The sequence below is a fragment of the Mytilus edulis genome, chromosome 5 (assembly GCF_963676685.1).
Source record: "Mytilus edulis chromosome 5, xbMytEdul2.2, whole genome shotgun sequence".
NCBI lineage: Eukaryota > Metazoa > Mollusca > Bivalvia > Mytilida > Mytilidae > Mytilus > Mytilus edulis.
This window is the reverse complement of record NC_092348.1, coordinates 54,349,488-54,493,666: the sequence shown is the minus strand read 5'-3', so window position 1 is coordinate 54,493,666 and position 144,179 is coordinate 54,349,488. Positions and strand designations below refer to the sequence as shown.

The 144,179-nt window shown below is 31.3% G+C and overlaps 6 protein-coding genes across 7 annotated transcripts in view; 5 read left to right on the top strand and 1 right to left on the bottom strand.

Annotated features, from left to right (window-relative positions):
* Positions 1–6,257, top strand: part of LOC139523942 (micronuclear linker histone polyprotein-like) — a 15,673-nt gene extending 9,416 nt beyond the window's left edge. Inside the window, exons 3-4 of the mRNA XM_071318376.1 lie at positions 1,150–2,721; positions 5,820–6,257. Coding sequence (XP_071174477.1) covers positions 1,150–2,721; positions 5,820–6,158 — 1,911 coding nt within the window. The 3' untranslated portion in view covers positions 6,159–6,257. The remainder of the gene's footprint in view (positions 1–1,149; positions 2,722–5,819) is intronic.
* Positions 6,258–13,566: 7,309 nt separating this feature from the next.
* Positions 13,567–18,242, top strand: LOC139523941 (uncharacterized). The gene is made up of 2 exons (XM_071318375.1): positions 13,567–13,717; positions 17,755–18,242. Exons 1-2 carry the CDS (start codon positions 13,633–13,635, stop codon positions 18,144–18,146), a joined length of 477 nt encoding a protein of 158 aa, XP_071174476.1. The 5' UTR covers positions 13,567–13,632; the 3' UTR covers positions 18,147–18,242.
* Positions 18,243–44,061: 25,819 nt separating this feature from the next.
* LOC139523940 (uncharacterized) lies at positions 44,062–80,369 on the top strand. 2 transcript variants are annotated; one of them, XM_071318373.1, is made up of 7 exons: positions 44,062–44,184; positions 61,122–61,227; positions 64,658–64,780; positions 73,002–73,099; positions 75,511–75,646; positions 76,269–76,324; positions 76,978–80,369. In XM_071318373.1, exons 2-7 carry the CDS (start codon positions 61,139–61,141, stop codon positions 77,706–77,708), a joined length of 1,233 nt encoding a protein of 410 aa, XP_071174474.1. In that variant the 5' UTR covers positions 44,062–44,184; positions 61,122–61,138; the 3' UTR covers positions 77,709–80,369. The 2 variants fall into 2 exon arrangements, with proteins under 2 accessions (XP_071174474.1, XP_071174475.1); XM_071318374.1 differs by lacking the exon at positions 44,062–44,184 and adding an exon at positions 60,470–60,583.
* LOC139523916 (uncharacterized) lies at positions 65,127–67,084 on the top strand. The gene is made up of 2 exons (XM_071318314.1): positions 65,127–65,375; positions 65,650–67,084. Exons 1-2 carry the CDS (start codon positions 65,262–65,264, stop codon positions 66,919–66,921), a joined length of 1,386 nt encoding a protein of 461 aa, XP_071174415.1. The 5' UTR covers positions 65,127–65,261; the 3' UTR covers positions 66,922–67,084.
* Positions 80,370–84,860: 4,491 nt separating the features above from the next.
* On the bottom strand, positions 84,861–116,052 carry LOC139523939 (uncharacterized protein F13E9.13, mitochondrial-like). The gene is made up of 6 exons (XM_071318372.1): positions 115,919–116,052; positions 113,163–113,245; positions 101,110–101,296; positions 100,012–100,162; positions 86,559–86,686; positions 84,861–85,071 (listed from the first exon to the last, which is right to left on the bottom strand). The coding sequence occupies exons 1-6, from the start codon at positions 115,992–115,994 to the stop codon at positions 84,875–84,877; spliced, it is 822 nt and encodes a 273-aa protein (XP_071174473.1). The 5' UTR covers positions 115,995–116,052; the 3' UTR covers positions 84,861–84,874.
* Positions 116,053–116,490: 438 nt separating this feature from the next.
* On the top strand, positions 116,491–127,650 carry LOC139523915 (G1/S-specific cyclin-E-like). Its single transcript, XM_071318313.1, has 11 exons — positions 116,491–116,514; positions 117,152–117,196; positions 117,316–117,403; positions 117,533–117,586; positions 119,098–119,418; positions 119,779–119,925; positions 120,506–120,601; positions 120,950–121,096; positions 121,385–121,496; positions 121,883–122,040; positions 122,396–127,650. The coding sequence occupies exons 2-11, from the start codon at positions 117,183–117,185 to the stop codon at positions 122,588–122,590; spliced, it is 1,332 nt and encodes a 443-aa protein (XP_071174414.1). The 5' UTR covers positions 116,491–116,514; positions 117,152–117,182; the 3' UTR covers positions 122,591–127,650.
* The last annotated feature ends 16,529 nt before the right edge of the window (positions 127,651–144,179 follow it).

Here is a 144,179-nt window from a genome sequence, read left to right as displayed (position 1 = left end):
GCAATTTTATTTCTTCATTTTTAGGGGAAATGGGGCGGGGGGGGGGGGGGGTTGATATTTAACCCTAGACCTTTGGATTCTAAGTTTAGATTGGTGTTCGTGTAATAGTAAACATTTTGTGTTGATTTGAGTATGATTCAAGTATAATTTTAATTTGACATTCTTCCATAAGTAAAAACAATGACTTTTAACCACTCCTTTGCGAATCCAAAAGAGGGGCGAAAGATACCAGAAGGAAAGTCAAACTCATTGATCGAAAATAAACTGTCAACGTCATGGCTAAAAAAGAAAATGACAAATAGACACAAGACACAACATAGAAAACTAAAAGATTCCAACATAATTATCACAAGCAATATACAAATATGTTCAATGTCCACTGACCATCGCGTTTACCCCAGCAACAAATAACTTCAGTCCTCCATTGAATGTCGTACTCTGAGCACCATTATATATATACACACAAAGACAATGACAGTGAATCAATAAGAAATTTGTAAGAAAAGTACACAGAAAGTAAAGTTACAATTGACAACGAGTAGGCGTTGTATGTTTTAAAAACAGGTTATTTGTATTGTTCATGATACAACCACTTATAAGCTATATCATGTCACTTTTCAATGTAAACAAATCAATTTCTTTCAGGACATGTGCAATAATGGAGCAGTATAATGTTACATGTATTAATAATCATTTGACCGAAACTTGTCCATTATTGGATTAGTTAAAGCAGTATATAGTTTTAAGTGTTTTTTAAATAGATCCCTATTCAGAAATATTGATGCCATGTTTGCCATGCAATTGTACAGATATGGATTAATTCAGATTTATAAATTTTAAAGGAGACAAAACAAATCGCCATTGTTAAAGTTGCTGTTTTCATGGATAGATACCATTTTTTAGTATAGTCAATAATGTTTTTTTAAGTTATATACTGCAGCCAACACGGGTAATGTTGATCATTTTGTATAATTCAGACTGCATCTTATGAATTTGTATGTAAATGTTTTTGGACAAAAAGCTTCTATATTTAAGATAAGGTAAGACCTTTTGCATGGTAATCGAGTTTTAAGTATTGCAGAAATCCTTATAACTCATGGTTTTTTTTTATTATTCATTGGTTGAAATTGGCAATAATTATTTTCACAGATGAGTTTGAAACAAGGTCCTGCAAATGGTTTACAAGAAGCCATAGATAAAGAAAAGGATAAAAAGAAAAAAAACGAAGATTTTGAACTTTTAATGCAGACTTATATTAAAAACGTGCAAGAAGAGCAATTATTCAGTGAACAAGTCATAGGAGCTATTTCCAAATGGAAAGAATCTACTGAACTCGAAGAAAGTAGAAAGTCTTATTCAGAATCAATGAAACCAACAAAAGAAACTTCTGATTTGGATTGTGTTCAAAGCAAAAACTCCATGTCAACAGTAAAAAGGTCGAGTCGAAAACACAAAAAACATGAATCGAATGTTGAACTACCAGACGGTGTTATAAATCAATGTCAAGACGAGATTTCCAAAAATAACATTCCAGAAGAAAATGATAGCAAGGAGTCCGAACACTTCGCACAATCTTCGGGAACAAAACACGACAAAAAAGAATCCATTGAAAGACAAATCAGTGTCCCTCAAGAAAGTAATAACGAAGATAAGGGAATTACAAATAACAGCGAGACTCGGAGAGAAAACTCAGCCGATGTTACTGATGTAAAAGATGATGGAGCTTCTTGTAGTCCAACACAAAATTTATTAAGAGAAAGTCTTTCAGATGCCAACGCTGAAGAAAAAAGTCAAATGAAGGTTGAGGTCTCAAGTGAAAGCGAAAATAAACAAAACGAAGAGCAATCGACTGCTAAACAAGATACCGAAGATCGTCAGATGAGTTGTAATACCAATGAAGACGATACGAATAATAATGAGGATATAGAAGGAGATAACAATGACACAAATGTGATCCATAAAGATTGTGTTCTGAACATCCAACAACCAGTTATTAATGACGACACCGAAGAATCTGATAGTAAACATAAAGAAAAAGACTCTTGCACCGTAAAGAAAGAGACATTAAATAGTTCCAAAATTTCAACAGAATTTGTATTAGAAAGCGAAAGAGAAAATACTCGAACTAATTCGAATGAAAACATGAACGAACATATCGATAAAGATAATACCGATATTTCTAAAACAAACAGCAGTTCATTAAGAACTAATGAAATGAATACGCATAATTCAGAAGGAACGAATCAACAGTCGTTAAATAATTTGAAAGAGACAAAAAATGTAAATTCTAAAGATATACGTATGAGTGATGAAAACATTTTCGATACTACGTCAGAAAGTAATAGTACAGCCAACCAGACGGAACAACAGGAGAAGGTGACAATTACAGACAAAGGGAACTATAGCAGTCTCGGAGAGCGTGGAGGCAACATGAACTCAAATGGCATATATCCGTTAGAACGCTGCACTCCAGGGTCAACATTTGAATTTAAAGAAACAACATTAACTGCAAACAAAGCTGTCAAAAATGTGAATGATCAACAAATATCATCAAGCGTAAAAATTTGGGATAAAGATGACCAAGATCTTCCTCCTCTTTCAAAACTACAACGTCAATTTACTAGACTTCACCACGTACCTAGTGAAAATCATGTGCATGATAAAGAAGAATCAGCTGACTACAAATTTGGAGATGGTACTCTCTTTTTTGAAGAGAATAAGGTAAATTTTGTTATTTACTTTCCAAAAATAATCAATATGACGTAAATTATTTTCAATTTCAATTTTTTTTTAAAGTTTTTTTTAAATATTTGCACAAACATTGAGTGCATTTAGTTTCGAAAGTACCTCTTCAAGGATTTCCCAAAACAGTGATACAATATTGGCATGATATGAATCAAACATTACACTAAAACCTATCAAAGCTATTTAAAAGACGAGGTAATTGTTTATGAATTGTACCAGTACAGGAGATACCAAAGGGATATTCAAATTCATTTTTCGCAGACAAACTAACAACGCCATGTCAAAATAAAATATCAGTCAACAAAATACACAGAAGACTGAGTAACACAGAGACCACTAACATACTTCATACTTATTTATAATTTTATCTCAAACGTAATTTGTAAATGGTTTTTTTTCTTTTCTTTCGAGAACTACGATAGTTGCATGATGAAACTGACACATTATCATTGATATTTACAGTTTATACATCACTTAGATCTATCAAATCTACTTAATAATTTTTTTTAGAAACGAGGTTCTTATTACTGGACTTATTCGAACAAAGTTGTTTTCTTTACTCATTTATTTAAATGAATTTTATGCTTTTGGTACATGCAGCTATATGATATTTTTAAGTGATGGCAACCCTTCTCTCCTATTTACTAAATATGAATTAATATGTCCTCTAGAAAGCACATTCCTATAAAATTATATCAAATTTCTTTATTGGAGTAAAAAGATTCATATCAAGTCATTCTAAATTAAAGGATTTATAGAAAGTATCGATATTAGCTGAATAATATCTAGTTTGCTTTTTTAATATCTGGTCGCAAATCATGGAATACAGGATTCAAGAAATTACTATAACTCTACTATAACTAAAGTTTTCAATACTCCAAGATGTGACTATGGTATAGGAATTAAGTCAATCTGAACTTTACCTATTCTTATTCGCAACTTAAAGGGGAACTATCTACGAGATATATTGTTCAATTATTCATAAAAGTAAAATAGTGAATTGCAATTAACTTTTAACATCCAGTATGGTTCAATTTGTCAAATTAAGCTAAAAAACATTGATGATGAATTATTCAATTGTTAGTGAATAATTCGACCTCATTGAATCTGCATTCATGTGAACTTCAATTTCACGCCTTAACATGGATAACAAGTGCACTGTGCGTGTTCGAATATTTAAAGGGGGGAAAATGTCAACATTTAAAGTGAAACAAGATAAACAATTTGATAGACTGAATCGATCCACAAAACAATCACTCTTATACAGGTTAAAACGATGATTAACATATATTTTTAATCTATAATGTGGGAATTTAACAGACCTAGAAAAATCCAAATGCACGATTTCGCTTTCTATCTTTCTATATTTATGTTTATGTCGCTTATATGACCATCGGAGGTCTTCGGAGATCAACTCAATAATTGATTAGATGGCATCAAGACTTGAATACACATGAACCAAAGCTACATATTATCAGGCTCATGCCCTGTAAATTGTTTATCTTAGACTTTTTATAATTTTCATAAATATTTGACATGGAATATGAAAATTTGAGAAAAATCGGTGAACACGAAATTGACAGCTAGTGCCCCTTTAATATAAATATTATTAAGAAAATTCGGATATCAGAGCAGTGTGTTACATGTATTATATTGCTGCCGTATCTTGCTATCATCGTGTAATGATATTGTTTAATTTAGATATATCTAATAAACAAATATTTTTTGTATGTTATTTGAAATACTTGCTGTACAAAGTGCAATTAGGGTCGAAGCATATATCTGAAATTGATTTATTTTTAATTTCTTTTTTTAATTTTGAACATAACGTTACTTTTATATACGTTAATATACATAGAGATTTACAATATACATTAATAGTTAGTAGGTTAATAATTAAAAACGTGACAATTATGTTTTTGTTAAGCAAAACGTTTTTCTTATCTGAAATTAAAGTTTATTTATAAAGTTAAATCTAAAATTCTTCTGTGTAATTATCTAAGTTGGAATTAACATATGCATCTCAATAAAACGAAGGAGATAAGCAATTTGTTTGTATCAGAAGTAAGTATTTACATGATTAGTAAATCCAGTCTCAGTAAATCTCTAAAAGAAAAATACTTGTGTTCAATTGAATGACGTTAAGGAACGTTCATATATCCATGAAAAACAAAGACAACAGGTAAGATCTCATATAATTTTAATTTTTTAAGTTTAACAATTACGGTTTTCATTAACCACATAGGCTAATTTGATAGGTATAATTCGGTAGATATATCAAAGTGTAATTAAGTGTCATACAAGTGGAGATAACTCGAAGTTATTTATTAAGAATATGATTAAATTGCCGGAAAAATCTAGTATTGGAATTGATTCAAATACTAGCATCGAGTCCACTTGTAGAAGTTTAGTCATCAATGACTTCTCCTATCCAGTAGAAAACCAATTGGTGTTCGTTAGGCTGTCCTAGCTGTATGAATACATAGTCATGTCCGCGGTTGAAACTACGACGTTGTATCCGATCTGCGTAATAACTATGTGATGGTATCTGTAAGTTGTGAGGTTCAATGGAAAGATTTTAGTATATGTACCTATGCAACATACCCTCGTTGTAAGAGCAGTCTAAATGTTCCTCCCTGGCTCCATCCCGACCGATTTACACGGCCTTTTATTGTTATTGTTTATTATCCTAAATATGCATGACACATTTGCCACCTCTCGTTTAGCAAACAACATTGAGAATACATTGTTTATAGAATTATACAAAACAATGCGTTTGATAATAGAATACAAGCATTGCAAATACTTAGTATGTCAAAAAAGTGACAGTCCGATAAAACTATTGCAATATCAATTAGGTCGAATACAATGTTGAGCAAAGGGACAAGGTTTTACAAAATATGTCCAAACAGGTTTTACAAGATAATTTGCAGATAAAATCTATAAATAATCTGATTAGTTTATGATTGTGATAAACAATTAATGTATTCAATAAAAAATTAAACATAAATATTTGCAAACTAAGACCATTTAGTTGTGCGAGTTATCTTAATTATATTTGTCATTTTTTACAGAAACTTCTGCATACATCTCGGGTGGATAAAATAATAATGGATCTGTATTTCGCCCAAAAAGCTGACTATTCAGTACATAAAGACAGACTAACATATCAGTATTTCAATACAAATGTTGGGTTTGCAAGATCATCTACAAAGTTGGACGCTTCCAAAGAATTTATCTTCGGTAGACAGAACACCACGATTGACTGTAAATTTGCTGAAACCTTAAAGAGAATTGATTTGAATAAAACAAGGGAAAATTCCTTTTTCCTTCCATCTCCTAGAAGTCAGTGTAGAAAAGTGAAGGCCTACGCAAATCTTCAGAAGAAACTTGCATATGTTTTGAAACAATAATATTATCGGTTATGTGTCAAAGTATTTATAATAATGAATTATGAATTATGTAATTGATATGCTTAATTTCCAGTTCAAGCGAGTGTAAGATTACGTATCTGTGAAATTGAATATTTATGTATGCATCAATGCAGTTTTGATACTCTCAATAGTTTAAAATTTTCGATAATTCTAATTATTCCCTTAATTTATATGATGATATTTAAAACAAGCTTGACGTTATTTTTAGGAATACATCACAATTACGGCGCGTCAAACTTGGAATTATTCTTGGAAATGAAATATTTGGTCATAATAAATAGATATTCACCAAGACGAATGCAATCCAATATAAGAGGAGTATGATAAAGAATAAATAAATTCTGTAACAGCAGCAAGGTTCTAACAGCTGGTTTATTTTCTTTTAAAGGGACTTATAGTTGTTAATGTCTGTGTCATTTTGGTCTTTTGTGGATAGTTGTCTCATTGGCAATCATACAACTTCTTCTTTTTTATATTTAGCTACGAGATAAAGAAAAAAATGTAATATTTTTTTTCAATCAATAATGAGAGAGACATAGCGAAATGTTAGAATAAGCATAGAAACGTATTCATGTGAACCTCTTAGCTAGAGATGGGTTACACATGAACTAGACGTGTTGATGTTGTAAATGGAAGAATGTCAACATTGAAGGTAAAACAAAGGTAAACCATTTGATTTGACTGATTCGATCTGCAAAATCTCATAGTTTTACAGGTAAAATCGATTATCAAAATATTGTTTAACCAATAATATGAAATCAAATAGACCTAGAAAAATCCAATCCATGAGTTCGCTATTTTTTATATCTATGTTTATGTTTCGAACGGATTATCTTACCGTCGCCAGTATACGAAAGGTCACCTTAATGATAAATTAGATGTCGTCTAGACTAAAATACTAACAAAATGCTGATACAAAATCTCCAGTTTATGCATTGTAAATTGTTTTTTGTAGATTTTTTTATGTGAATATACGTTTCAGTATGTTATAAGTCGAATATAAGAATTTGAGTCAAATCGGTGTACATGAATTTGACAGCTAGTGCCTCATTAAAACATTATATGGGAGATGAATTTCTTGTACAGCTTTATTAAATTGTGTAAAAATTGGATTCGTAGAACAAATGATATCTGTTCACAAAATAATTATATGTCCATAAAACATGGAATCTATATTATTAATTTGTATGCCAGATCTTTTTGAGCGGTTTGTCTCCGAATAGACGATTGTCTGAAGTATTAAATTATATTAAATAGTTATTGTATGTTTTAAACCATGGCGTTGTCAGTTTTCTTCGATTTATGAGTCTGACTGTCCCTCTGGTATCTTTCATCCCTCTTTTATGTACATTATAACTTCATATGATAATTGTTTAATTAATTTAAGTAACCCCAAATAAAGATACTTAGCTGATTATTACCGTCTACGTTTTGTTCGCAGGCTGAAATAGTTTTGTATTCAGTTTGTCTAATATTTATGACAACTCGGACATGGCCAACTCGCACCACTCTAACACTCTCGGTAATTTTTACAACTTTCATCACTTTATCAAACATGCCCCATTACAAAAAAGATATATAACAATATCGAAGGTATGTGTTTATCATTAGATTGTTTTCTTCTTCTCGATGTCACTTTCCGTGTCACTCAGAAACAGAACTTGCACTACTTAAAAAAACACCACTGAAGAAATGTTTTTATCATCAAAGAGTTCTAGATTGTCTTTTCTTTGTTATTTCTTTTGTTCTTGGGGCACCCATATCACACAAAGACAGAACTTGATTCGCACTTTTCGATAAAAAAAAAAAAGATACTACTGAGAAATGTTTTAATCATCAGTGTTCTATGTTGTTTTATTTACTTCTTTCTAGAGCACCTGTGTAACACCGAGAAAGAAGCTCATAATTCAAAACTGCTATGGAAGAAGAGCTTACTAATACAAAAATATCAACATAATGTAACAGTGAATAAAAACAGTTTGAGATACACGAACCCAAGCTGTGTGTCCCAAAAACATTTCTAGTAGTCTTCAATCGTAGTTTTCTAGTACGTAAATAAAAGAGAGGAAATATACCGTAGGTACATTCAAAACAATAAGTCAAATTTAAACTGACAACGTCATGGCTACTAAAAAGAAACAGACAAACAACAGTACACAAAACACAACAAAGAAAACTAAAGACTGAGCAACACGAACCCCACCAAAATCCTTGGGCGACCTCAGGTTCTTCGGGAGGGTAAGTAGATCCTGAAATAGATTTAAAAAAATATGTTGAGGTCGAATAAAAGATTTCCAATACGAATGGTGAGTTACATCGAATAGTGTATGATTTTACTGTTTATGTTATACATATAAGTATCTCTCAACAAATGACAACTCTACGACAGATCCATCCATTGGATCACCAGTGAAGATATATATGTATAAATACATGTAAGAAAATTGATAAAAGATTATAACGGTTTCATTTTCTCAATACATTTATTCTATATCATTTTAGAACACGTATGTTTTGTTATGAACACATACTAATACGTGTAGAATTTCTTCAAATCTAATGAACAGATTTAGAGCATAGTTAAGACATATACTTTTTAACCCTTTAATTTTCCCATAATATTTAATCTTATATCTAAGGCGTAGAGAATTGATAAAATAATTGAATATAAGTATTCTGGAATGAATTCATGACATTTGTCTTAAATGTTTCATCTCTTTCTGTCATGGATATTTGAACAGTTTAGTTCATCTTATACACAGTTAAATGTATGTCAATGAAACAGTATGCATGTACCATATTATGAAGTGAGAGAGCGACAAAATATACCAGAGGGAAGTTCAAACTCAAAGATAAAAAATCAACTGACAAAGTCATGGCTAAAAATGAAAGACAAAAAGAAAACAATAGTACACAAGACACAACATAGAAAACTAAAGACTGAGCAACACGAACCCCACCAAAAACTGGGGGTGTTTTCATAGTCTCCGTAAGGCTAGGCAGATCCTGCTATACATGTGGTACCCGTTGTGTTGCTCATTTTATTACAAACCCGGTTGATAGTATAATCATAAACTACCGTTTATTAAAACACATCAATAGCAGAAAATCAGACATTCTGTGTATTTGAATGCAGAAAATAATATTTATGGACACATTAGCTCATTTCATGAACCTCCTGAACGTACAGAAAAGCCTTGATTTCAAGGCTTATTTCCTATCATACTTTTGCACTATATAGTTAACAGCTTTTAATATAATCATGTAATTGAAATTCGTGACAAACAGACAAAATGATCGATCTATTATTGTATCTTTATGTTGGATTATAGATGGTTCATGGACAAGTGATAAGCCAATGCAAAATTAGAAAATGAGTTATCATATTTATTATTTCTGTTTTACAGTAATCAAATTTAGACACCGATCATTTATCTTTAAGGAATGGATTATTTTAAGCAATTACATGTTTTATGATTGTTAGTTGCGTATGATCTTGAAGCTTTCTCAATATGCTTTTTCATAGATATAAAAGATGTGGTATGAGTGCCAATGAGACAACTCTCCTTCCAAGTCACAATTTAAAAAAGTAAACCATTATACAGTCTTTAACACGGAGCCTTGACTCACAGCAAACAGGAAAGGGCCCCAAAAATCACTAGTGCAAAACATTTCAAACTGAAAACCAACGACCAAATTTATTTAAAAAACAAGAAACGGGTAACACGGAACAACATCAGCAAACGACAACTACAGAACATCAGATTCCTGATTTAGGACAGTTGCAAAACTTGTTAACTAATAACTCTAGTAGTAGTAGTAGTAGTAGTATCAGTAGAAGTAGTAGTAGTAGTAGTAGTAGTAGTAGTAGTAGTAGTAGTAGTAGTAGTAGTAGTAGTAGTAGTAGTAGTAGTAGTAGTAGTAGTAGTAGTAGTAGTAGTAGTAGTAGTAGTAGTAGGAGTAGTAGTAGTAGTAGTAGTAGTAGTAGTAGTAGGAGTAGTAGGAGTAGTAGTAGTAGGAGTAGGAGTAGGAGGAGTAGTAGTAGTAGAAGTAGTAGTTGTAGTAGTAGTAGTAGTAGTAGTAGTAGTAGTAGTAGGAGTAGTAGGAGTAGAAGTAGTAGTAGTAGTAGGAGTAGTAGTAGTAGAAGTAGTAGGAGTAGTAGTAGTAGTAGTAGTAGTAGTAGTAGTAGTAGTAGTAGTAGTAGTAGTAGTAGTAGTAGTAGTAGGTAGGTAGTAGGTAGTAGTAAGTAGTAGTAGTAGTAGTTGAAGTAGTCAATATGGGGTAACACGTAGTAGTTGTATTGGTGGAAGAAGATGTTATCATCAGGTGATGGTATTGGTAGCACAGTGAATTGATAATACATATAAGAAGTAGTAGCTGTGGCGGTTGGTGTCGGAAAGAGAAAGTAGAGACGCATGCTATGGCAGTATTATTAGTACTAGATGTAAAAAAGTAATACCATTTGTAAAAAGTGTCGATATAGAAAACATAGTCAAAGTGTGTTTGCTTGGAGATCGCCGCGGCATGTGTACGAACGGGATTTTGGACAAGGATATTATAATAATCGGGTTTCTAATAACAGAGATATATCAAAACTTCAGTACAAGAGTTCTCCTGTTGAAAAATTGGTCAATAAAATAGAACCTAGTTATAAGGTATATTTGTCTATAGTTATTTCAGGACAAAGGTGTTTACAAGAGATAAACTAATTATTATAAGTAAGACAATATATTTTAAAACATGGATCAAGTACAAGTACTAAGATTTGTTCGTCGGTCCTTCGGTTTTTAACTCACAACTAAAGGTTCGGACTTTGTTACGTCATTTTTGATAGCAACCCGGTACATTCGCACTAGTGAACCTTTTTATAACTGAAACAACAATTTTTCATCTAAACATCTCTTAAAACTTAATTGTCTGACTCTTTTCAAAAATAATCTTACGCATAGAATTAATGTTAGTTTACAGAAATGTTCATGACTAAAGAGTACTTTTTTTATTTTCTAAATTCATTTGACGATACGATTTATATAAGTGCGATATTGGCTGTCTAATTCATTCGAAACAAAGCGTCAAAATGTCAAATTCATTAAAATACTTAAAAGAAATGCGAAAGATGCCAAAATGACATTCAAACTCATAAGTCTAAAATAAACTGACAACGTCATGGCAAAAGAAAAGCCCAAAGGACAAACAACAGTAAACAAAACACAACAAAGAACCTAAATACTAAGCAACATAAACCCCCACCCAAAAAGCAAGGGTGATTTCAAGTGCTCCGGAAGATTAGATCCGGATCCATATGTGACAGCCATTGTGTTGCTGGCATTAGTTCGAACCCGGTGTTTATTTTAATTTGGTAGGTGACATTCGGAGGAAAAGGGACAGGATTGTGGTTATAACAATTTGAGTATCAGTCGTCGTCTCTGAAATAGATTTTTCATAACAGTCAACAAAATTATAATTGCGTCCGTAAAATGCATGAGGAAATGATTTCGACTTCAACACTTGAAACATTAAAAGCTTCCTTGTTAGCAGAAACCTTCTATCAAGAAGATCATGATAGTAAATTTAAGCCCCTAGAATTTAGTTTAAACTTGGAGATATATATAGTTCATATGCAGGCGCTGCCGGAATGGTGAATTGATTTTCCTCTAAGTTCAGTATTTTTGTGATTTTACTTTTTGCTACATAGAAAGTTCACAATTGGGAAGCTAATTTACCGGTATCCCTTTTGTCGTAAAGTTTTGTTTTCAAATAACCCTCATTGTCATTTTGTAGATGTAAGTCAAGATATTAAGTAGTCTTAACTGTATCTGATGTATCCTTTATCTCAAGAACGACTGGATAAATGTATAAGAGAATCAAAAAAACAATCAATAAACAATGTATTAATAGCATATCGTTATAAAGTATCAACACTTCGTGTGCATCTTTGAACTGTACGCCATGTCACCTTTGGCCTAACCTGTAAATATTTCCGATTGGAATGTAATTAATATAGTTATAAAGAAACAAACATGTACGACGATTTCAAAACTTTTGTTTTATTTGGTAACATTAATTACCAAATAGTGTTATTGTCGTTTAACATGTTTTAAACATAGCTTTTTCAGTTAGCATCAGTCGATGACATCCGTCTGAATGCTGATCAATGCTGTCTTCTTATTTTCACTTGTTCTGTTAACATTCTGAACCTTATGCACAGTCTATCCCTATCTTAAGTCACACATTATGTTGCAATTGACCGGGTCCGAAACGTGGTGGAATTAATGTCTTGTAATACCAAAATGCATCAGCGAAGTGTTTAAGCTTATTCAAACAAGATTTTACCGAATTAGCTTCTAACAGCGAAATATTTTTTTTTGAAAATAAAAACATTTTTGTCTGCAAGTTCAGATAATCTTTGAGGATTAAAAGTAATATCATCTGTGTAGAAATTTTTTCTGGGGATAAGCCATCTGGGGTCTAGGGCAGTATTGTACATCATGAGTGTAAAAACTTTATCTCCCGCCTGAGGCAAAGGTGTGCTATTGTCAAATAAGGAAATGGATTAGCTAGTTTTTTGGGGGGACAATTAAGATCAGATTGTTGCATGAACTTGGACATGCAGTCATTCAGTTAATTTCTCTGAAAGAAGAAACATCATTTATTTGAAACTTGGAAAATATTTTGTAACTTTTTGCAAAAAGAGGATCGCTGTGTATAGCTAAAGCTGAATCTGTGAGGCTGTGTTGTTTTTCAAAAAGAGGAGGTTACTTATTGTATGCAGATTTCTGTGTGATATTCAGAGAGACTACTGCATTTAAGGACTTTGCCAGAGCTGATTTCCAACTACTTGTGAAATTCCAAAGATCTGAGGAAGGTCCATCTTTGTTGAAAGTACAGCTATATTTCAGGTAAAAGCGAACCTTAAATATTTTTTTTTATAACTTCAATTTTTGCCTTTGAACCATGGTCAGACGTGCATTAATTTTTGGTCACTCTTTTATTCATAGATTAGAATCATTTGTGTTTAAAAATGGCTTATTTCAAAATAAATACAAATTACATTTCCAGTCAAACGTTATCGTAAATTTGATGTTCTGTACCATGTAGATTAAATCTCCCTTACAATTTATTACTTTATGTATATGCATATATGTCAATGAATAACTAATATTCACTGTATTATTCTTTACTTTGCTATATTTGCTGATTAATTTATTTTTTACTTATCACATCCCCGTGTTTAAGTCTTTGAGAAATTACAAACTTGAACTTGAAACTTGTAACAGAATATATAAGTTATAGAAAATTTCACAATACTTAAGTCCTTCACATTTTCAGGGTAACTTAAGGAATGTAGAAAGCGTTTATCAATCATGCCTTATCATATCTGAGATAAACTAGTTTTATGTTATATATAAGCTTGTTCGTTTGCTTAGCATAGACAAAAACAAAATATTACAACATGAATTTCCTCCAGTTTGTAGTTGTTGGTAGTTTGGTTGCAGCATGCTCAGCACATTTGTGTTTATTGAGCCCTCCTCAACGAGGTAAGTAGTGAAACGTATTGTTTTAAATCCAGTTTACTTGCCATAACGCAATTGTGAATCATCGAACATTACCTTACTTTAAGTATCAACATTTTTAATCGTTTACAATAAGCAATATAGATAGATAAGCATCTTGGACTATTTTTCGTTACATCTTTTTAAATGAGTCTTGTTTATATTTGTCATTTATGTGTTACTAGCCCTTTATGATGTCTCGTTCACTTTTAATTTTATTTTTGTGCCAGATATTTCAACGAAAATTCTGCATGCCAACTCTTTCCATCTTTTTCAATGAACCTTCATCAAACTTTTAGACAAATAAAAAAATAAAAGCACAAAATAGATATAGGAAGATGTGGTGTGAGTGCCAATGAGACAACTCTCCATCCAAATAACTATTTAAAAAAAGTAAACCATTATAGGTCAATGTACAAATTTACCTGTTTGGTTTTATAAATATTTTGATATGAGCGTCACTGATTAGTCTTATGTAGACGAAACGCGCGTCTGGCGTACTAAATTATAATCCTGGTACCTTTGATAACTATTACCAATTTAACTCTCTACAAGTTTGTACTAACTTTGTGTTACGCTCTTTGGAAACTAGCATACGGATAAAAAAAAATAACAGTCTTTTCTTTTCCAGGCATAGATTACCTTAGTCGTATTTGGCACAACTTTTTGAAATTTTGGATCATCAATGCTCTTCAATTTTGTACTTGTTTGGCTTTATACATATTTTGATATGAGCGTCACTGATAAGTCTTATGTAGACGAAACGCGTGTCTGGCGTACTAAATTATAATCCTGGTACCTTTGATAACTATTTACACCACTGGGTCGATGTCACTGTTGGTGGACGTTTCGTCCCCGAGGATATCACCAGTCCAGTAGTCAACATTTCGCTGTTGACATGAATATCAATAATGTGGTCATTTTTATAAATTTCCTCTTTACAAAACTTTGAATTTTTCGAAAAACTAAGGATTTTCTTTTCCCATGCATAGATTACCTTAGCCGTATTTGGCACAACTTTTTGGAATTCGGATCCTCAATGCTCTTCAATTTTGTGTCTGGCTTTATAAATATTTTAATATGAGCGTCACTGATGAGTCTTATGTAGACGAAATGCGCGTCTGGCGTACTCAATTATAATCCTGGTTCCTTTTATAACTACTTCAAAATCCAACTGGATTAAAAACGAAAAGTAAAAATACGCTCAATATTTTTTTATACGACGAGATAATTATAACTGAAATTTTATGTTCAGTTTTGGAGATAAACTTCTTTTCTGTCATCAGATTTAAAAAAAAGTGTTTTATAGTTTCTTCGTTACATATATGACGTGGCTCTGTACTTGTACATCCCATCAGTGTGTTATTGTACTATGGTAATTTTGTGTATTCTTGTTTTTAATTTTTACTTATATGCTTGGTCTGTATGCCATTTAGTGCTTCTTTATTACATGTTTGTTTGTTTTTATAGTGATTCGGATTATAGCACAATGTTGCCTGATGTATTATTGACATTTTTACCTATTATGTCTGTTTGTTTTGTTTACGCATTATTGTCAATTAAATGGAATTTGATGCGACAGTTATACAAGTGAGAGGTTTAGCTTTCTATAAAACTAGGTTCAATCCACCATTTTCTACATAAGAAAATTCCTGTACCAAGTCAGGAACATGACAGTTGTTATACAATCGTTTGATGTGTTTGAGCTTTTGATTTTGACATTTGATTAGGGACTTTCCGTTTTGAGTTTTTCTCGGAGTTCAGTATATTTGTCATTTTACTTTTTGCCAGCCATAAATATTGAGCAATATTAAACGACAAAAATAACGGGGATGAACTTAAGTGTCCCAGAAACGATACATTTTGCAGTTCATGTTCCGTTAGTGGAAACCGTTGAATTTGTCTAAAATATCTGAATACAATATTCTTAAAAAAAACCCGATGATTTATAGTAAAATTCATAAAATATTAGTATAAGAAAAAAAATATCAACGATGATGTGTTATGAAATTAAGAAAATATCAGATATCTTTACTTCTAAATCTTAGTTCAGACGATAGTAACCATGACTAGATATATGATAAATTCTTCTGCTTACTAAGTCGTTTTTATCATTACCTATATATACTACTTAATAAGACTAGACAGTTGTCAATAGAATGTAGATTGTCTGCTCTTTGGTGGGTTGTTGTCTTTGACACATACCCCTTTTCATTCTCAACTTATAGATTTGTCCTATTTATTAAAATAACTAACCATTGTTGAACTGTTCTACTGTTCATCTGTTGTATATAAAAACAAAAAGATGAGATGTGTTTCCCATTGAGACAACTATCGAAAATAGTTTAAATGACGTAGATTGTTCAAATAACTTTTCCTTTTATGATAAACATTACGTTATGGGTTATTTTCATCGTTGAAAACCTTATAGTCACCTATAGTTCACAAATAAAGGCAACAGTAGTATACTGCTGTTCAAAACTCATAAATCCAGGGACAAAAAACAAAATCGGGGTAACAAACTAAAACCGAGGGAAACGCATTAAATATAAGAGGAGAACAACGACATAACACCGAAACGTAACACACACAGAAACGGACCAAGCATCAGACAAAACACCACGAGAATAACAAATATAACATGAAAACCAAATACATGAATTTGGGATAGACAAGTACCGTGCCACGTCTGATCTCAATATCTCAAAAATAAGAGAAAACACAAACGACTCAACGTTAAAATGCAACACACACAGAAACGAACAATAATATAACAATGGCCATCTTCCTGACTTGGTACAGGAAACTTTAAAAGGGGAATAAAAGTGGTGGGTTGAACCTGGTTTTGTGGCATGCCAAACCTCGCACTTTAATGGCAAAGTTAAATATAACATTGAAATGACAACATAATATTACAGGACTACAATACAAATAAATAGGAGAACATATTAGACAAAGAAAAACATGATTAATAGATAACAACAAGCATCAGGTTTAAAATTCAATACGCCAAAAACGCGCCTTGTCCACACAGGACTTACAAGTGACGCCCAGATATAAAAGATCGAAAGTGAAAAAAGTACATAGTTGTACAGCACTGGAGATAAAAAGTTGAAAAGGTTTCGCCAAATACGGCATTGTTTTTATGCCCGGGATAAGAACATTCTTATTATATAGAACAATTCATGCTATTGCAAACAGTAAATTTTATCAAATGAATATGAAAGAGATATACATAAAGAAACTGAAGTATTAACTAATTACAGAAAACTAAACCCGAATACATAACGCCCAGATATAAAAGATCGAAAGTTAAAAAGGTACAAAGTTGTACAGCACTGAAGATCAAAAGTTGAAAAGGTTTTGCCAAATACGGCATTGTTTTTATGCCCGGGATAAGAACATCCTTATTATATAGAACAATTCATGCTATTGCAAACAGTAAATTTTAACAAATGAATATGAAAGAGATATACATAATGAAACTGAAGTATTAACTAATTACAGAAAACTAAACCCGAAAACATAATGCTATTAAAGTTAAACACAGAATAGACACACCCGAATCAGTCCAGGCGTCAACGTAATTACAAAAATGTGACGTCACATACGATGGCGAAAAGGTACAAACGTTATGCCACATTTGAATTTATGAAATTTAGAAACAGCATGACGTCACATATGAAAAACTATCAAAGTGAGATAGAATTAGGATTGATTCACAAAAGCTACGTCTTTTGCTCTTTGCTAGATAGTGGTCCCATTAGCATTCATATGACAACTTTTTAATTTTTCATAGGGACATAAAAATTGATAAACGTACCTTCTCAAGCTAGAAGACTGTTTTCGTCGCTTTGGTTTTATGATTTTTTGACTTATTTTGTTGTCTGCTTGATCAAATATTTGTAACATTGCTTACTTACGTGGATTTCCGTCTTATACGAAAAATGAAACAACTCCTCAGTTGAAAATAGAATGGAACATTTCTTTTAAAGACTTGATTATTTTTTTTATTTTTACAGGTACAATGATGGGTATAAACAAAGCCGGTGCTAATGATTGCGGTTTAACTGCTTCACCATGTGGAGGTCGAATGGCGGGAATGAACCCAACATACTTCAAAACTGGAGAAAATGTAACAGTTGTCATTCAGAAGAATCTTGATCATTATTCAAAACCAACTCCTGGAAATTTTAAGGTAAACCTTATGATGGACAACGCCTCCACAGCAACAGCTACTGCAACCATAATGGATATGGGTGAACCATCTCTGTCAATATATTCTACTTCCATGATGATTCCTCATACAGCATCAAAAGGAAAATACATGATCCAAGTAGTCTACAATACGATGAATCCAGATACAGGTGTTCCACCACAGTTTTACCAGTGTACAGATGTAATGCTCCATTAAATAACTCTTTTCTCAAATGATAATAGCCTATTAGTTTACAGGTGTAACGAGGGAAATAAATATGAAATAAAATATAGTAATGGTATCAAACAGTCATTAATGTTTTTGTTAGTCCATGGAACACAAGTATTACTAGTATCCATCTAGACCTTATTAGGTGCTCATGCTTTCAAAAACTGGGTAGACTTTTTTTAGTAGGATCAATTTTGCTAGTGAATAATCAGCTGTAAATATGAATTCGACATATTTTAGATATTACCTACGATTTTGCTCTGCTGGTCAAAACGGTTGTTGAGATTGAGAGTTGCTTTTCTTTGCTTGCTTATATGTTTGTTCTTGATTACCAATCATTCTGTAAAAGGCAGAAGATTTCTAGTTCAACTCGTTTGTAATCAATCTTTTAATTGGATGACTTCACATATTTTTATGGTATAAGATCCATGGTGTACCAGTCTGTAACCAATGAAAACTGCAATTATAAATTCTAGGATTAATTTGTATCAACAATATACAAAACAGCCATGCATCTCACATAAGTTCTACTTCACTTCGAATTTTATTTCATTCTTGCGCGTGGTCTATGACTGAAGAGCGACATCAATTTGCATACTTATATTTGAAACAGTATTCTGTTCAATAGAAAATATTCATGTTACAACCAATCTGTGAGTGTAAAATGACATGCTCTCGCATCAGCAGGTTAATTCTTTTGTGAAACTGTTAAAATTCTTTGATACGTTATTCTTTATCATTGTGTCAGTTGTACTTGTTTTTCGTTATACTTCTATCATAGAAGAGGGACAAAATATACCAGCGGGACAGTCAAACTCATAAATCGAAAATAAACTGACAACGCCATGGCTTAACATGAAAAATTCAAACAGACAAACAATAGTATACATGACATAACAAAGAAAAATAAAGAATAAACAACACGAACAGCACTAAAACTAGGGGGGATCTCAGGTGCTCCGGAAGGGTAAGGCGATCCTGCTCCACATGTGGCACCCGTCGTGTTGTTTATGTGATTACAAATCCGGCAAATAGTCTAATTCGGTAGGTCACATTCATGAAAGGGAAGAGGTTTGTTGTAACGACGTAAGGAACATATCCGATATCATTTGTGAAACGGTTATTCCTTAACGGTCAACCAACTCGTGATGGCGTCCGTAAAATTTACGAAGTGATGATTTCAACTTCACCATTTGGAACTCTTGGTTTAATAGCTTTTTTGTGAGCAGCAGCAACAATAACACTTACATTTCATCAAAACATGTATATATATGTTATGCATATATTTACTTTTTATTATTATTGTTGAACACACGGATGTATATACGGGACATCTTCAACTCTGATTGACAGATTAATAGCATGGTAAATACACATACAATTAATAAACAAGTAAATGAATGTCAATAAAACTTTATAAATGTACCCATGTCTGACCTAACGTTTACTTTAATGCATCAATAGCAAAGAACATTCATTTTCCGTATTCCAATAAAGCAAAATGTATTTTATGAACACGTTCGGTCACTTATTAAACGTTGTTCTTTTCTCTTTTTAAAGTCATATGAAAAGAGTGACTGGTGAAAAATAATGTTTATCCAATTCTTGAACCAATGCATGTATATATCATAAACTTAGTCGTCTGTGCATGATTTTATCATTTTTTACGCAAATATATCGTATAATAGTCAATTTTTTCTCTCTCTGTCTGTTATTATTGAACAAATATGGAAGCTCATTAAATGCCGTGTTTTGACTCCGAAGTTTTGTCATTCATAATTAACAATCAACAAAAAAAGCATGGATATTGAGCACGTGTTTAAAATGTACAATCAGATAATAGTTTATTTCAGTGACAGACCCATCCGTATTGCGATCACCGGATTGTTACGGGGAGGGTCACGCTAAGGTCACTTTACATACGGAAAATATGTCGGCGAATTGCTTCCTGAAAGCAAGCAATTAAAAAAAGTAAACTTCTTTTAAATGTGAACAAATTAAAGAAATTTCTTCAGAAAAAAGTATATGTACATAAGTTAAATAATGAAAACTATCCATTTTGTTATAAAAAAAAACATATGCATCATTTATTTTTAATTTGAGGTTTCACATGACTTTAAGTTATTGAAATTAAATTCATTGAAAATATGTATAAGCCTTGATTTCCAAGGTTACTTCCTATCAGACTTTGGCACTATTTATACCGAATTATACCCAATTATAAACTGCTTTTACTGTTATCATGAAATTAAATTTCGTGACAAATGAAAGTTCATGGACAAGTGATAAGCTAATACACAGAAATAGAAAATGCTTGGTCATTTTTATCATTTCTGTTCTACAGCAATAAATCTTAGACACAGGTCATTTATCTTTAAGTGAGATATTGTTTTTTAAGTAAATAAATGGTTTATAATTGGTTTTTTTCGTTTGCTTAAAGTTGAATTGTTATGTTTTTTTAACAAGCCTTATGCATTCTTTAGAAAAAAATTAAATAAGCATTCGAAGTTGTGTTTTCTTTGTTATGAATCCTTTTGCTGCTATGTTTTATGTACAAGTGAGAGGATTACCGCTATAAAACCAGGTTCAATTCACCATTTTCTACATTTGAAAATGCCTGTACCAAGTCAGGAATATGACAGTTGTTGTCCATTCGTTTGACGTGTTTTACCATTTGATTTTGCCATTTGATTAAGGAATTTCCGTTTAGAATTTTCCTCGGAGCTCAGTATTTTTATGATTTTACTTTTTACTTGGTTTCCAATTAGAATTTATGCCCGTCATTCAGTCGTTAGAACCGTTTCGCTAAGTTTTCTTCGCTCATATGCAAGGAAATGATTTTATATCTGTTCTGCAGCTTGAATATGTTCTGCTGTAGTTTGCAAGTAATTTTGACATTCGCCGTGCAGCCGCTTTCTGTTTTATATTTTTGAAATTTAACAACACTCATTGTACCTTAAAAAGAAGGAATTGTTTGGTCCTCAATGCTTTCAACTTTATTCAAGCGTCACTGGTGAGTCTTTTGTAGATGAAACGCGCAAATACAAAATTTGAATCCTAGTATCTATGGTGAGTTTATTTCCATTGATTTCTATGGAAGTGTTACATACACAAGAGTGTGTCCTTATATAATTTGTCTGCTGCTTGATAATGTTAAGTTGTATCATGCAATCAATATTGCCATATGCCGTGCAGTCACTGTGGGCAACTAGGTTAAAATTTTACAATACTCATCAAAATTTTCTTACCTTCAATGATTTTATAGAGTGTTTTTAAATGCTTATGTATAAATGGTACCTCAATAAATTGTATGAATTGACGGAGGTCCATCACCACAACTTTTCTTTACAGGCTATTGTATGTGATAAGAAGAAAAGGAAACAGTAGTAGTGGTGTTGAAGAGGTTAAACGCTAAATGAAACAAATGTAAAAATATACTGTAGATCGAAAACTTCAAATAACACTTTTGGGTGCTATAAATTGTATTAGCGCTCAATAATGACGACTTCAGTATATAAAATAAAGAGACTCATCCTGTCAAACTGTCTTTAAATAAAACCAATATTTACAATGAACACTGCACGTTCCTAGAACCTGTTTCCTATATATCTAACGTCAGGCTTTATATACAAATTTACGATAAAGAGATGATTTTTCCTATTGTTCATTCTCCATTTTTAGAAGGTGATGTTACTTGGTCACCATCTCATGGTGTTTACATATTTGAATTGTTCGATTCGCTTGTGTATGTAACAAGGTCATTGATTTTATTAAAAGAAAAAATCTGTATTACTGAAAAATTATTATACCCGCTTTCGACATCACAAATCAGTCAAAACATTTACCAATTTGTATAATTGATACAAACTCATAAATATTAATCATCATGCAGATCAGCGGGTATTTCACATCTAACCCTTTGTGGTAATATTTGATATAAAGCCCATAAATGTCAGCCTCCACCAGGATTTCAGACAGAAAAATTAAACAACAGCAAATAATTTATTTGAGTCTCACCTCTTTAAAACATTTGATATAAAACACAATATAATATTAACAATTTGTAAAAGAGCCACTCTAAAAAGAGTTACGAGAGACTGTAAAAACACAGATTAAAATACATTTATATCACATCTATAACATATATCAATATATCTTAGCATAAAACACCATACTGTTCAAAACAAACAACATTATATACACTTAAAGATTAAAGATCGGTCTTTTCTTAACAGAGAAAATTGAGAGATTTAGTACAAGAGTTCTCTAGTTAAAAAGTTGTAATAGGACCTAGTTATAATGTATATTTGTCAAAAGGTATTTCAGGACAAAGATGTTTACAAAGAGATAAACTAATTATTACAAGTATGACAATACATTTAGTACAATGAAACTAGTACATGTACTAAGCCTTGTTCTTCGGTCATTCTGTTATAAATCGCCACTAAAGGAATCGGAATTTGTCACGTCATTTGTGATAGCAATCCGGTACATATGCACTAATAAACATTTTTGAACTCAAACGATAACTGTCATCTGAACAGCTCTTTAAAGACTGAACAGTTGGCTATCATAAGTCATGATCATGATCAGTCTTTTAGTGAATTCTAAAACTTAACCACAGTGAAATATTTTGTACTATTCAAACAATTCTTTAGCAGACTTTTGGCATCTGTTCAGATAATTTTCAGACTATTCAGTAGTTGTTCCCCTGTTCACAAATACAACAACCTGAATTGTCAGCAAAACAACTGGAGCTCTTTTTACAAATAATTTTACGACTGACATAATCGAAAGTTATACTGAAATGTTCATAACTTTCTTTTGTCGTGAGATTTTTGTTTTTTTGTTGTTAAATAAGCAGCTGGACAGTACTAAATTGACTACAAGAAGTAATCTGAAATTATTCTTACAAGACATAATGTTTTAGTTTCAGTTTGTTTTAGTTTGTTTAGATCATGTTAAGATGTTAATTTTCAGTAAATAGTCTGTGTCACATATTTTGTAAAATAATTAAAGAACCTAAGTGAGCAAGCTGACAAAGACAGATAACTCGAACAAAATGCAAATGATAATAACTTCTTGTAGATATACTCATCCACATAGTATGTCCTTTTATATTATCTTCAAAGTTTTATGAAATTCTGGTGTGTAGCTTCAGAGGAGTTGCAATGACAAACTGTTACATTAGTAATTCAAGGCGAAAATTCTAAATTCAAAAGGGCAATACTCCTGCAATAAAAAGAATCTTTACGTTATGCATATCTACAAAGTATGTCCGACTTATCTTCACAGTTTCATAAAATTATGTTGTGTGGTTTCAAAGGAGTTACGATGATAAAAAGAGGACTTACGGACAGACTGACTGACGGACGGACGGACGGACGGTACAACAACATTTTCCCCTACGAAACTTTGTTCCTCTGGTATTATCATAGGGTCATCGACTTCTCGCCGATTTTATTTGCTTTAATGCCAAACAGATTTAAAAATTGTCAAATTATGTCATACTAAACAGACAGGCAAAAGATACCAACGTGAAATTAAAACTCATACTACTAAGTCTTTATAAACTGACAAACTCCATGAAAAAAATGAAAAAGACAAAAACACCGGTATGTCACAATTATAGTTTATTATGGACAATTGGAACATATCGGTCTTCAACTGTGAAGTAGATATTCCAGAATGGTCAACCAACTCATGATGGCGTCTATTAACTTTTAGAAGGGGTGGTTTCTACATCATCACTTGAAACTATTGGTTTGTTAACTTCGTAGTGAGGAGCAACCCTCTATCAATGAAACAAGTATGCGCAATTCATCTCTATCTAGGGTAACATCATAGGTCGCATGCAACCGGTTTCAAAACTAGGTCGAGTTAATGTCGTATAAGACAATGATAACATTCGTTATTCCTTGTACATGAATATATGTCAATAACTACCTATAATGTTCACTACATTACTTTGATATATTGTTAAAGTTGCTTATTAATTTGTTTTTTAATATTTACATACCCCTGTTTGGGTCTTTGAAAAATAAAAATAAACTTGAACTTGAAACTGGTACCAGAATATAATATTATAGGTTATAGAAAATTTCACTATAAATTTAGTCCTTCACATTTTCAAGGTAACGTAAGGAATGTAGAAATATTCGATCAATCATGCCTTATCATATTTCAGATAAACTAGTTTTCAGTTTATATATAAGATTGTTCGTTTGCTTAGCATAGACAAAAACAAAATATTACAACATGGATGTCCTCCAGTTTGTAGTTGTTTGTAGCTTGGTTGTAGCATGTTCGGTACACTTGTGTTTATTGAGCCCTCTTTTCCTGTGCTTCTACAAATATAAAATTTCAAATCTGGTATCTATGATGAGTTTATTTACAAGAGTCAGCACTTATGTGTTGACATGAATTAATATTGGTATGGTAATATGAATACATCTTCTGTTTACAAAAGTTTTGAAATGTTCAAAATATTAGGGATTTTCTACCTAAGGATTAGATTACCATTACTGTATTTGGCAATAGCTTTCGGAATTTTTGGTCCTCAGTGATCTTCAACTTTTTATTCGTTTTGGCAAAGAAAATCGACCGTCACTGTTGAGTCTTTTGACGGTGCACGTCTCGTGTACATACTTATAAGCCTGGTATCTTATGTAGGTTCGTTCTTTTACGTGTTCACTTGTTTAATTATCTGACAGTGATAAATCTTTACCTAATATATAATTTTAATAGCAGCATAATTCTGATGACATTCTAAAATCATGTTGTCATTAATGGAATGTTTCACTTTTGATTGTTTCTTGTTTATATTATATATATATCAATTTATATCATTTTTGTGTTACTAGCCGGGCATAACTAAGTATGTCTCGTTTATATTTTATTTAATTGTTTGTGCTAGATGTTTAAAATTCAAAAATTCTGCATACCAATTAATCTCATGGTTCTCTAAGTACCTTCGTGGCACTTTTAAAAAAATTTAAAAAGATCACAAGAGCACACATTTACCAATTTTAGTCTGAAATTTTGTATTCGCTGTGTTTTTAGCTCTTTTGAAACTGGATTATAAAAAAAATAAATATATATGTTCAATACTTTCTTATAATTTTAATACGACGAGCTTATTATAATTATCCTTTTTTCGTTTCAATATTTTGGTTTTATTAATTGCTGAAGGTCATACGGTCAACTATAGTTCATAACTGCTTCGTCATTTGCTCTCCGATAGATAATGGTCCCAAAGGAAATCATACGACATCTTCTTAATTTGATATAGGTATATAAACTCTGACAAACTTGTTTCAACTCGTGAAAACTTTCCAAGCTAGGAGACTGTCTTTTTCGTGTATGCTTTTCATTTTATGACTTAATGACATATTCGGTTATCTGCTTGACCAAAATTTGACTTCATTTGTTAAGTACTAAGGTAGATAGTGTCTTAATACTAATTTTACATCAACATCTCATTTGTTAAAAGAATAGGAAATGTTTAAGACTTATGGAGGGAGTGAACTAATCTTACTTCAGAACAGGAAAAGTATTACAGTTATTATTCAAAACCTACTCCAGGAAATTTTATAATCAATCTAATGATGGACAATGCATCCACAGAAACAGCTACTGCAACCATAATGGATATGGGTGAACCATCTTTGTGATTGTATTCTACTTCCATGATGATTCCTCATACAGCAACGAAAGGAAATACATGATCCAAGTAGTCTACAATACGATGAATCCAGATACAGGGGTTACACCACAGTTTTACCAGTAGTGTACAGATGTAATGCACCATTAAATAGCAGACCAAGACAATATCAAAAAGGGATAAAGATGGCAAAAATATACAATAAAACATAATAATGGTATCAAACGGTCATGTATATTAGGTTTTTTTTAAATGCTTTCTTCTAGTAATATTTAGTTTCTGCTGGTAAAACGGTTGTTGATATTGAGAGTTGCTTATCTTTGCTTGCTTCTATTTTACAATTTAACCGAGGCAATATCATTATAATGCTTGTTGTAGTTATCAATCTTTCAACTGGATAAACCCACATATTGTGAGGGTATAATATTCTTGATATATACATGTTATCACTAAGGGATGACGCCTTTTTGAATTATTTAATACTCATGGGATATGTTCATTGGTAAGTAATAAAGAAAATCATCGAATATCTCACTAAAATTAGCCTTTTTGCTGATTTTTATTTTATTTCGAAGAGTGAACATACCATGACTAACGAGATACATCCAAAGTATGTATATTTTCAACAGATAAAATACTTTATCTACTTAAATAATTATAGATCTCTCATAATGTGAGCTGCATGTCACGTTCACCAGACCCACATTCAACTTCCTTATTCATTCGAGAAACTTTGTTTTTGGTGAGTTTGAGTGGTCAAATTTTATAAAAATATTTCTTGAAATCCTGTTTTTTCTTCAAAAAATTGAATGCACTCTTTGCAGATTATACATAGATTTGTAATAAAACTGCAACTTTCCAGCCTGCTTCAGTGATACTAATAACAGAGTTTCGATGAACAAAGTAATAATCGGCGCCTCGTCCAATCATACCAAATCCGATTTCACATGTTAAAAATCTATGCATCATTTAAGAAATTTTTCAAATATTTTTTTTTGTATCCTAGGAAAAAATGTTCTTGTTCTACTTGTTTTTTTCGGAATTGAAATTTCAAGGAGATTTGACTGGGTATTGCAGAAACCATAGCTTTCTACACTGTTAGTATTGCTGCTGTATGGAATTCATTCTGAAAAACACTAAACGATTTTCTAAGTGAAGGACGACATAAATTGATATCAGCAGGTTAGGTATTTTCAAGAACTGAGAGCATTCTTTGATACGCAATTTTTGTTATTGTTTTGGATGTACTAGTACTTATTTCTATTATAGATTTTATAGATCTTCTTGTACCAAATTGAATTTATGTCTTTGTATTCTTTATACTTTGATTACGCCAATAAATTTAGACAAAAGGGAACTTCAAAAACCTCGTTTTATCTTATGTTTAGTTATGGGTCTCTTGTTGTCTTATCATATCCTTATGGTTTTGTCCTATGAAAAAGCCGGTGTTAATGACAATGCTTTAATGCACTCAATTTAATCTATTCACTATCGACTTTGGATGAAATAGACCTAGGCCACTTCTCTTTTTAATGCCTTATCTTGGCCTCGAAATGTTGTTTAGTCTTTTATATGGTTGTTGTCACATTTTCTGTTATCCTTTTTGGAATCCAATTCGAGAAACATAAAAAAAGCTAGTATAGAATCTGAAGAGTAAAAAATGTTGATGGAAATAAGGCTATTATCTCTAAAATCATAAAATTTCAACAAGAAAATCAGATATATTCTTTCATTCATTAAATGTAACTTCGTCTTCAGTTTTGTCCAATGCTCTACAAAATCTAAACATATTTGAAATACTAACCTCTCTTTTGTGAGGAATTAATACATGTCTTCGTAGTGCCATAGTAACAAACGTTTCATCATTGGTCACTATGCAACTACCTACTCTAACAGATGTTAATTATGATAATAAACAAATTTAATAATTCAGCATAGTACAAACAACTCTAGTCTCCCTATTGATGCAAAAATATCAAGTACAATGTATTTAACTTTTACACAAGTACTACTAATTTAAGATAAATTGAAAGATTTTATCTAATTTCGTTTCATAAGAGTGAATGGCTAAACTAGATAAAACTTTCTTGTTTTATAAAAGATCCGATCATACTTTGACTCATTTAGAATTTCTCTCTATGAAAAATATATACTATTTGTTATATTCGGTGTACGCGTTTTCCAAAAAAATGTCACCAGTCCTAACAGGACAAAATGTGCTCCTCTTCTCGCCAACTTGTAAAGTAATTCCCTATTGATGACCATGTTGGTCACATCTATTCCTTGGACTTAAATAAAGGATAACACATAACAATTTAGAATTACTTCAGCTGATGATCAGGTACATTAGGAAAACTGTCAAGCTAAAAGCAAACATGAAATATTTATATATTTTTTTAAGAAATACATAGACATGTCTTAATATTTGGAATACGATTGAATGGGTCTAAAACTATACCCTATTAGTAACTTTAGTGAAATACATTTTTCATGGTTTTTCGTTTCGTGAAGGGAAGAAGTATCCCTAGTTTTGGCATGTTCACATATCATGTCTGTTTGTTGTGTTCACACATCGATCGAATTCAATATAATGGAATTTTACGACTGTCATACAAGTGAAAGTTCTTGGTAGTTATAAAACTAGGTTTTATCCACCATTTTCTGCATAAGAAAATGCCTGTATCAAGTCAGGAATAAGACAGGTGTTATCCGTTCGTTTGATATGTTTGAGCATTTGATTTGCCATTTGATTACGGACTTTCCGTTTTAAATTTTCCTCGGAGTTTGGTATTTTTGTAACTTTACTTTTTAATATACAATTCATTATGAAAATCTGAAGTAATCACATTAACTCTAAAAGGGGCGACCGTCACCCGTAATGTGAATACACATTTATTCAAGATGTCACAATAGGGAATATGGCACAATGGGTAAATTTACAGTTCAGACATCTATTTTGGTATCAACACATCTAAGATTGCGAATGTGATCATAATAGTTACAGTGTAGGTCAGGGATGTGTTTCCACTGTATATCAGTTGTCATGACTTGTCAGTCATTTTAAATTGAAGATCCAACCAAAAGAAAATTATCTGAAGCAAAGATAATTGATAAGGAAATATTAAGAAAAGAATCATCTTCATATAGGGTCCATATTAAGGTACAAGTCTAATGTTAATTCAAAGTTACTATACATGATCTTAAATTTGCCATAATATAACAAGAGTAAATGGTATTCAGAAGTTAAAACGCATTCCATATGTACTAAGTAACCATAGCATAAACCAAGCTTAAATTTGTATATTTGTTAAATTTCTTGATTTTGCTTGTACGTAATTATTTTTTCGATTTATTTTGTTGGTAACTAGTATTTTACAATTGTTATGCCCCTAACTTCATAGCAAAATATATTAAAGCTCAATTTGCTGGAGATAGTAACCTTGATTATAATGCAATTACATGATTAATAATATAATTTTAGTCACAGAGGCAGGAAGTAAACAAAAAGGGACATTCAAATTCACAAGGCAAACATAAACTGACAACGCTATGGCTCAGCAGACAAACACCAATACACAAAACACAACATAGAAAACTAAAGACTGAGCATCACGAACCCCAAAGAAACATGGGAGTGATATCATGTGATTCGGAAGGATGAGCAGATTCTGCTCCAAATGGGGCACCAAAAGTTTTAAAATTATCATACAAATACTTCAGTACAGTCTTCTTGAGTTTATAAAGTTTTAGATAATTAACATACTATATGGTAAAAAATCATTTCTGTAGATCACCGAAAGGGGAAGTGGTCTAGAACACAGTATTATTTTATTTAGGGGGTTCACTATATACGTTAACATACTATATAGTAAAAAATCATTTCTGTAGATCACCGAAAGGGGAAGTGGTCTAGAACACAGTATTATTTTATTTAGGGGGTTCACTATATACGCAAATTTTTATTAGTCAAGGTTAATCGAGCAAATTTTATTAAATAAGGCTTATTACAGTTTTTTTACTTTACTACGGGCTCATAAGGATCTTAAATCTGATTTTATTGCTGTGTCAACAATAAACACAGCAATATTATTCTACGTATTTCACCTGTATCGGTTTGGACAATTCCATGGACTATTCCATACACACACCATTATGTTTAAGGTTCATCATATCAAACGGACAAATATGGCTGTATTTACATGCCAAAAATTACTCTGAGTACAGACTTACCTGTGAATTGGGAAAAGTTTTAATGCCTAGCATCCACTAGATAGAATAAATTTAAATGCATTTTGTGTTTCAGAAAGATAAAATCTCTTTTGGATTTTGATGGGCATTTTTTTTCCTTCATGCAAAAGGTGTGAAAATTAACTAAGTTGTGGTACAACTATGAGATGCTCCCTCAGGTAAAAAACCGGTTTGTATTGTTTTGATTGTCCTTAATTGACATGGACAACAGGTATCTTCACAACTATAGGTGAGTTAAAGAGTTTATCTGAGTCAGTGAGTGGACAGTATCAAAGTAATTCAGGTGTTTGTTTATTTTTACACCTTCTGCAGAAAGGAAAAAAAATGCCCATCAAAAACCAAGAAAGATTATATCTTTCTTAAACACAAAATGCATTTAACTTTTATATATTTAGTGGATGCTAGACATTAAAACTTTCCGAACAGCACAGGTAAGTCTGTACACAGAGTAGTTTTTGAGGTGAAAATACGGCCATATTTGATTTGATAACGAAGAAAAATCTTCGAAAGAACAATTATTTCTGTTTATATTAGAAGTATTTGATTAAAGTTATTTTGGGTACATTTCGGCATTATATTTACTATATTTACAGAACTCTTTATTATTTAACGAACATATATCATAAAAATAACGATAAGTTTTGTTGAATTTATCAATCAATTGGAATTTAGACGAGTGTTTACTGAACTCGGCCATACAGTATAATTCATAACAGTACTAGAACAATTCTGCTATTAAAGCTGAGCAATTGTTACCATAAGAAAGTTTGACACTATCCATCGAGAAATTTAAATTAAAGATCATGGCTAACTATGGAATTCCAGGTAAAATAATATGGATGTATGATGCAAGTATTTTATGATCACTTCAGTTGTGTAGTCGAACATGAGGGTAAACATTCGGAATGGTTCCACATTAAATCCGGATTCAGGCAAGGATGTGTAATAAATATAAAAAGATGTGGTATGAGTGCCAATGAGAGAAGTCCAATCTATAAAAGTAAACTTTTAAAGGTCTGGATTCTTACTGGTTATAGACTGGATAATGTAACAAACAACACAGAAAAGGCGAGGTTTCAACTGGGGAAGACTAGGGGTATAAGAATATCTTGCAGATGATATTGCTCTCCTGTCAGCAACAAGAACACAATTGCAAGCCAAAACAGATGATATACAAAAGATAGCTAAAACAACTGGATTTGAAAAAAGAAAATTAATGTGTGTATAGACAACGATGAAAAAGAGATGGTAGACAGCTTCACTTGGAGCGGTTATAGATACCAGCGGCAATGCAAGAGCCGACATGAGGACTAGAATAACAAAAGCAAAGCAAGAGCAGCATACTATAAGTTAAGAAAATATGGACATCAAACAGATACAGTAGTAACACAATAACGAAAATTTATAAAAACAATGTAATAGCATCGTTGTTTGAGGGCCAAAATCTTGGAAGATAAGCAAGAGAAATGTAGACAGACTTGACACCTTTAACACCAGGAACTTACGTAGAACAATGATTTCCAACGCAGCACTGCTGCAAAGGGCCAACATGTGCAGTATGACCAACACCATTAAGACAAGGAGATGGATTTGGATAGGTCACATCCTGAGGAAGGACCAATGCAATGACACCACCAGAAAAGAGAAATGAAGGAAGAGGAAGGAAAGGAAACTTGGAGACGAATTGTAAACAAAGAAAGGACAGAATTTGGATGGAGGAGATGGGCAGAAGCACAACAACAAGCAGACAGACTCAGATGGAAGGCTTCCATTCACGCCGTATGCTATTTATAGCACTTACGGGAGTTGTAAGTTGTAAATAATTGGACCCAAAGGAATACATAAAACCTGTTGATAAATTGTATTTCCAAAATTTACACAAATCTTGTTAAGGAGATCATTTACCGAATTATTCATGTCATCGCAACTTCCGTGAGTATATCAAGCATATTTACCTTTCTCGTTAGAGAAGAAAGCTTTATATGAGTTACAGCAAATGCATTTGCATTCAGATTTGCAACGTTTAAATAAGTAAGATTTTTTTTGCTTGATAACATTGTGTGTAAGTGTAACTTGTAAAGAGTTGAAACGCCAAAACTATCAACTGAATGAAAAACATCTTCAAAAGCATGTAATTTATCTCAAACACCAAAGAGTTTTTTTACTCTTCAAAAACATTTAATTCAACTATTTTCTTATGTGAAAAATCTGTTACTTTCACGTCATTTGGTCTGTGGTGTAGAATTGTTTCCCTTGCAATCATACCACATCTTCTTAATTTTAACTATAAAAAAGGCAGTAATTGTTCTGTTTTCTTCTTCACTGTAACCAGAGGCTACTTTTAATGGAACAAAACATACTGTGATGGCATCAAATAAGGCATCAATAATTATATAAGTGCTTTGCTGATGCAAGTTAATGAGGCGTCAAATTAAGATAACTATCCAGCTTCGGGATGCAGCGAGATATTTTCAAACCGGTTTGATCAGATGAAAATTACGTGCATACAAGATAGTTTTACTTCAGGCGTATGGCACAAGCAGAAACAACCTTAACAACCAAGGTATTGAGAGTTAAAAAAAAAGAATAAATAAGAAATTAAAACTAAGATCTAGTTGAATAATGGCAATCCGTCACATTAGGCACAAAGTTAAACGGTATATTAAATAACACAACAACACATTTTTATGGATGAACAGATATATATTAAAAAACTAAAGGGTTCTGCCAGAACAGTACATCTAAAGGCATGATAGACGCATTTCAAACGTTTTACAATTCGTAGTATTAATAATACTGCCGACACCGATTTATTTAAACTTTTGAAGTGGTTCTTCGATTTCATTTCTAATATCATATGAACTCTCATTTTTCAATGAACACATATCACAGAAAACAGTCCTGTGTAATCGAGTACAATCTGGGCTGTTGGTTAATCCGTCGAATGTCTTGTATTACACTGCGCTAGAATCAGAGAATTTTTATCAAATTATAGATTTCTGCGACAACAACATAGATCTCTATTGTATATACCTGAATAAAAGGCCACCTCGCCTTTTATTTCATTATTTGTGAATAATCTTCTTAAAGGTAAATATAATAAAGCCGTCAGGCAGAAATAATCGAAATTAATGAAACATAATGTAGGATCCTTGCTGTTCATTAAAACATTAGCGATCTCCGCTTTGAACGTAATGGCATTTGGCTGTAAATAACTATTATGTTCGTCATGGATAAAAATAAATTACTTAAGAAGTGCTAATGCTATTCCATGTCGACGAAAGGCTTTAAAAGCATCCTATAGATTTATCATTGTTCAAAAATGAAATTTCTGTACATTACCAGTATCTTTCTAACAAATATCTAACTGCTAGCTTTCCTGGAATATATCAAAAGGCATTAGGATTTATTGGGGGTTTTGAAGAATCAAATAAATCATTAGGCATTACCAGCATCAAACTGTATATGTAAGTCATGTGTTCATTTAACATTACACGTTATAAAAAATAGGCAGACTGAGATACCAAAGGTAGCATCAAAACTCGTGATTAGAAGAGAAGACCAAGAAACTTAGATAGGGGAGGCAAATCCTGCTCCATAGTTGTGTCATATAGTAAGTATAAAGTCGATGGTAAGTCTCGTTCGAGGTCTCATTATTTCAAAAACCGAGGAAAAAAGACGACTGAACTGCAACGATAATTGGAATAAAGCCATTGTCATCTGTAAACGGATAGTCCTGGTCATAACAGTCAACCATCTCATAATCGTGCCTGTAAAACGAGTCTAGGGATGACTTTAAATTAACCAAAAGAATCCTTATTTCAATAGCTTCCTTGTAGGCAGTGAGCCACTATCCCGGAGATCCTGACACGAAAGGAAACGCCAGTTTGAAAATATCGTATCAATTTGAGGGTCGGTTGAAAACAAAACTTTACGACAACAGAGATGATTTCATCTTTCCAATTGTGAACTTTTCATTCCAGCAGCACCTGCATACGGGGAATATATCTCCCATTTGATACGATATTCCGGTGCTTGCATTTCCTATCATGATTTTCTTGATAGAGGGTTGCTGCTCACGAGGAAGCTATTAAATCAAGAGTTCCAAATGGTGAAGTTGAAATCATCACTTCGTAAATTTTACGGACGCCATCACGAGTTAGTTGACCGCTATGGAATAGCCGTTTCACAAATGATATCGGGTATGTTCCTTACGTCGTAACTACACTTCCCTTTCGTGAATGTGACCTACCGAATTAGACTATTTACCGGATTTATTATAACATGAGCAACACGACGGGTGCCACATGTAGAGCAGGATCTGCTTACCCTTCCGGAGCACCTGAGATCACCCCTAGTTTTTGGTGGGGTTCGTGTTGCGTATTCTTTAGTTTTCTATGTTGTGTCATGTGTATTATTGTTTGTCTGTCTGTCTTTTAAATTTTTAGCCATGGCGTGCGTTGTCAGTTTATTTTCGATTTATGAGTTTGACTGTCCCTTTGGTATCTTTCGTCCCTCTTTTGGAGATAAAAAAAATGCATAATGGTTGTCCAGATAGTTATAAGTGTCTAAATATTAAAAAAAAACCAATAACACAGAGATATAAGAACATCCACTAATGCTTTACTTTGCTGATATCATTTATTAATGTTAAAAGGGTTGTACGTCAGGTTGACCTCACTACTGTAAATACCAAAGGACTTGACAGAGTATGTCCACTTTTATGTATACATGTCGCTGTAATCTATTTTTATGGGGTTATTTTTTTCTTGTAAGAAACGAAGGTGACAAGGAAACTATATACCTAGTCAACTTTCGAGATTCATTAACCAAAAAATCATTGTGGTGGGTAGAATTTCCTCAGCAAAATTTATTCCGAATGAAATAATTACTAATAAGGATTTCTATTCCAACACAAATACAGCATATGGTATTTCTAAACTAGCACCATATCATATTATATGAAAGAATTTTTAAACATTTTTAGTTGTTGCCTTTAAAAAAAATAAAGAGTAATTTTACGACAAAAGTTATTGAGTGGCTTTACAAAACGAAAATGTCCGTTTATCTATTGATTTGGTACCTGCTTTATAAACAACAACAGAAATAAAAATAAATTGAATTGCAATTAATCTAACAAAAAAAAAAGATCAAAGTGTGATATTACAACAAATGATGAAGTCTCACTTCAGTGGTACTTCCGTAACATCATTGGTATTAACAGAAATACATTTAAAGTCGATATCACCTTTTCCAAATTCTATTAACCGTGTCCTATCTGCAGATCCCATACGTTGTTGACGTTGAAATTCATCAGTCTCGAGTGTTTTTTCATGGATTCCGAGATTGACAATTAATCGGAAAACCCTGAATTCAGTCGATATTAGAGGAGCTGTTCGATGGAGATAAACAAAAACTATTACATGTTATTCTTTAAAACAGAAAGGGTAATCAAAATGCTCTTCAAATTTGAATTGTCGGAGTAATCATATCATGTTCTTCTCACATTTTGTTTGTGTTGAGTAAACTATAATTATAAAATCGTTGAAAAGGACATGGAACTTTTATGTATACAAGTATCATAATGAAATTCTAAGCATGTTATATTATTCCAATTCAAACAATGGACGAGAAAACGTGCTATTTTCCTTTGTAGAAAGTAATAATTATTTAAATTATTTTTTTCAAATATGTTAAAATCAATAAGAGATTTACATTTAATTTTCAAAACAATAATTATATTGAATATTTGTATTTCTATATTTGATGTAGGCGTTGCATTTATGTCTTCTTGGTTAAAAACTAGAGTTATAAGTAATGTTTTATAGAATCTTATCACCCAGCTGCAAGTATTACACTTTAATTAACGAAACAAAGAGACAACATAGGGCAAATTAAAGTCAATTGAAATCAAATGTTAACGAATCCAACGATAACCACATGACGAGAGTCTCTGACTTACGACAGGCAGGTATGTGGCGAGGCTTCTCACATGTATTAAACATCAATCTGCCGACAATATGTGGTATAGTGGTGTGTTACAACAAAATGATACAACTACAAATAGTTCATAAAGACAATGCTTATAATCCTTCCAGTCATGTCGATTCTTAATTCATTGTCGCATTGCCATCCAAACTGTTGTCGTAATTTTTTAATAAATAAACAAATGAAGATCTAAGGATTTAGACTAAATTTTCTGATTGATATTTGTAAAAGTAAAATCATACAAAGATGGACTTCTCAGACGGTCAATATGTTAAGTGTTCTAGAATTGTTTGTGCTTCTAGTTTATTGTATCGTTATAAATAGCATATAATCCAAGTTAATCGTTAAAAAAAAATTCTGATTTGTAACGCAAAGGTAGGACAAAGTCCTGACAAGCGTTTCATTATTTGGTTTCCAAATTGAGCAAATTACAATTACAGAGAAAAACAACTAGAATATAAAAGGTTACATTTGGATATGTTCAATAAATGGAAACAGTATAAATTTCGCAAAAACTCTATATTCAAGTATAAAGCATTTTAGGGGATGTTAAAAAAAACGAACACCACTGCCCTGAAATGAGTTTCGAAATGTGCACATCGTTTGTTAAATTAATGCTTTTAAAATGAGCCAAGTTTATCCATATATGATACACTCGTAATGAAATTATTGAAATAATAAAAGTAACAAGTTAAAGGACATCAAACAAACAAACTAAAACCCAACAAAAAAGGACACTTGTAGAACAACCACATGAACAAATGTGATTTATATCCTAGTCAACAAAAGAAATGATACACAAGTTTGAACTCCAATTTATCATTCAATATAATAAAAAGGAAAAACTGTTCAATTATCCAAAGAAACACATGCATTTACAAAAGCAAATGCATATGATTAAAAGAATGTGACAAAATTGGAAAATATGAAAATACCGAGTTATTGAACACAGGGGTCAAATTTATGTTGCGGAAAAGTGATGACAAAAGTCGGCATTTAATTTCAAAAATGAGAATTAAGTATTCAAATATATTTACAGTGTATGCAATTTCATATAAATGGAAAATACATTGACTTGTGTCGTTTCTTTTATTGACTAGTATTGTCGTTTAACCCATTTTACATTTTGAAAAGAGTTTTACAGTTCTTCTTAAAACTTCTCGGGTAGGTCATTCTAATGCCATTACAAAATAATTGATTAATGAGCTATTGATACCTATGGGGAGTTGCAATGCATTACCAAATGCACCGATCCAATGGTAGTTATACAAGATCCCAAGGTACCAAACATAATCGTATTCACCATATGTGCTCAACTCCTTGAGAGAGAGAAAAAAACAAACTTGAAATTGAAAATCCGAAGTAAAATGTTGTAAATCAATTATTTTATATGCTAATACTACGAAATCGGACATCAGAGCCAGCAAGAGTGCAAGGGCAGTAAAACATGGAGAACATTTTACTTCATAACTTTAAAACGTTTTGTCAACTACAAATTCCAGAGTACATTACCAAACCGCATCGGTATTATCGTGGTAACTTGTTTTTAGTACCACCAGGAGAACATGGTCTCGATTATAAAACCAAAGATTTGAATTTGCTGCTTATTATTTCCCAGTTTCTAAGCTTTATCCTTGTATCGTTATTATATCTTGTTAATACATATTATGACTATCATCATCTAGAAACAATTCAAATATTACAAATTTCTTCATTTTCTGGAGACAAATAAAGAAAGGAACTATATATTTCTTTTGTTAGTTTCTTATTACAAATGCTTTTCTTTGGTAAAGCTAAATCACTACCATTGTCTAATAAACTCATCACTCTAACAATAAATATGCAACGGTTTCTACCAACATATTATTTTATAGAAAACAGATGAATTTTCTAATTTGTATTTTCAATAAATCCTATCTTATTTCTCGTCAGTTTAGGATTAAAATGCAATTACATCGGAAGCAATAGTCACTCCAATTCTAAGCTTTGAACAAAATTAATTTCCGCTTAAATCAATTTCAATTTCACGTGTTCGTCTTTAAGCCGAAAAACCCTATATCCCATGTGTAACATCACAAAAGATCTAAAAATGAAGGGAACATTTCGTGTTTGTAAAATCCGATGATGTCAAATGCGTTTCATTAAGGGATATTGAAATATGAACACATAACAATACGGCACCTCATGCAAGTTGCTTATTACAGTACAAATCGTAATTTTGTAGCATTGTTGTCCAATTTTTCCAGCACGTCACCAAGTAAACATCATTAACTTTTCCTCAAGATCTCGTCTTCTTTCTCAGTTTGATTAATCTTATGACATTTATCGAAAATGAATAGTATTCTCTGTCGTTTGGGTTGATTAATTCAGTGTTATCACTGATACTGGTAAATAAAAAAGAAGAAAGACAAGACATATTATCTCTTGGAACTAATTTCTGATTGAAAATTGTCGGTTATGATTTTATTTTTGATTAGTTATTACCTATTTTTGAAAATACACATGATCTTAAGCATTCCGAAGCTATGTGGAATATTCCGACATTTTTGGGGAATACCGTATACGTCTTGCCATAAATGAAACGGTTCTGATTAGAATCAGAGGTACGAGAAAACATATTTGCATCTTAAACAAACTCTTTAAACAAACATTTTTTTTTAAATTAATGTACTCAATAGTTTTAAATTGTTGTTTGATAAACGTCCAGTGGCAAATATTTGATTTAATGTGCTAGGTCCATTGATAATGCGAGTTCTTAATCTTAGATGTTCATAACAACACGTTCTCTTCAGAATCCAGATACACTTATACTACATAAAATTTATAAAGAACCCAGAGGTTAAGCGAAATATATAGAACAACCAATAAGGAAAAAAAATTATATCATCTTTAACAAATGTTGTATAAATAGGTGTAGTTTCAGTAAAGATGGAGAAGACGTTACTAAGTTGAAAAACTTGTGTCTAATCCATTTGTCATTTTTGAACAATAAAATATGTTTAAACTAACTAGTAAAGATTATGTAATTTATTTGTTGTTTTCAAACAACATGCTTGTCCTGAATCAACATTTAATAACAGAATGGATGACAAAATACAGTTTTGTGTGTTGCTGTTTACGGCTTTGCTCTAACAAGAATGATACCAGTTTTGTTACATAATATAGTGCTCCAAATATCAACTTAAGTCTAGCTTATATGAATAAATGTCGGTTACAACAAAAGCGAATTATAGAGTCAGTATTCATAAATGTTTAAAATGCAACCATATAAAAGTTGCTTATTCTTAGTAGTATGGAATTAAATTATTCACTGATATAGTTCACATCAATATGATATTGTGGTAAAAACCAATATTCTGTATATGAAAAATTATAAACCAAATGGATCATTTTACAATAGGTGATACTGATAAGCAATTTTGTATATCAAATTCCAATAATCTGTATAAGTTTTATGTTAAAACGATTTAGGTAGGAATATTTTTTGTTAATGTTTGCTTTTGTTTAACACTGCAGACAGAACTTCTTAAAAAAACGACAAAACTGTTTTTCAACAGTCAGTCGCATGAGCCCTATGATCACCAACAGTGTAATATTGTGTATTCACTTCCCCTTAAAGGTTCAAAACTTTAAATCAATGAGACAGTTTAACATGTCTAGATGTAGACATATATATGTAACCACATTACCATTCCATTTTAGACTTTACCGTTATCGTAATAAGATTGTCATTGCAGTTGAATAAGATGATTCAGAACAACAAACTAAGAGAGGAAAAGAAGCAAGCATAATTAAGAAAGTTCTTGAACAGCATGATTCTGACGCAACAAATACATGTATATTATAACATGCGTATTTGCTAAGAATATTCATTTGACTCGAAATAATAAAGTTGTCATCGAAAGTAAAAGTCATTTTGTAGGTTTTTTTTATTGTTTTGTATAACTCGGCCGACTCACTCCTGAATTGAATAATACACACTAGATATGGCAAGATCAAGCATTTTCTACAGCACTAATCATCTCGCTTGGTGTCTTCTTAAGGGTTTAACCCCCAAGGTTGACTGGGGAATAGAAATATGGTCACTTGGTCTTCTTCCTACCGGCAGTAAAACACTTGCCAAAGTCGGGCGTCCGTTTGGCTGTGCGGGATGTATCAAGTTCGCAGTCACGTCCGGTCAGATTGGGGACGTTAAATCCGATGCCTCGTGTTAAGAGAGTGCCACGCTCTTTACACGTTAAGAACCCTTGCAACGACTCTGTGAGAGGTCCGTAGGTGGCCTGTTGAAAGGCAAAATTTCTATCCCTATCCGATATACCCCCATTTTCCAGTGGCAGTCCAAAGGCATAGGTCCAGTAACCCTTTTGACCCCAAAATATAGCAGTTTTACAAAATTGTTAAAATGTAAACTTTTAGCTATTTATTGGAAAGTAGAATGCATCTGCTACATAAATATGGGCTGTTTTTGACAATACATTGCACATATAACGGGTATTAGCATCATTAAGTCATGCTAAATTACTGAAATCGTCACAATTTCAACATTTTAGTTAAATTTTAGACGGTTTCCGTCAATGCAAGTTGTATTTGATGATAATGCATAACATATATAAAGATTGAGGATGGACACGGATGCGGCCACTTTCATTTGTGACAAAAACCATCTGAAAAGTGACATTTTTTTGCATATTTGATAGATTTTTCATATTTAAGCTTGAATCGGAGCGTTTTTAATGACAAAATCTGTTAAAATCTTTCACATAAACTAATTGAATCAACTGAAATAGACACTAAAAAGTTATCAAAATCTTTCGTTAGATGAACCTGAAATTTGAGGCCAAAATCGGCCCTTACTGGACCTACTTCTTTTCCCGACTATCATCCCAAATGTCCTCTATTATGACAAGACTTACCTATTATATTTATTGTTAACTTGTTCTCGTCCTAAATATGCATGAAATATTTGCCACTGGACGTTAAGCAACCAACAATCAATCAATCTAAAGGGTTTATACGGATTTATATATACGTTTCGGTTGCCTTGGCACTTACCAAAATCCAAACACTTAGAATAAAGAGAGACTTTCATTTATCCGTTCATTTAATCAAAACTTGAATTTTTAATCTTTTATTATGTAGAGACTTAACAAAAGATCTAAATTTTCAAGGTGTAGCAAATAATTGATTTAAAGCTACAAATTCAGATGTTTAATTACCAATAGACAACCATCGTATATAAGAAAATTTGCTTCTAAACGAACAGATTTACTTCCAGCTTAAATCGAAGATTTTGGTTATAAATTTGAATTTCATAATTATATATTTGTACTTATGTTGAAAGCTTGATTTTGGTTGCTATACATCGGATTCTGGTTTGCTATGATGCATAAGATTTTGTCAAATAATGTTCATAACCTGTCATCAATTGCTAAAACAAACGACCATACATATTCCAAAAAAACGGAGGAGTAATTACGGTTTCTGAAGAATAAACATAACTTACACGTCATCCAAAAGATTTTAGGAATGGCCCAAGCAGAAATATATTCTACCAGTACTGGAAAAAAATTAAAAAAACTTTTAAAATCGCGAATCAATAATAAAATTCATTCTGGAACTGAGTCATTTCAAAATAGATTGAAAATCTATGTAAAACAATAGCCACGATTATAATATAAATCCTAGTTTTACAAATAAATTATGAATTTAAACGTTGTTAATGTCTGTCAGTGTCTTAATCTTTCTCGTTTGTTATATGAGTAGTGATAAATTTATTGTGATGTGCATTGCGTTTTGTTTCTGTAATGTCATTAATAAGTTTCTTATCACGTGTGTTTATTAAAAATGTATGAAATATTCGATTTCAGAAGTGAACTTAGATAAAAGTATACAATATATAAGTAGCATAGATATGTGCATCTTACTTTTTGATAAATAAAAATAATCGATCACTGTCTAACTTGTTAAATTTAGTATCACATCTTTGAATACATATATACTGTTTAGAATTTGCGCAATATCTCACTGTGCATGGAATTGAAAAATTGTTCTAACCTGTTCTGTTTTAAACAACTATACAAGTGGATGTTAGCAATTATAGGAAACCGTACGTCCTTCAACAATGGGGAAAATCCATTCCGTATGGTCAGCTTTAAAAGAGTCCGACATAAAAAATATATAAAACAATACGAAACTTTAAAACGGCCTACTTTATTAGAACACAATTCGGGCAAATGTATGAAACAGGTCACAGTTTGATTATCCAAAGTGCTATTTCAAGTTAGTTTTGATTTGAATTTAAAAGGATGGATTTGATGAATGTAAATTCGCCACAAGTCTCAGAAATTACTATTCTTATGTTGTACTGTTATACCACCGTCCCAGGTTAGGGGAGGGTTGGGATCCCACTAACATGTTTAACCCCGCCACATTAGTTATGTTTGTGCCTGTCCGAAGTCAGGAGCCTGTAATTCTTTGGTTGTCGTTTGTTTATGTGTTACATATTTGTTTTTCGTTCATTTTTTATATAAATAAGGCCGTTAGTTTTCTCGTTTGAATTGTTTTACACTGTCATATCGGGGCCTTTTATAGTTGACTATGCGGTATGGGCTTTGCTCATTGTTGAAGGCCGTACAGTGACCTATAGTTGTTAATGTCTGTGTCATTTTGGTCTCTTGTGGACAGTTGTCTCATTGACAATCATATATAAAGGCAACAGTAGTATACCGCTGTTCAAAACTCATAATCCATGGACAAAAAACAAAATCGGGGTAACAAACTAAAACCGAGGGAAACGCATTAAACATAAGAGGAGAACAACGACACAACACTAAAATGTAACACACAAAAACGGACCAAGCATCAGACAAAATCCCACTAGAACAACAAATATAACATCAAAACCAAATACATGAATTTGGGATAGACGTCAAGTACCGTGACACGTCTTATCGCAATGTCTTCTTTTTTATATGTACTCCTTTGCAGAGTTTATTTTGTACTCTATATCCCTTTTGAGTAATTCAACTAAAACTAAACCTTTATATGCGGAAAATGTTTGAATGAAAACAATTCATTTTATCGTTAGTTTAGTAAAAGACTAACGTGACAATACATTATACCATTTCTTCAGGCAGAAATATTGTTTGTTAATCGTTCTGTCTTTTTGTCATGTCGATTGTTGTCCTGTACATCGATTTAACATACATCATTAATTAATTAGTTTCCTCATATTTTGCCCGTTATTTTCTTTAACAAGCAAACCTATAGAATTCTAAAATAAATGTAATTGCATTTGACTTTTGAATCGGGTGTATTGATAAGTTATACTTTATGGTGATTAGTCTGAACAAAGGTTGTGCTTGTTGGCAGTTTTTTGTTTCCTGGCATTGAATGCTTCCATTAGAGGCATTGCGTCCTGCGTAGATCTGTTGAATGTCTCGTTTCCCTCGATAATGACGAAGTCGTGTAGCTTTTGTATTTAATCAGCTTACGAACGAAGTAGACAATGGCCGATATTGAATATGATGTTTAATTATAAATTGGTAGGCAACACAATAGTGCTGCTCATGTGATGCCATTCGAGATAACTTGATTTGTTCCGAAACAAAAATGATAAGCTACGAGCTTTCAAACAATTTTGCCTTAACCAGAACAAATAATGTCGGAAATTAAAAGGTAATTATTTCAGCACATACTTTAAGATATCACTAATGGTTTTCAACAAACAAATCAATGCATTTTTTCTAGTGTCATTGTGCCTAACACTTCAATATAATCAAAGTCACTCGAACGTATTTAACTGCTAAAAGCCAAGCGACTTCTGCAAATGATCCCAAAATTCCAAACTGTCACGCAGGCGCAATAATCAAAACTGTAATACCGTAGAATCATAATATTAACCAAAACGTTCACTTTTAAAACATTCGGATGATTGAATTACGACACAAACAGCGGATATTAATTCCGATCGATATTGGATAAATGCACATGGTACTTCGGATATTGAGAGTCATTTAAAGAGAATCATCATTCGATGTTTGACGGAACTATTTAGTGATTTCAGTCGTTTATATTTAAAAACAATATCGCATATGACTTTGTAGAAAAAAATCTTTAATATTACAGGTAAGTCAGTCATAAATGTTGTCATTGTATTTTTTTGAATTCAGAAAATGTTCTTCAGAACGCTATGAAAACTTCTAGTTTTCTGAATCATAGAATAGTTTCATGCTCTTTATTAAAATGTTGTGTCAGAAAATGCTGCAGTTATCGTTAATTAAAACACATGAGCATGACATATGGACAATTTTTCATGGAAAGAGTTTTTGTCAGTTTTACCTTGAATATGTTTAACACCGATGTCCAATATTTGACGGGTGAAAGGTATATACTTTACATAATTTACGTTTAGCAAGAAATGAAATATATTCCGTGAGTTAAAAAAGTAAATTATATATAGTTCACAGGTGATGATACATTTTCTAATTTTCTAATGTTAATTATCTTTGCACTTTTCAAATGTTTCATATGATGTGTATTCAATTCAAATTCAGATGTCTTTATTCTAAATCAAAGTGCCCATAATATATATCTTTAAAAATAGTTATTGTGTTCAGCATTGTCTTTAAAAGATGGCCATAAACATCCAAGCAAAGCATTGGAAATCTTTCAAGAACTGAAGCAGAACAAACCAACGTCCTTTATCACTTTTCTAGCTTTTAAACAAAAATATAGTTAGGAAAGATTTATCTTCTTTTTCTTTACTAAAAGAACATTTTAGCAGAATTGTGTTCTAAGGAAACGGAACAGAGATCGCCAGACCTTCCACCGGAAGGAAGAAATGTTTAATACATCCATAACAAGAAAATGACTACTTGTGGTTCTGTGCTGATTGGAGTTAATGGAAAATCGCGGACCGCTTTAACTATGTATACTTAATTCAATATCGGCAGGAATTATACGCTGCCTTGATGTTCAATATGCAGTTATCTAATTAAATGTACATCGGAAAAGGGAATTGGAATAGGTTGGTCGAACGTTTCATTAATGTGTACAATTTAACGGTTAAACATGACATTTTATCATTAAATAGATGTGTAGCTGACTTCAGAGAGATCCAGGCTGCCGTCTCGGAAAGGCCTTTGGTCGATTGCGAGTTGAAATGAAGTTTTAGTTGATAAAATTTGCATGGTTCCTCAGTATCATGATATGGATTTTTGATTGAGAAACACTGTGAAAAGCAATCTCACAATTTAATTGGAATTGAAAATTCGCAATGTCGATGGGGTAACCGAAAGGTTAAAGAAATTCAAACTTGCACACGACTCCTACGATTATAGAACCGTTCTTACATCATATTGATCATTAGACGTAAATTGTACCTGCATACACTAAAATTCGTTAATGTGCTAAAATAAGCGAAATTAAAACAAATGCTTTAAATCTTCTTATTTTATTTGTATTCATAAAATAAAGAACTACAATTCAGACTATAAGGGACTGACTATAAGAGTAACAACTCTGCCGAAATTTCAACTTTCTTGATTTTTTTAAACTGTAGCAAATGTGCTTAATTTCTTTTCACTGTAAAGTTGTTTAAAGTTATAAAAACTTATTTAATTCATTTTACAAAATTGCAAAATCAGTCGACACGGTTGCTCATACTGTAAAAAAAGTTATAATAAATATTAGTTAAAAATACAATTGAAATGGAAAGAGAAGTCTCTCCATATAAATTGTGTTAAAAGCATGCAATGCCTAAGGTGCAAGAATCAAAATGAACAATTGTGAAAAAATGCATCATGTCTCAGTCAGTTAAGCGGCGTGTCTGCCAAAACCGGTAATGCAGTTATTTGACCATTTTCAATGTATACAAAACAAGTACTTGGTCTGCAAAAACAGTTGAAATGTTTTGGATTTGTTTAAATTTTCTAATGGACAAATCAAAATCTAAACTGAAAACATTTCAGACCACGTTTAAATGTTGCCCTACAACTTCTATAGACACCTGCGTGTCTCTTATGTCAACTCGATTGCATTTCAGACACACAAGATACCTTTGAAATAAAATCATAAAACGATTTCCGTTAAATGAAATGATTTATAATGAAAAATGTTCGATTACTAACCAAGTGCGTAATCGAATGCAGATAAAACATTAAAACTACAAGGTCAGCCGAGGTTTTAAATGAAACAATATAATTTTATTTAAAGGAGTTTATATAAATGGTATCATAAAACACACAAATAAAACAGTACGTTTGTATGACTATTAAATCCTTTTTATAATTTTTATGATATGGTCAAATAAACAAAACGAATACTAAGTTTCATTTTAAACATGAAACATGCCAGTTTATATTTATTATATGGTCATGCATATTTAGCCTACTTTCACGTCGAGAGAAGGTTGCAATAATATTATGGTCTCCATCTTTTTATGGAAATATTTTTTCCTCGTTTCTCATTGATAACTAAATAAAGAATTGCGATACCTACATTTAGAAAATAAACTTTAATAAAACCATATGAACATGCATAAGTATTAAGAATTACATCTACACTAGAGAAAAAAACATATAGGAAGATTTCAAGTTTCATGTACCCCATAACAGACCAATTTACTGAAAACTGGTATTGCACAAGCTTGTGTTTTCACGATTGCATACAGTGTATGTTTATATCAATGTGTGCGCTTCATGAGTAGTGAGCTGCGTTGTGTTTTAATTTTCCTGCATGTCTTTTCATTTCGGTTTTCGATTTTTAAGGTTTTTTTTATCTATTTAATTTGGCACTTTTCTATAGATAATGTTGTAAGCTTTGGACATATTGTTCAATAGAAAACAAATAAACAAAACAAATACTAAGTTAAATTTTATGCATGATACATGCCAGTTTATATACGTGTATACATAAGATTGGATTGTACTGAGTTCTATAGGGTTGTTGTTTAAGGAAGCTGGCTTGTCATGTTTTAGATTTTTTTTTGTCAGATTTTCGGAATCCTCTGGTTTTCTCCATTTGAATGCCTTGAAAAAATTTGACCGGTGACCACCATTTTTCTTTTTGTCAATCTTTTACATGTATAATGATAAGCCATCTGTAAAAGTCTTATAAAATTTTAATTACTTTTTAACAGTTTTTGAGAACCTCAACTTGTCAACGATAAAGCTATGAAAAGTCAAGAGAGAATATTTTCCCGCCAAAATTCCAATGGCTAATATCTCGAAAACAAGCACGGTGACCTATATATTTTTTTTGCTCTTTGGATTCCTTTATTAATCCCCTATCTATATAAACTAGTGTTTTGAAAAGTTAATTACTTTGAATCTGAGAAGCGAACTCCCTTAATACCTGAAACTGTTCCGAAATTACAGCGGTCATGAGGAAAATCAAATGTAGAAAACCAACAACAAAAAAATGAACAAGATCGAAGTTTGACTTGAAGTTTTGATCGACCTCCTTTGTATCTTCAGAATTTTTCTGCTCATGTCTTTTCAAACTTTCAACAAATTCAAAACACTGTCAAAAAAGCTTGAAATGCCATTTAACCTTTTGGATATTTAGTATTGCCAAGTACATTTATGTCATACATGTAATTCAACAAAAAAATATGCATAATAAAGGAACTACGAATCCAACGGTTCCGCATTTAAAATGTAATTGATTTTTTTTTCTTTGACATATTGACTAATGGACTCTATTATATTTCATTGAACAGGAAATCGTTTACATTGGTTTTAATTTCCACTATTATGACACATAAAAATAGCAGGACTTCCTCATTTATACATCAAGCTTTATATTAATTTGAAGGACAAAACGTTTTGTGTCGAAGAAAAATCGCCTCTAGAAAAGCTTATTCTCAACGTATCTATTCAGATGCAAATAAAGCCTTTGAAAATATAAAATTTCCAGTTTATTGTAACAAGAAACCGAATGACAAATAGGATTTTTGATCAGTTTAGAAATTGACTACCATGCAGAAGAATTAGGCGAGTAAAACTCATCCAATAAAAATAAGGCTGTGAAATTAAATTCATCAAAAACGCATCCTTGGCTTGTAATTGAAATTAATGTAAAATCAGTTGAATCTTCTAGGCTATAATCCAATTATTGTAATGTTTACAAAATATGATGAATTGTATCAGTGGTGGATTTCAAGACAGCCATGGTATTGCAATAAAATATCTCGGACCAGAAGCATTACATAATGAAAATAACATGTAAACACTAATCTTGGCTAGCAAAGGATTACGGTACCATTCAGTCTGGAACTGGATCGAAACCCTTGGCTAGCGAAGATGACAAATATCTCAGTATTAAATTTCTGTACATGTCCTCGTATAGCCCTATAGTGTTGAAATCTTCCATGGTGCACGAAGAACACATTTCTTTTAGGATGACGAATAAATGTGGACGAGGTCAGTGTATCCGCTAATGACAAGAAGGTGTTTGGAATGAAGATAATAATTTTTATTTCGAACCACTTTCAATTTTCAAGTCTTCTTTATATGCATTTTTGTGTATTTTTGTCAAGAATAAGTAATAACTGCATGTTTGGTCTTTTGCCTAGCGAAATATATATTTCATGTCCTTTGTCAATGCAACCCTGCTGTGTTTCGGCAGGATAGAACACCTATCAGACTATAACAAGATACTTTTAAAAGTCGGGTTGTTGTCTCTTTGGCACATTCCCCATTTCCATTCTCAATTTTATTGTGTTTTCTATCTAAAAAATAAAGGAATATATAAAGGTAAAAAAAAAAATCATAAGTGTTAAAATACATAACAACATAATATATTTAAAAAGATAAATATCTAGCTTGTTCACAATATTTCATCTTATCTGCAGCATAAGGTTCTCCTAATCTCATGATAACACAAAAGGCACATTACCATTCAGAGATTTTTACCTTAATTACTATAAAGAAGACGACGGACACCACTGATGATAATGTCTAACCTTTTGGGAGCACCCATTGCTATCTCGGTTCTATATGGGAGGGACCATTATAAAATAATAAGGAGATGTGGAATGATTGTTAATGAAACAACTATCTAACAAAGTTCAAGTGAAGTGCAGTGCTTTAACATGTTTCTGTGTAATTATTTTTGACTGTGGTTTGTTATCTCGTCCTTTTGCCTTTGGCTATGATGTTGTCTATCCTTTTAGCTTTTTACTTCGATATTCCTTGGTATTGTCCCACCTTTTCATCTTTTGGTTCACAACGTCAAATGATATTTCCAAAATAAGTCATCTAAAGTGGTTGGTCACGTCTGATATTTTCGTTACAAATTGTTTGTCATTGACTTTCATGTTGTTACTCTATCAATGAAGAACGCAAACCTATTTTGATGGAACATACGTTAAGGCAAATCAGTACAGTGAGTGAGTGTCTCTACTTTAGATTCTTCTATACGATAACGTTGGAAACGGATAGAAATAGTACTGGTTTGAACAATGCCAAACAGTGGAAGAACATTTATAGATATCACTTAAAACGATTAGTCAAATCGATTTTATCGATGGGCATATCATTTCCTTGTGTCTTTTCGTAAGAATTCTTAACACTATATTTGAACATTAAATTTTGCAAGAGAAATGCTTCTTATCTTAATTTGGAAAATGAGAGTATGCATTGTTTTTAAATCTTTGGTTTTTTTTTCTTCCGTGGCAGATCTTTGATAGTCTCTGTATTTATTAATAAGGTTTTCAGACTCCGGTCTATTTTATAAATTTCAGAATCTGTCTCAGATATCGTTGAAGACCGTATAGGTTGTAAATATCTTTTTGTTCTGCCATTGAAATTTTATCGACGATAATAGATAAAAAAAAATAGTCTATGACTCCTGTGTGCATATTGGCTTTTAACTAGGTTTAATATTGAAAAAAATACTCAGGACTCCTTCATGCATCTTTGGTTGTAAATATCTTTTTGATTGTGCCATTGAAGTGTTGTCGCCGATATATGATAAAAAAAATTAAAAAAAAAACGTTTATGACTCCTGGGTTCATCTTGGCTTTTAACTTAGTCCAAGACTGATAAAAGAGGGACGAAAGATACCAAAGGGACAGTCAAACTCATAAATCTAAAACAAACTGACAACGCCATGGCTTAAAATGAAAAAGACAAACAAACAACAGTACACATGACACAACATAAAAAACTAAAGAATAAACAACACGAACCCCACCAAAAAACTAGGGGTGATATCATGTGCTCTGGAAGGGAAAACAGATCCTGCTCCACATGTGGCACCCGTCGTGTTCATTATGTGATAACAAATCCGGTAAATAGTCTAATTCGGTAGGTCACACTCATGAAAGGGAAGGGGATTGTAGTTACGACGTAAGGAACATATCCGATATCATCTGTGAAACGGCTATTCCATAACGATCAACCAACTCGTGATGGCGTCCGTAAAATTTACGAAGGGATGATATCAACTTCACCATTTGGAACTCTAGGTTTAATAGCTTCCTTGTGAGCAGCAACCCTCTATCAAGAAAATCATGATAAGAAATGCAAGCACGGGAATATCGTATCGATTGGGAGATATATACTCCGTATGCAGGTGCTGCTGGAATGTTGCTACTTAGAAATGGAAAGTTCACAATTGGAAAGCTGAAATCATCTCTTTTGTCGTAAAGTTTTGTTTTCAACATGACCTATGACTTCTGTGTCTGTGCGTCTTAGCTTTTAAAAAAGCCAAAGACTGGTAAAATGACATATGACTCCTGTGTGCATCTTGACTTTAAACTAAGTCTTAAACTGATAAAATTGCCATTGACTCCTGCGTGCATCTTGACTCTCCACTAAGTCGAAGACTGATACTGAAATGACCGTTGACTGAAGTGTGCATCTTAGCTTTGAACTGAACCCAAGACTGACAGAATTGCCAAAAACAGAAGCACAACGATAAAAAAAGACAGTAAATGTGCAATCAACGTCGTAAATGGATGTTCAAACAGAAAACAAAATCTCGAATTTCTCACTACAACAGACAGAGAAATTCAATTTATCACTGTAGCATTCTTCACTTGTAATTGATCTAATTGAAATTAATGCGAAATTAGTAGGATCTTCAAAGCTTTAATAGAATTACAGAAAATTTCTTCAAACCATTAACGTTAAGCGTAAGCAATTACAATTTATGATTATGAGTTAAGACCATAAAATTGATAATCTTTGAAACATGAAGAAAAGGGGGTGCTTAATTTCATGGAAACTCGATCAGATTGACATTGTAAACAATACTTATGGTGGGAGATTCCTGTTTTCGAGGTATTACATGATAATAAATTTTAGTTGACGTGAAATGTCTTCTTTAATAGATCTTACTAAGGAAAGTACAGTAATTCCATGGTGATCGGTGACTGCAGGTTCACTGCTCCGGTGATGATATTGCAGCCACTATTTACCTTTCCTTTAATCATTATAGTTGGTTATTACAGGGAACAAATGAGAGCAACAAAAGAAGCCGCTTTATTCTTGCCAAGAATACTAGGTACTAAAAATTGCTTGCGTAACAATTTCCAAAACCCCTTTTTTATTTAAACTCATTGTTACTTAACCATAGTAATTTATCATTGACAAAACTAATATTAATTTATAACTCTGGGATTATTGAATTCCAACAGAAAAAAGAACTGTATAGTGGTTGTTTTTACCACTCAGTTTTGAAATGGACCATATCCATGCACAGATCTCATTTTCTTCTGTAATACACATGAAGAGACGGAGAAAAATTACAATCTTTCTGTAGTTCATAGGTTCAACTGCACACGTTAGTTCTTTTAAAAACATAATTATAAGATTTGACGTAGGAAAACAAACGAAAACGATGTTGTTGAGTTTCGAAATTGACATGGTGTCACCGAGTTTCGTCGTTGTACTTTAAATTAAGAAAAAGGAAATTTACAACAAATTAGACATTTATTCGTGAAATGAATATACTCAAGAAACAAGATAAACATAAAGAAAATATCGGTTGATTTTGCATACTTTAAAAATTGCCAATTGTATTAAAACTTGAAGAACCCTACCATTTAGTTCCAACATAATAAATAACTTTTTTTTTATCTTTCCTTATTTTGATTTGCTTTACTAGATTTTTTTTATCAGTAAATGGGCAATCATTTCTAAGGAGCGGGTCAATAAAATTTTAATTAAACCTATAACTTAAATTTCTAACGTAATTTTTGCAGATAAAAAGCAGCTTAGATTTAAGCCTTTTCTACTATAGGAAATATATAACATCTTGTCATTTTTATCGGAGATAATGTTCCGTGTACCCTGATTGAAAAAGTTTTGTAAGTCTTTTCATATCAGGTCTTTGCATTTCTATGGCTTATCTTGTCTTTTTGTTCCTTAATTAAATCCGGTGGCTGACAAAAAGGCTAGCACTCTAGACACGACAAGGTAGCCTTTTATAGCTTTATAGCATCCACAATATGTTTTAATTTTGAATGAACACAATTTAACCGCCATTACGCACGCCATCACTATGTAATTAATTAATGGAGCGAGAGACCGACTCGTATTTTAAGATTTTCTTAGTAATGAGTTCATTATGGAGTTATACGGAAAGCGGTTTTCCTTAAGATAGTGTATTAGTAACGATTTACGTGACGTCTCATCCATAACAAAGTCAATCTCGAAGACATGTTTGGTATAATTGGACATTTTACATTTAAAGATTCTTGATTTTCCTTCCTTTAAAAGAACAATTAGCTCATCAGTTTTAACGAACGTGTTGATTAAAATTCTTTCAAACGTAAAACGTGCGAAATTTTATAGACCGATCGAAGAAACCTCCCTTAAAAAAATATCAGAAAATCAGAGAATTAACTGGTATTAACTAGTTTACAACAAACTGTAATTGAAAACTCATCGAAATGAATCGAGCAGCAACTCATCGAAATGAATCGAGCATCTTCTGCAAGATTCCGTTTAAAAACTGAAGAAAAATTGAATCCACCGTTGACAGTTTAAGAACTGACCCAACAAAATGTCTATACCAAAATAAAGATGTGTTGTGTGATAAACAATGAGACAATTATACAGCAAAGACCAAATGATATGGTTGTTAATAACTACAGATCACGGCACATACTTCAACAATGAGCAAAACCTATACCGTTGAATGAGTATAACTATATCTTAAAATGTTCGTGGGAATTGACATACCAACAACCAATAAATCATATAAATGTTACAATTGCTTTGTAGAGAAAATTCATATAGTTTGTCAAATTACAACAAATGCATTGAGTGTCTAAGTAAAGGTAAAATGTTTGGTTTGCTTTCTTGCTCGCTGTACAGTGAAGGTATTATTAGGTTAGGTATACTACACTCCTCTAAGAGAAGACTAGTCCGACATATAACCAATATATCTGTCTTTATGACTAGATTACTCCAAAAGAAGGGTAGTATAGTTTACCTTATAATGATTTCAAGGTTCAGCTAACAAGTAAGCCGAGCTAGCCAAAGAAATTACCTTACCTACACACTCCATGCATTTTGCTGTAATTCGATATATTTGCAAGTTTCAATTATAAGGAGATTTTGTAATGAACTCGGATTTCTCTTGAACTGAATTTTAATGTGCGTATTGTTATGCGTTTACTTTACTACATTGGTTAGAGGTATAGGGGGAGGGTTGAGATCTCACAAACATGTTTAACCCCGCCGCATTTTTGCGCCTGTCCCAAGTCAGGAGCCTCTGGCCTTTGTTAGTCTTGTATTATTTTAATTTTAGTTTCTTGTGTACAATTTGGAAATTAGTATGGCGTTCATTATCACTGGACTAGTATATATTTGTTTAGGGGCCCGCTGAAGGACGCCTCCGGGTGCGGGAATTTCTCGCTACATTGAAGACCTGTTGGTGACCCTCTGCTGTTGTTTTTTATTTTGTCGGGTTGTTGTCTCTTTGACACATTCCCCATTTCCATTCTCAATTTTATTTGCCTCCGGAAGCATTTCAATGAATTTTGTGTAGCTCTTGTAGCCGGTGTGTATTAAAGTGAATACATTTTACATATATGCTCATTGGTATGCATAAATATTCCGTAAACGATTTAAAAACTCGTCATTAGTTATTTTCTTTGCCATAAATGCAATTTGAATGTATAATTTTCTAACCCCATGATGCGCGTTTGCTTCATGTTTCCTATATTTATACGTGTAATTCCAGGATACTGAATGGCGTGATGAAAAGCACTTGAAATGTATCCTTCAATATTAGATAACTAGGTGCAGAGCAGGTTTAATCAGATCAAAAGATTGATTAAAATCTTCCATATGATGTCTTTAAATACCGCTTGTAAATAATTAAACATAGCCTTTGTTGAGTTCAGAATTCCCTGAAAGTTTGCTGATATTTGGCTGTGTAAACGCCTTGATTTTCAGGTGAAAACAAAGACGAACTTTTATCACAAAGGAAGTCTTTACTGAATGCGAATAGCTGAAAACGAAATTTCTAATTTAATCATAAATTTACTCGAATGGCCTCTTCTTACGAACTTCACGTAGAATAATATACATTTTCGTTTGATGCTGTCGTTAGTTCATAGTTCACTATCATAAATTTACTCGAATGGCCTCTTCTTACGAACTTCACGTAGAATAATATACATTTTCGTTTGATGCTGTCGTTAGTTCATAGTTCACTGGTTTGGACAGAGAGGGAGAGAGGGCTTTTTAGCTAACGTAAATGTATCAAACTGGTTGTTATTTATTGCTGGTTCATTTGAGAAAGAGGATTAGAGATTTTTTTCATACCTTAGATTGATTTGGCTATCATTTAAGGTCCTATTTGGTCTTACAGCTTGTTCTTATACATCTAAAATTGGAAATGATTCCTTAATAATAGTACAAATCAATGATTTTAATGAATTACAAAAAAATGATTTTAAAAAAGTACTATTATAGCAGTAATAAAAAAAAAACGTAAAATTAAAGACTACGTTAAAAAAACGAAGAGGTTTCAGTCATGCATTTTCAGGCTCCATTACAAATTTCACTCACCCATCCATCCGCAGGTATATACCAGGGCATAGAAATGTGTCTTAGCCTAAGAGAGCTTTATAATAACATAACAAGAGGCTGTGTGATGTTTCAATTCTCAACCACCCTCGTTCGTTGGCGTGATTAACAGGTTAAAATCGTTGCTTAAATTTTTCCCTATCCAACATGGTATCATTTTCATATGGTTGTTAAAATTTTCCGTCCTCAACTCCAGGGCGACCCACTTTGAAGAGCCTATTTTTTATAAGATATATTAAACGTATTTTCGTCCTCAATATGCATGAAATATTTCCGACTGAACGTTAAGAAAAAAATTATCTAATATAGGCTTATCAATCAATAATTTTATAAAATATGTTTGGTAGATACTTCAAAACTTCGATCTAAATTACTTTTAATGATAATGCACCGAAGCTGATGTTCTATAACATGAATAATAAAACAAATGGTCTGATCCTTTTTACAGATAATCCTTATCTGCTTCCATCTTCGTCACAAAAAAAAACTAATGTTGTGCACATGCAGGTACAGATTAATAATTAATTATTCTTTCACTCAGATTCAATATAGCATATCTATGTACGCAGACGTTTAAAATATTCTACCTATAGTTTTTGTTAAAAATCGATGGTGGGGAACGAATAAGATTTTTTTTTAATAGAAATTGAACAAATTCCTATCGATTTTTATTGAATTTTAGGGTATTTAGAAGAAGTGTTCTATGACATAACCACATGCCACGGTGACAGGTCCTATCGCCTCTGTAATTCTGTCAATACCCTTTTCTCTAAAACATTTGAAACTTATGATTTCCTGTAGCTAATAAAACATTGATAAAAATAATTACATCTTTTTTTAATGAATAATTGCTTCAGTGCTTGAGGCAAATGAAATTGATTTAGTTTTTAGAAATAATGCAATAACGGGAAATGAATTACTTTTAACACGTATGACATTAGAATATCTTCTTTTTGATCTTGAGTGAACTCGAATTTATTAGAGACACCACTGTGCAGATACTTATCATTGTAATTACTTAATAGACCATTAAACAATCACTTTGATTTCTGTTTTCACTAGCTACATATTCGAAACTCTCGAAAATTTTGGAAATAATTAGATCACACAAAGAAAATAAGTTGATAGTGGAGGCTAGGATTGTTTAAAAATAATAAATTTTAAATTCCACAAACAAGACAAACAAGACATTCTAATTCGAACAGCTTCCAAATTCATCCTGCAAAACACAATACAGAAAAGAATCCTATTTTCCAAGAACTATTACCGACTGGAACAAACTACTGGATAACATTGTAAATTGCACTTCAGTAGACTCTTTCAAATCTTCAATTACAAAGCATCAGTATTAACTCAAAACATCTTACTTAATTATACAAAACATGTTATTTTTTAAACTTTTTCGTATTTTTTAAAAATTGTACATTTTTCAATCCATGTCTTGTTGTAAGTTTCCTCCTGTGACATAATCTTCAATTTGTTGAAGGCGGTCACTAAATGGAAGAATACAATAGAATAAAAAACAATTCGCGAATACAATACATATCACAGTGCCTAGCTTTCATGGATAATGTAGCACTACTTTAGTAAAACTGAAAATGTATCATGATTAAACGGTATTATATGACCGCACCATAGTTTCCTGTGTACCACTGATAAGTTTTGTGTCATCAACATATAAAATAAAAATTATCTACACTGACATTGTTTTTATAAATTGTTCTATCCCTTCTTTTTTGACAACAATCATGAGGATCCAGGAAGAATACTCTTAATCTGAGAGATTATGTTTTTGAAACAATTCTGTTGTTTTTGGTAATTGAGGTGAAAATTGTAAAACGGACATATTTCCCTATTCAGTTATAGGACAAACGCCAGATTTTGAGTTTCTTCAGCAAAATAGCCAGAACATTATCCAATTAACAGATTATTGATAAATCATTTATTCAAACACTTGTTTATTTGTCGTCACAGCAGGAAAGCTTCTGATTACCACAATATTTTAGATGACTGACCAGAAATTACCACATGTGTACTATGTACTGTCAAATACTGTTCCAAATAAATAGATTGTTATCAGAATCAGCTAGTGGCAAATATTATGACTTTTGAATTTTATCTATAAAAGACCCCCCTTTTTATGATACAAATTTTGGCAATGCAAACATTTGAAAATAGAGTATTTGTATTCAGTATTTTATTTTTTATATTTAAGCATAAAACTAAATCTACAATATAAATATGAATAAGAAATTACTGATTTTGCAAAATATTTTTTTGTAAACTGGAATGAAACTTGAGAAGTTATCGAAATTAAATGTTCTTTTACCACAGGCACACTTTGAAAATGTTTTCTCTTTTAAGCTTAGAAACGGTGTCAAAAATCCAACACAAGTTTTGACATTTTTAATAGTTCCAGTTTTAAAATTCGCTATTTGTCAAGCCTGCAAGTAAAGTGGCCAAATCTAGAAATAACAATCCTTCTATGGGGAACGGATTTATATACGTTTTTCTTGTTTCCAAATCCCTACATTTCTATTGTATTATTGCAACATGCATGTGCACTTTTGAAAAATAAAATACTGTTTTTGAACTAAACTATAATCCTTCTCTAGTGTCACAACATTTAGATTTATTCTTTAGTTATTTTCCTATTTAAAACGTCAACATTTTTGTTAAACCTTCACATTATTTATATAACTAACAAACATATCTTCTACACAATTACAGCATGCAGAGAATTTTTTAAATTTTTTTTTCGATATTTTACCGTTATTTTGTCTTGGGTTAAAGTTTCAAATATCAATAACTTTATACAATTTTTTTAACCGGGACAGAATTTTCCTCATGATTAAAAAAGGCAACTTAAGAAAAGAAAAAAATTGTTTTAATGACCCCGCAACTGAAAGTTGAGAGGGGTCATATTGTTTTACTCCTGGTCCGTAAGTCCTGCTCCCTTCCATCTTTCTGTCCGTCTGTCCCTTTATGGGTATATAGCTTTTCCACATAATTTTTATGAATTTGAATGCTAGGAAGTTTTCACTTTACTGACTGTATGTGCATGAAGATGTTCAAGTGGTCAGGGTTTTGATTTTTGTCGAGCCTGTGGCTTTTGTCGCAGAACGTGATATACGGAGTGATTCTGGTGGCAGCGTAAGTTAACTTCTTAAAAGCTTTACATAATCGAGAGGTCAACTATATTTGTTGTTAGGAATGATTGTGAGGTGTATATATCTGTCTGGCAGCTATCATCTGACCTTGACCTTATTTTTATGGTTCATTGGTCAATTGGTTAAGTTTTCATGGTTAAGTTTTTTTCTTAGATACATGTACTATAAGCAATAGGTGAACTATATTTAACGCACAGATTGATTGTAAGGTGTGCATGTCTGGTTCATCTGACTTTATTTTCATGATTTAGTTGATAATGTTTAGTTTTCCTGTTTAAGTCTGATTCATAGAAACCATAAGCATTAGGTCAACTATATTTGGTGTATTGAATGAATGTAAGCTATGTGTACATGTATTTTCGGTGTGGTTTGGCTGACCTTGACCTCATTATCTGGGATCATAAATCAATGGTCAGTAAAGAAGTCGAGACATTTATGATTGTGCACTCTTGCTATTAGAATTTGCTCTTTTGGGGAATAGTTGAATTTTGTCATTTTTAGAGTATATACTTGCATTAGAGGTGCATTGCGTTCTGGATAACTTTTTTTTTGTTTTCCAGACACAATAGTATCTTTAAAAAATCCAACATTGACGTTGTTATAATACAGTTACTTCACAAGTGAAGTGCGGTGATATCATTTTGTCTAGTTTTTATTTGAACTTTTCCGTACTTTGCTAATGATTAGAACTATTTTTGTTAATAAATATTAAGATAGATCATACAGTCTAGGGTTTAAGTTAACAAGTATCAATAACCCTTCTCAAACCTTAATTTTGAATTATTTTCTTAATACGGTAATGATAATTATAAAAAAAGTTTTCCAATAATTTTAATTCAAGAATTTATTAGGGTCATATTCAAATGTAGGTACTCCTAACGGTGCCTTGTTGCATCCCCTTTTCAAAATCCTTTATTAATTTAGTAATTAATTCCTGTAAAAATCCTTTCAAATATATTTATACAAAGAACTCTTTTAAAAATATTTATACTATATACACATATGTTGTATTCCTGGAACAGATTTCACGCTATAAGTTTCTATTATCTGGTTATTTAGTGTAGAAAATGTTGAGTTACTTAAAATAATATGTAATTTTATATACAAACATCTTCCTTAGTGAAGATTAGTTAAAGGAAATCTGTGTGTATATACATTTGATTGGACATAGAAAATTATATTCATCTGAATATCACAAACATACTAGCCGATTAAAAAAAAATAAAATAATTGTTAAGATATATTATTTATTCAAATGTTCTCTTATATCCTTGAGGCATCGTCCCCTGGTATCAACTGCATTCAAGTTACCTATGATGCTTCCTTGTTTGCTTTTGATACAGGTAGGAAAGAGACATTTACACACATTTTACATGTCTATGGCCCATAAGGTATCGCCCCCTGGTGTCAGCTGCCTTTAGGAAACCATAATGCTTTCCTATTTGCTGCTGACACAGGATGAGTCATGGACATGTTTAATTTCTACTTTCTTTTTGGCTAATTATTATATATTTAATTGATCCAACTTTTTGCGTACTATACATATGTGGATATCTATTTTTCTTTTTTTCTTTTTGGGCTGCTTGTTTGTTATCTATATCAACCACACTTGCAATAAAATGCATTAGTATTAAAAAAAAACATACTATAGATTCTTTATCTACGTATTCTTTAAGAACTTAAATAGTTCTCGTTTAACTTTTTTTTTTTTTTATCTCATTGTTTGTATTGTATTATGAAAAAATTATTGATGTTGTAATGTTTATGCCCTTTGGGGCCCATAATTGGAAAATAAAATATCTTATCTTATCTTATACAATAGTGTTCTACAAATTCTGAAATATACACTAATATATTGTTTCTGATTTGATCTATTTGTCTCTATGGTCAGTGGTCTGATAGTAGTCTCAGATTCTAATCTCTACCAGCAGGGAGTCTGATAAGAGGTTGTAATATGTTGAATGGGTTAATTAACATCAATAAATTGTGCAATTTGATATCTCCTAAATTTTAGGATGAAATTTGGCGTTTGTCCTATAACTGTATTGTTCCTAAGTTATTTCAAGTCATTTTTTTCTTGAATTCATATGATCGATAACTGATATAACGGTTGTAAACCAAACGAACGCACCCGCCCACCATAATTACTTCCCCTTTCTACCAATCTTGTCATAAGAGGTACGAATATTGCTACGAAGATGGAATTTTATCATTTTATTAGTTTTGTACCCATAATTTCTATTTTATGCAAAAAGTCAGGAATATGAGACTATTTTTTATGAAGATGCATACGTGTTTAGCAATGTATATTGGCTTAAAAAGTAGAGATACCTTGTTTTCCTACAATAATATTTTTTCATGCAGACGACATACAAACAGCAACAGTAGTCACTATAAACCATGAAACAGCAGCAGACAAGACATGACAGATAGAAAAGCTAATATACATTTGCCATATAAACGAAATAGATTACTGCAAATTTCAATTTTACACTTCAATTCATCCTGTAAATTAAATTCAAAAGAGGTCATGTTTTCCTCAAATGTATATTTTACAACAAATATAAAAAAAGGTGCAATGCCTTTTATAACTGTCAGTGGTAGTGGACTGAATCATGAATGCCAGTCGAAAACTGCACAATTTTTTTATGTGTCTTGTGTTTGGCTTCAATGGGTAGCTGTTTTCATGAGCAGTTCCCTGGAACAAATAAAGTTTTGAGCTGCTGAAATTTCTAAGGAAATTTTTGAAAAGCAGTTTGGTACTGAATCTATATTAAAACAATATGTTGATAAGTAATAAAATAACAAGATAGACCATTACCAATACTTTTATCTTTTTCAGGTGATAATATATGAAGAATGGTGTCGAAGATGGCAGTTTACAAATGCTTGATTATAGGATGCATTGTACATGTTATATATGCTCAAAGCTGTACACAAAAAGTTTTGTAAGTATAGTTTATTGAAACACACATTTTAATTATTTTTGTTTCAGTATACTTTAAATCCAACATACTTTAAAATGAAACATTTTGTAACAACAATGAATAGTAATACAATTTCAAAAATTTTCAAAAGCAAATCTGCTCTTTTCAGATTTGTTGAAAATACATATACATATATATGTTATGTACAAGATGCAAGTTTGTACAAATTATAATTTGTACAGGGTTTTTGTACAAGTTATAAGCTTTTCGACACATACCTTCTTGTACCTGGGGATACAAGTTTATCTTTTAAATTGTACCAGTTTAATGTTCTAAATTAAAATTTGTATACTTCAATCTATCATTCAGTGCTAATCTTTTTTTCCTCAAACTGGAAATGAAAATACCTAAATGGTTTTAATTCTAATTTTGTTTTTCTCCTTATACCATATTCTGTTTTTTGTATCAATGCTCAACATGAGACTGTATCGTAGTAAATATGACAGAAATGTGCGAAACAAAAGACTGTGTGCTTGCATCATCCATTTGTGTTAAGCAGTTCATAAAACACTGATAACTTGCACAAAAAAACTGTGCAACTTGTAAATAACATATATATAAAAAAAAGAAGATGTGGTATGATTGCCAATACACCTTATCGCTATTTGTCCCCCATTACTGGATATCACACAGGTTCCCGTAAAATTTTTACGTCATTAAACAAAATATCTGACGCCACAATGGAAAAGTGATTGTTGTATGAGTCAAAAGTTCAAGCGGCCTGGTCAGCCGGGATTAGTGATAAGGTGTATGGAAAAACTCTCCACAAGAGACCAAAATAAAACAGAAATTAACAACTATAGGTCACCGTACAGCCTTCAACAATAAGCAAAGCCCATACTGCAAAGTCAGCTATAAAAGGCCTCGAAATGACAATGTAAGAGAAAACTTACGACCTTATTTATATATATATTTGTTTGGCAGATAAATTGTCAAGATCACATAGGATTATTGAAAAAAAATTGGCAATTCTTGTCTGACCGAAACCTGTATTTGTCAGACATTCCAGGTGATCAGACATATTTTGAGACCTCTGAGAACAAGTCATGTATTTGAAGAAATAGACACACATTGTACATAAAAAAAGAGATACAAAATGTGCTTTAATAACTACTAGACACAAAATGTACATTAAAAGATAGACACAAAACATCAGAAAAATCATATATATATATATATATATATATATAACGGTTGCTATATCAAAAGATTGACACTTAATGTCAGAAAATGTTCATATATAGATACTGTTAGCCGTATTTACTGCATCAGTGATGCCAAATTTCAGTTTAATCTGTATTAGGTTAACTCTAATGAAAATGCAGTCAAATGACAGGAAATATCTGTTTGGGATACTTGTCCTTTTACAGAAATGAACATTAATAATCCAATGTTAATTAAACCAGAGTCAAGCAGGGAAATTGAGGAATTGGTATTTACATCTTTCATTAATGAAGAACTCTGGAGATTTCTGTATTCCTTTATTAATTTCTAAGGATTAAAAGATTTTTCCTACCTGTAACCAGGTGTTGTTGGAAGGATTCATTAGTGTTTGGAAAATTGAGATGTTTTTTATGGTAATCAATTTTCAATAAACCCTCTTCAAATTAATCTTGGTATAATAAAAGTATTGAAATAGGATATTTAGTCTGTTCTATTGATTTGTACAGAATGTTTTGAAAGCTTTGAAATCATGGTTAATATCAGTCACTATTTAAACAATTTGAATGTCAAGCTTTGAAAGAGAAAGCATGCACTTGCATCATTACATGCTTTGGTGAAGGTTGAATTTTTCGACTCAATTTAATTAAGTTTTCCTGTGGGAAATAACATTACATGATAAATAAAATTCCTTACTCTCTTTGGACCACAAATTAAAATCTGAATAATATCTTGGATGAAGTCCAATTAATGCATTTTAGCATATCAATTAATCATAATTTTATAATCTAGATACTTTGAATAATTTGTAACATGTTTTTTAATTATACATTCACGATGCATTTTAATTTTGGGTATTTTCAGATTCAAAGGCCTTAATTAAATATTAGGAAAATTTCTAATACATTTTATTTATTGATTTGTATAATTTTCGTTTGATTCTTCTTTTAAGTTTGATATCAGATATGGTTGTATTTAACTTGAAATATGTGAGTTTATTAATTAAATTGCAAAATTGCTTTTAGTCAGAAAATCTAAAGTTAAGAGAGGAAATACCTAATTCTAAAACTGAAAAAAGAAAAATAATTTAATGTTACAATTTTATTTGTTTATTTGTGATTTTACCAAAAGATAAACCCTCACCTTTTAAATTAAATACCTTTTTTTACTCGATTTTTACAAAGTCCAATAAAAATTCATTGGGTATTTGATGATATCAGATTAATAATTTGGAAATATGCAGATCATTTTATGCATGTATCTGATATTGTCTCTCAATTTTGATTAATGATTATGATGGATTGTTGTTTAAAAATCTTGTGTCAAATTAAATGCATATTCAGGACAACCATTTAAATGAGATATGAATATGATTCGCATTGTACTTGAACGACAAGCTTTTCAGATTTTAAACAAGCTAGTTCACAAGGTATAAGTCTGCATAGATCACATGGTAAAAATCTACATGTTACTCTTCCCAGACAAATGTTTCTGACTCCAGTCTTTGCTCTTGCTTCTAAATGCTGCATACTTAGGGGTATATTCTAATTTTCAAGTCCTTGGGAGAATAGATTGAACCTCTTTGTTTCTAAAAAAAGAAATCACTTATCCATAAACTTTGCAATGAGTTTTGGCATGTTACTACAAATCTCCCACAGCATTACTTGTATCTTCAAAAATGCATTAAAATTTTGCAAAGGAACGTAGCTGTTTTGGTGTTTTGCAATAAAATTATAATATTGAGGCCAGGCAAATTTTCTTCATAGCCAGGGAATTTATATTTTCAAGAACTCTGTCCTCTCTAACATTTTTTAAATTTAAAATAATGCTACATGTCACAATAATTCTTTATTTTCAATGTCCATCAGAAGTTTTGTTTTGTTTTGTATAAAACTGTTCATAACTTGCTATAGAAAAGTCTAAAACGTTTTTAATTAGCTATTTTATTAGGCAAAATGAGTATCCCTTTTGTTTATGGAATATCTTCACGAAAAACATTTTGAACTTCAAGCCCAAAAACCAGTCTTACTATCATATTTATTTAAAATTCAAATGGCTTGCAAGGCTTCAATTCAGGAAATGTTTACCAGTCTGAAAACATTATGACTAGCCTAGGCTGTAGGACTTGAGGTAAATCATAAAGGCAACAGCAAAAGTTCCATTCTTTTAAGGAATTCTATGTTGAAAGTGTCATGATCTTTTATAGATATTTATCACATTAAATTTACAGGGTTGAAGAAGGTACTGGACGGCACAAAAAAGTTACCATGGTCAGAAAGATACCAGCAAAATGTTCTAATTGGGATAAAGCATGGGTTTGGATAACTGGAATGGACTGTGGAACAAAATATGTGTAAGAAATATATTTTAATTTATGATTCTAGGTTTAGTGCTTAGCGCTTATACCTTGAACAAATGGGCATAGGACATTTGAGCGAAAAAGAAAAAAGCACATAGGGTCATTTGAGCGCCGACTTCATAGGACATTTGAGCGCCGGGATATTAACCTTACCTGAGTTTTCAGACAGGACATTTGAGCGAAATTTTCCCTGATAATTTTACACGAATTAAGATTTTTTTTTAAAAGTAAGAAAAAAAAGTAAGATTTAGTTATAAATATTTTTTATTTTATTTCACACCCGAGTAATTCGACCGGTTCTGGCTGGTTTATGTAAGTGAAATCCTAAGTTGATCTCTATTTACCAATCAATTCTACTATAATTCATTGGCTATGCAAATTTTCTTTGTTCTAAAATTCTTATATATATATCTATTAAGTGAAATGTCCCTTGGCACTTGAAATCTTAATACTAATAATACATGTACGTGTTAAAATGGATATTATTTTGACCGAGACTAATAAGGGAAAAAGAAGCCTTGTTTGTGACAGTTTCCGATATAGAGTGGACAAAACACTAAAAGGAGAAGAAATATCCTGGAGATGTACAGTAAGTACCTTTTTTTACAAATTTAATGTTAATGTAAACTACTTGTTCGTCTGTTTGTATAACATGAAATGTGTATAGAAAAGTGTTTAGGCCCTAAACACAATTTTTACAGTGTATATATACAATATATAATTGCTTGTTTTAATTATATTGTGTCTTGGATGAGGAGTTGTCTTTTTAGGATTCATACTACATCTTATTTTTATGTCTTGCAATAGCAAATGAAAAAGCATTTAAACACTTCAATTGTATTTGTCCTTTCAATATTTTTCAGGCAAAAGGTTGCAAAGCAAGACTGAGGACGGATTGTACCGGAACCGTTATAATTCAACAGAAAAATACTCATAACCATGATACCAGTGATCGTGACAATGAACGTCACTTGCTGCGGGTACGATCAAAAAGAAAAGCGGATGATGATATTGCTCAACGTCCTTCAAAAATTATCCGTACAGAGTTACAGAACATGGATGAAGCAAATCTAAAGTCTGAAGACATTGGCAGCGTTTCAAAGGCTATATATAGAAAGAGGCGTAAATCTCACCCTGCACTTCCTAAATCTAGAGAGGAAACACACCAATCATTAAAGAAGATTAATATTCAGTCAAATAAATTTGAAAATTTTGTGCAGTTTAATGATGAACAAACTGGTATAATTATTCTTACGTGTCCAACCAATCTTGAATGTTTATGCAGTGTGCCGGAAATTTTTATGGATGGTACTTACAAATATTGCCCAAAGTTCTTTAAACAGTTATATACTATTCATGGCTATAACAAAGGAAATTATGTCCCTCTTGTATTCTGCTTACTTCCTGGAAAGTCTGAAGAAATTTACGTGAATTGCTTTTCCTCAATTGTCAAGCTATGTTCCGATCAAGGTCACACACTTCAACCGAAAGCAGTACACGTCGATTTTGAAGAACGGGTAATGAAAGTTATGAAGGATTTTTTCCCGTCTATAGAGATCAAATGCTGTAGGTTTCACTTAGGCCAAGCCTGGTGGCGAAAAATCCAGAAAGTTGGACTTAGTCAACAATACAAAGAGCTTGATTCAGACATTAGTAAATGGCTTAAAGGGATTTTTGGGATAGCCTTTTTAGCTCCAGACGAAGTAGCCGACTGTTTCGTAGAAGATTTTATGGCCGTTGTACCTAACGACAAGCCTTGTATAGAATTTGCAGATTACCTGACTGATACTTATATAACAGATGAATCGTTATTTCCCCCTCATCTCTGGGCCGAAGTTCCATCCTCGTTAAAACGTACTAACAATGGGCCCGAATCATTTCATGCCCATTATAACGAGCAGTTCTATCACAGTCATCCATCAATTTATACTTTCCTTGACACTATTATCAAATTGCAATCTGTGACTTACATAAAAATTCGGAGTTTGAACATTGATGCACCGCAGAGCCGAACAGAAAAGGAGAAGGAACAGAATCTCCGGGATTTGCATTCGAAATACTGCCAGCAGGAAATTACGAGGGATTTTTATGTCAGAAGGCTGGGATATAAGTTCCAAGCCCGAACAGACTTGTAAATAATGCCGTTGCCGAGTTTTATGTTTTATGACAGTGCTTTGTTTTTAGTGCTTTGTTTACAATTAAAAGATGTTTTAATCTTTTTGTTGGTAAACTCCTGTTTTATGACTGTGCTTTGTTTTTAGTGCTTTGTTTTTTACAATTAAAATATGTTTTAATCTTTTTGTTGGTAAACTCCTCATTTAATGAACTATATTCGTAAGAAAATGTGGTATGATTGCCAATAAGACAATTCTCTATCCAAGACTTGTTTTCGCTCAAATGTCCTACGCTTATTCTTATTTTCGCTCAAATGTCCTAAAATTTAGGCGCTCAAATGTCCTATACTTTGGCGCTCAAACGTCCTTTTTTTTTCGCTCAAATGTCCTGTCAATGCGCTCAAATGTCCATTGCCGGAACAAATAGATGGGAGGATTGGACAATACATTATATAACTTTATTTGGATAATTTAGGTGAAAGCAAATAATTTCTGTTACAATTTAAATTAAAAAGTGTGGATGGTGAGGTATTATAAAAAATATTGTCCAATTCCCTCATATATTTTTTCCTGGAATTGTCTGTACTTCAAACACTGTCTTAATGCAAAGTTCTTGGAGAAATAGATATATGGAAAATATTGAACAAGTAGTTTTTAATATGTATGGAGAGTTTAGAAATGTTTAATTTACACAATTAATAGATTTTAGTTATTTTAAAATCATAAATCAGCAAAGATAAATATCTTGTATGCCTTTAGGTATTGAAGACATTTGAATTCTAATTTTGGAATAATAATTCCTAAAAGACTACCAGACCTTGGAAAAGAATTTAAACACTGACTTTATCTAAAGGGCAAAAGAAAAATAGTTAATGTATGAATATTTAATAAAGTTTCAGAAGATTATGATTTCATCTTTGGGGGTCGTGAAGTCAGTATTATATTTTTTTATTTATGTCATTAAATTTGACACTACAGATTCAAATTTTTGGGATATATTTTTTATAATCAAGTGGTGCATTTTCTATTTCAATGTACCAATATTGTATGCATGTTTGTCTGATGTATTGCGAATGGATTCATTTTTTTGGATCCTTTGTATTGTGGATTATGGAATAATTGAATATTAATAGATTAATTTTTTGTTTAAACAAATTCTGAATGAAATGCACCCCCGGCCCCCCACAAAAAAAAAAAGCAATAATAAAGTTAGTACCCCTGAATCCATTGTAAGTCATATGGCTTTCATTTCAAAGTACTTTCAATTGCCATAAATGAAAAAAAGACAGCAAAGTTTAAGAATTGCTTCACTTTGAAATATAATGTAAACTTCAAACTTGGTTTGTTATGAAACTTGGTGATACTTATATAAATGTATAATGTTAAAAATTCAAACGTGGAAACGAAATACCAAAAGATGATTTAAAGAGGCAATATTCTAAGTTGTGGGTCCTAAAATCTATATTAAACCTTCACTCTAATATTAATGTGTCAAAAATGTCTTTTTGATGCCATAAATTGAACAGATTTAAATAAATCCTTTATTCCGAAGTCATGGAACCCTTGACAGTTTAATTGACTTTTATGCAATTCGAGAGAAAAGCAGAAAATTGAATCCTTTTGTTCATTTAAATGGGTTTTAGCATTTTACGCCTGTTTTAGCAAAAGAGCAAATGGAATGCTTATTTTTCTCATTCCAATTAAGCTTGATGCCAATGATATCAGTTGACTATTTGTGTTGGTAAAATGAAGTGCCGTTATTGTTTGCATGAATAGGCTGACAATCTTCTGTCGTACAGATATTCTAATACCATGTACTATCTTGGAATCATTTATCAGGGATGCTCAATCTAAAGTCTCATCAAAATGTCAACGATAAAACAAATAAGTCTCATCAGAGACAAAAGATAAGCTGGAAATGCAAATATTTAGTTGGAGAATAAAAAATACAACATCTCGCTCTTAAGGAATGACAGTGATATCACAATTTTATGTTTATTCAAGCATTATCTAAACTCTACAATGTCTATGCCCAATTTTCACTGCCTTAGTTATGGCAGTGTATTTCAGAAGGAAAATCAATTCTCGAAATAAATAGTAAAACAATTTCCAAAATGGTTCTCTAGAGATAAAAGTTGCTGTAATGGAAAGGATATCTGGATTACATAGACTCCCAATGGAAAGCTTTTATAATCTTTTCCCATTAATGACTATCTTTTTGTTTAGCAAACATTTTGGGTAACATTATAAAGATAATTTTATAGCTTTCAAAGTGTGCAGTAAAGTTTTATTCATTACTTTTAATCAATAAACTCTGTTCTAATGGGGATTCTTTAATACATGTGCTTCATTATAAAAAGTCAACATTAATGTCATTAATCTAGAAATAAAATCAGGGACTTGATTAAAAAGTAAATTGGTAGAAGTATAAATAAATGGTTGATTTGCTTGTTTGAACCATTACTTCCATTTTTCAGAGGACTGTTAAACCAAAGTTAATTTTCCTTGGTAATTACTTTTGTGACAGTTTTCATACGAGTAGCCCACATAGCTAAGATTGTGATTAGAAATTAACAGATTTTCTTTACAAAACATTTTCAATTCATTTCACAAAATATATTGTGAGCTAAAAATACCTATATGATGATACATTTCAGCACTAGTATCATTTTATTTTGAAAATGTTTTTTTAAAAAGAGCCTTTAACTTTTACCTAAAGCTAATATTTTAAGGGCTATACTAACATTTTTGTATTTTTGTATATTTTACACTTCTTATGATAATGAAGAACAATTTGTCACTAGAATGTTGTAGTTGGGTCACCTTGATTAAATGTTATGTGAAGACCATAATATATTTCAAATTTATTTATAAAATTGCATCTATCACTTTCCTGGGTTAAATTTCATAATTAAATTTCAAATTGCCAATTAGATATACCACAAACTTTGGTTGCAATATCATTCCCCTTTCTGTTAAGTGTAGAAATCATTTCCATATTGAATCAAAATGGTTACTTTTTTCTCCATTTCATTTTATTGTTTGCTACAGGGGAAAAAAGTTGAATCTTTTATCTAAACCATCCAGATGGATATTTATAAAAATCTGGCTCGCTGTCATAAAATTTTGAGTCCAATTATCTTACACAATAGGTATTCCTATTTTATTCCAGACAAGCCTTTGCTCTAACCAATACTTGCTGTAAAACATTAAACTTATAGTATAAATTCTGGTTTGCCCTGGCTATGGATGAACAATTGACCTTCCACAGTTCAACAAAACACACTGATATGACCGATAAAATGAAATGAAGTTGATAAACCAAATTTTAAGTAAAAAGAATAAATTATTAAAATCATTTTACAATTTTAGAATTTGAGATAATTAAACTGAAGTAATCGAAGATATTGGACACCATTTCATAATCTAATATTAATATTTCATATAATATTCTAAAAGCATTGATCTTCAGGGGTAAAACATTGATTATTAATCATATAAAAAATACTTCTGTATCTTTTAAAATCAAATGAGACAACTATTTGAAATCAGCTGTTCAAATATTGTTTTACTATATGATAAATAATTGATCAGGTTTACCAATTAGTTTCCATATTTATTTTATGCCTCATAAATTCTTCTAAATATCAGCTGTGATAAGGACTGGTTAATTTCACCAGATTTATGAAATTTTAATTTTGTATTTTATTTTGTATTGTTGACAATAAAGGATTTTTGTATATAGACTTTTTACATTAAGGGACTTTCCTTTCTGTCAATATAGAATTTTGCTAAATTAGAAGTCCTACAGACCATGTAGAATATCTGATGAATTGGGCTTTGAGATTTAATTCCTTTGAGAAACCACTTTAATGGTCCTTCCATTTATGTTGTTACACAAAAATGTAATAACTTTTGAAATAAAATAAAATCTTGTAGCATTAATTGAATGCAGGTTTTCCTCAAATCTAAATAATAAATTTAGCATTTTTTATGATAAAAATATGATGAGGTATATAAAAAAGTTGCATTTAAGGATTCATGTCTTTATGAATTTTAGTATGAATATTCCATATCTGTTTTGTTTTTATTCATAGACTATAGCAGCTTATGATGCATCTTTACAGGTTACAAAAATAAATCATTCTATAGTTTGTATAGTCAGAGGCGACATACAAGCATAAAGATAATCGGCTTATTTTGAACATCTACTTTCATGGTTTATATTAACAAATCCAGAGTACAACATGTATTTTCTTTTAAATCCTTGATTTATGTATAAAAAATGTACTATAGCATTAACTTTGACAATTTATTATTAAGCATTTGTAAAAAAAAATGTGACATTTATTGTCATCTGAAACACATAACACTATCAAAATTTTTTTTTTCAATTATAAAACCATCGCAAAAATTTCTCAATTCTACACAGTAATTTACAAATTCTGATTTAAACAAAGGTTGTCCTATTTCATAGATATAATTTCAGATTATTTATTAATGTTGGAAGGATGACAACCAAAGACGATTTTTTTCCTGTATATTTGTACATGTATTAAAAAATATCTTATAAACATTAAAAACTTCCAACAAACACAGATGGACAACAACTTCTGACCATCAATGAAGTTAGATAGAGATTGCTCATTACAAAGTTTCAGTTTAAATGAGAATGCAAAAAACAACCAAACTATTAAATTGTATTGGCCATAAACAACCAAACCATTTAATTGTCTGACTCTTGCTTGGCCTTAAACAACCAAACCATTTAATTGTCTTGGCCTTAATAAAGTGTCAAAAGCCAACTACATAGCAGTTTTCAAGCCTGACTTAATGTCCATTGGATATATATGATGGGATAAAATTCATCTTTCTAATGGTTTTTAGGGAACATTGGTCTCAGAGCATTGATCTTGGTTAATGTAATTACTATAAACAAACTAATGTTAGAGTGTTTTGATAATTATTCTGCTGCATTAACTAATTAATCCAGTATTTCATTGGGACATAAACTTAAATTATTGAATGCAAGGATAATTTCCTAATGTAGATTTTACTGCAACAGGATGTATAATGTTTTTTGTTGGGCTGGATTGATGCTTAAGGGATTATAAAAAAATAAAATAAGAAATATTCAGCAAGGATTTTGCAAGTTGGGGTTTAATACAGGATATCTTTTATACTGTAAATTTGAAATAAATGAAAATTTATTACGATTTTTTTATGATTGACAAAACAACTAAAGTTATTGAATTTTAGTTAAACATGCCAATTTTTCTTGGTCAATTCTCATAAGAAATGCTCCGATCTAGATAAGATTTTTGAACACTTTAGAATTGAGGTTTCAGTGTAACCAAAAGGAGTATAAAATATAATAACCAAAACTATCCAATGTTAGGATATTGGAAACAAAGTTTTGGGAAAACTCTTTATTCATCTGAATTATGATTTTTGGCAAAGGAGTAATCATAAAAATGTGCACAATTTTTATTCAAAAGTTCAAATTAGGAAGTAGATATATGATATTTTTTTCTTGAATCAAATTTAGAAAGAGGATAGCTGTATTTATGAAATTAAGAGAAGAATTTATAAAAAGGCTTTAGGTCTCACTGTCAATTTTATCCAGTAGGGTTATTGTACTAAAACTAAGACTCAGAAAACAACCATAAAAAAATACTGGATTTGGTGTTTTTAGCACAAATTTTATACTCTGAATACTGAGCAAAGTTTTATGACTTAAAGTCTAGGCGTCATGAATCTTAACAATTATTAACCATTATGACAAGACATTAGTCTGTAAGAAATCAATAATTGTATATCCAATTTAAATGTTTCCTTACATATATGCTGTCTTTTAAAAAAAAATCATTTGGGGAAAAGGTTTTAACTGCCATGCTTTGATAATGTCTTATCAATAGATATGATATTAGCAACTCATTCAAACACTATAAGATATTTTACTACAACACTTCATTTTTAGATGGCTTTGATTTCATTTAGCTTTTACAGTCTTAAACTTGCAAAAAATCGCATTTCTTTGCAGGATGCTTAGACTAGCTTTTGAAAAAGAGTTGATTAAATCCATGTTTTACATTTAACAGGTTGGAAACAGTTAACTTTCCCAGTGCAAAGACTCAAGTATATAAAGAACAGAAAGTATGTTGTCAGCATGAACTGAATTGTAAAAATCCTGGATCAGGTATGTATAATAAAATACATGGAAAATAAAATGACCAGCACTCTCAGTATATTATGAATAGGACTATAATCTTCTGTTGTTGCAAAACATTCTTTTGAAATTGCTCATAAAAGATCACTAGACAAAAAGTATAAACACACTCTGGTATTTTGTTAATAGATTAATGTTAATCAATAAATTTTGAGACCAAGTAAAAATATTATTTTTAAGGACATTAACTTTAAGTCTATGTAGAATGATCTAGTACCACAATATGAAGATGTTATAACGACAAAATCTGCTATTGAATTTTTATCAAAAGACTGACAAATTGTGGATGATAAAATATTTCATTTAAATATTTAATGAGGATTAGAAAAATTCAAAACGATTTACTTGGGTTTTTGTTTGTTTTATCAAATAATATTTTTTACACCAAAATTTTAAGGCAAATTGGTATGACACTTCTGTCATATGAAAGTTGATAATATAAAATTTTGGGAGAACATAAATACAAATTTGCTATTAGAAATTACACGGCACTCATCAAAGTGACAAAAGCAATCATTTAATGGAGCAAAATAATTGAATTTTAGGTTTGAAACATAATAGTTGACTGGAGAATACAAACTAATTTTACAGCATATAATGATATATTAATTTAAGAAATGAACTAATGCTTGGTTAGCACCCTCAGTTTTCATGTCTGAACAAAATTTATGATGCAATCTTTTCGTTATTTTCTCCATAACCAATCATAAAAATGATACTGAATTGACAAGATTCATTGCTTGTTTCAGGAAAAATTATTAAATTTACCCAAGAAACAAAACATGCCCTGTCGATAAAACAAGAAGATGTTTAATATAATAATGTTTTAGACTTAATGGAGGCAGAAAATTGTGTTAGGGAATGTATCATCAAAACTCCATCAATGGTTTATAACAAGTTTTCTTCGAATTTAGCCATTACTTCAGACAGATAGAATCCTAAGGGTCTGAACCTCATCCTCAACGGATTAGCTATTATTTAGATAATATTCAGTGATATTTCTGAGACAAATTACATTTCACAACCAACTAGAGTCCACAGGGCATTCAAGATTGACTTGTAATTGATTATATTTTTCAGCTTTTACTTAATCTAGTAACAATTTAGGAAGTATTCTTATATCATTTTGTTCATTATAAGGCTCTGTATGGGACATGTACATTAAATAGTGAAAACACACTTCTTTCTAACAACTTATTTATATGAATAAAAGAAACAGGATAAATATCAAAAAGACAGTATCCCAATGACTTAGATAAGCATTTGGTTTGTGATTTGTATGTAAGAAATGGGAATGATGAACTTATATAAGGAATTTAAGAGTTGAAGTTAATTATAATCAAAAACATGTACTGATGTAGAAAATAGGATTTAAAGGAATCTCCTGAAATTATTAATCACCTCATAGGATTAAATATAGCTAATTATAAGAAGCAATCTGTATGAACTTTTCTGATACCACCAAAAGAAGATTCACTTCTAATGGACACCAAAAAATGCAGTTCATTGTTGAAGACTGTTTCAATTCTGACCATTGAATGCCTTAAGTTTTTGTGTCGTGAGGTTCCTGTCTTATTGTTGTTTACTTCAAATCACTTTTTATTCATAAAAATGATAAAATTAGGTCCAACTGAAAATGATATCTACACCCTCACTAAATCTTTTGCTAAGTACTTTTTATATTTTCCAAGCAACCCCAATATTTATGTACCTGATCATTTGGTTGTCGTGATTTCATCAATCATATCATATCTCTACTGGTGGAGATAATACATAATTAGAAATTATTGGTAATAGAAAATGATGGAATGTCACAAGGGGATTATATTGTCACATCACAGGCCATTTAGTCAATACTGAATGTAATATAGCTTCAAAAATACATTAAATCCTAGACAATACTGTGTAAATGTTCAAATGGACTTTTTCTTGATGTTTAATTAAGGAATGAAACCATGTGTTTAAAAGATATTTCAAGATTTAGTCAATTTTACTAAATGCAATTTCAACATATCCAATTTATCTTATTGATACTTTTAATAACTGATTCCAAAAGATAATGATAATATCCTTTTTTCACTCCATCACTTTATTTTATGATTTGAATATGTCTTAAGTACTCTGCTCTTGCAATTTCTGTTACTTGTATTGATTCTTATATAATGGACTATTTGATGCATCTGATTCAGCATCTAAATTTGTATCAAAAGTGCATCACTATAAAGTTTGACTTTGCAATTTGTTTTATTCACCCCTTTAGATGCAGGCCATTTTATGATATTACAAGTACCACATTTAATGTAAATTATGTTTTGGACTACCTAATAAGTCAGATGAGCTCAGCAAGAAAATGCTATGTTATATTTTATATGTCATTGTAGAAGCCCAAAAGGGAAAAAGTGGTCTAGATGAAAATGATCAGAAGTTCTTGGCAATTACATTTGGATCAGCAACAGCAGCTCTAGTTATCATATTGCTGATCATCGTCATTAGTTTCTGTCGGAAAAAACAACCAAGGTATGTTATTGTTACAAAACAAAACTCAAGTACCATTTATGATTTAATTCAGTGACAGATCCAGCAACCTTTGTAAATGGTTTCGGCTTGTGGGGAAAGCAATCTGACTTTCGATGATTTTTACTAGTTACAAAAAAAAAATGGAACATATCAAAGTTTTGAGTCATTTGACCTCTTTAGGTGCTCCCGATATCTGCCTCTGCAATTGAATGTTATATATGAAATTTTCATTAAAATGATGGAAACAAAAAAACTGGAGTGTATCATTTTGTCTTATCATTTGATAGCCATGAAATAAAATAAATCTACAGCCCTTAACTTGACCACCTGCTGCTTACGAAACCTTTTTATGTCATTTCATAATACAAAATTCCATCAGATTTTTCATATGAACATAATGAGAATTAGAGTTGAGGGTCAGGAGACAGCAATGAGCAAGAAAAATAAATCAGGTTAAACAAAAAGTACTTGTTGCATGTTTCAGTGTGACCGTCAACAAGTAAAGCTTAGTTTAAAGATTCAATTGTCAAAAAAGTTATCAGAAATTACCAAAAGAACAAGAAGTGCTGTACATCTTTGTTGATAAAACCAAGATGTTAATTTTTACCTTCCCTTCTTACAGATTTATCGAAAATTTCTTTAACAGAAGACACAGAATGTATGAAGAGGATATAATAGGTAAAAAAAGTTTTTAAATTAACAGGCAACTATATAGAATAATATAGCAGTTTACAATAGTTGATTGTGTAACAAAAATTCTAAGATTTTCAGACCAAAAAATCAAGGCATACATTTTTTTAAGGGCATGCTATATCTAAACATGACATGATTTCTAATTTCTAGAGGCTGGCAACTGTGGTTGGTCAGCCAGCACATTCAATACATACCAGGGGCGGATTCAGCCATTTTAAAAAGGGGGGGGGGTTTCAACTACATGTCCTCATTCAAATGCATTGATAGTCCAAAAAAAAAAAGGGGGCGTTCATACCCCCCCCTGGATCCGCCATACATGCATGACAGTCTGTACTAGGGAAAGTAGGGGTGGATGATTTTGACTAAAACATTCACTTAAAAGCAAGTACATATTGGGTAGGTCATGAACAATAATTAGTAGGTAAATTACATACTCTTATCTTCTAGGAGAAAGGAATATGACACTATCTAATACATGCTTTGGATGTAGAATCTTCAGTATGACCAGGACCCAGTTATTCATCGCTTGGTTAAATATAAGTTATATAACCCAGGGTTAAATCTTTTATCTAACAGATCAAATTGTCTTTAAAATTGAATTTTCTAGTTATGAATTAAAAATAATGTTTATATTGTAGGTGTAGAACCATCAGCTCCTTATTTAGAAGGACAAGGTGATTATCATTACAAAAATGGAAGTTCACGGTTGATCGAGTCAGAATATGAAGAAATACCAGAATATCATGCCAAGGATAAGTACCCTATTGTTGATAGTGTGTCTGAAGGTAACGACTATGTACAGGAATTTCCTCCACCTGAGCAACATTCAAACAATAACCATTATACAAGAGATGTGTTAATATCACTGGCTTCTGGGAATAACGGAATTGAAACAATAGAGAAAACAATGGAAAGCATTGAAAAATGTCCTTCACTGGATAGTAATTCTGGTTCTTATGAAAATGCAGCCATGAAAATACTACAACCTGTGCAAGAAGCAGGTACTACAGTTAATGGAAGTCTTTCACAAAATTCTAATGACAATATCAGATTAGATAGTTTGCAGCATTGTAGTAGAGCTGATAGCTCTGTAAATAACAATGCAGACATTTGTGCAAGAAGTGACACAAATGGATATAACAGTCCTTCAAAATGCTCAGAAAACAGTGTGTCAAACGACTATATAGATTTTAGCAATGTTGTTGTGCTGAATAGTGAACAAAATCCAGCAGCACCGCCAGCAAAAGTACATTCCTATGAGCTACTTGATGTGTCAGCTCGTGAAAAGGACAACCTTGAACAAACATATGATGCCTTAAAAGTGTCCGTCAACGAATGCAATTTGTCAACAACAGGAAGTGGATCCTGACTCTCTTATCCTATGCCAGGTTGTGCTTTTATTTCAATGTGCAATTGAAACTCACTTGCCTATGGATTTTTTTTAAATGTATACATATTTACTTTTAGAATGTAAATACCAGTATACAAATAAGCTTTTGGCATGCTATAGGAAATTCATACATTTGCTTGCAAAATTAATGTCTTTTATATATGGTATTAAGTTATTGTAGTGATAGATATATGACTTTATAAAAGTCACCTTTACTGATTTTTCTAGAAAAATTTACAAGAATTTGTAAAATGCAGGTCATATTTGCATTGAACATGAATATATTCTAAACCAAGTAGTGTAAATTTCAAGTATGCTAACTTTTTATGTGGTAACATTGGTCAGTGATGGGAAAATTAGGTAAATATCATAAAAAATTCAATAACTCAAGCTTACATTTGAATGCAAAAAAAATGATATATGAAATTCAATCTTTGGTATAAAAAATAAATGAGGTTATTCTAATTTGAGCAAGGTCTGAAACTAATGTGATTTTAAATATTACAACTTCTCAGTACTGGTAAAACAAACATCATCCAAAAAGGTTTAATAACCGTTAACATATATTGATTCTCAAATTTGCTAAGTACAAAAATTATTACTAAGCAGTACTAGGGAAATGTTGACTATGAAAAGGGTGAATTACCAGATTTTGGCAAGGAACATTTTTTGCCAAATAAACATTGATCACAAGTTTCAACCAAAGCAATTTTTGTTCATGAGTTCTGGTAGATGACTTTCTTAAGGGGCAAGGCTTGTGCTGCAGTCATTCTCTGTTAAAGGTCAAGACATATTTCTTTATTCAGCAATTCAAGTACATATTAATTATTCATAGTAAGCGTATCATAATGCAAATGTAATCAGATCACCATTTTGAGTCTGATTAGATAAACTAGATTGTTTTTAAAGGTTGTAAAAGTGATGACCTTTGGTCTAAATGATATTAAACGGTAATCTTTGATCTAAATTAATGTAAGCCATGCAATTAGCAGAAAATATTAAAAAGATGAACTACAACTGTCATGCATCATGTTTCTGAATCTTAAGATTAGTCTGAGGGTTGTACCTCCATTATGATTTTGTTTTTGGGGAAATCATTGTAGAAAACATAATTTTTTAAGGGGGAAAGACTGAAGCAATTAATATCAAGAAACTGGCCAGCATTTTTTCCGTTTACATGACTGTAATGATATTTTAAGTTATTATTGATAAGTAAAATCGTTTTGATGCTGTACATGTCATTGTAACAGTAAGCGAAAACCAGTAATCAACATTCAGTTGCACATTAAGAATTATTTTTTGTTTATCATTCAAATAACGGAATATTAAATTTAATGTACAAATGTACTATTTATCCATATAATGGATGCAATATTATATTTTTCTTTTGTACATATGGTCTTTTTGTGTTTATTGTAAAAAAAAATAATTTTCAAATCTCCTACGCTCTTTAAGTGACAAAACCATAATTTTTACCTGATACTGTTGAAGTCTTTTTTATATATATAAAAAAAAAACAGGTTTTTTTTTTTTTTTTTTTCAAAATAAAATAGACTTGATTTTAAAGTTTCATAAACTTGTCTATTTCAAATTGTTACTATTCATTCAACTGTGGTATAAGTAATACATATACCAATATCTACAGATACAACTTGATAAAAAAACTATCTGTGTACTTCTTATAATTTTATAGCTATATATAAAAGGTTGCATGCAGCTTTACTTTACTGAAAATTATTTACAGGTTTTCATACCATATTTTATGTGATAAAAATGTTTGAAAAGATATGTTTATTAAAAAGACATATTTAAGAACATATATGATGGTACACACAAAGATCCTAAAATGGTATCATATATGTTCCATAGTAGGCCAAGTATTATCAATTTCTTTATTCTGTTTCAGCAGATATATGTTGAAAATAATTCCAGTTGAAACAATTTCATTTTATAATATTGATATTATATACATATCAATTGAATATAATATAAAAGCTACATTGCATATCTATTTTTGAGGCAAACTAGAACAGATTATTTCATGTTTTTCATCAGTTTTCTTGGTAAAATATATGCTTTTTACTTGAAAGCCAAAAAAAAAAGAAGAAAATATCTTTCAATGTTTCACCTTTTTTTTAAATGAAAGTTTTCAATTATTTTCATAGCATAGAAGGATGGATAAAAGAACATAAATAATTATGTTACAGGAATTTAAAAAAAAAAATTATCAATTACCAACGATTTGTAAATTTTATAAATACAACTGAAATATTAAAAAAAAAAATTGACATGATTATAATCTTAAACATCAATTAGCTTTCAAAACAAAAAGTCCACCTTCTAAGGTAATCATTGCTTCACTAAAATAACCTCATTTTTTTTACGCTAGATGTCTAGATGCTATTGCATAAATTCCATTTGGTGTTTGTTCTGTATATCATGGTTTTTTTCATTTGCCTGTGATAAAACTATATTAGTTTATATTTATTTATTTGTATTTTTTATGATTATTTCTTGATGTTCATTACATTTATTGTTTTATTTATATATAATTGTTGTCCAAATTTAAAAATATGAAATGTACAAAGAAAAGTGTTTTGCTTAAGTATGTGTCTTTATAAAAATAAACATAAATGAAAACTGTTTTACTGTTCTTACCAACACAAACCTGCAGAAATATCACAATACAAAACAATCAGTACATCTCTTCTTTTTACCATTATCTCCAATGCTTATGTCACTTATAATATTCATAGTTAACCTAACAGGGAATGGCTTGATCAACTTATTTTTGAGAGACATTATATTCAACAGAATAAACACACATGTAAACTGAGTTAATTCATCACCATCAAAATGTTTTTTTGTTCCATTAAACTTCATAAAAATGAATGTTTCTGAGCAAACTCAATGTCATTCTAAATATAACTAATATGACCTAGAGGCATAATGATTTCAAAAATATTTCAATCTGATCTTATACATTATTGATAAAAACCAATGATGCAAGTTCCATAAAATTCTGGCAAGAATTGTACACATGAGAGTGCTAACAATGCTATTTTCCATGTATTCAATGTTTCCAAGGGACATAACTCTTTCAAAAATAATTGATTGGCACTGTTTTCTAACTTGTCTGAGCTGATATAAACCAACAATATAAGTTTCATAAAATTCTGGCAAGAATTGTGTACATGATATCATTAATGATGCAATTTTTCATATAATGAATGTTTCCAAGGGGCATAACACTTTAAGTTTTTTTAGAAATCTTGTCGCCTACAGATTGATTGTATTTGCAAAGGATGCCCTCCACATCTTTTTGCAATAGTTTTATCTTCTGAACCAGGAAATTATTTTTTCATTTGATAAAGATTCAAATTAAAAATCACACTCATGAGACAAACCACAAATGGCATTCCCTATCTGTATAAATAAGATAATAAACTTAAATTAGCGGCATGTCAATCTTTGTTGAATTAGATAGTTACCCAACAAACCAGGTTTCTAAAAGTCATGCGTTAAATTAATAAGATATCAAATAAACTATTTTCGTTGGTGTGATTTAATTCCCTGTTGGCGCTTCAGACTTTCTTAATATATTTCCTATGTTTATACAGTATAACCTTTGCACCAAAATTGGACAATGTAATTATTTTTTCCAATAAATACTATCAAAGTTGGATCAAGTAATTTGTCAAGCTGGACACATGTCATTCCATTTGAGATCACATGACCTTTCTGTCATGTGGTAGATTAATCCTGTAAGAGAGACTGCCAACTGTATCTAGATGTGATCAAAATGAAATAATATCATTACTTGACAGTGCAGTGTACCATGTCATAGGATTTTATGGAGGTCCTACGTAAGGACTTGGATCAATAGAAGTTTCCAATTTTGATTTTATGAATGAGCTAACCCATGAACTAGGTTCATTTAGAGAAAAATACATTCTAGGACATTGTGATGTGTTTATATTTGCTTTGACACATCAAATTTATTTGGGAAAAAATACCAGTTGGAAGATCATGTATTTTACCACTATATGACAAGAAAGAAATCAAATGTAGACTGAAACGGTTAAGATTTTTCAGTAAATTAAAAAGAAGAGATATGGTGCAATAATTCCTGATGCAGAATGCATTTTGCATATAACAAAACATAAACCAATGGAACAGTGTTTTTATTGCTATTCTTCATTTTGAAGTAATAGTGGAGACTGCAACAAAGGTGAAAAAAATTGTACTGAAAATGCAGGTCAAATTTACCCTTCCAGTACCAGTTTGAGTCTATTCTAGGTTGGATGTAAATAACACTTCATTTGTGTTAGTTTGAAGAATACATGAGCCTATATCAACTAATTTCTTATTCAAATTGTCAAAGAAATCTCAAAAATAGTGGCATAATGCTGTGGATTATCTCACTGTGTAACTGTTGGCAATTGTATTTGATTGTTTTGATTGATTGATTGATTGTTAATGTCACTATCAGTAATATTAGCTATGCTTCGTGCCAGTCAGATTTTATCAGTAGAAGAAGCTGGAGTGCCTGGAAAGAACCACCGACCTTTGACTTTGACAGGAAAACTGACAATCCTAGGCAATTGATATTGGTATTTGAATGCAGGGAGGAGATACTGAACTGAGATTGTTAAATGGCAATAAAAAATCAACATGACAGTAAAACAAACAAAAACAGAGAGAAGAGTACTGTACAAATAAATAAGACATGTTTACCTTTTTTCATGACGTCACAAGAGAAAATTCAGAAGTAACCAAGAAAATTGGCTGCCCATAATAAAATTTTGACCAATCAATTTGCTGAGAACAGATAATTCCAGTGAAGAGAAATGTCTTTCTCACACAGATTAAGAAATGTGAAAATAGCAACAAACAAGAATGTGTCCCCAGTACACGGATGCCCAACTCGCACAATCATTTTTTATGTTCAGTGGACCGTGAAATTGGGGTAAAAATCTAATTTGGCATTGAAATTTAGAAAGTTAATATCATAGGGAACATGTGTACTAAGTTTCAAGTTGATTGGACTTCAACTTCATCAAAAACTACCTTGACCAAAAACTTTAACCTGAAATGAGACGAACAGACAAACGGACGGACGCACAGACGAATGAACAGACGAACAGACGAATGGTACAACACACAGACGAACAAACAGACGCACAGACCAGAAAACATATTACCCCTCTACTATCCTAGGTGGGGCATAAAAAGAAGAGAAACAAGAAATATGTAACAATCTATCTGCTATGGCAAGAGACCTAATTACTTACTATAGCCTGTCTGATTTATATTTAAGCAAAATGATTGGTAGAGCAAGAACTCCTTACCCTTTCCTGAACACCTGAGTTCACAAAATTTTTTGGTGAGATTTGTATTTCTCAATTCTTTTTGGTTGTGTTTTGTTGTTTGTCACATATGAAAGTGAAAGTTGGAGAACAAGTGTCTCTTGTGGAGAGTTGTCTCATTGGCAATCATACCACATCTTCTTTTTTATAATTACCAATAATTAATTTTTGTAGCAAATAGAAAAACACAAAATACATTTCTTATGTGAAATAATAAATGCCAAAATATTTCAAATACTCACAGGCACTCGTCTCAGAATATTTTCCCCCTATATACCACATGGTACTTAACTCGAGATTTAGAAAAAAGTCAGGCGGTGACGAAATTCCGTTATATGCCGATTTCTCGGCTGTCAACCCCACTAAAACTTGGTATGTCGTAAATCAAAATTGATTTATCTTCACAATGGTGTAGAACAGGACTACTTTTGTTGTCAGAATCATCTGTAGCCATCCTACCCAAGTATGTCAATCGTAATTATTTCATCTACCGACACAAAATTGGCAATAAACGTCTCGCAGTAAATGATTAATTATAAAAATTGTTTCAGAAAAAACTGTTAGTTTACGTATGAATAGAACTTATCATCAAGTTAGTAAAATTGTATAAGATACGATGAAAAAATCTTAAAAGTGGTATGTCTAATAAGTTACAAATTTTCCCATGACGTCAATGTCATTCAGACTCTCTCTTGACTTTACTTATAAAATGAAACAAGATCAGATAACTCCGAGAATCATTTAGACTTTCCCATAAAATTGACCAATTGGAAACTGAGATATATAGAGACGTGACACGTTTATTGCCAATCCATCGTCGGTAGACGAAATAATTACGATTGACATACTTGGGTAGGATTGCTACGGATGATTTCTTCACCAAAAGTAGGCATGTTATACACTATTGTGAAGATAAATCAATTTAGATTTACGACATAACAAGTTTTAGTGGGGTTGACAGCCGAGAAATCGGTGTAAAACGGAATTTTATCACCGCCTGACATTTTTCTAAATCGCCAGTTAAGTACCTTGTGTTATATAAAGGTATATAGGAATTATTTTTTTCGAAGACGATTGCCTGTGCATATACCTTATTCAAGGTAAATCGCAAAATTTTACACCCGTGAAAATAACCAGCTATATGATATGAATGAAGCCTGTGAAATGTAATAATTTAAACAAAATAAATGGGGAACGTGTCCATTGGACACAGATGATGCCTGTACTTGCATATAACTTTATAAAGGGACATAACACAAGAACAGTAAAAGTGATGCTAGCAGCTACCCAATTTCGTACTTGATCTGAGTATTGTGGTAATAAACATTATGTTTAACTTTTATACCATTTGGTTGAGGCAAACTGAAGTAAGAAAACAGAAACAAATTTCGGGACGTACACAATGGACTTAAGGTAACTCTTCATGCCCCCATCCCAAAGCAACAGGGGCATAATAACAACATTTTATTCAATCAGAGGAGTCAATTTCAATTTTGTGACGGGGTTAGTCAAAATTCTTACAATTAATAGGCCAATCTTGCTCAGATCGTACTATTCAGAGTCCTTTATTCCCTTTATCAGGACTACGAAAATCAAAGTCAATGTGAGTTCCAAGTTGAGAAATTGGTTGGGGAAATTTGTGTATGGATAGAACCCTTTTTCATTATACCCATTTTCTTTTCATTGTGTAGCAATATATCACTGTAACTTCTAAAGAAATAATTTGTCAGATATTACTGGATTCTAGAAAAAAGAAACACAATAAGTTTCTAATTTTTAAATAACTGTTCTAAGTGATTTTACACTTTTCATAAAAATTTTTAGTCTGTCATTATCCAAATCATTGTTCCAATGTCCATCTTTCTTAAAATATGAGCCTACTATCAATCCATGGGCTGATTTATACTGTTCTACATTATCATTGGTTACTCCTGATCCAATCAAAACTGGTATATCAATAGCCTTCTGGACATCTGAAAAAGTAAAGGCCTCATTAATTACAAAAGCTAATCACAAATGAATGACTAGATTAATTATAAAGCTATTTAATACTCATAATACCTTCAAAGAGGAGTCTTTCATTTTTTTCAGACATATAAATATTTAATATTATGGTTATGGATACAGATGAATAAGATATTAACATACACTTTGTTTTTATTGCAATTAATTTAGTATAAAGTCCAGACAGAAAATAAGTCATAAATGAATATTAAGTACCACAATCTACTCTTTGAAAATATTTTGACGACAAAAAACAATATTCCATAATGTGTATTCGACTGATTAAAAAATAAAATATACTATTAAAAATATATCTGAAGTGAATATCAAGTTAATATCAGACTATGGAGGCTTTAACTTTTATGGGTTTTTATTCTAATCTTTTCTCTAAAACATCTTTATAAATTTTAATACATTTTAATATTTGGCCAACAAGTTTTTGGTGGGGGTTGTGTTGCTTATTATTTAGTTTTCTATGTTGTGTCATGTGTTCTATTGTTTGTCTTCTTTCATTTTTAGCCAGGCATTGTCAGTTTATTTTCGATTTATGAGTTTGACTGTCCCTCTGGTATCTTTCATCCCTCTTTAGAAAAGGATATAAAAGAAAATGATTTCATACGCTTTGGATTCCTTTATTTTTCTGTATTCCCAATTTTGTTGCTTGAGGACATCTTGCAAATGTTCATGATTTTGCCAAAGTCTGCATATAGAAAAAAGTATAATATTAACAAAACTATCGAAATTTGAAAGAAAACTCAAAACTGAAAGTCCCTTATCAAATGGCAAAAATCAAAAGCACATCAAACGATTGGAAAACAACTGTGAAAGTCATATTCCTGATTTGGTACAGACATTTCCTTATGTAGAAAATGTGAATCATGGTTACCTTCTATCCACAGAAATTAGTAACCCCCAAATAATTATGAGTCTACAGTATATTTACTAGTGCAGCTGATACAGTTAATAGTTGCCCCCTGATTAAAACCAATGAACATTCTTTTTCAAAAGGGAAAGTTTAAAATAATGAGAAAAAAAAGAAAACCCAACAGACAAAATCAAGAATTGTATTGGGAATAATGAAATCTATAAAGGTATCTTTATGTGAACATTTTCTTCAAAGTTTTGTCTAGATTGAACTTAATGTGTAATGTATTTAAAAAGACAAACAAGTACAAAGTTGAACAGCAATGAGGACCCAAAATTCCAAAAAGGTGTGCCAAACACAGCTAAGGTAATCTGTGTCTTGGATTAGAAAAACCTTGTTTATATAAATGACCATTTAATTGATATTTATGTCAACACCAAAGTGCTGACTACTGGGCTCGTGATACCAAGGAGATGATCAAAATATGAAATGACCAATGCCATAATTAAGGTTATGGTAATTTATATAACATATGCAATGAATTTATAATATTGACAGTATTGTATAAACATGCATGTTAACTTGTCTAACCTATTAATTCTGATACATCTGCAGCCTGACCAGTCTGACTACCTGTTACTATGACTCCATCACTCAGGAAAAATTCTGCTGCTTTAGCTGTGTCAGCAATGTTGACATCTGATGTTATTGTATGGGCACTAAAATACAAAAATAAAATAATGAGATAGGTGATAGATAATATATTTATTTTGACTGCTTGGAACCAAAGTGAACATGTACATTTAATGGTGCTGTATACATATATATTGTATGTGCATGTATACTTATGTAAATATTACCAACTTTAAATTTCTAAAATAAGCATATACAAAAATATATATGTTTATTTGGCACCATGTCCAACTCTAGGTCAAAATCTCAATTTAGAATATATTGTAGATAGTTGCAATAATAATGTATGAGCGCACAACAAACAAACCAATAGATAGCAAGGTTAGCATATTAATATGTAGGGTTTGCCTCTCTTTTCAATAGCTTTTCCAATAAAGTTATATTTGAGATATTCAGGAAGAATATTTAACAACAAAAATAATCTGTGTAAGTGCCATACATGAGAATGATGTTGAAGGAAAGATGACTGACCTATGTAAAATTTGGAAAGCAAAAATTTGTAGCTGCTGAGGAACATGTGAAAGAAAAGTTTTATGCCATTCAACAGATGGAAGGATTATAAAATACCCTTCTTTTGATAATATCGCATAACCAACTGTTCTAAGTTCTATCTGGAACTATTATACTAATTTTAAAAGTATAATAGTCCCAGATTATATACAAATTTTAAAATAAAAATCTTCCTTCCTCAGACTTCTCTTTTGACAGGGTTTCTTTTTCAAAGTCCTCTTCCAACCTCAATTCAAAAGCATGTGGTATAGATACCAGAGTGAGAAGCAATGACAAGAATGGCAGACCTATGGGCTATGGCTTATTACAATGTTTATGATGGTTTATGTTGGAAACTGACTTCAAATACTCATTAACCACTGGTTTTCATAAAGCATAAAAACTTAAAATTGATGAATAAAATATCTTGATTTAATTTGTTTTTTTTGGTTTTTAACACCACTTTTAAGCACCGTATTTAGGCTATTTCGTGGCAGCCAGTTTTTATTGGTGGAGGTAGATGAAGTGCTTGGAAAAAAACACAGACCTTCAATAGGAAAACTGACCATCCTAGTCAATTAAAATCAGAGTCAAGTGCACCTGCATGAGTGGGGTTGGAACTGACAACTTCAGTGTTGACTGGCTAGTGATTACAGTAGTAACTACTTAAACCACTTGGCCACCGAGGCCCCTAAAATAACTTGATGATATCTAAATGATTTTTTAAGAATTTGGTGCTTAGATCTTTGAGAGAACCTGTTAAATCAATTCAACAAAATCTTCTTTGACATGGTGCTTTTAAGAGCTTGACTTAATTTCCAGATATTTACTTTTTTTGATTGAGTTAAGCCTGCCAATTGATATTCTATAGTATGTTTTTCTATGTTGTGATGTTATGCTATTGTTTCAGAAAAAGGGAGAAGTTTGGTACCAATCCTGCTGCAAATGTTTGCACCTGTCCTAAGTCAGGAATCTGATGTACAGTAGTTGTCGTTTGTTTATGTAATTTATACGTGTTTTTCGTTTCTCTTTTTTTTATATAAATTAGACCGTTGGTTTTCCCATTTGAATGGTTTTACACTAGTAATTTTGGGGCCTTTTATAGCTTGTTGTTCGGTGTGAGCCAAGGCTCCGTGTTGAAGGCCGTACATTGACCTATAATGGTTTACTTTTTTTAAATTGTTATTTGGATGGAGGGTTGTCTCATTGGCACTCATACCACATCTTCCTATATCTATTTGTCTTTTGTTGTAGAGCTTATGTTGACCTATAGATGTCATATAGATCTAATAGTTTTTTAAGTCGTGTCACATTGAGGAGCCTGTGTGGCCACATGGTCTAAGTAGTTCTACTACTGTAATCACTAGCCAGTCAAACATGGAGGTTGTGAGTTTCGAACCCCGTTCTTGCCAGGGCACTCAGCTACAATCTTGATGGACTGGGATGGTCAGTTTTCCTATCAAAGGTTGGTGGTTTTCTATTGGCACTCTGCCTTCCCCCACCCATAAACACTGAACAACACTAATAAAATTTGTAAGGGTTCCGCGGAACCCAGTGTCTCGCCTACTTTTGCTGTAAATTACAGGATCAACAAAAATGAGGGAAAAAATCAATAAAAATATTCCGCTTCATACCATGTTTGGATTGTAGGAAGCTTCTGTCCAAGTTTGGTTAAAAATCCTGGATAGTTTATGAATCTAATAAATGTTTTAAAAACTTTAACTGCAGACTGGATGTAATGTTAACTGGAAGAAAAACTAAGTCCATTTATAAGTAAAATACAGATACACAGGTACAAAATATTAACAAAATTTCCTTCTAGATACTAGCTTTTGATCATAAACAAGCTTCTGTCTTAGTTTGGTACAAATAAAAAATAATATAAGAAAGTTATCAAAATTTTTTTTTAACCACAGAGTGAATGTGTTGTTTCCTGGCAGAAAAAAGTCCATTTAAAGTAAAATATGGAAAAAAATGGATTTGCCATTTTTACAAAATTTACTTCTGGATACTATCTTATGATCATAAACAAGCTTCTGTCCAAGTTTGGTACAAACCAAGGATAGTTTAAGAAAGTTATTAAAATTTTAAAACTACTACCACAGAGTGATGTAATGTTTTCCCGCAGAAAAACTAAGGGCATTTATAGGTAAAATACGGAAAAAATACAAAATTTACTTCTGGATACTATCTTATGATCATAAATAAGCTTCTGTCCAAGTTTGGTAGAAATCCAGGATATTTTAAGAAAGTTATTTAAATTTTAAAAACTTTAACCACTGAGTGTATGTAATGTTTTCCCGCAGAAAAACTAAGTCCATTTATAAGTAAAATACGGAAAAAATGGAATTTTATTTTCACAAAATTTACTTCTGGGTACTATCTTATGATCATAAACAAGCTTCTGTCCACGTTTGGTAGAAATCCAGTATGGTTTAAGAAAGTTATTAAAATTTCAAAAACTTTAACCACAGAGTGAATATTTGTGGACGACGCCGACGACGACGACGGAATGTAGGATCGCTTAGTCTCGCTTTTTCGACTAAAGTCGAAGGCTCGACAAAAAGTCCAAAAGTGAAAGCTTGCAAAGTGGCATTAGAACATAAACAATCAATCAATCAATACTGTCACATTGAGTCATTAAAATATATCCAAAATCTATTTTTTTTATTCTAAATCAATAATATGTGCAGACCAGTCTAATTTTTTTTGTATGAAAGTAAAGAAGATTAAGAACTAGTTTTAAATTCATTTAATTTTTCTATTTGTTTTCAATAAAACATGAGAGACATCTACCAAATGAAGCTAGTCATCATTATCTGCAAAAATATCCCCTAATGGAATATGGCATTTTAATACACAAAAATGGTGAAGATTATTTGCAAATAAATGTCAAGCCTCATCCGATTAGCATATTGATTTGTAAGAGGATTAAAATTTTCCTAACAGATGTACATTAAAGATACCAAGTTACATTAAATGTGTTTCTAAAATATAATTACTTTATCATGTATCTTTATAATCCAACATCTCTTGGTGTAATCCCATTGGAAACAAAATCAATCTTTTATCATAACGGTACTGTTCAGCTTAAAGCATCTCATACTTAAAACAAGTTTTAGCCTTTTAGCAAATACTTTGCTGCTCATCTAATGAAAGCAGATAATAGGCTTCCATATCAAAAGAATCCTTTGACATGAGTAACATAGGAATGCATTTAGAGGATTCCCCATTAGTGCTTGAAATTTCCTTGTTTTCAAAAATGATATTCCATTTGAGGAAAATTCATTTTTGTTTCTGTTTTAATCTAGATGTTACTAGAATCTCTGTTCTATTTTTCATTTGTTTTGCAAGTACTGGCAACTGAAAATCTGTTAATTCCTTTGAAGACATTTACTAGAAACAGCAAAAAACAAGAGAAATGAGATGTTAGCCATCAGATGGCCCATTGTATTAGAAAGCTGTGATTAATATCACATAACTCATGTAAAATGGTCCAATTGGAATGATGGTAAAATATGGTCAACAACACATGATGGCAAATAATTCTACTTAAAGTATCATTCACAGGGGTCATTGTGGTACAATTATTTTTTTTTTAAATTCAGTCCCCTTACTCTCTGGTCAACTGCAAATGATGGTAAGCAACCCTATGCAGTATGCAAGTTTCATACAGTCACAGAATATCATTTACTAAGGTCATTTTGAAATAATAGCCCAAAATTTTGTCAAAATCCCATAACTATGGTACCCTAAAAATGGTACAATTAAAATAAAAGTAGAATATGGTCAACAACACATGCTAGTAAATAATCCTACCTAGAGAAACTAGAGGCTGTAACGAAAGAGCCTGTGTCAATCACCTTGGTCTATGGGAATATCGAACATTAAGCGCACTCTCCAACATTGTAAATAAGAATAGACTTTTTACAAAATTCTTTATTTTGTTGATCTTGTATTACTGATCTTTAGTCTGTTTAGTTCATTTGACATATTAATAAATCTTCCCGTGATGATCATTTTTTTGTTATTTAAAGTGTTTATTTTTCTATTAAAATTTAAATCATATGAGGCTTTACAGAAAAACATGTTTCTCTCTAAATATCATAGTTTTCATGATAATAGGCAAAAATGAAAAAAAACTATTTTGTCATTTATGGGCCATAACTCCTATCAGAATTTGTCTAATAGTTTTGACATATATGGACAATTTGTAGAGCTCATTATTCGCAACATATTTGTTCCTTTCAGATTTTTTATAGGTTCAAAAATAATTGACAAAACTTGCATTTTACCCTTATGTTCTATATTTCCCCATGTCAACCATGTTGGTTGGAAGGTGTGGTCATCTGACACATTCTTTGAACTAGACACCTTAATGATGATTGTGGCCAAGCTTGGTTAGATTTGTCCGAGTAGTTTCAGAGAAGAAGATTTTTGTAAAAGATAATAAAAATTTACCAAAAATTGTTAAAAATTGACTGTGAGGGCCATCATAACTTCTAAAGGGTCAATTGAACATTTTGGACATGTTGACTTATTTGTAGTCTAAATCTTACTTTGCTGAACAATTTTGCTGTTTACAGTTCATCTCTATCTATCATAATATTCAAGATAACCATAAACTGCAAAATTTCTTTAAAATTACCAATTCTGTGAAACCCATCAACAGATTGTCTGATGCGTCTGAAAATTTCATGACAGATGGATCTTGACCTGATGGACATTTCTATTGTGCCAAATTTCCTGCAAATGGTTTAGTTTGAGAGATATACTAGTAAACCAAAAAATGCATTTTACCCCCATATTCTATTTTTAGCCATATCCGCCATCTTGATTGATGGGCAGGGTCAAGTTTGGTTTCATTTTGCCCACATAGTTTCAGAGGAGAAGATTTTGTAAAAGTTAACGAACGATGATTAACAACTGACACCAAGTGATGAGAAAAGCTCACTTGGCCCTTTCTGGGCCAGGAGAAAGGGCCAGGTGAGCTAAAAAGTGAATACCAAATATCTGGTTTATATCCTAAATAGACAGAAATTTAAATCATATTTTTCAATGACAGTGAACATATTCTTAGAGGTATCATTAATACTTAAAAAAATAAACAAAATTGGTCATAATTCCTGTCCAAATGCAGAAAAAAATTATGAGAAATTCAATGGATTGGAACAACCTACCCATAATATGAGTATCTTTTTGCATAATAAATCAAGCTTCATGTAATCACAATAGAGTTTCATGCAAATTAATTGATGGTTATGTTATCATTTATAATTCATGAAGAAGATCATTTTTCAAGAGTCAGATTCCATTAAGGGTCTTCAATGGTGGCAATCATGTTGCTTGTAATTGAGGTTACCATTCCAACCTTACAAATTTGATTGATAAGATTGTTGGTGTTTTCCCAAACTCTTGGTTAAACTCTTGGTAGAAGAAGCCAGAGCATTTATTATAGAGATTAAAAGAACAGACTTTGGGACAGCTGAAGTCCGTCTCTGGGTGTGGGATTTTCTTGCTGTGTTGGAAGAAGTATTGGTGTAATTCAGCTGTTTTTACTCTTTGGTAGGGTTGTTGTCTCTTTGAGACATTTCGTATTTCTATTCTTTATTCATTTTTGAAATATCTTCATCAATTTAACTTATCCCCCTTTATCCATAGGCTAAAAAAGCAAATATTTTTGACGGTCACATAATGCCTGATGAGGTTTTACTGTAATACCATAAATTGCAGCTCAATATCCATTTATCTCAATTAATTAAGAACAGAACAAAACATCCCATAATTACCTTATCATCATCAATTTTTCAGAACATCACAAAGCAAAATTATACAAACAGCCCAGAGATACAGAAAAATACTATGATCACATAATCAATATTTATGCAAAAACTAATAAAACTAATTCCTTTCTTCATTTATATTCATACACAGAACTAAATACCATTGGGAACTTAACTTGTCAAAATTATTGACATTTCTTTGGACGATAATGTGCAGTTCTTAGTTCAACCATCAAATGGTGTCCCATCATCTGATAATCAATCATTATAAAAATATCTATATTCATTTGCTGTCAGTTTTTTCATATTCCCCGAACTAATACCGGAGTGTTTATATAACCTTCCGGGTGTAAAACCCCATCAGAGCCTGAGTACCATGATGTCATGCATTAAGCCGTACTCATCACCTGAATGACAGTAGAATCATGGGCAAATCCGTTATAAGCCGTCATATTTGATCAAACTTGTCTTTTCAGTAAATTATTTTCTCCCTTTTTTGTTGACTTTCCGTAATGAGAATGTTTTATCAATAATTTTGCCTTTAAGAGAAAATTGATAATATAAAAGGCTATCATAATGAAAATCAGTGACTGTAATCATTCTTTAAGAAGCTATAAATAATCTCGAGAATCGTTCAGATCTTAATTGAATTGGTGCCGATATTTGACCAGAAATTTCTCATCAATTTCTAAAATTCTTAATTAAACAGCAATGATTAAATCTTTTAAGGATTTTCTGGAATGTTTTTCAAATTTTCAGTACATTTTATGAAGCAGAAAGATGGCAGTCTATTTAAAGAAGTTCAAGCAGAATCTATCATATGAAAACATCATCTGTATCTAAGAAATGATAATCAATCAACCCTGATCTGTTTAGATACAAATATGGCATTTTGTATAATATAACAATGCATTGTCAGAAAACTTACCAAAGAACATTTTTCACAAGATTATCTTTTGATTCTAAGACAATCAAGTAATGAACTCAGAAGGACTACATACCATCAATTTAGGAATGCTCCATATTTTTTAAGCTTTTTGATGTAGCTCTTTTATTACAGTGGATTCATTTATTTTCATGGGTATTAATTTTCGTGGATTGCTGAGAAGTTTTATGTTAAAGGATATTTGATTTTATGGTTTTTCAAAAGTCTGCATACAAGACTAAAGAAAATTTGTACTTCTTTGAAAGTTTAATTGGTGGTGCAATTTTGTCCGCAACTTCTATGAAAATTAGTATTGCAAGAATATTATTGAATCTGCAGTAAACAAAACTTATCTTTAGAATGGCATATCATGTTTTTGTTTTTACCATTTTGATGTTTCCCCTGTTTGTTACTACTTTGTCCTTAATGATGCATCAACAAAATTTTGTATCTTGTTGCTTTTTAAATTTTCTCATGTGTGTATTTCATATGTTGGAAATTAAAAAAGATTTCTTTTTTTAATTGCTGTTTAGTTTTCTGGTGCATCCATTTATCAGCTCAGTAGTCAGTGCTTTGGTACTGAGATGATTAAACAAACTTTACTAAAATTGTCCGTTGATAAATTTTGAAATTATTATGAAACTAAGGTTTCAACTCCCTCAGGCAAAGTTGGCTTTAGATGAATTTGGCTATTTATTTTAGGTATTTTTAACATATAGCTCTTCAACGATTTTCGGTACTTATACATCTTCGGATTTCAAATGTTTTGGCTTTGAGCGTTCCTGATGAAGGTAAATCCAGAAAAGCGCTTTGGACGCAATAAATTATTAAACGTGTTGTTTTATATTTTTAAGTGTACAATGACAGTTAACTTGACTAAGTTATATGACACAACTTCAACTTTCTTTTCTTTTTTTCTTTTTTAAGCCCTATGGGAGTTGAATTATTATCTCCCCTAGGTAACTTTATTATGAATAGGTAAATAAATATATTTGTTTTAGGCCAAATAAATGATATAATTTTAAATAAGTAAATTCCCATCCACCCCTACAATCACTAAAAAAAAATTTAAATTAGAGGTTTGTTTTTTTTCATTCTTATTTTTCCAGTCATGCAATATCTTTACTTTTAAGGTAGCACGTACATCTTTCCCCATGCTAAAGTGGAAACATTTTTTGCTGACAAATTGTTTCCATTACAAACCAAAAACAATATATCTTAACATTAAGCAAAGATTTGTTGTATAAACATAATATTTTTTCACTCAGTGCTGAAAATGGAAAAGGATGTCTATTTACGAGTGTTTACTAGATATCCTAAGTCTTAACCTAATTTATGGAAACAGATTCAATTAAACTGTCAACTACAAACATACACAGATCAATGCTAAATATTGAATATGGGGTTTTCACTCAAAACCAATATACTGGTAGTAGCATTAGAATTGTCAATACTGTTTAATTAGATTTGCATGGCAATTCTAACAAAGTTTGTTTAACTTCTATTTATGAATACGAGAAATTTCAGATATCATATTCTGATGATGATCATTAAACAATGAAACTTAATTAAGAAAATTAAAACGAAAACTAAATCAATAACTATTGTTATTTGAAAACACCTTCTCTTAAAACTTTTAAAATGACAAAAATAAATTTGATTGCAAATTTAAAAGTGCAAAAAAACAGTTTCAACTTTGAAAACAGAAAGTCATTTTAGTCATAAGTTAATTACAAACAGACATAATTATGGCACTGTCCATGTTCTTTAATCAGAACCTTTGATCTTAACTTGTACACGATTCTAAACATTATTAGTCACACATATCTCTTCATTATAACTATCCAGGTGAAAATCAAATCCAATTTCCGTCAATTATCAGATTTCAACAAGAAATTGCTAGTTATTTATTTGTTCCTGGAATGCAATGTTTAGTAGATACAATCTTTAATTCAATCTATTATTGATTAAGCAATAATTGATAACAATTATTACAAAATAGGCATGTTTGATTCAAACTGTTGATAAAGCTCTGTTAATGTTGGAAAAGTGGAAAATTTGTAACCATTGAATTATCAATATTCTGTATTTTAAAGACCTTTAGAAGAGAAAGGATAACATTATGGCTGTTAAACGGATACAAACTAGATTATACATGTGTTAGACACAGTTTGTCCTGACCTAAAAAGAAATAAAACTGTTTATGAAGGAAAAAGTCTAGCCTTATGAAGAATAAGGCAAAATAAAGTAATTCCATAAAGAGTAATAGTTTGCATGTACATTCAAGCAGATATCCCCAGCAGAAAACTTCTCATCAAATTCTGTCTAGCAAGACTCTTATCTTTGGCGTCACAATCAGCTAAGAATCAAGATACATCTGAACAATAGCCACTGACTAAGGGAGAGAGCCTTATATTCTGTTTAAACTCATTGAAAAGATCCTTATGAACAAAAAAAATAGAATACGTGTAATAATGTTCAGTAAAAGTATTTCTTTACAAATATATCTTTTGAAAAACCTAAAGTTGACCTGTGCAAAATACAGATACAGGTGTAACCACAAAAACTTGACATTGACCAGAAAACCTTGTACATGATGTCATGAATGAATGAACCTTATTCGATAGGCATGTCCATCTTATAATATTTCATTACACCAAATACAGTTGACCTACTAGTTGTATCTAAGAAGCCAACAAAACATTGATCAAAGGTCAGAGGATTTATTTACAAACCTTGTCAGATAAAACATTTTAATCATTTGATAGATCAAATACAGTTGACCTATCTAAGAAACCTGCCTTATTATGAAAACTAAATATTGACCAAATAACCATGAAAATGAAGTCAAGGTCAGAGGAACTCTGTCAGATGGACATTTACACCTTACTATCATTCAATTCACCAAATACAGTTGACCTACTGCTTATATATATTTGAAAATTGGACTTCACCATGAAAACTTAACATTGATCAATGAACCATGAAACTGATATCAAGGTTTAAGTACCTGTCAGACAGACATATACCCTTAAAATCATTCCATAGATAGGGCAATAAAATACATGTATAGTTGAGCTATTGCTTATTGTATGTGAGATAAGGACCCATATCTTTGAATAATGGACAATGAAAGGATGTCAAGGTCAGATGAACCATACAAGACAGATACTTACACCTTACAATAATTGTATACACCAAATATAGTTGTCCTCCACTCATCATAAGTGATATGATCACTTGATAAAATAATAAAAAATTACAATTTTTTTTTTAAAGCAGTCCCTGAACCATGAGTTGGAGAATAATGAACCTTATCAACATAAGGCATCTGTAAACAAGGTATGAAGTATCTAGGTTTTCTTCCTTCTGAAATATACTGCTTTATACAAATATTGTAAATTCAGAAATTATTTTTAGGTTTTCATTAATGTAAATAATTTGACTTAGTGAAAATCGCAATAATAAGAACTATCATTCATATATTTGATACATACCGTATATCATTATATAGAATTTCCTGAAATAGCAATAATATTTCTCACAGTCTTGTCAAATCTTAAAAAAGAATGTGTCCCAAGTACACAGATGCCCCACTCGCACTATCATTTTCTATGTTCAGTGGACTGTAAAATTAGGGTAAAAACTCTAGTTTGGCATTAAAATTAGAAAGATCATATCATAGGGAACATGTGACCTAAGTTTCAGGTTGATTGGACTTCAACTTCATCAAATACTACCTTGACCAAAAACTTTAACCTGAAGTGGGATGAACAGACGGACGAACAGACGAACGAACGGACGGACAAATGAACGAAGGAACGGACGGTACGACGCACAGACCAGAAAACATAATGCCCCTCTACTATCTTAGGCAGGGCATAAAAATCGCAATAATAAATGCACTCAACAATTTCTGAATTTACAAATAACTAGCATGTCATTGATGGATGATTAGTGATTAGTATCTGTATGTCTTTTGTTCTCCCACTTTCAACCACATCAACTACATTTGACATCATAAATTTTGAAGATGAAATACATTTCGAATTTTGAAAAGTTCCATGTTAAGAATTATCTTAATGCCAGTATTAATAAGAGATATGAACAATCGTTTCTGTGTAATCTGTCACGTGGGAAATAAAACAGCATTTACTAATGTTTGATAAACTTATTCAGTTGTTTTGTTGTCAGAAACAACTTCATATGCTTGATGTAGGAGAACAGTAAATTCAATGTGAATCTCTAAGGTAAAGGAAACTTGCTTGAAATATTAAACAGTCTCCATAATGGCAGGAATCCATAACATAGTGATGTTCATATAGATCTCCAGAATGGCAGGAATCCATAAAATAGTGATGTTCTCATCAATAGAAGATAGCTATGATAACAAAAAGTGTCTGCCTTATTTGTAGACTGAAATGGCATAATATTTGCCATATATGTTTTCCTGTATTGACCATTCAGCTGTAATTTTGACAGTTTTATTTGTGTACTAGATCGAGTTCAATGCATACAATGTAGTAAGTTTGAAAATGTCCATTACATATACATTAATATTCATGTTGTACCACCAAACTGGTCATATAGTAGGAAAAGTGGATGTTTTTACACTAACATGTTTTGGCAATTAGAGAAAATAATAGAAGTTTATCAAATAAGCTTAGCTTGAATCAGCCAAAAATAAGTGTATTGAACTGATATTGCAGACAAAGGCTAATATAAAATTCATGATAAATAAAAACCTTGGGGAATACATGTACATTTATTAGGATTTAAATTTAGATAAAGGTCAATATGTACTTGGTACATGCTTTATCTAATACATAGAATGAAATTCAAAACAGTTTGGCTGTGGCCATTGATTGACACATTAAATTCATCCATTGACTGAGACAATTTAGGTGAACGTTTGTATGTAACGACCACTGTTCACTATGAACTTTTTAAAGACACCTAAACTATGGGGTCACCAAAGGTCCTCAACACCTTTATAAAGTAATTCGAAAAATTAATCAGGAATGACACGATGTTTTGATTTATATCAATTGTATAAATCAAAACATAAAGGTTATTCCTGATTAATTTTTCGAATTGTTTTATAATTAAAGGCGTTAAGAAACCTTTGGTGACCCCACAGTTTAAATGTCTATCGTAGGTACGTCTTGAACAGTGGTCGTTACAGATACACGTTCACGTAAATTGTCCCAGTCAATGGATGAATTCAATGTGTCAATCAATGGCCACAGCCACACTGTTTTGAATTTCATTCTATCATACATATGATATGCGTAAGAATATATATCATGACAAAAGCAGTACATTTGCATATTCAATGATTGTTCCAGTCAAGGTATATCTTATACTAACATTACATGATGATTGATCATAATTAACACATTTAAATTTTGTGAACTGTGGATCTTTACAATTGCACAACTATTCTCTATAGTATTTTTAAATAAGCTTAACTTTAATTGAATTCAATATTTTCAAAAAAATTATGAGATGATAAATTTGTTAGATACATTTGAAATAAATGGGGAGCGTGTCCATGGGACACAGATGATGCCCCCCTCCCCTCGATTGAATATAATGTAATAAATTGAATGGATACAAAAAATTCAGCAATTTTTCCATTTGAAAAGGGGCATAACTCTAGAACAGTTAAAAAAAATGTCACTAAAATTCAAATTTGATTTGTGTTAATTGTGTATAAGGTTTCATAACATTTAGTTAAACAAACTTAAATAAGAGAACAGAAACTAAAATTCAAACAAGATCTTTGTTTTGTGGAAAAAAGCATACCCATAAGTTTCATTACATTTGGATGAGGCAAACTAAAGATAGAGAACGAAAACCAACTTTGAGACGTACAGACATAAGTCATACTGATGTACAGATGGACAGACAAGGGTAAAATTTAATGCCCCCTCCATTACGGCAGGGGCATACAAAGTTTTTATAGAGTGAGAAAAACTGAAAACTAAAGACTATTGTTTTTACAACATATAGAAATGCCATTTAGGCATGTTAGGATAAAGAACTAAGACAGAATCTGTATCTGTTTTTGCTCATTTTAGAGAATATTGAGTCAAACATGAATACATACAAAATCTTACTCAAAACTTGCATTCATGGACAGATTAATTACCTGTGCTTCTTTTTTATGTCAGTAAATACAAGGATATCTTCAGCACCAATTTGTTTCCTATATCTTAACAGGTCACCAGCACATGCATTCATTATACCCTCATCTGCTACGTGGGAAAACACAAATCCTTCTGCTCTAATGAAATCTAGACCTAAAACATATTAATTTCTGAAATATATAAATGTTACCTATTGTGACATTGGACTCAGTTTTTTTTAACTGAGTTTTACCGTGTGTATGTTTATTCTGGCACGAGGTATAGGGGAGGGTTGAGATCTCATAAAACATGTTAAACCTAGCCACATCCTTGCACAAGTCCCAACTCAGGAGCCTCTGGCATTGGTAAGACTTGTATGAATTTTAGTTTTAGTTCATTTATATGTTTTGTATTTTAGTGTGACATCCATTTTTACTGAGCTAGTACTCAGTTTAAGGGCTAGCTGAAGCACGCCTCCCGGTGCTGGATTTTCTTGGTTGTGTTGAAGACCTATTGGTGGCCTAGGACTGTTATCTGCTCTTTGACAGTGTTTTTGTGTCTTTCACACATTCCCATTTCCATTCTTGCCTTAAATCATCAAAAATAGATTTTCTATTATCTACCTCAACTTTTAGTGATATGCCATTTTGTGTTCCCAAATTAGTCTAAAATTCATATTTTTGATGATAAGCTTTTGTTTGAAATAAAAAAAAAATATGTTTATTTTGCATATGTGAACCTATAAACAATTCTGTAATACAACATCTTAAAGAACCTGTTATTTTACAATATGGCACATTAAGTTTAGTTAGATTCGGACAGATTAAGTATTTACACGTGGCTGAGTTTTTCTATGCCTACTGTATTCCTATTTTGCCATTCCTTGTGAGGCCCTATGAAACACTGAGTCCAAGGTAAGCTTGTGTTAGCCAAGAAGATCTTAAAGAAAGTATTGCACATAATTTCAAAAATTGCTTTGTGTGAAGCATGTGATAAGATAACCATAGACAGTTGTTCCCACAATTTTTTAGGCTTAATGACCCCTGAACCAGTAATACCAAAGGGTCATGTTTTGGAGCCAAACAGAAAACATACATGTACAGTCATGAAACATACCACACCTGCAGCCTTGGCAACAGCTAAAGCTTGTTTATTAGCACCAGCTAATATCTGGACACCAACAGGACCAGCGGTGAAGAGTTTCTTTATCTGATGGCATATAACAGCCATACTGGCAGTTATTTCTGGTCCAACTTTATCTGTATGCGCGTATGGTATGTCATGCATGTTCTCTATGACCAGACCATCCTGGGAATAAATAAATAATTACTTAATTAGTTTATCAGGCCTCAATCAGTGAAATATATCACTATTCACAACATAACAATAAACCTTAGGCAAAAATTAGACCCAAAATTAATTTGAATGAAAAGGGAAGTAACTATTATTCAAAATTTGTCAATTTATCAAGTAAAGTTTCTACCTTATTATCATAATGAATAAACAAGTTAATTTCTTACATAAAATAACAAGAATGTGTCCATAGTACACGGATGCCCCACTCGCACTATCATTTTCTATGTTCAGTGGACTGTGAAATTGGGTAAAAACTTTAATTTGGAATAAAAATTAGAAATATCATATCATAGGGAACATGTGTACTAAGTTTCAAGTTGATGTAACTTTAACTTCATCAAAAACTGCCTTGACCAAAAACTTTAACCTGAATTTCGCACTATCATTTTCTATGTTCAGTGGACTGTGAAATTGGGTAAAAACTTTAATTTGGAATAAAAATTAGAAATATCATATCGTTGGGAACATGTGTACTAAGTTTCAATTTGATGTAACTTTAACTTCATCAAAAACTGCCTTGACCAAAAACTTTAACCTGAATTTCGCACTATCATTTTCTATGTTCAGTTGACCATGAAATTAGGGTCAAAACTATAATTTGGCATTAAAATTAGAAAGATCATATCATGGGGAACATGTGTACTAAGTTTGAAGTTGATTGGACTTCAACTTCATCAAAAACTACCTTGACCAAAAACTTTAACCTGAAGTGAACGGACGCACAGACGGACGGACGAACGAACGAACGCATGCACAGACCAGAAAACATAATGCCCCTCTACTAACGTAGGTGGGGCATAAAAATATATTTATATGATATTAACCATGCTAAATCATAACTTTTGAATGAGAAATATCAATTATAAAAGGCAAAAGTTTGTCATTAAATTTGTATGCTAAGGGAAGCAACTCTAATAGAAATATGGCCAGCCACTTCAGTACTCTTCAAATATGTTGTCGAATGATACTGATTATGATAGTTTAAAAAAAATATTTCCTGGCTGTCAAATGTACAAGTGTATTTCAAATGACTATTTCCTGTGTAACAATTAATGCTGAAGTGTGCCAAAAACAAGTGTATATTTATTGAAACATATAATTCAAATAATTTAAGAGAATAAACAACATCCTAATTATAAAGTCGGTCAATAGTCACAAAACATAGAAAATACATTAAGTTCATCTAAAACCACATAAGCAATAATAATAAAAATTAAATAAATACTTTAAATTAGCATCATCACAGCAATATGCTCTTTACTTATTATTCTGACATATTTTTGCCAGCTGAGTGTACACAGTAGAAACTATCAGTAGCTTGCAACACTCAATGTTATTATAGTTACTTACTAAACTTCATAAAATTCAAGATACCCCGTACATCAGCTATCTTTATTAATTTAAAAATAAATATACCAATTCTTCGAAAGCAGTAATGTTTATACACTTCTGAAGAAGTAAATGATTGCTCTTCAACATTACCTGAGTATATCACCAGTTTGGGGTGGAATTTGTGGGATTAGGTGAACTTTTTTATATTGTGCTTTTTAGAACTATTGTTCGTCTCTTTCTATTGATGAAAGTGTTGTCTGTGATTCTTTGACTTGTGAGTTTTATTGATCCCTTGGAATCTCCTTACTTATAAATGAAAGGGTAACAGAACACCAAATATCATTTATCTATTATTTGTTTAAGTATTAAAAACATCTCATCAGAAAACACAACATTTGAGTACTTACAGTAAAACTCCAAATATAAATGAAACAAAACTTTGACAAAAGAATCTCATACTCTGCATGTATATATATAAAAAAGAAGATGTGATTACAAAATAATTGCCAATGAGACCAAAATGACATAGAAATAAACAGGTGCCTATTCAAGAGCATACCTATTTAAAGTCACTAAATAATGGCTATGATTGTATGGAGCAAAGTTTAATATTCTTCTGAAATGAAATGCATATTAATGTATGAAATAGCAACTATGAATGATCTTTAATTTGTAAAATAACTTATGCATAAACACAGGACTAATTCTCAAATTAGAAATCTTTGTTGCTGCCAGAGCTTTTAAGTGTGCCATCAAAAAGGTATTAACTATGTCTCATCTATGTTACAATCTCAGAGGGGTTTGTATTACTTAACTAGCTTGATGTCACACAACATGTAGTAAAGTTAAGCAACATGATGATGGTGGAATATTACAGATACAGGATCATGACATACCAGTCATGTTGAGATTTGATTGCTACACCACATTTTTTTATATGAGATCTTTTTATGTACCAATCTCATCTCTATTTGGCCCTTTTGAGCAATATTGCCTTTTTCATAAAGACTTTAGTTACAACAGTTAGGAAATTCTTTCTAAACACATTCCTTCATGGTTAGATTTGAACTGATTTCATATGGTCGTGAAATTATATCAAAATCTAATTTCCAACTTGTTTCCATATAAACTTTAACCTCCAGTGGCGGTCATTTTGAATATCATGTTATAACCAAAGGTACCGTTAACAACTCTCATTCAAGGCCACTGAAATACACACATCATTAGGTGTGATTCAAATTGCTTCACTTGTCCTTTATTAGTCTTTAAAATATATCTGTCAAGTTTGGTTAAATAAAGTGGCTCTTTATAAGCTGTTGATTGAATTTTTCCAATCGGACCACACACACTTTTCAGTCACATTTGGACTGAACATTCAGACAAAAGTAACAACACTTATAATGTGCCTTCTAAAGATCATAGATCCTAAGTGGCCCAGTGGTCTAAGAAGTAACTACTGTAATCACTAGCCAGTCAACACTGAGGTTGTGAGTTCAAAACCCAATCGTGTGAGTGCATTCGACTCCAATCTTTATTGACTAGAATTGTCAGTTTACCTATTGAAAGTCTGTGGTTTTCTCCGGGCATTCCAGCTTCTTCCACAAATAAAAACTGGTGGCCACTAAACAGCCCAAAAGCAGTGCTTAAAAGTGGCGCTAAAACACCAAGCATCAAATCAAATCTAAAGATCATTACTGCATGGTTTTATGTCTTTCAACTCAATCCATATGTTCTAGAAAAATAATAAAATAATAAACAAATTTCCCATAAGGTTTTAATGTAAATTTTAACCTTTCAATTGCAATTTCCAAGTAATGGACCTTAACAGAAACATATTTATTTAGTTTGATTCTAATTTCTACAAACTTTAGACCATGTTTAAATGAAAGGATTCTTTGCAAATTGTGTAAAAAGTGAGTTGTTCCCCTTTGACTGTAAATTTACTTGCTCTTCTCAATAATCGTAAGAAAGTTTAAACAAGATGGCAATGACATAAAAAAACAAGATGTCTCATATCATTCTACCTGGAGACTGTTTAAATACTATCTTTCTCAGTGAAATTAAACTTGAATCATTGACTTATATTGCACAAAAACTTTCTAGATACATTTACTGCAATAATATGGTCCTATTCATTTCAAAAGTGTTTTTTTTAAATTCATTAAAATTGTTATCAACAATCAGAACAAATAATCTGTGGTAATATTGTGTTATCTTGGTAATCTTAAAAGATTATTTCAATTGAGATCAAGATTTCTGTGCTGTAGGAGTTGAGGATTTTGGGGTCTGAATAGACTAAGGATTATCTGTAAAAAAAATTGTTTTGTATGTGACGACAGTGAGTAGATACAATCATTCTATGGTATTCTGTGATGAAATAATGCCATCTCTATGAAAAAATAAATCTTTCATCTTATCACCAAGTGGTTCTTCTTCACAGTTTTGAAGGATTGTCCAAAAATTGAAACGGACTACAGGAAATAAAGCTAGTGAGAGAGAGAGACATCTTGTTGCAAGGTATTTAAATATAACACTTTTCTTGATATAAAAAACAGCTCATCCATTTAAAAATACAGAAAAAAACTTATCCTTAAAAGATAATCATTCTACTAAAGATAGTTGAAGCATTAATTTTCTTGATATAATAAAACAGCTCATCCATTTAAAAATACAGAAAAAAACTTATCCTTAAAAGATAATCATTCGACTAAAGATAGTTGAAGCGTTCATTTCCAAGAAATTCTTTTTAAGTTATTTAATATCTTTAAAGGTAAGTACATTATTATATGTTAACTTTAGTTTTCTGACAAACTGAATAATCACTTAACCTATACTGGATGCAGTGTACCTGGTAAAACATCCCAAAACAATCTGAGACCTGTATATAAATTATATATCCCTTAACAATGCAAAATGCATCTTCCATTAGATTTGTTAAATAATTTTAAGATGGCAGATTTCCAGATTAGAAACATAACAAGAGGCTCTCAAGAGCCTGAATCGCTCACCTTAAATTTTTTGCTTAAATCTTCCATGAATGATTATTTTGGGTTTTCAATTTATATAAATGGTTCTTCGATTCTGTCATATCTTCTTCAAAAGCAAAAACAAGAGTGGACACACTGAAATGTCTCGTTTGTCTCGTGTTCATTATATAATTTATGATGAAAGTATAAAAAAAACATTGTATACCCCAAGCATTACATTATTGCTGTTTACAGTTTATCTACATCTATAATAATATTCAAGATAATAACCAAAAACAGCAAAATTTCCTTAAAATTACCAATTCAGGGGCGGCAACCCAACAACGGGTTGTCCGATTCATCTGAAAATTTCAGGGCAGATAGATCTTGACCTGATAAACAATTTTACCCCATGTCAGATTTGCTCTAAATGCTTTGGTTTTTGAGTTATAAGCTAAAAACTGCATTTTACCCCTATGTTCTATTTTTAGCCATGGCGGCCATGTTTTTTTGATGAAATGGGAATTAAAACACAAACTTTATTCTAGATACCCTAGGAATCAATCAGATGAAGGTTGGTTTGATTTGGTTCAGTAGTTTCAGAGGAGAAGATCTTTGCAATAGTTTACGATGACAACGACGCTGGACGGACGACGACGGACGCCAAGTAATGGCAAAAGCTCACATTTCCTATTGGAAAGGTGAGCTAAAAATAGCTTTTTTCAGACTGAAACCTTTTCTTTTGCTAAAATTGCTAATTAGATTAATAATGAGAAAAAAAACACCTGTAAAAAAATTTCATATAAAAAAATACAAAATAGCATGTCAGCAACAGCTTTCTGGGAATACATGATAGGTGGGAAGACCAAATATGGAGCCAAACACTGTTAAATTTAATGAGTGACTGACTTCATTTATTTTCATTCAGGAAAACTGTAGGAGTATTTGCACTTATCAAAACAAAAACATGTACAAAGTCATATTTTGTTTTAACCTAATTACATTAATATAATTTTCAGATTTTGATGAAAACAAAAATTTACACATCTCATATGATGTTTTATGAATCAATAAAATCTAATTTCAGTGAGAACTTATTTCTCAAAATTTTGTCTTTATGTATAGATATCCAATTAAGTTTTTCAATTCAGTCTTTCTTATTTTCATACATATATGATATGCATATAATTTAATATATGCCTGCTTCTATATAAAGAGGACAAATGAAGGAAGATCCCAATGTTCCAATACTTTAAACTATGGCAAGAGCAAGCTTCTTTATAAATATATTATCAATTTAAATTTCCAGTCTGATTGAAATAGCAATCATGTGTCCAAGCATAATGCTAACATATATTATATCTGTCAACACTCTATGGAATTCTTAATAGAATCTTTTGTAATTAGATTTCATCAGTGTTGACAGGCTATTGATGCAGTATTTTAACTACTTAGATTACTTGGTCACCAAGGACCCAAAATGTTATGTAAATAAAAGGGACTTGTGGGTATATGTTCTTGAGAGAGAACCTCAAAGCATAAAAAATTTGTAAGGGTTCCACGTAACCCAGTGTCTTGCCTACTTTTGCTGTTAATCACAGGCTCAACAAAAATGTGGAAAAAAATTTAAAAAAAATATTCCTCTCTTTACTATCTTTTGAATGTAAGAAGCTTCTGTCCAAGTTTAGAAGAAATTCAGGATAGTTTATAAATCTAATAAATATTTTAAAAACTTTAACTGCAGAATGTATGTAATGTTAACTTGAAGAAAAACTAAGTCCATTTATAAGTAAAATAAGGATAAACAGGTACAAAATTTTAATAAAATTTCCTTTTATATACTAGCTTTTGATCATTAACAAGCTTCTGTCCAAGTTTGGTACAAATCCAGGATAGTTTAAGAAAGCTATTAAAATTTTAAAAACTTTAACCACAGATGGAATTTAATGTTTCCTGGCAGAAAAACTAAGTCCATTAATAAGTAAAATATGGAAAAACAGGATTTTTTTTTTACAACATTCACTTCTGGATACTATCTAATGATCATAAACAAGCTTCTGTGCAAGTTTGATAGAAATCCAGGTTAGTTTAAGAAAGTTATTACAATTTCAAAAACTTTAACCACAGAGTGAATATTTGTAGACGCCACTGACAACAAATGTAGGACTGCCATGTCTCGCTTTTTCAGCAAAAGTTGAAGGCTCGACAAAAAGGCATATTAAAATTAGTCAAAATACAGTATTAAACAACAGAGAAGGGTTTATACATTATGTAAAGCTCCAAATGGATCTGACGCTGGAATTTTATTAATTATTTGCATTCAAACATATTCCCTAAATGATGTTCCTTTGATTTTTATTTTATCTTGTGCATGTTGGAATTTTGTCTGATGAATTTCAAAATTAACTAATCCCTTCTTTTCTGTTATTTTAAAATCATAATCGTGTTTTAATTGGTAATTTACCCAAGAACATGTTATATCTGTAACACTTCAAGAAGTTGAGGTCTTTCATAGCTGTCTTTGCAGAATATGTAAGGCCCTCAGTTTTGCTCATTGTTGAAGGTTATATGGTAACCTTTGTTGTCACATTGGAAAACATACCACATTTTCCTTTTTATTTATATACTGAGCCAAAAAAGTTTAGCAACACTTTTTATTTAAATAGTTTTTTGGTTGTTTTTGCAAAAAAAATATTTAAACATCATCAATATAATCCTAAGGTTTACCTGTAATTTTAGACAGTCATACTTTTTCCCAGGTGATTGATTTCGCGCCATTCCAGCTTTGTATTAAAATTTCTTTTTTCACTAATGTTCAGACACAAACCATTGGTAAGAAAAACATGTAAGCGTTTGAGAAAATTGCATTGGGCGTCAACCAGGCATCCCCAAAATGACAGTCGGAAAGGTCTTGGAATGGTTGACGGCCCAAAGAGTGTTGCTGACGTTGTGGCTCGATTTAATGTGCATAACTCAACAGTTTAGAGACTAACAAACAGATATCGACAAATTGCAACTGCACAGGATAGGTCGATATCTGGTAGACCACAAAAAAACTATCGCCAAGGGAGGAGAGCTGCCTTCGCTTTACATTAACGTGTGACAATTTTAGTTTGGCCACAAGAGTAGTGCATTGAATAAGGGCAGCTGCTGTTGTGCCTGCCAATCTTTCATTGATGCACTTAGGGCATGGCCGAAAAATTGATTTTGAATAACGCTATTCTCTTTTCTGCATTTTGACCCTCCTGCGCTCCATACAAAGAAATTCCTAATGAATATGAGTGATAAACATTCATGTTGCTTCTGGCATGTTATAATTCCATTTTCTTATTATCAGAATTATATGTTTTTATGATTTTGTAATAAAATAAAATTTCATATTTTTGTTGCTAAATTTTTTTGGCTCAGTATATATAGAAGTCAACATATAGTCTTTAAAAAAAAAGAATCTATACAATCCCTTCTTTTCTGTTAATTTAAAATCATAATTGTGTTATACTGTGTAATTTTCCCAAAAACATGTTATACCTGTAATACTTCAAGAAGTTTGAAATCAAAACAACATGCAGGGCATTTACCCTTGATCTAAATATGATGACTCAAGAGACTTCAAAGGTTAATTATCTTACTAATTTACCTATCAGAACTTATCATACCTATGATAACACCTGTCTATGGATTACTTATCTGATTTATTACATCTTTTATGGAGTAATTAAAATCACAATTACTCAAAGATTAACATAATTGTGTTGTTAATCTTTGTAAAAAATTAAAAGGAAGCTTACAGGAGCTTTGTCCAGTGTAGGTGTCAAAGTTATGAGATTCAAAGAATGTTATGTAATATGATGACTTTTCAAACATTTCTCATGGTCCTTTAGGAACCACTCCAATTGAGATTAATTTCAAAGTCATGTTGAATTCTTTAAATTATCCACTTGCACCCCTAACTAAAATAACTAAAGGGATTTTTTTTCCCAAAATAAAAAAAGTGTTAAAATGGCTAATGTTCTCAAAAGCCTTCATATGTGTACTTTACCTAATAAATGTGTTTGTCAAGAGAATTAAAATATACTTATTTTGTCTACAACAAGAGCTGTGAATGAAAATAATTACAACCTGAACTTTCAATTAACAAATCAAGGTGAATAAAAAATACACTAAGGGAAATGTTTACATCCAAGAATATCATAAATTTGAAGTAAGTCCAGAAATCAAACAAATGGTCCAACCTTTTGTTGGTCTCTTCAGGTCAAATTGGCCTTATACAGTGCAAATCAATTTTCAATATATTTTCTGTTGTTAAATGTTCAACAAATCACAAATCTTTTATATCAAAAAAAATATATGCAGGCTTGATCAAAACTAGGAATGAAAAGGCAAGTTTTTAACAAATCACAAAAAAAATGAAAATAAATGAAACTAGTCATATAGGAATTTTAAATTTATGTTATATAATGTATTGAATTTATATTTCTTATCTTAATTTCAAGTCAAATGATAAATTCTGAAACAGGATGATTTTGACCAAATATCATGGTTTTTTATTTGAGGTCTCGTAGCTTCTATTCATCTTGCTGTTTCAAAACTATAAATCAAAGTACTGAAGTTTGGATGACTGCAAGTTCTTGTGGATGGTCAAAAGCACATGTCACAGAAAAAGATCACATCTGTATACCTGAAGCTGAGGTAAATGTACAGAGATGCATTTTTTTCTGAGACAAGTTTGTGCGTGGATGATGAATAAATGACAGGAAATTCAACCACATGGTAATAACTATTATATGGTAGTGGTACAAATCAGTATACCTGGGACAATTATATTAATATAATAATAGTCCCAGAATATACACTGGTTTGTTGTTATATATCATATTAATATAACAGTTACATGTATATATAATTTTCATCCATTTGTATATCATTCTATTCTACTATTCTAATAATAGTGCAGTGCAAGTGCATGGTGGATACTCTTCTGTAAAAAAAAGATTTTTCTAAAAGATTAGATATGAGAAGCCATTCATATTTTCCCGTAAAAACAATTACAGAGTTACCGGTCCTTGCCGGGAGTGTCGCAAAACGTCCTTGAGATATTCTTCTGCAAGCTTTAACAAAATTTTTCGCTACATGTGCATAGATATTATCAATGATTCTTTACTTATATAAATATATCTAACGACAAAAAATTTTCATATTATTAATTTGTGTTTTAAAAAATATATTTATAGGAGTATCCATTGAAAAAATGAATATAGAACAAGCAATAAGGAATGTTGTTTTGCACTAGATACTGTCTGCGGATCTATAATTTTTATAGATCGGTAGAAAACCCAAAACTAATTTGCATAATGGAAATTTAGGTGATAGCAATACATCAGAATGAACTCAAGGTCATCTCTAAAATATGTATGCACCCCATTTTTTTATGTTATTTCTTCATGGACAGAAAATAAAATATTACAGTCATTCCTTAAGTAATAAAGTGCATTTATAAAAACAAATGTGGTTTTGTAAAAGCTATTTTTTAGTAAGCAATCATTGTGTCATTTTTGATTTCCAGCTCTTTAAAAAAAGTGAGCAGACTGACTCATTTCATAAAATACAAAATTTAGTACATCTATTTTTATAAATTAACTATTCTCAAACCATTTAAATAACATTTTACTATGTATCAAAAATCTGACTAATTAACTAATTAATATCAAATGTTAGCATATGTTTGATCCTGACATAATCAAGTACTAATCACTTGTCCAACCAACTTTCTCAACCTGTTCTATGACACTGAGCTTGGGTTCATTTGCCAGAAAGTAAAAACAATCAGATGGTGTCATCTGTCACCTTTAATATAAAATTCCTGATACCATCATGTCTGTTATCAAACTGTGTGAGACAAAAAAGAGAACAAGGTTAGTTTTTAATGATTTTTTTTATCATAATATTTTAAGAAAGATTTTTAAAAAGTGAGATCTGTTGTGTTAGTTAATATTTTGAATGTGATTTTTTACTTTTAAATGCAGGGCTCACGTAAGCATGTGATTGGGGCAACAAAGTCGCTTTCCCATCTGTCACTTCGCTTTGCTCTACAGTCAAAAGCAAAATCTAGTTGCCCTGTTGATCATGATATTTGCTTTCAGTCGCTTTCGACATCGGCAAATTATATTCAATATTTATCATGTGGATGAAACAGCAATTTTTCATTTTAAAAAAATAAAGAAATTCAAAGACATAAAGAATTTATTTTCTTTAAAAAAAAAGCATTAATTTTAAGTTGGTTACATGTTATTTTCATTTAAAATATATACATAGCTAGTGGTATTTATAAATTGGAGGACTTATAGTACATGCTCATGAGAAATTGATTTTTAAGTTGAATGATGTGTGGATTACAGGAGCTTGATTACAGTGTTCTGATATCTCTGTGACATCCAGAGCAATCTGTGATTAGGATTACATATACCCTTTGTACCCTTCTTTTCTCCAGTCATCATGCAGATATCTACATTCAATGCATATCTAATCAAACTAGATTGAACTTAACTTGTAATTTAAAGGTTTATTCGTAATATGGAACTTAAAATTCCAAATTTCAATTAAAAAATTGTCTTTACTCAGCAACAGAATAAGCCACTAGTGAAAAATATTAAGCTGCATGAGATTTGTGATGCAAGATACCAGATTTATTTCAAAATTTTAGAACATTTAGCATGTTAAGTGTAAAATACTTTATTCATCATTCAACTTCCTTAGCATTTTTCCTATTAAATCAGTAGAAAACAGCAAATGAAAAAAAATAAATTCCAAACTTTATCTATTTTGTACTTTTCATGAAACACTCTGAAAACAGACATCCCGGTGCGGGAGTTTCTGGCTACATTGAAGACCCATTGGTGGCCTTCGGCTGTTGTCTGCTCTATGGTCGGGTTGTTGTCGCTTTGACACATTCCCCATTTCCTCTCTCAATTTTATGACTGAGTTTACTTCCATTTCAAGAAGGTGTGGGATGCTAATAACTTTAATAAAAGCCAAATCAAGCCTCTGTATTGTTAGAATGATAAAGCTGAAATATTTTTTTTTGGATATATATCTAAAAATAAAGCAAAACCTGATTAAAGATATCCAGCACACAGAGTAAATAGATGCTTACATTGACCATGTAAAACTTTTGAATTACAGACATAAATGTTATATGTCATCTAAACACTCTCATGACCATGATGACATGCAAGCCATCTTGCTACGCAAATGCTTTGTGTTTGTATCTTCCTTTTGAGGATAGTTGCAGTGATGTTTATGGAAATGAGTGATTTTTTGGGTCTATTATTGTCTATAGTCATCTGAATTGTTTTCGAAAAATTGTTTTCATTCAATTCTTTAAAAAATTAGATAAAATAACACTTGTTATGGTCATTGATGAACAATGGTATATAAAAAACTACAAAATTTTCAGAAGATTTGAAAGGCAGGAAATATTCACATTAAAAACATGCTTGAATGTATGGAAGTTAATACAATACCACATGATTGTCTTCGTAAATCTTCACTTCGGTCAATGCTTTATCCAGAATTTCTGGTACAGATAGTTTATTTCTTGGTGTCCCTGAAAAAGATGAGAATGTTTTGGTGAAAAATGGTTAAAACTCAAGTGAAGTATGGAAATTGATCATTTGACAATTATAGCAAAAAAATCACTAAAACAATCAAAATATTTTATTGACATTTGTTGGAAAGTTTCTTGTGACAAACCCTCATAGTTTAAATTTTGGTATAGTTGGGATACTGTGCTCTATGATGACCATTTCACTCAAAATTACAGCAAAAGGGCTGTTAAATTTTATCAGTGATATGAAGATTTCAGGAGAACATAACCAATGTTTTTCCTGTTCTTGGCATTTTTCTAATGAAACAATGAAAATGAAAATGGTTTATTAAAAAATCAATTTATATGAAAATATTTACAAATAAGTACCCCCTGATAATAAACAAATAGAAGAATATGATCATTGTTGAAGGCCGTACTGTGACCAGTTGTTGTTAGTTTCTGTGTCATTTGGTCTCTTGTGGAGAAATGACTCATTGGCAATCATACTTCTTTTAAAAGAAATACATGTACACATGTAAGCTGAAAAAAACCTGCTGAGTATAGGTTGTTTAAGTTCATATCTAAGGGGGAATTCCATTTTACACATTTCTACATATAATGAAGGTACAAACAATCTATTTGATTTATGATATTTCATTTAGAGAAAAATACTACAATTTTCTCTCAAGAACTCTTTTCTTTTGGTCAAATAATTTTAAAACAATATAACAGGTTTGACACTTTTAAGTTATCTGTTTAAAGACTTAATTCCATTGTCTTTGAATAAAATGACTAAGATAAAGATTATCACAAGACTGACCCAACCAGTAGGACATGATCTTATCTTTAGGACAACAAGTTGACAAGCATATCACCTTAACAAACAGACAGGAAGATATATTTTCCTTCTAGCCAAAACAATAGTGTCAATGTTTTATCATTCTGTGACCATTGTTTTTATTTAAGGACAAAACTTAAAGACTGAAATAAAAATAAAATCACAACAAAATCTTCAGAAGTGACATTTTTATCACTTTAACAAATTATCTACTAATCTAGTCCTGAGCAAATTCACTACTGATTTAAAAAAAGTGTGTTACAAATGTATGTCTGAAGTTTACATATTAGACATGTTAGAAAATGTAGTATTTTTTTATAAGTTTTAACAGAGGAAAAATTTTTAACATTCAAAATAGTGCTGTTACTTTGCTGCAAAGAATAACAAAGTCATGTACATGTAAGTAGAATTGATCCATTTACACAGAAAAAGAAATTATAACAATGTTAAAACCCAAATATAATTTAATTGGTTAATGGCTTTTTAGTTGACTTCTTATTTCAACAACTATCATACTTGTACTCAAAGCAGAACTAGACATTGACCTAAATTTTGCAAAGAAAAGATTTAATGAATATTTTGGTTGGAAGCTGTTTCACATTTCTAGATTCATTCAAACAAGAAATAAATGTACAGTTGAATTTAATAGAAGAGAACTTCATACTAAACAAATTCAGCTTGGACATACATTACATTTTATCTTTAAACAAATAAAAACAGACCATGTTACTTTTAGTCCAGGGCATTGAAGAACAATTTCTACTATTATGCCCTGCTCAGATTTAAACCATATTGTCATGATTGTGTTATTATTATTGTAATTTTATTATTACTTGCTTTTTTAACATGCAATTTCTATGATAACTGCAAAAACCCAAGGGCATCTAGAAATAATGAACAGTTATCTTTTATCATCTTAAGGCTAACAAGATGACAATTATATGAATGCATATAGGAAATGAGATGATCTTTTAATTAAATTTTAATAACTGATGGCATGATAACTGTTTTAACCAATTAAATATTTTCCTATAGTATATATATTACATATCTCAACTAAATATGATATAGTCATATAACTGTCCACATCTTAAGTTGTAATATTCAAGGATAACAGAATGCTACCCAGGTATATCATGAAAGACTTAATCAACTTTCTTTATTTTATTTCTTTTCATTTGTAAATTTAACAGCAGGGGATGAATAAATATGCATAATTAAAAGTCATTACTCTTATGATGGAAAGGTATATAAGTGGCTGGAAATTTTGTTCCATCCTTTCAAGTGGGACTACTTTTACAAATTACAGTCAAATAAATATAATTACCAGTGATATTTTTTCTTTAAATGTATAACTTTTGACGTTAGAATGAATTTCCTATGTATCCAACCAAGGATTTGTAAAGTTAGGGCTACAAATCCTTGATCCAACGTATATGCCTTTGGATAAGTAGGACATTCATATTATTATACATTGAAGCCAACTAACAACTACAAGCATCTACATTATTTGAACTGTTATTTATTTTATCTGAGTTCTATCTGAGACTACTATAACACATGTGTTATAGTAGTCTCAGGTTCTATATGTACTTTGTTATAGTAGTCTCATATTTTATTTACAACCAATTGAATCAACTATAAATCAATAGTACCCAGGATAACTAAATACAAGTCCTAAGTAGCAATATTGCACACAATCAATGTATGACGCTTGCTAAAGTATAAATTAGGTAGATATTAAAATTATAATTGGAATCAAGGATTTGAACGTTCAATAAGTTATTGAAATTATAAATCGGATACAGATTTTGCAGGCGTTTGACATAAAAGTGGGCGACATCATTTTTAACCTGGCAAGGCTTGAATATGTATCATTCCTAGAACATTCAGATTGTTTGCAGAAAATATTTTTCTAAAACAGTCCATGATGTTTTCACCGGAAGTGTAAGAAATAAGGGGGCGTGTTTTTCCAAACTCGTATTATCCAATCAAATCTCTCTGCTCTGGGATCAAAGGGTAAAGTGCGTGCACTTTGTGTATTCCACATGGCGGTAAATGTTTCTTTGTTTACGTTTTTTAATTGGGTATATTTTTGTTATTTCAATACCGCGTTTACCACTTACAAGTGTCAATACATACACGAATCTTTCCTGAATAATTTGGTATGCAGCTTTTATGATAAATTTCAGTGAAAATATTTTTAATAAAGTATTTTAAAAGCTCTATCGTAAAAAAAAATATTTTCTGACATATGAAGAAAAATGTTGAAAAATATATAAAAGGAGAACATAAAGAAATGATATGAGACACACAAAACGCTAGAATCATATTTATTGTTGAATTAATTTGTACGGTTTTACTATTTTAGTTTTTTTATTATAAAACTTGTTCTCTAAATTTTGTGTTTCGCGCGTTACGCTGTAAAGGAAGTTTCATCTACAGTAAGGTATTTCATTTGAATTAAAAAATAAAAATGCTCGTCCAATGGATCGCATTTTATTGACCGATCTTATATAACTAAAAAGAATTGGTATATTTGTTTATTTGATATGTTTGTTTAGTGCTAAATCCCCCTTGGCGGGATGTCGCGAACATAGGGGGCATTTCTTCACAGTTCAGTTGGCCATTGAACGTCGAAGGATGAACACGGGTATTGCAATGGATTAACAAAAAATAGAGAAAATAGCCAATGAATGTTATAATTACAGTAAGAATCAAATAACCGATGCCTTGTTTAACTGTTTTCATCATGCATTATTGAATTTTGAGGAAAATTACAGCCGATTGTGGAAAGTTCGTTTGGCGCGTTGGCAGGTGAAAGATGATTGGAAAAATATTGTTCTATTGAATGAAATCCAGTGAATTCTGACTAAAATTTGGAGAGATATTGGAGATTTAATTCTACTTATTTTATATATTGAGTATTTGGACACATTTTTGTAATTTCTGATATTATAGCGGACATCCGTGTGCCAACTCCCGATGGCCAGTGTGCTTCCATTTGGAGGTCATATCGTAGCAAAAATTGAATAAATGGTTTTGAATCGAGTGTTTTTATAACCAATAACCATTTTTCTTTGCAGGCAGAGAAGGAAAAAGGAATCTGCGACGAGAATGTCAAGGAAAAGGTAAGTTTATTTCTAGTACCCATTGAATTTTCGTCCCGCGCCATCTTGACAAAGCTCAATCAGTCATTGACCCCTTTTGGTGGGAACGTAAAATAAACAAATTGTTTTCTTTGTTACAGTGCTCGATTGCAGTCAAGAGTTAGCATTGAAAGTTCTTCATCATCCATTGCAGTTTCTACTGTGAGTCGAAAAAGAAAGGCAGAAGAGGTAAGCCATAAAAAAACCTCGCGGCAAAACTAAATGTCAATTTCTTTGTTCATTCATTTGGACGCGAGCATCGGAATTCGTATTGAATAACTTTATGTAACAATCGAACAAATTTGTTTTCCATTACAGGATTTAGAAGATGAAATGATTGGAAGTAAAAGGAGTCGGAACTATCGAATTGAGGTATATTTTATTTGCAAAATTGATTTTTTTAAGATTGATTAAGTGTTGGAAATTTCACTTGTAATGTGAAGGAATTTACAAAAAAATAACAAAAATTGCATTAGTCAAGATGAAATCGTATATGGCAAATCAAAGTTAATAATATTTTCCTTAACTAGACCATGCATTGTAAAATTATATTATTTTAAACTATTTTTTATCAATTTTTCTTGTTATTTTATTTCTTGACCTACTTTTAAAAAGCCTCCATATAAAACCAGTCTAATTTTAGAAAGCATTTTATTTACAGCACATTTATTTTTATCTGTAATTGATCAGAAGACAATTTAAACAGAAAGAAATTACAAAAAGTTTATAATCCACCATGCCTTAAAAAACAAAAATTTAGTTAATTGTACTGTTTATAAATTGATTGTTATGACAAACAATGTCCAAGCTCTGATTTAATTGAATTGACCAAGAATGTTTATTTAGCTCCATATACATGCTTTGTTCCTATAGAAAATACAATAAATTACATCATACCCAAGCCCAATTTATTTTACTAACAAAAATAACAACTTATGGTAAATGGTTTTATTGGACAACAATTTTATAGTAAATTTTTTTATTTTTTTTTCCTGATTTGATTATTTAAAATGACCTTGAACCAGATATTTTTTTTTAAGTTATGATTTCTAACAGATTTTATTTTAACAAATAAGTTATACTTGATTTATGATGAATGGGGGTAAACCCTACATGACAAAAAAAAGTTTTGTAAACAATTTTTATTTATATAAGAGATATGCATTTTTTCTTGTACTAATTGTGCAGTTATACTTTGCCATTACTTACACTTTGCAAAATGGACCACGGTGGGCAACTCCTTTATATTTTCATTATCACTTAAAACTTATTAAAAAAAAATATTTACAAGGTAGCTGTATATTTAAAAACATAACTTCATTTTCAAATACAAGTTGGAAAGGAATTTTTCTAGTTTAAATCATGGATGAACGCGTGCTGTAATGCAGTTTTATGCTTTGTACAAATAATCTGGGGAATTTTATAATAAATAAAAATAGTTGTAACATCTGAATCACCTTTATTTGAGATTGGCTTTTTATACAATACATATTTATGGAATCTTCTAAGTTGTAAAGTACTCCCTTTCCTGTAAAAGTAAGGTACTTTAAAAGAAAAATATGTAGGTTTTTTGTGGGTGAGTGGAGATTTTGATCTTGTCTTGACGGAGTCAAGATTTAGGTATGCTGTTTCCAATAGCAGCTTTGGTGGTGTTGTCAACGATTTGTTTGTGATGAGGTCAGTTAGTACTGATAATTGGTATGCTGTGGTTTAGGTGTTGGCACATCTCATTTCCTTGGAAATTATTTTGCCCCTGCCTTTTATACCCTATTGGCTTCATGTGTAAAAATCTTATCATTTGAGAATTTTGATATTATTAGTTTTGATGTTAAGATTTAAACAGTAATTTATAAATAACATGTTCTTGTTCTTTTCTTCTTCAGAACACCTGGATTCCAATTTCACATGAGAGTTCAATAACAACATGTACGTTGGTGCCTACCAGTGAACCTTTGTCTCCTGTCTCTGATAGAAGTTCATCACCAGATTTGACATTAGGTGCAAAGTTCCGATTCCGAAATTATTTTACACCAACCGTCTCTCGACATTCTCCTCTGCCAAGATTTAGTTGGGCTGACTCCAGAGAAGTATGGCAAAACATGATGACCAAAGAACAACACTATGCAAGAAACCCAAATGTGTTCGACAAACATCCTATGCTACAACCAAGAATGAGAACAATTCTTTTAGATTGGTTGATAGAGGTAAAGTGGCAAAAATTCTTACTTTAAAATTGAATTCTCTTCTTCTCCTCAAGCATGATTGCTAAACACTTTATTTTTAAAATTTCAAGAATTATCATTGCAACTTTTAAGATTTATAACTGTCTTCAATCAGCAGGAACATCAAGGACCAATTTTCTTGGAAGATAAAAAAAACTAGGAAATCAGACTTGAATTTGTGAAAAGTAAAAAAGTTTGCATTTATTAAACTCTGAATAACTGGTGACAAAACTTTGGGGGGGGGGGGGGGGGAATTAAATGGGACATTGTCAAGAAATCAAGTTATTTTTTAATTTATTTTCAAGGAATACTTGTGTTAAATATTTGCTTTTTGTCTTTTAGGTGTGTGAAGTATACAGGTTACATAGAGAAACATTCTACCTCGCTACAGATTTTTTGGATAGATTCCTTTGTTCGTCACACAATGCACAGAAACACCAACTACAGCTAGTTGGTATTACATGTTTGTTTATTGGTGCCAAATTAGAGGTAAATACTATAGTCTTGTATTATTTTTAATTTTAGTTTCTTGTGTACAATTTGGAGATTAGTATGGCGTTCATTATCACTGAACTAGCATATATTTGTTTAGGGGCCAGCTGAAGGACACCTCTGGGTGCGGGAATTTCTCGCTACATTGAAGACCTGTTTGTGACCTTCTGCTGTTGTCTTTTCTATGGTTGGGTTGTTGTCTCTTTGACACATTCCCCATTTCCATTCTCAATTTTATAACCAGCAGTTAAAAATGTATATTTTTCATTCACAAAGAAACCTTCTCTACTTGAAGCCTTAATTCAACCTTTTCATAAAATTTTTAAATAGCCTTGATTCTTTAAAAACTGAATAAATTAAAGAGAAACAATCAAAGATCTTCAACTAATTTAGTTGTAACTAACTGTTTTAACAATCAAAAATCATTGAAGAGGTCACCGACTTGGAAAAGGCATATGAACATGGGGCATGTTTAAAAAAAATTCATTCAAGATAATTTTTTTGATTTGTTCCATTTTAGTGTTGACAAACTGGCATCAATATTAGTTGTTAAACTTTTTTTTCATTTTCTTTGCAGGAAATTTATCCGCCCAAACTTGCTGAATTTGCTTATGTTACTGATGGTGCTTGTACAGAGGAAGAGATCATGGATCAAGAGCTTGTAATAATCAAGGTGAACAAAGTTTATTTAATACAGGATCATTTTTTGTTACAATAGATGAATATTAAACTTTCTATGATAATTGATGTGATTATACATAATATTTACAAGCTGCAAAAAATGTTAAAAGTAGTAATACTATTAATTTCAAAACTTATGCTATTGTACATTTTCCCCAAGAAAATAATTTGCTTTGTGTTTCTATGAAATCCACATGTAAAATGGTTAAACAAAACAACAATTGCTTTTTTAAGTAATAAAATTTTTAAAAATAATAATGTTTGCTTTGCTATAACATGGTTCTAATGGTTTAGCATAATATAATCGAAATTGTTAAATGAATTTGGTGTTTCTTTTCAGGCTTTGAACTGGGATCTGTCTCCTGTCACTGCTAATGGTTGGTTAAATGTCTACCTCCAAGTTGCCAATATAGAGTATATTACAGATACTGAGCATGGTTTTGTCTTTCCTCAATACTCATCACATGCTTTTGTGCAAATCGCTCAGGTAATAATTGCTTGTTTTTAAAGTTAAACAAAGTATGCAGTTTTAAAAAATAAAATGTCCCTAGTAACACATAGTTAACACAGTTTTTGAAAGGATTTTTTTATAAAACTTTTTTTTTATATTTCTTTAAATGTTGTATTATCAAAGAAGATATTTAAAGTTTTGGATTTTATGGGGGGAGACAGGGGTTGTTAAATGTACAGAAATCAAACTGACAAAGAACATTCATATCTGTAATTGATTGCACATTTATTCAATGAAATTATATTTTTTGTTTTTCTTTTTCAGTTGATAGACTTATGTACATTAGATATTGGTTGTTTAGCGTTTACTTATAGTGCTATTGCTGCTGCTGCTTTATATCACCTCACTGATGAAGATGTAGCATTATCTGTCTCAGGTAAATTAAAATTTATTTTCTGTTCTTACGATCAACAGCTTACCACATAAAATGAGATCTTTTTGTTCTGACATTATAATTTAATTGTAAAGTAGAGTCAACAGTGAGTTAACCTATAGATCCCAGAAATGCTACATTTGTATTAAACTTTTTACAAATTGTGACTTAGATGGAGTGTTATCTCATTGGCACTCATACCACATCTTTTTATATCTATATATAAAGGACACTGCAAGAGTGTAGATAAAACAAAAAAAAAATAGCTTTTCTTTAAATGTGAAAATGAGCTGGGAATGATCAGTTTTACATATTCGGTATATTCCTGATAACTATTCTAAAAGACCGTTATAAAATGTTTTATTAAACATTAAATTCTATATACACAGGGTACAAATGGCAAGATATTTTACCGTGTGTGAACTGGATGACACCTTTTGCACAAACCACAAGGGAGAAAGGTCATGTGGAGGTCAAGTTCTTCAGTAATGTTGCAACAGAAGACTGTCATAACATACAGACACATGAAATAGATATTAATCTTTTGGTAAGTAAAAGTTTATTTTAGCTTTTTAAGGTAAAAAACAATTACATTTGGGTTTTCACTTTTAAAAAACTTCCATTCAGTGTTTTTCACCCGTATTTTTCAAAATTAACGAATGAATTTGAAAAAAAGTTCTTTTTCCCTAGGCAATTTCAATTCATCATTTCACATAATGTATATATCATATATATGTATATGTATTGACCTCTAAATGTCTTAGTTATATGAGCCTTTTGGGTTGCTGTCTCAAGTATGCATATATTGTATGAAAAAGATATTTCTATATTTATATTGAGCTAAAGATAAAATAATATATGCTATGTAGTTTTTGTTTCTAAAATATTTTTACTTATTGCAGGAAAGAGCTCAAGAAATTCAAGAACAGCTGATGACGTTACATAGATCCTCGAGCCCTGACATTCAAGCTCAAGTTATAACACAATTAACACCACCAAGTAGTAATAAAAAGGGCAACAGTATTGTATCAGAAGACAAAGAAAATAAAGAACAGACTTCAATTGACGTCGAATATCAACATCAGACAGTGACATGAAGTCAATCTATAAATGAAACCTAATTTCTTCTGTGCCAAGGTCAGGGTTAACCAGGGAAAGAAATCGACGTTCAATGGCTGTTCTCTAAATTATAGAGTAATGATTGAATGAAGTGGAATAAATGGTGTCGCTAATGAATGAATTGAATGTTTGAGATAATATATTATTTAAGTCTTATAAAAGTAATATATGTGTTGGAAGTGTCGGAGATAAATTGCATATTTATTTATGGACATTGTAAAGTGCAATACACAGATGACTTTGTTCTTTTAAAGAACAATTCCCATAGCCAAACAGGGCTAATAGTGCTTTTATTTTTGTTGTTTGTATTAAATGTATTATTTAGAAGTAAACATAGAATGAAATGTTTGACATGTGCAGAACCTGTTAAATAATGTGTATGAGATATGGATTTAAGTAAGCAGTTTTATCTTGGAAATGTTTTATCCAATGTGCCACAAATCTAATGGGAAGTGTCACTGCTTAACATGTTTACAGTAAAGTTTCCTTACTTTAATGGTTAAGTTTATTAGAACTTTGCCAAAGATTAAATCAAAATGTGTTCATGAAATATACTTTTTGTTTACTCACCAAATGTGTTCAATTTGTTGACATTTTTACCATATTGTGTTCATTATGTGTATGGATGATTGCATTTTGATTAATTGAAAGCAGACTGTATGTGTATGTTTCTCTTCCATTATTTATGAATTTTAATAGAGATAATGCTGTTTTTATGTTTCAAAATGTATATTTTTTTAAACCACAAAACACAAGTAAAAAAAATAATAAAAAACTTCAAAAATGTCTTAAAAATGTGTTATGATCATGTTTAGGTAACTAAGTTGCTTAGTACAAAATATGCCATATATTTAACATGTGTAAAAGTATTACATATATTGAGTACATTGTCAAATGCTTAGTAGTTTAGAAAAGACTGGTACATATTACATATCATGTCATGTCCAAAAATGTACTATGAAGTCTTAGAACAACCTCAATGTTTCAAAACTTATTCATTAGACAATTCTTCAAACAGAAAAGTAAAACCAATGTTGAGTTTTGCTCATGAAAATATTAACAGCACTAAATTTAATTGCAGTACAAACAACACATATTTTACTTCTGGTATTTTCACTTGAGTTGTGCAGTCATGGTCATAATAGTCTTGCACAGTACTAGTTGAAATGTCGAGAGTAAAAATGGGTTACTTTGTTATGAAACAAGACGTAACGAAATGGTTGACATAAGGCTGTTCTGTTACAAATAGTCAAAAACGAAACTATGTGTGTTTAGTGTAAGGGCTGTTTCAGTAAAACATTTGGTACCCAGGGAAGTATCTTGTAAAATTCAGTAACTACCTATGGAGGTGAATTTATCCAATATAAAAACTACTTGTCATCAATGATGAGAGTTAAGTGTGCCTTCCCTGGTTCTCGTACATGTTTTTATGGATCAGCTCAAAACTTATCAACCCACCATCAAACTTTTCCTGTACAGTAATACAAATTGGAAGTTAGTCATTCAACCTATTCAACTACCAATACACAACATAACATTCATAAAAACCATATTGTGTCATGTTCGTTGACAGATTACAAATTGCAAACTTTCTGTTAAATAATATAAACAGGATCGTTAATCACAATATTTTCCAGCTAGTGATTTGGAAAAAAACATCATATCGCATAATTCATTGAAAAGAAACCCTAAACACACATACTTTGTTCTTTTTGGGTTTATGTAGCAGAATTCAAAAACTTCTGGCTGTCTTATTTTCATTAAGAAAATCATAAAAATAGCTTGATGATGAAATGTACTGGTCTTGTTTCAAATCCTATAGATCATAAGTTTATAACATATATCATTAGTTAATCATAACTGAATGTGCAAGCTTTTAAAAAAAAAGAATCAACAGCTGTAGTGAGAATAATAGGTTGGATATAGCATCAACTTAGATTAAGTTTTTTGTCCGAAATAGTGTTAAAATTAAAGATATGGCTTTTATTTTTTAAAAAGAAATATTTTGTGGAACAGGAATTGAAGAAAGGGTGTTAAAGTTCAGTTCATATAAAAGTATAGAAAATGCACTTAAAATGGTGAATAGCAATTATACTTGTAATATTATATTTTGTAATTTTTAAAGATATTGCACATTTTCAGTTAATTATAGGTTTGGTTTATATAATCTTTTGTGCAGTGTGGATTTTACTAACTTGTTAGATCGCAAGGTTATAGGGCAGGTTTGCTGTGTTTTTGTGGGAATAAATGGGATCTGTATGTTTTTTGAGTGGAAAAGCAGTTGTCAGAATATTTTATGAATATTTCTGTTTTATGATCGTGTAATGTGTATTCTGGTTGTAAAAGTTTTGTTAAATTTGATGGTTGAAAGACTTGTTATCTTTGGTTGAAAACTTGATGAAATTCGATTGTTACTGTTACTCTGCAATGAATGGCATTGCTTGTTATTTAAATTCAGGTTATTAGATATTTTTTTATACCATAAGTGTTCAGTATAGTATTTGGAAATTGGTTACTACCATCAATTGGGTTTTATTTTATCAAATCCTATCCAGGAAAACTCGATTTAGTAATCCCATTCATCTCTGCTTAAGATGACTCTTAAACCGTGATTTTTTTTTAAATTGAAAGATTATTTTCGTCTGTTTTTCCCTAAAGTTAATACCCTATAAGTACATTTCCTTTGGAGAGAATTATTCACTATCTTGATTGATATATCCTCAAAACTGTACATACTTATAAATAAAATTAAAGATTTAAAAAAAAAAAAAAGATTACAGGAAATTGTATTAAATGTTAAGTAGATGAAAGAAACTAAATATGGATTGAATGTCCGTCTCCAAAATACTTACATTATATTTTTCTATATTTTCTTTGCTATTCTTTATAGATTTCTTATTGATAAATGTCTACTAGTCCTTAAAAAATTGATATTAATAAAATGGAAGTATCTCAATATTTAAATGAATTGTCTCTAGTCTTGAATCTTCGTGATTGTCTGTTGAAGCAGAATGGCAAACATAAAACTGTATGTAAAAGGTCCCCACTTTTCATCAGCTCTTGAATAATTTTGTTCATCCTAAATAGTCTTACAAGTGACATTTTGTAGCATCTTAAAAGAATGTTATCCAAGAAAGTAAAATTGAATTTATCCTCTGTTTTGACTTTAAGGTTCTGTTACTATAAAACTAACTTTATTGATGCAAAATATATGTGAAGTGAACATAGCATTTTGATGACCAATTTGTTTGTAAAATGCAAAAAAGTGGTGTTGAAGAGTTGAAAGTTATGTAAGGTCCTAAATGTATAATAGTATAATATGAATAGGGAGGTGTTCCCTATGAATTGTAATATACTACTGGCTGTTACAAATACTGTTATCTGTTTAAGCATTCTTCAATTAACCTTAGTCGAGCACTTGTAAGATAAAAGCACAAAATGTTTGTTTATTAAATTGAACATTTTGGTCATTAAGATGTTCTTTGGAAATGAAATTTTGAACATTTCTGCTTCAAAGGAGCGAAGTGTATTTTTAAATGGAATTCTGAAAACCTAGTTCCTTAGACTGGTTTCAAAATATTTTTATAAGGCTATAAAGGGGCTTGAAGTAGATGAACAGTTTTACATCTTTTATTTTCCATCTAAATTTGCAGATTTGAGATAAAAAGCAGGGGGTGAAAACAAACTTGAAGTGTTCTTAAAATTTATTAAATAGTTGACTTCATAAATGATTAAACATTATGAGTATTCTATGAATACTGATGTTTTTCATATTTGTAGATACTGTATTTTGTAACAGCCAAAAAGATGTTTTGAAATATACACTTTCTTCTTGATCTATATCTCATTTTTATTTATTTTTAATGAATTTGTGAACATTTATTTTAATTAATTTAACAACTATTTAAAAGGAGAACAATTTTGTGTCTTGTACAAAGTGTTTTAAAGTATTTTATTTATTTTTATTTATGGAGTTATTGACTGGGTTTTAACATATCATTTGGAGCATAAGTGTTGAGAATATTTTATAATGGTTTAAATTTCTATCACAATTAAATTTTACTATCTGCATAAGTGTTGAAGTAAAAGAAAAAAACACTAATTTTTCCATAATTTGGAATCTTGCTGAAATGATGTTGCAGTTGGAAAATTTATGATGACTGAGTGGTAACTATAAAAAATCTTTCCTTATATCTCAAAATCATTTGGAAGAAATTAATCTTTCTCATGTCAATATTGTGATAGAAATTATAAAACAAAAAATACAACTCTTTTGGTTATCCCTTAGTATCAAGTATTCTTGATTTTTTTCTTTTAAACCTGTTGGATTTTATTTGTGTAAACAATTTTCTATTCATTTATTGCTTTAAGCAAACCTAACTTCTTTTTATATTTTGCCTTGAGGAAGGTTTAAAAACTTTCATTTTCATGTTCTTAAGTTATTTTTGTACATCATTGAATATATATATAAAATTACAAAAAGCTATATTCAAAAAATATTTTTGTACTTTATGAAATATATTTAATCAAATCTAAATACTAAATAAAAATTGTTACATTTGTCGTAATAATCATATATCTTTATGTAAAATTTGAAATAAAAAAATGATGAAATAAAAATCTAGAAAAATATGAATAACCAATATGGAATTTGAATAATATATTTGTGAAGTCAAGGTATACAGATGACATACATCTATTCATATTTGTGTGTGTACAATGTTTGCTTTAAACAGTTAAAAAGTTCATACAAAATACAATATTATTCATTATATAATATGGGCAATAATATTTGTAAGTATGTTATATGGAAAACTAGCACAATTTTTATCTGGAAAAAAAATGTTATGTTTTTTTTTTAATTAAGGAAAAATGGATTCTTCAATACACATGATACATTGTATACAGTCACCATGTAGCCAGGACTTGAACATTTGTCAATTGTTAAATGTAATGTTAAGTTTTAAAATCTTAAAAAAACTTATTTTTAGAGTATTGTAATATATACACATTACTAATAAATGTTGTAAATCCAGAATATTTCTTATGTTTCATGCTTTCCTTTAGTTGTTTATTAGGACATATCAAGACCAGTTGGATTGTATTTCAATATACTTAATACGAAATTTGCTCAATGTTGATGGCCTAAACCTCCTATGTTTTCTTTTTATTCCCAATTTATGGGCATTATGTTTTCTGGTCTGTGCATTCGTCTGTTAACTTCTTAAAAGCTTTATATTTTAGAAGGTGGAAGACCTGGATGCTTCATACTTTGTATATAGATGTCTCATGTTACACACTTTCTGTCAGTCACATGTCCAATGTCCTTGACCTCATTTTCATGGTTCAGTGACTACTTGAAAAAAAGTTAAGATTTTTTGTAATGTTAAATGCTCTCTTATTATAAGTAATAGGATAACTATATTTGATATGTGCGTACCTTGCAAGGTCCTCATGCCTGTCAGACAGTTTTCACTTGACCTCGACCTCATTTCATGGATCAGTGAACAAGGTAAAGTTTTGGTGGTCAAGTCCATATCGCAGATACTATAAGCAATAGGTCTAGTATATTCAGTGTATGGAAGGACTGTAAGGTGTACATGTCCAACTGGTAGGTGTCATCTGACCTAACCTCATTTTCATGATTCAGTGGTCAAAGTTAAGTTTTTGAGTTTTGGTCTGTTTTTCATAATAGGTCTACTATATTTGGTGCATGGAATGATTGTAAGGTGTACATGTCTAGCTGAAAGTTGGTATCTGACCTTGACCTCATTTTCATGGTTCAGTGGTCAAAGTTAAGTTTTTGAGTTTTGGTCAATTTTTCTAATACTATATGCAATAGGTCAACTATATTTGGTGTATGGAAATATTTTGTTATCTATATGTCTGTTGCGCAGGTTTTATTTGACCTCGACCTCATTTTCACGGTTTATTGCTGAGTGTTAAGTATGTGTGTTTTAGTCTGTTTTTTTTATAAGCAATAGGTCAACTATATTTGTTGTATGGAAGAATTTTTATCTGTACATGTCTGCCTGGCATGGTTCATTTGACCTTGACCTCATTTTCATGGTTCACTGATCAATGTTTAGTTTTCTTGGTTAATGTTGAGTTTATGTGACAGTTGTAATAAAGCTTTATATTTAGGACTATCAACATAATATAATTGATAAGTAAAGAAGGCGAGACATTTCAGGGTGTGCACTCTGGTTGATGAAGTTGAAATCCAATCAACTTGAAACTTATTACACATGTTCCCTATTATATGATCTTTCTTATTTTAATGCCAAATTAGAGATTTTACCCCATTTTCACGGTCCACTGAACATAGAAAGTGATAGTGCGAATGGGGCATCTGTGTACTATGGACACATTCTTGTAGAATGCTTTCCTTCAATTGCAAAAGAATCAAAATTTATCTCTTGAGCAAAGTCAATTCAAATATTTAATAAAATGCTACTCTGCTAATTGATAACTAAAAAATGAGAGATTTTTTTTCCTGAAGACAGTTGCCTCAAAAGCTCACACATCAAACAAAGTTTTCTGTTTCCCTTTGTATATTATCTGCAGAACATTAAGCTGTCATAACCTGCTTTTTACTTGGCAAGGACCTCTTTTGCTCATCTCTGCATGATTCTGTATCCATTTCAATGAAACAGTCTCATAATTAAAAAAAAAAAAAGAGGAGTTCAACCCCATGGATCTGCTAATGAACCAGAGCTCAGATAACCAAAAACATAGGTTAACATATAATTTAACAGTCCAATGTGTGAAGATCTGTGAAAAAACAACACCAAAGAATAACAGAAAAACGAAGATATGACAGCAGAAACTAAAGATGAAGTCTATTTAATGGAACAGACACATAACCTGTAGCAGGCTCAAACAGTTCTATTTAAAAAATCTCCAATTTATCTGGTCAATGGACAAGCAAAAGATACATACATCAACATTAAAATATATAAGTACAGAACTTTTTAGCTCACCTGGCCTAAAAGGCCATGTGAGCTTTTCTCATCACTTGGCGTCCGTCGTCGTCGTTAACAATTTTTCAAACATCTTCTCCTCTGAAACTACTGAATGGATTTGAATGAAACTTAGCATGATTGTTCCTTAGATTATCCTGCACAAAGTGTGTGCTTCGATTTTTGATCCGTAAAAAAACATGGCGGCCGTTACTTAAAATAGAACATAGGGGTCAAATGCAGTTTTTGGCTTATATCTCAAAAACGAAAGCATTTAGAGAAAATCTGACATGAGGTAAAAATGTTCATTAGGTCAAGATCTATCAGCCCTGAAATTTTCAGATGAATCAAACAAACCATTGTTGGGTTGCTGCCACTTAATTGGTAATTTTAAGGAAATTTTGCAGTTTTTGGTCATTATCTTGAATATTATTATAGATAAAGATAAACTGTAAACAGCAAAAATGATCAGCAAAGTAAGATCTACAAATAAGTTAATATGACCAAAATTGTCAATTGACCCCTTAAGGGGTTATTGTCCTTTAATGACAATTTTTCACAATTTGTTCATCATATTTGCTAACTTTAAAAAATCTTCTCCTCTAAAACTACTAAAACAAATTCAACCAAACTTCAACTGAATGATCAGTAGGGTGTATAAAATAAAGTTTGTGCTTTATTTTTTATTTCGTCAAAAAACATGGCCGTCATGGCTAAAAATAGAACACAGGGTAAAATGCAGTTTTTGGCTTATATCTCAAAAACTCCAGCATTTAGAGCAAATAAGACAAGAAGTTAAAGTATTTATTAGGTCAAGTTCTACCTGTCCTGAAATTTTCAGCCGAATTGGGTAACTGGTTTTTCAGGTATAATTTGCCCCTGAATTGATGATTTTAAAGAAATTTTGCAGTTTTTGGTTATTATCTTGAATATTATTATAGATACAGATAAACTGTTAACAGCAAAAATGTTAAGCAAAGTAAGATCTACAAATAAGTCAATTTGACCAAAATTGTCAATTGACCCCTTAAGGAGTTATTGCCCTTTAAAGACTTTTTTCACAATTTGTTCATCATGTTGACTTACTTTAAAAAATCTTCTCCTTTGAAACTGCTGTATCAATTTCAGCCAAACTTAGGCTAAATGAGTTTCAGAGTATCTAGTATAAATTTTATATTTCATTTCCTTGTATGTCAGAAACATAGCTCCTATGGCTAAAATAGAACATAGGAGAAAATGATTTTTTTTACTTTTGAAGAAAATAGGACAATTCAAAGAACATTTAAATAAATTGAAAAGCCAAAATAATCATTGATGAGAGATTTAACCAAAAAAATTAAGGTGAGCGATTCAGGCTCTTGAGAGCCTCTTGTTTATCAGTGGACTAGAAAAAGATACATACAACATTTAAATATGAGTACAGAAAAATTCTGAACAATGGTTACTGAAAGTAAACTCCAAAGTATGTCCCATGCAGATATGAAATCATGATGTTCAAAACTCAAAATACTGGCAAGTGTACTAATTCAGAAGAGTAAATGTCATTCAGTTAAAAATAATAAGGGATGTGGGTCTAGGTCAATGAGACAGCAATGTCCTAAACAGTACAGGTAAATATGACTGCAATGTGCAGAACACTTTATCCAGTCATTATAGATCTAACCATTATAGATCATTTTAAGTACACTGAAGTCTTTCTAATTTTTGTCCAGCCTGCGACTTTTGTCGCAGAAAGCTCGACATGGGGATAGTGATCCGGTGATGGTTGCGTTAGCTAACTTCTCAAAAGCTTAATATTTTGGTGGAAGACCTATATGCTTCATACTTTGTATATAAATGCCTCATGTTACGAAATTTTTTGTCTGTCTTATGTCCATTGTCCTTGACCTCATTTCATAGGTTTTAGTGAATAAGGTTAAGTTTTAGTGGTCAAGTCCGTATCTTTGATACTATAAGCAATAGGTCTAGTAAATTCGGTGTATGAAATGATTGTGAGATTGTCCAACTGGAAGGTGTAATCTGACCTTGACCTCATTTTCATGGTTCAGAGGTATTAGTTAAGTTTTTGTGTTTTGGTCTGTTTTCATTATACTGTATGCAATAGGTTTACTGTATTTGGTGTATTAAATGATTGTAAGACGAGGCTAGCAGACAGGTGTCATCTGACCTTGACTTCATTTTCATGGTTCAGTTGTCAATGTTAAGTTTTTGAGATTTTGTCTTTTTTTTAACATTGCAATAGGTCAACTTTATTTGGTGTTATGCATGTCAGTCTTGCAGCTTTTATTTGACCTTGACCTCATATTCACGGTTCTTTGAGTAGTGTTAAGTTTTTGTATTTTTGGTCTCACTAATTGTAAGCTATACATATCTGCCTTGCATGGTTCATCTGACCTTGACCTTTATTTTCACGGTTCATTGGTCAATGTTTAGTTTTCTTGGTTAAGTCTGTTTCTTAGAAGCTATAAGCAATAGGTCAACTATATTTTGTGTATCGAATGATTGTAATTACGGTGTACATGTATTTCTTGTTTGGTATATATGACCTCGACCTCATTTTCTTGGATAATGTTAAATTTATGTGGTATTTGTAGCAAAGCTTTATAGTTAGGACTATCAATTTAATATCAGTGATTAGTAAAGAAGGCGAGACATTTTAGCGTGTGCACTCTTGTTAGAATTAGGTTAATTTTCTTCGGCACCTCAGTTTAAGCAAGTACCATCATGATGATAACAAAAGGCCAATCTTTAAAAATGGGTCACTTATATGTTGTGCAATAGAATATCATTATTTTGCTATATATAGTGCAATGGTCGTATGAGTAAAACGTCAATGACACAAAAAAGCGCCAACCACAGACAAGACCTGGTGAATACATAATTGTATGCTCTATTGCCTGTTTTCTAAATGCCTTTTTCCTTTCAGAAAACAGTACACAGATGCATTTATTAATAACATAGTAATTTATAAGTACGTTTCTTAGTACTGTCATGTACCATAGATTTCAAAGTATAGTTCATTATTATAGTCTGGGTCTGAAATATACAATTTTTTACTCTCAACTGAAAGGAGATTTAGAAATTTACATTAAACGCAGGAAAATTGGTACATATTATTTAAACTAGAACACACCCGTGATATCGCGGGTCTGTGACTGATATATAACTATGCGTATGCCTTATTTTAGTACTGGTATTGTCATCTGATAAAGTCATGCTGATTATAACATGTATAAGGTGCACAGTTTTCTTTGCTTTCAAAATCTTTCTGTTTGAACCCGTCGACCTGGAACCTATCAAATATTAGTAATATTAATAATTTGTAAAATAAAAGGGCCTGGAATGGAGTATTTTTTACTCAACAGTCATGACAGTATACAGCAAAATTCTAAATACACTGTTTGGTGGTGCGCCTGTCAGATGCGGATAAGTTAATAGGTAACAGGTGAATATACTATTGGTATCGGTGTCGGACTCGATCCGGAACTTCTTAATTATTGGCAATATTAATTACGTGGAAAACAAATGGGCCTAGAGTGGTGTAATTTTTAATCAACACCATTGTACTATATTAGTTATATATAAAGTTGAATTCTTTGAATCATCGTTTTTACGTGATGACGACTGACAAATTGGACCTCGTAATTTTAGTATTATAGATATAAAAAAGTATTAATAATCAGATAATTGATATTTTAGAGGACTGGATCGTTAACCCTGGCTAGCGAAGATGCATAAAACTATACATAAACCCTTTTTTAATTCCAAAATCAAATTGACTATTTAAACGTTATGTATATGCTTTGGTGACAATGGTCCTTTAATTATTTTGAGGGACACATGAATATAACGGAACACTTTTCGTTAATTGACTTAAAGGAGAAAGTCTTTAGGCACAAGACTCATCAGTGGCGCTCGAATCAAAACAGTTGGAATGTCAAATAAAAAACAAAGTTGATGAGCATTAAACAGAGACATTTTTCTGTTACTAATAACCGAAAATTTTCGAAAATTGTGCCAAATACGATTTAAGCTATCCTAATCTTTGGATACACTATTATCACCAGAAATTTAACTCTAAAATGCTTGAAGAATCAATAACAGCCAGGGAAACTAGCATTCCATCTTTAAAGCCCAAATGTTCATACTATCAAACCTTGGACTCCAACGGACACCATGCCGATTAAAATAAAACGAGCATAGACATCACATCAGCAGGGCATTTTGCAATAAAGTTAAACTAATAGAAAAAAGGAGAGGGAATGCACAAGATAGTATGGCCATTTGCAGCTATTAAACAAACATAATTTAACCCTACTTTTAAAGGTCACAAGAAGATTGTCAAACGACATTTGTTGTATGTATATAACAGCTTTATTTATAACATAACATAACATTACCGGCATTGCGTTTAAATGTAACTGTTCTCGAGACATTCGCGGTTCTGTTTACGACCAAATTATAGCTAGTTTTGTGCTTTTCCACGTTCTTATTACTTATCAGAAATAACGTTATAGACATAAACCATCACATTTTTATTAAATTTTAATGAATAATCTAAATGAATTAGGTCAGAATATATGAAATTACACAATTTTATACCGATCTTCTCACCCTGCCAAGACATAAGATAACAGGTTCATGTGTATTTCTACTAATCTAGACAGTCTAAGAGGGCGATGAGTGGTGGTATAAGCTGTCAAGTTAAGCTCTTGACGGAGACCAGCTACTCTTCTGTTGTGTCAATTTATCGTTCATATGATTATAAACCCGGACAATGTCGGCACGAAAAGGAAAATATAACCGCTCATATTATGCAACCGAAAATCCGATTAACTTTCCCTTTTATTATCAATGTTGTAGACAGGTTTATAAAATCTGGGGAAATCTGAAAAATCTGTCAACTGCCATTGGTCCCAATATTACTTTTCGTAATTAAACATTCAGAGAAGACGTTGGATTCATTTTGGGTTTTTTTTCGTTGATAATCGTAAAAATAGCAGATTAAAAGGACGTTTGTTTAAAGGTGTAAAGAAGGGGGGAGTTTTTGCACATAAACTTTTCAATAAGTGTTTAATATAACACACCAAGCTGTCTTAGACTTAATCGAAAGACTAATTACATATTATGAATGAGATTAGTCAATGTTCAACATGCGGTTTCTAGGTAGATAATATATATATATATTAGTACGTGGTTTAGAAGATTAAAGTTCAGATTTGACACAGCCCTTCCAGCTAACACAACAGATCATGTCAACAGCTGATACATTGATCCTCCAAGTTTATCACACCCATAGGCTTAACCCCAATATATGTTATGGTTCTGGAAGCAGGACCACAAGACAATCGTGACAATTTAACACCTACAGCTAACAGGGTTTCGTTATTCTCTGAATAAAAAACATTGGAGAGTTACATGTCGTGCACCAGTTATACTAATTGCATAGGCGGATCAAGTGGGGGCATGGGGGCCCGCCCCCCACCCCTTTCGTGGGAAAAATTTGGTTGATTATATAGGGAATCACTGAAGCATGCCTGGAGAGGCCCCCCTTAGGTCAGTCAGCGCCCCCCCCCCCCCCCCCTTTTAAAGAAAGGTTCTGGATCCGCCACTGAATTGCAATTAATTTGGAAGATGCAGTTTTATATCAGTTTCTTTTTTTGAAATAACAACTATCTTCGTACTACTTTTATGGTAATACCATGAATTTATTATACTACAAAACTGTTACCTATAATGGTATAACTTTTTGTGAGTGTGATGGAGAGTTGTCTCCTTTGCACTCATACCATACCATCTTATACATATTTGTACTTATATACATATATAATCCAAGATTCGTCGGTTGTTATAGAAGTGTATTTGTAGTCAAGAACATGTATCCGTTTGTTTACAACTTGCTTCTGTAAAATAAGGAAATGTGGTATTATTGCTTAAAGCTTCTATGTCGATTTATTTCGTCCAGGACAACTGATACGGAAACTGACCACACTATGGAAGTATTATTTGGATTGTTATCACAAAAAAGCTTCTTATAAAATAACATTAATAATAAGTGTGATATTAAAGGAATCTCACTTGTCAGCCTTGTACGGCAAGCTAGGCTATCCCCTTTAACTAAATATTCTTTTATTTATTTATTAGTATATTTGTTCAAATGCACCATGGTCGAAGTTGTTTTACTTATATCGATATGAAATCTTTATGTTTTGGTGTGTGTGCGTGTGTAAGGGCATAAGGGTGTTCTCTGTATTTATTTAATTCATTGATAGACATCATAATAAAGAACGATTTCAATACCTTAATCCTTGAAACTATTGAAATTAGATTCCACATGACATGATCTACAGTCAGATTATTCGGTCAATCAAAGATTAATGCTATCAAAGCGTTTCATCGGACAGCATACAATGTTAACAATAAAGATAAAACCCGTTTAAACTCTTTGATCTTGTTTTCTAAATGATAATAAGTTGCATCATTTTTCATTTATATTATTGCCAACAGGTTAAGGGCTCTTGATGTCCTTATGCAACGAAATTTAAATTCATTAATCGATTATCCTAAGGACTTTGAAATACATCAATGTACTTTTCAGAATACGCCAGGGTTGTCAAATGTCGGCGCTTTTATGTCGATGAAGGAAGATCTGAACTTTTGGCACGTCGATAAACATGACCAGTAAAGCGTTTCTTTATAAAAACTAAGACTTTTTTTGGTTTTGATTTGTGTACCATATCATAAAGTAACAACTAGTAGTGGAATAAAGAAAATTTGTATTGAAAAAAAAATGTTTTTTGTGCGGATTTTTTTGTACCCTCGAGCCTCCTTATATAAACTATTTGCGTATAGTGACAGTAAATCAAAAAAAGATTATTTGATAGCTCTTTAACCCAGCAAATAACTGCTAAATAAATACAAATATTTGTCTAAGTAGACAAAGGATGATAAATAAAGACAGGACACTATTAAGAAAATATTTCCGATACCATTCTTTGTCATACTGCCGCTAAATATATCTAAAATACTAAAGTAAACACAGATAGGTTATGTCTGGCGATAAGGGTGATATTGATACGTGTCATCACTGATGGCCATGCTTCTGTTAATTGCCCCTGCCGGATAACTGGATAGAGTCCAGGAGGATCAACTTGGAAACAAATCAGCAACAAAAATCTCAAAATAATAAAAATCGAAACAGCATTACATAAGGATATTTTTAAAACCCTTTCAGAAAGCAGACTAGATAAAAACTTAACAGGTTATTAAATTCTCTATATTTTGAAACGTCGACTAGACAATTAAACCGTGTGACAATCTTGCATTTGTCTTTTGGTGTTTTTGATTTGTTTATCTAAATTCAGTGTTGTCCTGAACATCCATGAAATATTTGCCACTGGACGTTGAGCATCCAACAATCAACAAAACATACATATTGACGATATACTGTTCCCAGTATAACAGAAGGGTTTAATTCATGTTTGGACTTTCTTTATACCCACAACTTAACCTTAAAAGTTTTCAAATAAATTTAGAGGCTACACAAAGATGTGTAGTTATCAGTTTCATATAATTATCTACCTTTTCTTAAAAAGTGTCCGCTTAAGTAGTCCGACCACTTTGAAAAACACCCAGAGGGTCCCACGCGACTAGTTTGTGATTAGATTATGAGATAACAGCTTTATTACCTTCTAAATTTGTATCTTCCTTAATTAAAACTGGTTTAATTTTCTTTTCAGGAAGAAAATAGATATTTTAAGTTGAGATAAAATAGTTTGCTTTTTTCCAGTTGTTGAAACGTTCGTTCTCTGTGTTATCAGGGAAATCTACCACTAGAAAAGCTGTTTTTCGGGGGGGGGGGGGGGATGTTATAAGTTAGGCTGTTAATTTTTCATTGGATTTTCCTATTTTACATGTCGGGGCCTTTAATAGCCGTCTATACAGTCGGTTTGAGTTTTTTTGATTGTCCAAGGCCGTAAATACGATTGCCTTTATTTGCTTACACCCAATTCATTTGAACTTTTCTGGGCAGTTGTCTCATTTGGCAATCATACCACATCTCCTTATTTCTATTTCAAAAATAACCCCAAGGATTTATGTTTATAAACACCTCTCTATATGATCTAGGAAGCAAGTCATAACAATTAAGAAGGAAGCTGTGATTGAAAGTGTTGAAAATCTCAGGTAAAATAATCCTATAAGCACCAAAAACAAACAGGGATATAACATGATTATCCTAGGTGTGGTAGATTTCCCACTATTATTAAATATGATATAACAATATTGATCCCTGTGTTGCATCAGAGCCAATATTTCACACGTGTAATATAGACATTTCCGACAACTGACATAATGACATTGATGCTATTATCCTCGAGCTCGTATTCTCGGTGGATAAGTTGAGGTGTGTTAGACTATTATCTTAATAATACAAAATAATAAAATTATAAAATCTTTTATATTCAAAGCATGTATAAGCTTCGGTTGTACTTTCATCTTCAAGCCTAACCATTGTATACCTTTTAACTGTAGAACCTTTTTTTTATCCGTTTTACCATGGAATACACGAATGTTGCAATATCATAAACAAAAGTTTAAACCATTGAAGAAATAGAAAGACAATCAAAACCAAAGTCTAGACTACTCTATTCCTTTTACATGTAAACTGAAGAAAAAAAAAACGTCCTTGTGCTCATAGATTTGTTCGGTTCTTATATATGCGCTGCAATTGTTTGCACCTGTTCTAAGTCAGGAATCTGATATTCAGTAGTTGTCGTTTGTTGATGTGGTGCATAAGTGTTTCTTATGTTGATTATAGACCGTTGGTTTCCCGTTTGAATGGTTTTACACTAGTAATATTTGGGGCCCTTTAGAGCTTGCTGTTCGGCGAGAACCAAGGCTCCGTGTTGAAGACCGTACCTTGACCTTTAATGGTTTACTTTTATAAATTGTGACTTGGATGGAGAGTTGTTTCATTGGCACTCATACCACATCTTCCTATATCTTTTTTTATATTTTCATTTACACAGCATAGGGCGAGTTAAAATAAAAATAAAGTCATGCAAATGTGATCGGTGCCACTCGCATCTTGGAATAAAATTACAATTTAATAACATTATGAAACTTTCGTACAGCTCGATAATTAACATGCCGCCGCTAAGTGGAATATCTACGTGGCGCTGCACCACGTGCACCGTGAAAATCAATCATCTACAATCAACGATTGTGAAAATAAATTAATTATCAAATTTATGACAATTTGAAACGGATGTCATAAATCTAAAGAGTCAACAGGGGCTATTTGTTAAATTAATTAACTTCTCAATACCACCATAGTTATTAAATGATTTATTGCGTGTTAAGTGATGGAAACAATTGTAATGCTGTCCAGGAATCTCCCAAGGGGGCGGAGACGTTTCTGTCATACACTACAGGATTTGCGTGATTTCAAAATTAAGTGGTAAAAATCGATCTTGTCATTTTTTATATGCCTACAGGACAACGCTGTCGCGCGCACTGGTTTTACAACATTATCAGTATTTACAATGTGACGTGAAGCAAAACCTTAGAATTCCCGTCCGAGCTGTTCTTCAAAAAAATAAATTAAAATACATAATTTTATTCATTAATCAGCACTTAAACTAACAGCAAGAACAGTTGATTCAAACATCTTCTATTTTGATAACTATTCCACCATCATTGTGATCAAAATATGTTTTTTCAGTAAAAAAAGAATTATCATATTTCAAACATAAAGGAGGGGGGCAAGGGGGGTCCCTATAACAGCAAAACAGTGAATTGATTTGGTGAAAAACAGATAACAAGGAATTGAAAAGGGATAATAACAGATAACAGTAAATGAAATATGAAAATAAATCTGTCCAGGACCAATCCAGTAGATGAATCGTAGATCTTAGTATATAACTTGGGTATGGACCTAGAAAATTGTAATTTGTGTAAACAAGACGTTTTGGCAGTTGAGGCAGTTCTGCCTTGGTTGATTTTTTTCTGTAACATGTACAATAAGTTATAGTATGGATGTTGAATTTTTCTGAACGAAATTACTAGTTTCTGTTTTTGATATAGGGATATTTTTAATCTAGGGCATTTGAGGGATCAATTTTCAATGATTTAGGTTTTTTTCATTTAATTTTTGAAATAGTGCAGCCAGTGACACTTTATTATCAATTTGATTTTTAGATTTTTTTCTTCTGAAAAGCAATATATATACTATACAAGTAATAAAAAAACGATTGATGCACAATATATATTTTTTATTTAATGACCTCATGATAAAACTTACTTATAAAATACAAAAATACCCAGATCAGTGGAGACAGGACATGTAACTGAAACATGCATGCCAGTTATGGTTATTCTGATAATAGAAATTGACTCAAAGTGACAATTCTGATAGTATAATAGAAATTGGACCTAGTGAAAATTTGGATGACACCAAGTGAAACACCAATCGTGTATCTTATGTGAAATTATAGAATATGGAAAATTTGGGTACAGCATTGGAGAAGCTGTGGGATTTTAAAAAGGTAATTTGTCGAAAAATTAAACTGAAGACACATCTGTATTTGCATCAATGGTTTCTGAGCTTCAATTTTCGCCATGTGAAGCAGTTAAAAAGCTTTTAAAAATATGGTGGTCAGGGTTCTCTTTCATGTAAATGAAAAGAGAGGGAGTAGCACTTATAATATATTGCTAAAAGAAAAAGATGTATAATTCCCGAAGCCATAATTCAAACCCACACCACTTAGTAATGTAAAACAATTCAAAGGAGAAAACTAACTGCCTAATTTATCCACAAAATAGTGAACGAGAAACTTAGTAACACAGTAACAAACTACAACCACTGAATCCAGGCTCCTGACTTGGAAATAGGCACATACAGAATGTGACTGCGTCAACTTTAGCATGCTAGTTGGTGTCCAATCCTCCCCTAATCAGGGACGGTAAACGGACAGAAAGTCACAGGACAAAAAGTCACAGGACATAAAGTCACAAATTTGGTAGGACAAAAAGTCACAGGACAAAAAGTCACAAATAATTTGTTGACAATTGTTTGAATATATAAGAGAAATATCTTGAAATATTTACTTTTTAATACATTTATTCAAATTAAAGTTTAGGAAATGTGTCATTATACTTGAAAAATCAAGATTTATTTAATTTTAATCATGCAAAAGATATATTTCTTGGCACCATGAAGCCATTTAAGTGCCAAGCCACTTTGACATTTTGTTTTTTTAACAATTATTTGATTATCTTTCATATATTTTTGATAAATTTCGTTTACAAAGTTGGTATATATACAATAGTTCAAGAAAAATACAAAAATATTTTTGTAGAAATAAGCTGTTTTTCTTTAAAGAAAATAATCAGAAAAAATGAATTGTGACTTTTTGTCCTGTGACTTTTTGTCCGTGACTTTTTGTCTGTGACTTTTTGTCCTGTGACTTTCTGTCCTACATTCATCAGGGACAGTAGTGTAATAGAACGACATAAAGATTATTATGTGGTCATTGAATACAAAAATCTATTGGGTGTAACAATGCTTTTTTTTATAACAAAATCAATACTATAAGTTATTTTACAAGTAATAATAGTCCGAGATTACTCTGACGTCCAACGGCTGTTTTGCCAGACAAGCTGGGGCCGTGGGACGTCAGAGTAATCTCGGACTAAAGTAATAAGTGAATTACAATTTGTACAAAATGCTACATGTTCACAGACAATGGAATTTATTACAAAGGATAATAATAATATATACTGGAATGGTCCTGGGTCCAATTGATTTTATATGTTTATGTGATGTATGTTACTGAATTCGTCTGAAAATACGGCCACCCGATATTACCAGTAGAAAGACCCCAATAGATATACATTGTAAGAAGATGTGGTAAGCGTGCCAATGAGACTATTATCCATTCAAATCACAATTTTCAATTATCTTCAATTTCTACGGAAGATTGGCTGTAATGCTAACATTCCAATTTTCAATAACAGTTAACAGCAAATAGATTCTCACAATAACAGATAACAAAATAGATAATAGTCCTATAACAGCTAACAGTAAATATATTTTCAGAATAACAGATAACAAAGAATTAAAATGCCCCATAACAGCATAACAGTTAAACCCCTTGCCCCCCCCCCTCATAAAGCCTTCAAAGTTCATTGAAGTGAATGCAGACTATAAAGTAATTTTCAAATTGCTCCCCGCAACAACAGTGCACACGCTAAACTGACCATGATTTTACGTTAAAAATGTTAAAGATTTAGATTGAACTACAAGTATATTAAACCTAGACACACAACAGTATATCTAACAATGTATATGTTCCTGGTTGGTATAACATAAACTAAACATTTTTAAAGATCCAGGACAATGAGGTCAAGGTCAACCCTGACATATACACCTTACAATTATTCCATACACCAAATATTGCTTACTTTTTGTTATTTGTATTCGAAAACAGACAAAAACACAAAAACTTAACCTTCACCAATGAACAATGAAAATGAGGTCAAGGTCAGATTAAAACTACCAGCTTACTGCCGTAGCTTTCCTATTGCTATTTGTATTAAATAAAATAGACCTTTGAATTTTAAATCTTTAACAAGTCAGTCGATGTGAGCATGGGGAAATAGCATTGAAAGGCAACAATTGAAGTCACTTTACAAAAGGAACTTAAAATCAATGGGAAATAACTCCTATTAAGAGTTTAATTATGGTATTAATCATATAGGCATTTTTGTAGATCTTTTGTTATGGTAACATTTTTTGCATATCTATGATTTAGATAATAGAAAAAAAATCATTATTTAAAGGCAATAATAATTATAATTCATACAAGGCTTTAATTTAAATTTAAATAACAGTTTCAGTCACATTGCAATTTTAATAGATCTTGCATTCAAGACCATATTGATCTTTTTACAGTTACTGTCTATCTATTATAGTTTCAAACATAGTTTCAACACAAGAGGCTCTCAAGAGCCTGAATCGCTCACCTGAATTTTTTTGGTTTAATCTCTCATCAATGATTATTTTGGCTTTTCAATTTATTTAAATGTTCTTTGAATCGTCCTATTTTCTTCAAAAGCAAAAAAAAATCATTTCCTCCTATGTTCTATTTTAGCCATAGGAGCTATGTTTCTTGACATACAAGGAAATGAAATATAAAATTTATACTAGATACTCTGAAACTCTGAAACTCATTTAGCCTAAGTTTGGCTGAAATTGATACAGCAGTTTCATAAGAGAAGATTTTTTAAAGTAAGTCAACATGATGAACAAATTGTGAAAAAAGTCTTTAAAGGGCAATAACTCCTAAAGAGGTCAATTGACAATTTTGGTCAAATTGACTTATTTGTAGATCTTACTTTGCTGATCATATTTGCTGTTTACAGTTTATCTTTATCTATAATAATATTCAAGATAATGACCAAAAACTGCAAAATTTCCTTAAAATTACCAATTAAGTGGCAGCAACCCAACAATTGGATGTTTGATTCATCTGAAAATTTCAGGGCTGATAGATATTGACCTAATGAACATTTTTACTCCATGTCAGATTTGCTCTTAATGCTTTCGTTTTTGAGATATAAGCCAAAAACTGCATTTGACCCCTATGTTCTATTTTAAGTAACGGCGGCCATGTTTTTTGACGGATCAAAAATCAAAGCACACACTTTGTGCAGGATAATCTAAGGAACAACCATGCTAAGTTTTAACCAAATCCATTCAGTAGTTTCAGAGGAGAAGATTTTTTAAAATTAGCAAATATGATGAACAAATTGTGAAAAATTGTCATTAAAGGACAATAACCCCTTAAGGGGTCAATTGACAATTTTGGTCATATTAACTTATTTGTAGATCTTACTTTGCTGATCTTTTTTGCTGTTTACAGTTTATCTTTATCTATAATAATATTCAAGATAATGACCAAAAACTGCAAAATTTCCATAAAATTACCAATTAAGTGGCAGCAACCCAACAATGGTTTGTTTAATTCATCTGAAAATTTCAGGGCTGATAGATCTTGACCTAATGAACATTTTTACCCCATGTCAGATTTGCTCTAAATGCTTTCGTTTTTGAGATATAAGCCAAAAACTGCATTTGACCCCTATGTTCTATTTTAAGTAACGGCGGCCATGTTTTTTGACGGATCAAAAATCGAAGCGCACATTTTGTGCAGGATATACTAAGGAACAATCATGTTAAGTTTCATTCAAATCCATTCAGTAGTTTCAGAGGAGAAGATGTTTGAAAAATTGTTAACGACGACAGACGACGACGACGACGACGACGACGACGACGTAGACGACGACGGACGCCAAGTGATGAGAAAAGCTCACATGGCCTTTTAGGCCAGGTGAGCTAATAAAAGGCAAAACAAAGAGACTTGTAAAAAAAAATCATTTTTGAAGGGCAATAATAACTCCTACTAGAAGGAGTTCATTTGATACTATTGGTGCTAATAGGAAGTGGGTAAATCTTAACATTCTGAGCATTTTTGCCCCATTATATTTTCTTTATATCTAATGGTTTTCAACATATAAGACAATAAATGCATATTACTCTTAA

Coding starts and splice junctions, on each gene's coding strand:
- LOC139523916 (XM_071318314.1), top strand. CDS start 65,262: ATGGATATTATTTTGACCGAGACTAATAAGGGAAAAAGAAGCCTTGTT. Junction 65,376..65,649: donor AAATATCCTGGAGATGTACA/GTAAGTACCTTT, acceptor AATATTTTTCAG/GCAAAAGGTTGCAAAGCAAG.
- LOC139523941 (XM_071318375.1), top strand. CDS start 13,633: ATGAATTTCCTCCAGTTTGTAGTTGTTGGTAGTTTGGTTGCAGCATGC. Junction 13,718..17,754: donor ATTGAGCCCTCCTCAACGAG/GTAAGTAGTGAA, acceptor TTATTTTTACAG/GTACAATGATGGGTATAAAC.
- LOC139523940 (XM_071318373.1), top strand. CDS start 61,139: ATGGTGTCGAAGATGGCAGTTTACAAATGCTTGATTATAGGATGCATT. Junction 73,100..75,510: donor TTGTAAAAATCCTGGATCAG/GTATGTATAATA, acceptor ATGTCATTGTAG/AAGCCCAAAAGGGAAAAAGT. Junction 75,647..76,268: donor TGTCGGAAAAAACAACCAAG/GTATGTTATTGT, acceptor CCCTTCTTACAG/ATTTATCGAAAATTTCTTTA.
- LOC139523939 (XM_071318372.1), bottom strand. CDS start 115,994: ATGGACTGTTTTAGAAAAATATTTTCTGCAAACAATCTGAATGTTCTA. Junction 86,687..100,011: donor GACATAAAAAAGAAGCACAG/GTAATTAATCTG, acceptor TTTGTATTTTAG/TGCCCATACAATAACATCAG. Junction 85,072..86,558: donor AGATGTATCAGAATTAATAG/GTTAGACAAGTT, acceptor TTACTTTTTCAG/ATGTCCAGAAGGCTATTGAT.
- LOC139523915 (XM_071318313.1), top strand. Junction 120,602..120,949: donor AAGAGCTTGTAATAATCAAG/GTGAACAAAGTT, acceptor GTTTCTTTTCAG/GCTTTGAACTGGGATCTGTC. Junction 121,497..121,882: donor TGTAGCATTATCTGTCTCAG/GTAAATTAAAAT, acceptor CTATATACACAG/GGTACAAATGGCAAGATATT.